The 143811-nt window shown below is 43.1% G+C and overlaps 3 protein-coding genes, 1 long non-coding RNA gene and 1 pseudogene across 13 annotated transcripts; 2 read left to right on the forward strand and 3 right to left on the reverse strand.

Annotated features, from left to right (window-relative positions):
• Positions 1-3054: 3054 nt before the first annotated feature.
• On the reverse strand, positions 3055-15398 carry PLAC9 (placenta associated 9). Of its 2 annotated transcripts, XM_016918742.4 has the most exons (4): positions 15241-15390; positions 5924-6021; positions 3746-3869; positions 3055-3188 (listed from the first exon to the last, which is right to left on the reverse strand). In XM_016918742.4, the coding sequence occupies exons 1-4, from the start codon at positions 15302-15304 to the stop codon at positions 3178-3180; spliced, it is 297 nt and encodes a 98-aa protein (XP_016774231.1). In that variant the 5' UTR covers positions 15305-15390; the 3' UTR covers positions 3055-3177. The 2 variants fall into 2 exon arrangements, with proteins under 2 accessions (XP_016774231.1, XP_024202236.1); XM_024346468.3 differs by lacking the exon at positions 3746-3869 and having other exon boundaries at positions 15241-15398.
• A 6304-nt stretch (positions 15399-21702) lies between these two features.
• On the reverse strand, positions 21703-22319 carry LOC100612692 (large ribosomal subunit protein eL22-like; annotated as a pseudogene).
• A 33387-nt stretch (positions 22320-55706) lies between these two features.
• TMEM254 (transmembrane protein 254) lies at positions 55707-70657 on the reverse strand. 7 transcript variants are annotated; one of them, XM_063781921.1, is made up of 5 exons: positions 69475-70657; positions 66302-66405; positions 66042-66101; positions 57830-57881; positions 55707-57461 (listed from the first exon to the last, which is right to left on the reverse strand). In XM_063781921.1, the coding sequence occupies exons 1-4, from the start codon at positions 69769-69771 to the stop codon at positions 57878-57880; spliced, it is 465 nt and encodes a 154-aa protein (XP_063637991.1). In that variant the 5' UTR covers positions 69772-70657; the 3' UTR covers positions 55707-57461; positions 57830-57877. The 7 variants fall into 7 exon arrangements, with proteins under 7 accessions (XP_063637991.1, XP_063637993.1, XP_063637994.1 ...); XM_063781923.1 differs by lacking the exon at positions 69475-70657 and adding an exon at positions 69077-69326; XM_063781924.1 differs by lacking the exons at positions 57830-57881; positions 69475-70657 and adding exons at positions 66512-66606; positions 68569-68981.
• LOC129136126 (uncharacterized) lies at positions 69641-101982 on the forward strand. 3 transcript variants are annotated; one of them, XR_010146942.1, is made up of 6 exons: positions 69641-69750; positions 87271-87414; positions 91804-91890; positions 92083-92293; positions 94635-94825; positions 99046-101982. It is a non-coding gene; the product is annotated as an uncharacterized LOC129136126 (long non-coding RNA). The 3 variants fall into 3 exon arrangements; XR_008537424.2 differs by lacking the exon at positions 91804-91890; XR_008537425.2 differs by lacking the exons at positions 91804-91890; positions 92083-92293 and having other exon boundaries at positions 87271-87388.
• Positions 101983-106910: 4928 nt separating this feature from the next.
• Positions 106911-107576, forward strand: LOC450550 (nuclear nucleic acid-binding protein C1D-like). The gene has a single exon (XM_054660600.2). It carries the CDS (start codon positions 107116-107118, stop codon positions 107539-107541), a length of 426 nt encoding a protein of 141 aa, XP_054516575.1. The 5' UTR covers positions 106911-107115; the 3' UTR covers positions 107542-107576.
• Positions 107577-143811: the final 36235 nt, after the last annotated feature.

Below are 143811 nucleotides of genomic sequence, written 5' to 3' on the forward strand. Positions count from 1 at the left end.
TACTTTTCCCTCCACTTTTCTCTAGCAGGAACCTTGCCTTGTAACCACCACAGCTGGGAATGTGCTGGCTGAATCTGAACCTGAAACCGACAAGACTGAGTCTCACCCAAGGCCCTCAGCATAGTACCCAGGTATCTCTGCTGGTTATTCAGGGACCAAGGGCTCTTCAGTTAACAGGCAATGAATGCAGCCAAGACTGGGTCCTTTCCTTCAAGGCAGTGGGTTCCCTTCCAGCCCAGGGTGTGTCTAGAAATGTGGCCCAGGAACGAAAATCCTGAACAACATGCTGGCAGACTAAATCCAGCAGCATATTAAAAGCATTATACACCATGACCAAGTGAAATTTATCCCAGGACTGCAAAGGTCATTTAATATATGAAAATCAGGCCGAGCACAGTGGCTCACTCATGCCTGTAATCCCAGCACTTTGGGAGGCCAAGGCGGGTGGATCACCTGAGGTCAGAAGTTCAAGACCAGCCTGGCCAACATGGCGAAACCCTGTCTCTACTAAAAATACAAAAATTAGCCGGGTATGGTGGTGGGTGCCTGTAATCCCAGCTACTCGGGAGGCTAAGGCAGGAGAATTGCTTAAACCTGGGAGGCAGAGGTTGCAGTGAGCTGAGATCGTGCCACTGCACTCCAGCCTGAGCAACAGAGTGAGACTCTGTCTTAAAAAAAAAAAAATCGATGTAATGCATGTAATTAATAAAATGAAAGGGGAAAATCACATGATCATCTCAATTGATGCAGAAAAAGCATTTGAAAAAACCCAACATCCTTTCATGATTAAAAAAACACTCAACTAAGACTAGAAGGAAAATGTCTCAACCTGCTAGAGGGCATCTATGAATAAGCCACAGCTAATATTGCAGGTGGGAATGTAAAATAGTACAGCTGCAATACAAAAGAGTTTGGTGGTTCTTCAAAAAGTTAAACGTAAGAGTTACCATGTGACTCAGCAATTTCATTCTTACATATAGACCCAAAACAAATTAAAAAACAAATATTCACACAAAAACTCATACGGATGTTCATAGCAACATTATTCATGATAGCCAAAAATGCAAACAACCCAAATGTCCCTCAATTGTCGAATAAATGAATAAAATGTGGGCCGGGTGTGGTGGCTCACACCTGTAATCCCAGCACTTTGGGAGGCTGAGGCGGGTGGATCAAGAAGTCAGAAGTTCAAGACCAGCCTGACCAACATGGTGAAACCCTGTCTCTACTAAAAATACAAAAATTAGCCAGGCGTGGTGGTGTGCACCTGTAATTCCAGCTACCCAGGAAGCTGAGGCAGGAGAATTGCCTGAACCCAGGAGGCAGAGGTTGCAGTGAGCTGAGATCATGCCACTGCACTACAGCATGGGTGACAGAGCGAGACTCTGTCTAAAAAAATAAAAGAATAAAATGTGGTATATTCATACAATGAAACATTATTCATCCGTAAGAAGGAATTAAGTACCGATACATGCTACAATACAGATGGCCCTTGAAAACATTATGCTCAGAGAAAGAAGCCAGATACAGCTAGACTACGTATTGTGTGATTCTACTTACAGTACTACGCCCTTACCTTCAGGGAATAAATGTCAATACCCCTAGCAGATGCCTGAAACCACAATAGTATCTAATCCTATTATACTATGTTTTTTCCTATGCATGCATACCTATGAAGTTTAATTTATAAATTAGGCGCCATAAGAGATTAGCAACGATAGCTAAGAATAAAATAGAACAATTAGAACAATATGCCAGCTTCTGTGAAGGGAGAGTTGTGTGAAAAACAACAACCATATGCCAGCAGCACTGCTCTTGCACTTTGGGTCTTGATTAAGAGAAAGAAGTGTTGCTGGAACACAAGCACTGTGATACTGTGGCCATTGATCTGGTAACTGAGAAGGCTGCTAAGTGACTAACAGGCAGGAAGTGTAGACAGTGTGGACCATGCTGGACAAAGGGAGCATTCACATCCGGGGCGGGATGAAGTGGGATGGCAAGAGATTTCATCACGCCACTTAGAATGATGTGCAATTGAAAACTCATATATTGTTTATTTCTGGAGTTTAATATTTTAGGACTGTGGTTGACTGCAGGTAACTGAAACCATGGAAGGTGAAACCACCGATAAAGCCGGACTACTGTATTTTAAATGTCCAGAATAGGCAAGTTCGTGAAGACAGAGATCAGTGGTTTCCAGTGGGGTGTGGGGAGCGGGAATGGGATGTGACTGCTTAATAGATACACAGTTTCTTTCTAGAGGGAGAACAATGTTCTGAAGCTGGTGGTGATGACTGCACAACTTATGAATGTACTGGAAGCCACTGCATTTGTACAATTTTTTTTCTTTTTCTTTTTCTTTTTCTTTTTTTTTTTTTTTGAGACAAGGTCTCACTCTGTCTCCCAGGCTGGAGTGCAGTGGCATGATCATGGCTCACCACAGCCTTGACCTCCAGGGCTCAGATGATCCTCCCACCCCAGCCTCCTGAGTAGCTGGGACTACAGGCACGTGCCACTATGCCCGGCTAATTTTTGTATTTTTTTGTAGGGATGGGGTTTCACCATGTTGCCCAGGCTGGTCTCAAACTTCTGGGCTCAAGTGATCCTCCTACCTTGGCCTCCCAAAGGGCTAGGATTATAGGTGTAAGCCACCGCCCCCAGCCTTGTACAATTTGAAATGGTTAAAATGATGAATTTTACATTGAATTTCACTTCATAGGAAAAATTTTTAAAAACAACAACAAACCACTTTAATGGACACATAAAATCCCTGGGGGTCTCATTGCAATGCAGATTTGGATTAAACAGTCTGGGTGGGTCCTGAGACCCTGATCCCCTTGCTTTTCACCTATGGCCACATTTTGAGAAGCAAGGCCACTCAAAGGGCCCCCATCTGTGTGAATCAACCCCTGCTCCATCTGCCCCTATAAATGACAGGAGTGGGGGTGTCCCCAGGTCTGAGCCTGGAGGGGGTTGCAGGCTTCCTCCAGGCATGGAAATGGAGTGAGAGGAGGCTGTAGTTAAACGGGTTACTCTGTCAGCAGACACAGAGGAGACCAGAAGAATAGCTTTTATTTCACATGAAGCTAAGGAAGGAAGTCGAGAGGACAGGGCTGGTTCTGTGGGCGCTGCCTGGCAGGTGCACCACCTCCAACTGCTGGGCTCCAGCTCCAGGGCTCAGAAGCCATCTGAAAGAAAGCAGAGGCCCCCATTGAGCAAGCTGGGGTGCCGCAGAGTACCTGCCCCCGTGGTGCCCAGCAGTTCCTTCCCTTCCCTCCCCGGCCCCCAGGAACTACTGCGCGCGGGACACAAGGATCAAGGAGAGAGCAGAGTGCAACCCCAACCCTGCCTGATCAGTGGGGACGCCCGTCTTCCCTGCGAGGGTTTTGGGGGTGGAACAGGAGTGGCTGCTCAGGGGGAAATTAAAGGAGCTGAGAAGCTCCAGTCGTGAGAAGGCTAATGAAGGAGGCAGTTTCTCCGCGCAGGGGTTGTGCTGAGATGGCATCTAGGGCCGGCTCTTCCAGAACCTCATTTGACACTGGGCGGCAGCGACCGGGTGTGGCAGGTGGGGCGGGGCGGGCGGGGAGCAGGGATGATGCCGTCCCGCTTCCGTCCCCAGGGAGCGCTGGGGCCCTCCCTGCCAGCCAGGCTACACCTGTGCGGTGGAGCAGCCGTCCCTGTCTCGCCTGCCCAGCGCCAGATGACAGCCGCCCAGAGGCTGTCCTCTGCCACCTGCACTGCTCACCTTCTCCGAGAAGGTCGGGAGCGGGGCTGAAGGGTCCCGGGGGCAGGTTCCAGGCCAGCTCCTCCAGCAGGCCCAGCAGGCCTTTCACCTCTGTCCCCAGGTGATCCACGGTCTTCTCTACCATCTAGAGTGGGAAGTGGGGTAAAGTCGAGGACAGAAGTGGTTCCACGTTCCGCTTCATCAGCTAGGTCCTAAGAGAGCAGCTGGCGGTCCAGTGCGGTGCAGTGGGAAAGGACTGGGCGCTAAGTGACCTGGGTTTTCCTCACTCAGGCTCTGCCCCTACCTGCCTCGGTTTCCCCAGATGACAATATCCTAGGGGGCTCGCTCTCTAAGGCTCCTTCTTTTTTGGCCCTTAGTCACAGATTTGGATGAAGCGCCTGTAGAATACCTTCTCCCTTTTGGACTTTGCAGCCTGGAGCTCACATTCCTTTTGTTGTTCCGCCCCCTGGTGGTATCTCTGCCAAATGACAGGTTTGGGATTCTGAAATTTACTGAGTTCTTAATGGTTTTTCCCTGTGTATGCCATGGACCCCATTGGCAGTGTGGTGAAGCCTACAGACCTCTTCTCAGAATAATGCCTTAAATGCAAAAAATAAAACATATAGAATTACTAAGGGCACCAATTGCATTAAAATATTATTCAAGTATTAGGCCGGGCGTGGTGGCTCACGCCTGTAATCCCAGCACTTTGGGAGGCCAAGGGGGGGCAGATCATCGGAGGTCAGGAGTTCAAGATCAGCCTAGCCAACGTGGCGAAACCCTGTCTCTACTAAAAATACAAAAAGAAGCCGGGCATGGTGGTGCGCGTCTGTAGTCTCAGCTACTCGGGAGGCTGAGGCAAGAGAATCACTTGAACCGGGAGGTGGAGGTTGCAGTGAGCCGAGATCACACCATTGCACTCCAGCCTGGGTGACAGAGTGAGACTCTGCCTCAAAAAAAAAAAAAAAAAAAAAAAAAAAAAAAAAAAAATCAAGTATTTAAAATTAAACTTTTTGGCCCAGCATGGTGGCTCACGCCTGTAATCCCAGCACTTTGGGAGGTTGAGGCGAGATCACTTGAGGTCAGGAGTTTGAGACCAGCCTGGCCAACATGGTGAAACCCCATCTCTACCAAAGGTACAAAAAATTAGCCGGGCATGGTAAGTACAAAAAATTAGCTGGGCATGGTGGTGCATGCCTGTAGTCCCAGCTACTCGGGAGGTTGAGGCATGAGAATCACTGGAACCTGGGAGGCAGAGGTTGCAGTGAGCCAAGATTGTACCATGGGCTCCAGTCTGGGTGACAGAGCAAGACTCTGTCAAAAAAAAATTTAAATTTTTGATGTAATGTATGTATTGGCCGGGCACAGTGGCTCATGCCTGTAATCCCAGCACCTTGGGAGGCCGAGGTGGGCAGATGGCTTGAGCTCAGGAGTTCGAGACCAGCCTGGGCAACATAGCAAAACCTTGCCTCTACAAAAAAAATACAGAAATTAGCTAGGCATGGTGGCACATGTGTCTGTAGTCTCAGCTACTTGGGAGACTGAGGTGGGAGGATTGCTTGAGCCTGGGAGGTGGAAGTTGCAGTGAGCCGAGACTGCACCACGGCACTCCAGCCTGGTAGACAGACAGAGACCCTGCCTCAAAAAAAATAAAATGTATTTATTAACTCACTAAATCACATGATTTAACATCAGGCCTAATAACAACTGAAATTTTGACATAAGGAAGGATAAAAATTATATGTTGAGATATTCATAACTAGAAGATGAAATTATCTGGATTTCTATTGATGACAAAGTTATAGTACTGTTAATACCACGGCTTGCTGTTTGTATTTATGATGAATGAGAATGCTCAATTTCAATTAAAGGCTTGTGACAATAAAGATGTAAACTTTTCCCCACACAAGTTAGGAATCGTGGCTATATAACAAAACAGTGACTGAATTTCCACCTTCCCATCCAGTAATGATGTTGAAATATCCCGGTGGGGGTAAGCAAGGCCTTAGGGGAGGCAGGGTCCACTGGGGGCTGGGCAGCCTGGCAGCCTAGATGGGAGGGTGATGTTGGACGAGGTGGCCACAGGGCAGGATCGGCCCGGATGTCCTCACATTCCAAAGCAAGCTTGCATCTACCCATAAAAACACCATCCTAGAAGGTGGTCCTGAACTCGCATGTCCTTCCAAACCACCCTGTTACCTCCTCCATGACATCTAGATGGCGTTGCACAGCCATGTGTCTGTCACACGCTGTGCTCTGAGCTGAGTCTCCTCGCGGATGGCTGAAGGGTTCGGCAGCTGTGGGAAAACAAGTCTTGTCACTGTGGGACCCTTAGTTTTCCATAATGCCAGAGACTCCTGTAAACACTGGGCTCAAATGAGGTCAGTCCTCAAAGCAAACTCAGGAGCAAGCAGAGGACGGCCCAGGTGGGGGTCAGTGTGCGAGTGTCAGCCATCTCAATCCCACCAGTCTCTACAGCCACAGTCACCTACAGACCCAGATGAACTTCCTCAAGGAGGTGAAGCCCAGGGAGGAAGGGAAGATGGGCTTCAGCCAGGCAGAATGGCACCTGTAACAATGGAGAGGTCTGAAAGAGCAGGGCTCACTGTGCAAAACCTGCAGGGAGCCCGCAGTGGCTGGAGATACAGGGTGGGCGGGAGAGAGAGACTGGAGAGGGAAGTCCTGGAAATGAAGCCAAGGGGGCAGAGCTTTAACCCAGGGGCTTTAATAAACCAGTTCTGATGCTTGTTTGTTTTTTTGTGTGTTCGTTTGTTTGTTTTGAGATGGAGTCTCGCTCTGTCGCCCAGGCTGGAGTGCAATGGTGCAATCTCAGCTCACTCCAACCTCCGCCTCCTGGGTTCAAGCGATTCTCCTGCCTCAGCCTCCTGAGTAGCTGGGATTACAAGCACCTGCCACCACGCCCTGCTAATTTTTGTATTTTTAGTAGAGACAGGGTTTCACCATGTTGGTCAGCCTGGTCTCAAACTCCTGACCTCAGGTGATCCACCCGCCTCAGCCTTCCAAAGTGCTGGGATTACAGGTGTAAGCCACCAAGCCAGGCCAAGGGGGGTTATTTTAACAGAAAAGTCACAGAGTCAAACATGAATTTTTTAAATATAGGGAATAGATTGGAGGGAGATGCCTTTGAAGGCAGGAGGTTACTGCAGCAATCAGGGTAAGAGGGGTGAAGGAGAAGTGATGAGCAGAGGCAGGAGCTGTAGGAATAGTGAGGAAGAAAATGAGAGGAGATATTTCAGTAGCAGCGTTGACACTGGGAACCCGTTAGTAACAGCTGGCATGTGATGAGTGCTTACCATGCACCATGTAAGGTGCTAACTTAACCTCTCCAACAACCTGTTGTTATGCCAAATCTACACGTAGGAAAACTGATGCACAGAAGGGTGAAAGGATGTGTCCAAAGTCACTACTCATAAGCAGAGGACTCATGAGGCCAAGAAGAGGGCCAATAAATTGGGAGAAATGGGGGCTGAAGAGACTGGAGGTCTTAGGAATCACAGGAGGAACAAGAGGTAAAGAATATTGCAATTTTAGCCAGGCATCGTGGCTCACACCTGTAATCCCAGCACTTTGGGAGGGCGAGGTAGGCGCACGAGGTCAGGAGATTAAGACCATCCTGGCTAACATGGTGAAACCCCTCTCAACTCTTGATTCACCATTGTTCTCCTTGAGCTAGCTCTTCCAGGCACCATCAACCCTCAGAGCAGAAGTCTGAGAGCCCTGATGCCAAGCTTGGGTTTCAGAGTTGGTAACCCTGAGATGCCTGTGGGGCATCAGGGTTGGCTGGAACCTTGGAGAACGCTGACACTCAGGAAGGAGGGTGCTGCCCCAGAAGTCAAGAGAAGCCAAGAGCTTTACAGATTCTACAGAGGATGAAAAGGGTCAGCAGGGCCGAAAGCAGCGGAGAGGTCTAGCAAGATAGGGACTGGAAAGAGAGCACAGAAAGGCCCTGCTAAATTTCACCCCAGCACTTTTAGGAGTGGTGGAAAAGCAGAGTTTGGATTACCATGAGATGAGAAGGGAAGGTGAGGTTGGGGGTGGAAACTTGGATTCTGGAAAATTTCACGAAGCTTGGCTGTGAAGGAAGGGAGATTGGATCGCAAGGTCTAGAGAAGTATTTATGGTTGTCATTTTTTTTTTTTTAAAGCATTGGAAAACACAATCATGCTTACAGCCTGAGGGACAGGAGGAAGACAGGAGAACCCAAGGATGAACTTCCTGAACTGATGGGAGGCCCTGGATCCAGAGGGGTTGGGACCACATCTCGAAGGAAGACAGAGGGAATGCAGCAAAAATGGGCAAAGGCAAACCATCTAACTAGAGGGCCAAAAAGTGGAGTGAGCTCCCACCTGATGGCCTCTATTTACTCTGTGCAGTAAGATGGAGATCACATAGGGAGGAGAGCTAGATATTAAAATTACAAGAATTCTATGAGTAGGTTGCTAAACACAGACATTGAAATAGTGACCATGGTGTCTGGAAATGGTAGCTCGTGCCTGTAATCCTAGCACTTTGGGAGACCGAGTGGGAGGGTCGCTTGAGGCCCGGAGTTCAAGACCAGCCCGATCAACATAGTGAGACCCCATTTCTAAAAAGAAAAAAATTTTTAAGTTAAAAAAAAATGGTGGCCATGATGAGAACATTTACACCATGGAAATCAACGACCCCCCTCCCCACTTTTTTTTGAGAGCCAGTCCATCAGTGCACCACTAGGTAAGGGACTTGAATAAAGAGAGGGCTTCAAAAGGGGATGTGCAGAATGAGGGATGCAGTGTAGGACTATGCAGAATGAGCCGGCATCAACAAGGAATCCTGGAAGCACGAGTCCTCCCCCAGCAGTGCTCCACAGTCTGGGTGCAGGGCAGCAAAGACAGATGGCCGGATGGAGCTGAAACCTAGGAGTCTGCAGGATGGATGTGGTGGAGGCAAGGGGCCAAGGAACTGAGATTTGGCCAGAGGTTTAGGAGAGGAGGCCTGGAATCCAGCTGGGATAAGGAAGGAAATGAGGCCAAGAAGAGGGCCAATAAACTGGGAGAAATGGGGGCTGAAGAGACTGGAGGTCTTAGGAATCACAGGAGGAACAAGAGGTAAAGAATGTTGCAATTTTAGCCAGGCACGGTGGCTCACGCCTGTAATCCCAGCACTTTGGGAGGCCGAGGCGGGCAGATCATGAGGTCAGGAGATCGAGACCATCCTGGCTAACACGGTGAAACCCCGTCTCTACTAAAAATACAAAAAAATTAGTCGGGTGTGGCGGTAGGCACCTGTAGTCTCAGCTACTAGGGAGGCTGAGGCGGAAGAATGGCGTGAACCCGGGAGGCGGAGCTTGCAGTGAGTGGAGATCGCGCCACTGCACTCCAGCCTGGGTGACGGAGCTAGACTCCGTCTCAAAAAAGAAAAAAAAAAAGGAATATTGCAATTTAACTTTTAGAGGTAGAGCAGCTTCAGACAGTGACAATATTAAGGCTGTGGCCATGGATGCGGGCATCCAAAGCTCAACAGGGGGAGTTATGGAACTTGATCTCTCTACGTGCAATGCTTGTAGCTGTAAGGCCTTGGTATTGGATGGGTTGGCCAAGGGGCCATCTGCAGTTGTCTAGAAGTGGGGCAGGTCTTGAGGTAGGACAGAGCTGATGATGGATGTGTAACTCTGAGAGGCTGAGTGATTTCCCCAAGGTCACACCACCTGCAAATGCCTGGACCTCAGGCACCCTGACCTCCTGTTCTCATCTCAGCAAGGTGGGGACCCCCTGCCCTGTGATTTTCTGATTCCAACTCTATCTAGCTCTCAGCTCTTCCACTCAGAGATGAGAACAGGACCAGAGACAAAATGTCCTTCCACTCTGAGCATCTTTTGTGGAGAACAATCTGTTTTCCAAATTATCCTTTTCATTATTTCCCTCCACTGAACTTAGAAAAGACTCTTCAAAAGATAATGGTGTTATTGCTGAATCTGGGGAGGGAGGAGGACATTATAATGGCCCTTTGGTTATTTTTTTAAGGCAAGTATTTTAAAGACCTATACTGAAATATTTACAGATGAAAGGCTGTGCTGTCTTGGATTTACTTCCAAAGTAAATAATCCAGGCCTCAGTGGGGATGGTGGAGAGGCATGCGTGGATGTTTAGAGCAAACAGGATGGGCTGAGAGTTGCTGATTGTTGAAGCTGGGTGATGAGCAAATGGGGGTGCATTCAGCGATTCTGTCTACTGTTGTGTGCACGGTTTGAAATGTTCCATAACAAAAGCTGGCTGTCTGAAGAGGTTGTCAGCAGAAAGCAGCAGCCATTGTGGGCTGCAGGCATTCATGTAAAATATTCAGAGAGAGAGAGGCCCCTGGGGACTATGCTCCATCCTGGCCCCACATCCTGAGAAGGCCCTTGAGAGGCAGGAGCAGGTCTAGAGGCTATGGGAAGGGACTCCTCTTTTTTTTTTTTTTTTTTTTTAGACAGGGTTTCACTCTGTCACCCAGGCTAAAGTGCAGTGGCACAATCATGGCTCACTGCAACCTCTTCTTCCCGGGTTCAAGCAATTCTCCCACCTCAGCCTCCAGAGTAGCTGGGACTACAGGCACACACTACCATGCCTGGCTACGTTTTGTATTTTTTGTAGAGATGGGATTTCACTATGTTGCCCAGGCTAAGCTCAAACCCCTGGGCTTAAGTGATCCACCTGTCTCGGCCTCCCAAAGTGCTGGGATTATAGGCATGAACAACCACACCCAGTCTGGGACTCCAAATTTTAACTCAGTTGTCTCAGCTGAAACTGGGCTGCTCAGCTTGGAGAGGAAAAGCTCTGAGGGGGCCTCTGTTGTCACCCACAGAGTGGCCGTCCTAGGGGAGGGCCTGTTGTCATGAGTCTGTGGATACACACACCCCCCTGCTGGCTCTGTCCAGAGGCCTTTGGCCAAGCCTTTTCTCTGAGGCTCACCTGCCCTCTCCCAGACCCTAGCCACTCTCCCGTGTAAGGCTCAGGCCAGGGGGATGCAGTGTGACCCTGCCAGCCAAATGGGAGTCTGGCTGCTTTGGAAGTCAGAACAACCAGAGCCTGCTCCCCTCCACTGGCCTAAACCACCCTGTTCTCTACGTGTCTGTGATGAGGTCTAACTTGGCTCCAAAACCCCTCCAGGGAAAAGGCTGGGCTGAGGTCGCTCCCAACATGGCTCAGCACTAATCCTTCACATCTGGACAAAACTGTGCTCTGTGCACCCTGGAGCAACTGTCCGTGAGCTCATCGGGGCCTCCACAGAGTGCATCTGAGAGAGCAAGCTTGGAGCAGGGCCTGACATTGTACTGCCAGCATCCTCACCACAGCGCTGACTTGAACGCATCATGGTAGAAAACATGCTGGAGACCCCTTTTCTCAGCCTGGTTCAGCCACTAATGATTGTGGGATTGTGAGAAAGTTTCTTCTGCTCCCTGAGCCTCTGCTGCCTCTTACATAAAATGGGGTAGGGTAGGCCTGAGGCCCTGACTCCCCCGTGTAGCGCATCCTTAATTCTTCTGTCTTTTGGAGGCTGCAGAGAGGCCTCAAGAATTAGCTAGACGAGCTGGGCTTGGTGGTTCACACCTGTAATCCCAGAGCTTTAGGAGGCTGAGGCAGGAGGATCGCTTGAAGCCAGAAGTTTGAGGTCACTCTGGGCAACATAGTGAGACTCTGTCTCTACAAAAATAAATAAATAAATAAATGAAATAAAAATTAAAAAAAAATTAGCCAGGATTGGTGGCATATACTTGTAGTCTCAGGTATTTGGAAAGCTGAGGCGGGAGAATCGCTTGAGCCCAGGAGTTTGAGACTACAGTCAGCTACGATTGCACCACTGCACTGCAGCCAGGGTGACAGTGAAAGACTGTGTCTTGTAAAAAAATAAATAAATGAATAAAAAATAGTAGACACGCACATGCACCACAAGGCTGTCAGTGGCTCAGACAAGGGGAGTGGAAAAGACTGAAGGATTATGATGATTAACCCTGAGCAGCCAAGGCTGTGGCTCCGCAGGGCTCCCTTTCTTCCTTTCCTCCCACTCTCCCAGGCCCTGCCAGTTGGGAAATGGACCTCCTTGGATGCTGCGTTGTTTTCTCTGGCCCGGCTCCTGCTAGGGGCCTGATGTGCACCCTGGATGGTGGCCATGGGCGGGGCATCCTGTGCTGGTGAGAACACGCTGCTGTGGAGCCCGGAGGCCCCAGAGGAGGGCTCGGCTGGGCTGGCTGCCCCAGTTAAAGAGACGTGGCCCCTGGGTCCCATCCTCTGAGGCGGAAGTACGGCTGCTTCTACTTACAGGCCTTATGGGGAGACCTTTTGTATCTGGACCCAAACAGTAAGAAAGGGCCACAACACAGATGATTTCTGCATGCTGGGGGTTGAGAAATGTTTTCTCAGTGGCATCTGAAAGGTGCCGCTGTATCTTCTGAATTGTCAAAGTCACACTCTGCTTTGAAAAGCAACCCTGGCCACTTGGGGGTTAATTATATTTGACCACATTCAACATAATAGAATAATAAATTTACCACATCCAATATTTGTATTAAAATGTATGATTCACTCAAAACCATCCACGGGTTTTGATCATTTTTGAAAGCAGCAGAAAACTATTCTTCAAGTGATTTTATAAAAAACTCCAAAATATGGGCCGGGCGTGGTGGCTCATGGTCTAAAAAGCCATCAGGGATAAAGGTTTCTCTGAGTGCTGCTAAAAGAAACCAAGACTTGGGCCCAGCGCGGTGGCTCATGCCTGTAATCCCAGCACTTTGGGAGGCCGGGGCAGGCTGATCACTTGATGTCAGGAGTTTGAGACCAGCCTAGCCAACATGGTGAAACCCCCCCGCAGCCCCCGTCTCTACTAAAAAACGCAAAAATTAGCTGGGTGTGGTGGTGCACACCTGTAATCCCAGCTACTTGGGAGACTGAGGCACAAGAATTGCTTGAACCCAGGAGGCAGAGGTTGTGATGAGCTGAGATCGCACCACTGCACTCCAGCCTGGATGACAAAACAAGACTCTGTCTCAAGAAAAAAAAAAAAAAAAAAAAAAGGCCGGGTGCAGTGGCTCACACCTGTAATCCCAGCACTTTGGGAGGCCGAGGCGGGCAGATCACAAGGTCAGGAGATCGAGACCATCCTGGCTAACACGGTGAAACCCCATCTCTACTAAAAATACAAAAAAAATTTAGCCGGGCATGGTTGCAGGCGTCCGTAGTCCCAGCTGCTTGGGAGGCTGAGGCAGGAGAATGGCGTGAACCCGGGAGGCGGAGCTTGCAGTGAGCAGAGATTGCACCACTGCACTCCAGCCTGGGAGACAGAGCGAGACTCCATCTCAAATAAATAAATAAATAAATAAACAAACAAACCAAGGTTGGAAGTTGGACTTGCTAGAGATAGCTCTCAATTTATAGAAAATATAAGGGGTGGAGGTATTTAAATGACATAAAAGGGATGCAATTAGCAAAATCTAAATGTGGAAAACTTTACAGGACAAACTTAGTTTCTTCAACAACAACAAAAAATTAAGTAAAAATAGGGGAGAGAAGACTTACATATTTAAAGAGATCTAACAGACATATTGACCAAATGCAGTGTATGTAACCTTATTTGGATCAAACAAATGAATTGCAAAAAGATATGACACAATCAAGGACATTTGAACAGTGATTGAATATTTAATGATATTCAATCACACACAGTTTTTGGAGTATGATCATAGCATTGCAGTTATGTTTATTAAGAGTGCTTATCTCTTAGAGGTACACAAAGAAATATTTATAGATGAAAATACATGATGCCAGGCCAGGCATTGTGGCTCACACCTGTAATCCCAGCACTTTGGGAGGCCAAGGCAGGTGGATCACTTGAGCCCAGGAGTTCCAGACCAGCCTGGCCAACATGGTGAAACCCTATCTCTACTAAAAATACCAAAATTAGTCAGGTGTGGTGGTGCGTGCCTGTAGTCCCAGCTACTCAGGAGGCTGAGGCAGGAGAATCAGTTGAACCCGGGAGACGGAGGGTGCAGTGAGCTGAGATTGTGCCACTGCATTCTAGCATGGGTGACAGAATGAAATCCTGTCTCAAAAAAAAAAAAAAGAAAGAAAGAAAGAAAGAAAATATACAATGCCTGGATTTCCTTTAAAATAATCCAGGGAGGGGAGAGAGGGTGGAGGCTATAGATGAGATAAAACTGCCCATGAACTGATACTTGTTGAAGCAGCGTTGATAAGTATATTACATGATTCTTTCACATACTATTACGTTGTATTTTTTGTATCCAAAAGTTTTCATAATCAAAAGTTAAGATATATCATCTAAAATCTGAAAGATTATGCACAAAAATGTATGAAATCAGTGTGAAATTACACTAATACATGAATACTTTCCTCCTTTCCTTTTTTTTTTTTTTTTGAAACTGAGTCTTGCTCTGTCACCCAGGCTGGATTGCGGTGGCTTGATCTCGGCTCACTGCAACCTCCGCCTCCCAGGTTCAAGTGATTCTCCTGCCTCAGCCTCCCGAGTAGCTGGGACTACAGGCATGTGCCACCACGCCCGATTAATTTTTTGTATTTTTAATAGAGACAGCATTTCACCATGTTAGCCAGGCTGGTCTTGATCTCCTGAGCTTGTGATCCGCCCGCCTGAGGGGTAGGTGAGGGGAAGAAAGCGGACAGTGAAAGGCAAGGAACCCAGCTAATGGAGTGCCCAGACAGCCTCTCTCTTCCGCACAGCTCTCCACCTCCACCCAGTCCCCCATCTCCACCCAACATAGCTCAGTTTCCCAGAGAAGCTCCCTGGAAACCGGGAGGCTGACTTCTTCACTGACTGCAGATCCACCTGAGGCCACCTGGCAGGTGAATCGGTGGCCTTTCTCCTGGGCCCGACTGCCTGGTTCCTTAAGGCTGTGCTGGGCCAGACTGGGTCACTCACCCTTTGGAGTGTGGCTTCTTATGCAATGTCCTATAAAGCCAGGCCTGAGCCTCCACAGGCCCTCTGAGATGGAGCTGGCCTCCGGGGCTGCCCCACCCAGCAGCTGTGACCTCCCACTCCAGATCCTGGCTCCTTCTCTCTTGCCAGCTCTACTCCGGGCATCAAGCTTCCCTCTCTCTCCTTTTTGGTCTCTCTCAAATCTTTCTCTTTTCTTCAATATCCTCTCTCCCTCCACCCCTTGCCATTTTAATCACTTTTTCTCTTTCCTTCTTCTCTTTTGTCTCTCAAACTCCTTTCTCTTTCTATGTTAGTTCGTATCTGTTCAGGGGAAGCCTCCTTCCGTCTCGGCCTCTCCTTTTTCCTTGTCACTGTGTATTCTTCCCTATCTCCTTTATCTCTCCGTTGCTCTACTTCTCTGCCTTTTTCTGAGTCTGTTTCCTCTCAATCTTTCTCTCCATCCCTCCCTCCCTGCATCTGCCTCTCTCTCCATCTCGCTGCTGTGTCCAGCTCTCTCTCTTGCTCATTCCTTCCTCGCCATCTGCGGGTCTCCCCGGCTCCGGGTCCCCTGCCGCGCCCTGCGCCCCACTCACCGGCCAAAGAGCCCGCGGCGCGGAGCAGGGCCAGTCCGGTCAGCGCGCAGAGCAGGGGCCGCATGGTGCCGGCCTGGCCGAGCGCAGCGCCGCGTCTGCCCGCAGCCGCCCTTCCCGGATCGCACCCGGCCGGCCCGAGAGGAAATGCACTCAGTTCGAGCCAAAATTCCTGGGCGGCTCCGGACTTTCTGGCTCGAGAGAACCCGCCCCCTCCAGAGGCCCCTCGGCACCCCGTGGGCAGCGCGGAGCCCAGAGACCCCGGGAGCTGAGGCACCGACGTGCCACCTGGGCGCCTCCCGAGGAAGGGGCCGCCCCCGGAGTCCCCGCACCTCCTGGGAGCCCGGGAGGGAAGGCGGGGCGGGGGGGATTGGGTGAGGTCTTGGGCTCAAGGCGACCGAGCCTGGGGTCAGGGGTTTGTTACGAGCCAGTTTCACAGGCGGGCAGACTAAGACTCGGAGGGAAGTGTCTTCCTCGGCATCACTCTCAGCCATAGCGCAGGATCTGAACCCCTGTCTCCTGGGAGTTTGGCAGCTTTTCTCTGTCTACCTACGAACAAGAAATTAATTCTAATTACATGGAACAGTGTCTGCCCCTAAGAGGGAGACCCAGAAACTCACTGCTCTGGTAAGGGAGTGATAGAAATATGAAAAGGTACTTTTCAAAAAAAAAAAAGGTAAAATCCTAACTCTCGCAAAGATATGAAATTAGCATATACTAAAGATTTTATTCAATTCATTATTAATGAGGGGATAAGTAAGATGGTACAAGCAGCCCAAAGTTTAGAGCACAGTAATGGAAACTTCCCCTATGGGACATGCCCATCCAACAAGTGCAACAACAAATTAAATTTTAGTGAAAACACAAAGCAAAAAAGCTGTAGCTCTAACTTCTCTGCTGCAGAGCCCTGAGTGAGTGTCTCGTCTGGCTGTAAGTGGAACACATTCATCACCAAGCCTGGGAAAATGCCTTTGTCCATCAAGGGTCCCCGTTGGGATTACCTGGAGCTCTTGCAGATCAAGGCTGCCTCTCTGCCTTCTGTGTTCCTGGCTGTGGCTATGCAATTGTCCAAAACAGTTACCACGCTAACCAGTGATCCAGTTCTCACTCCCTCCTCCAGAGCAAGATAGTAGCCTCAGATGGAGAAATTCTGGTTCTGAGCCCAAGAATCTGAGACAGACTCAGATCTAAATCTTTTTAAAGCCTTCAAGGAGATTATGATGCCCACATGAGCTGGCTCAGAAGAAGAATTTATTTCAGGAATGCCAAAAATTTCTCACGCTTGGTGGTAGGACATTCCTTGATAGTTTAGCCAGGTGGGAAAAAAAGTTGTCAAAGAACTGCCCAACTCATAAGGATTCTTGTAGCTTAGAGCCAGTGGGCTACCTTATATTTTGAATTTAAGACTAAGAAAAAACACACACAAAAACATATACAATACATTATTGTTGCAGTAGAGCGTAAAGTAATTAAGTATACAGAGTAAAACATGAAAGTCTTTTCTGTTACGAATTACCTCTGTCCAACGATTCAGGTCCAGTCCCCTCAACTTGATAGGCTCTGCCTGTTCCACGTCTATGCATTCCCCATCTACCTAATGTATATTCAGACACAAATGTATATACATGAGATCAAGTCATAGATATTTTGAAGATTTGCTTTCATTCATGTTTATCTCAGTCATAACATTAAATCTTGGCTGGGCGCAGTGGCTCATGCCTGTAATCCCAGCACTTTGGTAGGCCGAGGTGGGTGGATCACCTGAGGTCAGGAGTTTGAGACCAACCTGGCCAACGTGGTAAAACTCCGTCTCTGCTAAAAATACAAAAAATTAGCAGGGCGTGGTGTTGGGCGCCTGTAGTCCCAGCTCCTCAGGAGGCTGAGGCAGGAGAATCAGAACCCAGGAGGTGGAAGTGGCAGTGAGCCGAGATTGCACCACTGCACTCCAGCCTGGGCAAGAGAGCAAGACTCCATCTTAAAATAAAATAAAATAATCTTGGAGATCAGTCTATGTGAGTACAGATAAATCCACTTCATTCCTTTTAAGAGTTAAAATATCCCATGAATGGATACAAGGAGCATTATTTATCCAAACAGTCCCCTATTGACAGACATGTAGATTACTTCCTTTTTCTCTCCAATATAAAATAAGCTTTAATAAACATTCCTTTGCATATATCTTTATGTACATAGTACATATTCCTGTATGTACATATTTCTGAAAGGCTGGAAGAAGAATCATTGCGTCAAAGGGCCTTTTACATTTTGCCAGATAGGCCAAAAACTGTTCCCCAAATTGTTACTAAGCCCACAGGAGGGGCAGGGGTCTTCCAGCGCTGTTCCAGGGTGCACCTGAGCATATGTTAGTCTAGGTAGGAATTGGGCTGCAGGGGGCGCCATTTACATAAAATACTTCTGCGCTGGGCGCGGCGGCTCACGCCTGTAATCCCAGCACTTTGGGAGGCCGAGGCGGGTGGATCACGAGGTCAGGAGATTGAGACCATCCTGGCTAACATGGTGAAACCTCGTCTCTACTAAAAACACAAAAAATTAGCCGGGCGTGGTGGCGGGCGCCTGTAGTCCCAGCTACTCGGGAGGCTGAGGCAGGAGAATGGCATGAACCCGGGAGGCGGAGCTTGCCGTGAGCCGAGATTGCGCCACTGCACTCCTGCAGTGCCACCCACTGCACTGGCTGACAGAGTGAGACTCCGTCTCAAAAACAAAACAAAACAAAAAAACAAAAAGAAACCTTCTGGATTGGAGATACCTGAAGTGTAAACCTAACAGTCCTACATTCTCCAACACTGGATATTTATTATTTAACATTTTGACAGCTTGATGATGGAAAACGTTACCTTGTTGTTATTGTTATTTACATGCTACTTATTATGAGTGAGCTTAAGCTTTATTTGCTTCTTCGATTACATTTTTCTATTTTCCTCCCTTTCCTTTATATACTCTGATTATTAATGCAATGCCTGTTATATATGTTGGCAATGTCTTCTTCCAGCCTTCCATTATATTTAAGTTTCTTGGTGGTGTCTTTCATCATTCAGAAGTTTTGAATATTAGGTAGCCAAATCTCTCAATATTTTCTTTTCTTATTTTTTTTTTTGAGACGGAGTCTCGCTCTTTCGCCCAGGCCGGACTGCAGTGGCGTTATCTCGGCTCACTGCAACTTCCACCCTCCTGGGTTCACGCCATTCTCCTGCCTCAGCCTCCCGAGTAGCTGGGACTACAGGCGCCTGCCACCGCGCCCGGCTAATTTTTTGTATTTTTTGTAGAGACGGGGTTTCACCGTGTTAGCCAGGATGGTCTTAGTCTCCTGACCTCGTGATCCGCCCGCCTCGGTCTCCCAATATTTTCTTTTATGGCTTATAGAGTTTACAACTTGCTTATGATTCCTCGAATCAAGGCTGTAAAGATATTTTTCTGTGTTTCATTCAAATAGTTTTAAGGTTTTCTCAAGGTCTAATGTCTAATCCATCTAGAATTTTTATGTGGTTGCAAGGAAGGAATCAAACTTAAATTTTTCCCTAAATGGATATCTAAATGTCCTAATGCTCTTTATTGCCTAGTCCATCCTTTTACCACTACTTTGAACATAAAGTAGTTGGCTAGCTACTCATTTCCGAGGGGAGTTCTGGGAAAATCTCTCTACATCATGTCTGTCACAAGGTCAAGGAAACAAAAATGCAAAACAGACATATAATTTCAATAAATACTGAAACCATATTTGATGAAATTAAACAGGCCTCCCTAACTTAAAAACAGTAATAACAACAAACTTAGGATAAAAATAAAGGAAATAATGGGACATTTCCTTAACAAGATAACTACCTTTTAATTTTTATATTTATAGTTTTTCAAATTAAAAAAATAATAAAAATAGAGATGAGGGGTCTTGCTGTGTTGCCCAGGCTGGTCTTGAGCACCTGGGCTCAACTAATCCTCCCGCCTCAGCTTCCCAAAGTGCTGGGATTACAGGAACGAGCCACCATGCCCGGCCAACTACTTTTATCTTAAATAGTTCATCTGTACATAACAGAGAAAGGAGAAATGTATTCTTTATTAAATCAGGAATGAGGTAAAGATGCCATTATTGGCCAGGCATGGTGGCTCATGCCTATAATCCCAGCACTTTGGGAGGCCAAGGTGGGAGGATCACTTGAGCCCAGGAGTTTGAAACCAACCTTGGGAACACAGCATGATCCCATCTCTACTAAAAATCTAAAAAAACACACACACATTAGCGGGGCGTTGTGGCACACACCTATTACTGGGGAGGCTGAAGCAGGAAGATCGCTTAAGCCTAGTAGTTTGAGGCTGCAGTGAACTATAATCACACCACTGCACCCCAGCCTGGGTGACAGAGTGAGACAGTGTTCTAAAAAATAAATAAATAATTTAAAAATTAAAAATTAAATTAAAAATTAAAAATTAAATTAAAAATTAAATTAAAAATTTTAAAAATAAAAAAAGATGCCACTATCAACAAGTGTTTGGCTGGGTGCAGTGGCTCATGCCTGTTAATCCCAGCACTTTGGGAGGCAGAGGCGGGTGGATCACTTGAGGTCAGGAGTTCAAGACCAGCCTGGCCAACATGGAGAAACCCTGTCTCCACTAAAAATACAAAAATTAGCCAGGCGTGGTAGCACACGTCTATAATCCCAGCTACTAGGGAGGCTCAGGCAGGAGAATTGCTTGAACCCAGGGGGCGGAGGTTTCAGTGAGCCGAGATCGTGCCACTGCACTCTAGCCTGGGCGACAGAGTGAGAATTTGTCTCAAAAAAAAAAAAATTAAGATAAGTGTTTGGAAATCAATTTATTTCTGTATACCAACAGAAACTGGCCCAAACATGTAAAGGGAAACTCCTGGGCAAAATGATAGTATGGAGCCAGTGGACCCACTTAACAAACCTCCTCCTTCCAATATTCTTGAAAGTGACCAGTGAAATTAAAGATAGGGGAGACCGGCTTCAGTGGCAGGAACTAGAGAAATATGCCAACCATATACCAGGCCTCAAAGCAAGGTGGGTAGCCAGCTGGATCTAATCATACCTCTTATTATTTATTATTATTCTATTATTTGCTAAACTTCTCTGAACCTGGTATTGTGCTACGGCTGTATATGCATTATCCTATTTAATCCTTGCATCAGTAAGCCTATCAAGTAGATATCCTTATCCCCATTTAAAAAAATAAGATCTATTAAATATATCTGATTCAAGGGTAGAGGGTGGCAGATCCCAGTTTGGAAGCTAGGTAGATCTGATTCCAAAATTCATGGTCCTCTGCATGATCAGGCCTCTTGACTCTCAAGTCCCAGGAAAGGCACTAAATAGAGAATCTGAAGAGTGGAGGTGAGAAAGGGATGAATGGGATATGGGGGGCGCAGAGTGGCAAGCCCTGTGCAGTTAGGGGAGAACGCTCATAACCACCTGCATGAATGAAGTGCCCTAATGTGCAGACGTTTCTCTTTCACTTAATGCTCCCATGACCCTGGCAGGTACCGTCACAATCTGCGTGGACTGTGAGGCTACCTGCCAGGGTCATGGGCGCATGCAGAATGTAAGGCTTGGAGAAGTTAGGAGGTGGCCCAGGGCACACAGAGACTAGTTAGGGATTTGCCTCCCAGGCACCTGTACTGCCTCCACAGGCAATGCTACAGGATGTCCTTAGGTCCTCCCAGCCTGGCTGGGCCGGGGCACAAGTGGTGGGAAATCTGGCAGGGGCTTGCTCTCCCAATCCATACCCAAAGGCAAAGGGCCAAAGGAAACAGGAAATAGGGGCTGGTCATCTCTTTAGGGAGAGAGATGGGGTGAGAGGACAGCCCAATTAAAAGATTGTCAGTGGCTGGGAGGGCCTGAGCTGTACAAAGCCTCCTTGTCTTCTTCCTTTGGCACAAGAGAAGATTTCCAGAGGTACCAGAAAGACCCACGCCGGGAGAGCTCTCAGTGAGCGCTGGGCAAACCTAACCCATTCTGCACAGATGAAGAGGGGCTACTAACCCAAGGCACAGAAGTTATAGCCAGAGAAAGTGAGCCAGTGAAGTGTGAATGTGGATGTCTCTCGGGGGAAGGAAAAGGAGGGGGCGACTTGATGGGTTGAGATTTGTTTTTTTGAAGTTGGAAGTAGTGGCTCACTCCTGTAATCCTGGCACTTTAGGAGACTGAGGCAGGAGGATGGCTTGAGTTCAGGAGTTCAAGACCAGCCTGGACAACATAGCCATATCCTGTCTCTACAAAAAAATTTAAAAATTAGCCGGGTGTGGTGGCACACACTTGTAGTCCCAGCTACTCAGGGGGCTGATGTGGAAGAATGGCAGGAGCTTGGGAAGTCGAGGCTGCAGTAAACTATGATTACATTACTGCATATGCCAGCCTGGGTGACAGAGTGAGACCCATCTCAAAAAAAGAAAAAAATAAGAAGTTTTTTGTTTCTTTTTTTGTTGTTGTTGTTCCCAAGTTTTATTCAAGAACTCATACAAAATATTCCAGATAAATGAAATTTAATCCTCGTCTTCCTCGTCCTGATTAATTTAGAAATAATGTAATCCATAACTCTCTTTGCTGTTAGCAGCTACGCAAACCAATCACATAGATTATTCTTCTTTGAATATTTTTTGGTGTAATATTTCAAATACCTTTTGGAAAAAGTCACCTCAGATGTCATGGCGATCTTTCTCTTGCTCCTTTCGATGGTCACCACCCCTCCGCCAAGTTTCCCAGCTTTTCAGTTCACTTTGATCCTCTCTTGCAGAAACTGCTCAAAATTGGCAGCGTCTATGATTCCATATTCTACGGGGTGGGTGCAATCAAGACTGAACTTCAGAACCTGCTTCTTTTTTTTGCCCCTCTTCACCACAGGCTTTTTCCCGGGAGCCATGGTGGCAGTGGAGGCAGAAAGAGAACTGTTTCTTTTTAAATTGTTATTAATTTTATAAAATTTCAGTAGCTTTGGGGGTACAAGTTATATTTGGTTGCATGAATGAATTGTATAATGGTGAATTCTGAGATTTTAGTGTGTGCACCACCTAAGTAGTGTTCATCGTACCCAATATGTCGTATTTTATTCCACACTCCCCACCCATTCCCCGTTCTGAGTTTCCAGAGTCCATTATATCACTCTGTATGTCTCTGTGTCCTCATAGCTTATCTCTCACTTATAAGTGAGAACATATGGTATTTGGTTTTCCATTCCTGAGTTACTTCACTTAAAATAATGGTCTCCAACTCCATCCAAGTTGCTTCAAAAGACATTTCTGCTGGGTGCAGTGGCTCACGCCTGTAATCCCAGCACTTTGGGAGGCCGAAGCAGGCGGATCATGAGGTCAGGAGATCGAGACCGTCCTGGCTAACACGGTGAAACCCCGTCTCTACTAAAAATACAAAAAAAAAAAAAAAAATTAGCCAGGCATGGTTGCCAGCATCTGTAGTCCCAGCTACTCGGGAGGCTGAGGCAGGAGAATGGCGTGAACCCGGGAGGCAGAGTTTGCAGTGAGCCGAGATCGCACCACTGCACTCCAGCCTGGGTGACAGAGCGAGACTTCATCTCAAAAAAAAAAAAAAAAAAAGACATTATTTCGTTCCTTTTTATGGCTGAGTAGTAGTCCATAGTGTATATATACCACATTTTCTTTATCCATTCATTGATCAGTGGGCACTTAAGGTGGTTCTGTACCTTGGGAATTATGAATTGTGCTGCAATAAGCGTAACCCCTTTATTTTGCCCCCTTTCTTACATGTGGCCCTGAATCCTCCCAGGTAGGAGAAGATGTAGGAAGATAGGAAAATCTGCTTGGTACAGGGAGAAGCAAAGTGTAGAATGAGGGTAGAGGTTTAATATTAACAGTTATGGCTGGGTGTGGTGGCTCACACCTATAATCCCAGCACTTCAGGAGGTGAGGTGGGCGGATCACCTGAAATCAGGAGTTTGAGACCAGCCTGGCCAACATGGTGAAACCTGTCTCTACTAAAAAAAAAAAAAGAAAGAAAGAAAGAAAGAAAAAAAAATACAAAAATTAGCCAGGTGTGGTGGCACATGCCTGTAATCCCAGCTACTTGGGAGGCTGAGGCACGAGAATTGCTTAAACCCGGGAAGCAGAGGTTGCAGTGAGCTGAGATTGCATCACTGCATTCCAGCCTGTATGACAGAGCAAGACTGTCTCAAAATAATAATAATAATAATAATAATAATAATGATGATGATGATATTGGCCAGGCACGGTGGCTTATCTTGTAATCTTCACACTTTGGGAGGCCGAGGTGGGTGGATCACTCTAGGTCAGGAGTTCGAGACCAGCCTGGTCAACATGGTGAAACCCCATCTCTACCAAAAATATTCTTAAAAAATTAGCTGGATGTGGTGATGTGCACCTGTAATCCCAGCTACAGGAAGACTGAGGCAGGAGAATTGCTTGAACATGGGAGGCAGAGGTTGCAGTGAGCCGAGATCGTGCCACTGCACTCCAGTCTGGGTACAGAGCCAGACGCTGTCTCAATAATAATAATAATCATAATATTAACAGTTATAATAAATAGTTATATTCCTAACAGCCAACATTCATGATTTTGAATTCATGTCTAAGCCGGTGTGAAGTACTACATAGTCTGGTTTTTTTAATTTGTAAAAATTTTGTTATAGGTTTATTTTCTTCTGATTAAAATTTTTTTAACTTTTATGAGTACATAGTAGATATATATTTGTGGGGCACATGAGATGTTTTGATGCAGGCATACAATGTGTAATAATTACATCAAGGTAAATGGGGTATCTATCACCTCAAGCATTTATCATTTTCTGTGTTACAGACATTCCAATTGTATGTACTCTTTCAATTACTTTTAAATGAACATAGAAAAGGTACAGTAGGCTGAGCATGGTGGCTCACACCTGTAATCCCAGCACCTTGGGAGGCTGAGGCAGGTGGATCACGAGGTCAGGAGATCGAGACCATCCTGGCTAACACGGTGAAACCCCGTCTCTACTAAAAAATATACAAAAAATTAGCCGGGCGTGGTGGCATGCATCTGTAGTCCCAGCTACTCGGGAGGCTGAGGCAGGACAATGGCGTGAACCTGGGAGGCAGAGCTTGCAGTGAGCAGAGACTGTGCGCCACTGCACTCCAGCCTGGGCAACAGAGCGAGACTCTGTCTCAAAAAAAAAAAAAAAAAAGAAAAAAGAAAGGGTACAGTAAAAATAAAAAAGAAAAAACATAAAAAATGTACAATAAATTATTGTTGACTATAATCACTCTGTTTTGCCATCAAATAGTAGATCTTATTCATTTTAACTATATATATTTCAACGGTTTTTGGAACAGGTGGTTTTTGGTTACATTGATTTCTTTTTCTTTTTTTTTTTTTTTTTTGTATTTTTAGTAGAGAGAGAGTTTCACCATGCTGGCCAGGCTGGTCTCAAACTCCTGACCTCAAATGATCCACCCGCCTTGGCCTCCCAAAGTGCTGGGATTACAGGTGTGAGCCACTGTGCCTGGCCAACATGGATAAGTTATTTAGTGGCAATTTCTGAGATTTTGGTGCACCTGTCACCTGAGCAGTGTACACTGTATTCAATGTGTAGTCTTCTATCCCTCACCACCTCCCACACTCTCTTCCCCCAGTCCCCAAGTCCATTATATCATTCTTATGCATTGCGTCCTCATAGCTTAGTTCCCACTTACAAATGAGAACATATGATTTTTGGTTTTTCATTCCTGGGTTACTTCACTTAGAATAATGGTCTCCACCTCCATGCACGCTGCTGCAAATGCCATTATTTTATTCCTTTTTATGGCTGAGTAGTATTCCATGGCTACATAGTCTATTTTTCAGTTAATCTTGGCTGCTACCCTATGTGATGGGCTCTGTGATTATCCCAGAGCTTAGCAATACCAGTTTTCTAACCAGTGTCTTTTGAAGTGATAAATCCATGTTTAGAAGAGGAGAAAACTGGCCTAAATGGAGGGTCCAGCAAAAGAACTCAGCCACCCATAGTGCCTGGTATCCACTTACTCGGTTTTGAGATGTTTTTGCAGCAGATTCACATTGCTAAGTGTCAATTCAGTTCATTGTGAAATCGATGACTATTTCCTGAGAATCTGTCAAGCTATGATTCCTGAATTCCCTGTGGGCTCAGCGGGTAGGAGTGGGTTGGCATTTCCCTCAAGCTCTTTGAGAATTTTCTCTGCAATGCTCTCTAGGGAGATGATCTTATTTGGCTCCTTGAGGTGAGAGTTGAAGTAAAATATAAACTGTCTGAAGACATTGCTTGGCTGACTGTTCAGAGCATTTCTGAGTTAGTATCTCTTAGTAAAGGAGGCAGAGGAATTGAGTTCAAATCGTGACTTTGTCCTTATTGGTGGTGTAGCCTCAGGCAGTTCACCTCTTCTCCCTGAGCCTCATCAACAAAGATGGAGTAATAATAACATCTATGGTCACAGCACAATGTAAATTCTCTTGCTCACCTGCCTCTAACCTGCTTTCCTGGGCCTGTCACTATGTTTTCTTTGCTGTATGTACTTGTAGGTTATAAATCTCCTGAGGGCAGAAAGGGTTGTGAGTAATGCCAGCTAGGCCTGCAGTGGTCCTGGAGGAGGATCAAGGTTTCCAGGAGAGATGACTGGTGACCAAGGAGGAGCTGGCAGCTAACTCTGCTTCCTGAAGGAGGTGTAAAGTAAAGGCCTCACAAAGGGGTCTTTGAACATGAGTAGGAGTTTTCTAAGCAGTGCATCCTGCATGCCATGGAGTTTAACAAAGGTGGGTGGGTGACAGGTGAGTGGGCAGTAAATCTGGGGGAAGTTTTGGTCAGATTAGGGAGGGCCTCAAATGCCACTCTCAAAAGAGTAAACTTTCTTGCTGTAGGCAGAGGTGCCAGCAGGGTTTTTGGCTGAAGAATGACACAATCCCATCCAATTCCCTCTTTCTTTTTGTCTTTTTCCTTGGAAATAATTTTGAGCTTACAAAAAGAGTACAGCAAATTCTTGTACAACCTTCATCACCCTCCCCAAATATTAACATCTTACATAGCTACAGAATTATCAAAGTCAGGAAACAAACATTAATGCAATACTGTGTGAGAATCCACAAGCCTTATTCAGTGTTGCCAGTAGCGCCACTGACGTCCTTTTTCTGCTCCAGAATGCAATCCAGGACTGCAAGTGGCATTCCGCTGCCGTGTCTCAGTAGGATCCTTCCATTCAGGACAGCTCCTCAGTCTTTCTCCTCCTCTCATAATTTTGACAGTTTTGAAGCATCCAGGCTAGTTATTTTTGTTTTTCGTAAACTTGACACTCTTGAAGAGTACTGGCCAATTATTTTGTAGAATGTCCTCCAACTTGAGTTTGTATAATACTTTCTCAAAATGAGAATGACGTTATGTGTTTTTGGTGAGAACACCACAGGAGTGAGGTTATACCCTTCCCCATGCATTATATCAGGAGGCACATGTAATATTGCAGCATCCCATTACTGGAGATGATAACTTTGAGAGACGATGTGGCAAGGATTTCTCCATTGCAAAATCCTATTTTTCCTTTTGAACTTAATGAGTATCTTATGAGGAGATATCTTGGACTCTATGCAAATATCTTGTTTATTATCATACTTTCACCCAGCAATTTTGGCATTCATTGGCGATTCTTGTCTGCAATAATCATTACCGCTGTGTTTTCCAACAGGTGATTTTTCTACTTTCACAATTCCTTCTCTATTTATTAATTGTAATTCATTGGTAAGGAACAGCTGTCTCTTGCCTCCCAATTACTTTTGCAATTATTTCAGTATAGACTCGTGGATATTTAGTTTATTCTGCCAGTGATAATTCATGACCAACATCATTTGTTTCATTGCTCCAGTTGTCCCAGGTACAGCCACTGTGAGAGTCTTCAAGTCACCCCCTGTGTTTGTTTGAAATGCCCTTATTGTATTTTGAGCACTTTCTTTCTGACATAAGATGTTCCAGGATTATTTTATAATTTCACTGACCCCGCCCTATACTTAATCATTTCTCCAAAAAACTCTGCTTCCTTTTTTGAGGGAATGGTATTTAGAAACTAAGATCTGGGTACTGGATGTCCTCATTGTTACTGGGGTGTCACTGCATCTAGGCCCTCTCAGCAGACAGAGCTAGGGAATATAGGTTACCAACTCTGAAACTATTTTATCGGTATTCTGGGATTGAGCAATTAAGTAAATATATTGTATTTAGTGGGAGGTAGGCTTCTCACTGTCAAAGAAAGAACTACAAATGAAAAGGGAAGGGCAGAGTGAACCCTGTTGTGTTAAATTAGAATAAGAGGCATTGGCATGAGCTCCTGGTATTTAATATATACACAGATTGACAGATATAGAAATAAATATGACCTGGCAATTCCATTCCTAGGCATAAACCTAGCAGAAATGCATGGTCATAAAAAATATGGATAAAAATGATCAAGATGGGTGTGGTGGCTCACGCCTGTAATCCCAACACTTTGGGAGGCTGAGGCAGGCAGATTGCTTGAGTCCAGCCTGGGCAACATGGCGAAACCCCATCTCCACTAAAAATACAAAATTAGCTGGGTGTGGTGGTGCATGCCTGTAGTCCCAGTTACTCGGGAGGCTGAGGTAGGAGGATGGCTTGAGCCTGGGAGTCAGAGACTGCAGTGAGCCGAGATTGTATCACTGCACTCCAACCTGGGGAACAGAGTGAGACCCTAGAAAGAAAGAAAGAAAGAAAGAAAGAAAGAAAGAAAGAAAGAAAGAAAGAAAGAAAGAGAGAGAAAGACAGAAAGAGAGGAAGGAAGGAAGGAAGGAAGAGAAAAGAAAAACAAGAATGATCATAGCTGCACTATTATAATAGTCCTAAGCTGGAAACTACTCAAATTCCCATTGACATCAGACTAAAGAATGAATGACCTACCACTACATGCAACATTATGGATGAAAATACAATTGATGAAAGAAATTTTCTCAAAAAATACTGTATAATACAATTGATATAAAGTACAAACCAAGCAAAATTAATCCATGCCACAAGAACTCAGTATCAATTTCCTGCAAGAGAAACGAGGGGGCTTCTGAGCTGCTGGTAATGTTCTGTCATTTGGTCTGGGTGCTGATTTCATGGGTGTGTTTAATTCTTAAAATGTATATACATGATCCATCAATAAAAAGTTTCTTAAAATATTCATCTCCTTGCTCTAAGCCTCATTTATATCTTTATGTCAACTCAGCTGCTGCACCGACCCCATAAAATGAATACAATAGGACTAACCTCTAAACCTGCTCCGCTTCTCTTCCCTTCCAGACTAGGATTGATATTTTCCTTCCAGGACTGGGACTCTTGTTTAATTTTCTTTTTTTCCCTCTTCTTCTTTTTTTTTTTTTTTTGAGACGGAGTCTCACTCTGTTGCCCAGGCTGGAGTGCAATGGCGCAATCTCAGCTCACTGCAGCTCTATCTCCTGGGTTCAAGCAATTTTCCTGCCTCAGCCTCCCGAGTAGTTGGGATCACAGGTGTGCGCCACCACACCTGTCTAATTTCTGTATTTTTAGTAGAGACAGGGTTTCACCATGTTGGCCAGGCTGGTCTTGAACTCCTAACCTCAAATGATCCACCCCACTTGGCCTCCGAAAGTGCTGGGATTACAGGCGTGAGCCACCGCGCCCAGCTTCCCCCTTCTTTTCACAAGTTTGATTTCTCTCTCTCTCTCTCCCTCTCTTTTCTGCCTAGGACTCTTGATCCAGTCCCACCTGCTGGTGTAGGGAGGGAAGATAGTATAGCCCCAACCAGCTAGGAGGCTGCATAAGTGTAGGGGAGGAAAGTAACTGCCAGGGGCAAGGTAGGAGATGGTGCCATATTCCAGAGTTGTTGAAGGTTAATACCAGCTAATGGTCTTTCCGTTACTGCCTTCCAGGTATTTGCAACAAGGATTAAGGAGGAGAATAAAACTCTAATGCAATAAGCTTCCATCATTTGTAATGAACTAACTTATATTGTCCTTATTGTTAAAAGATTCATTTATTAAAAAGATAAAATCATCAGCCTGGAGTGGCAGCTCATGCCTATAATAGCAGCATTTTGGGAGACTGAGGTGAGAAGATCGCTTAAGGCTGGGAGTTCAAGGCCAGCTTGGGCAATATAGTGCAACCCCCTGCTACATCATCATCATCATCATCATCATCATCATCATCATCGTCATTAGCCAGGCATGGTGGCTCATGTATGTAGTTCTAGCTACTCAGGGGGCTGAGTTTGGAGAATCACTTGAGCCCAGGAGGTCAAGGCTTCAGTGAGCCAAGCTTGCATCCCTTCACTCAAGCCTGGGCGACAGAGCAAGACGCTATCTCAAAAAATAAAAAAAGATAAAATCATGACTCTCCAATGGCAGATTATAACTAATTCAAAGGAGAAGTCAGAAAAGCTCAATTATATGGAGCAAAGGAATGTTGAAACACATTCACCAACAGAGCTCAAGCCAGCTTCTTCCAGGGTGGGAAAGGGAAGTCAATTGAACCTCTACTGGCAGGATTAAATGTACAGATCTAGAGCCAAGAATTAGTTTTCATTTCTATCAGTTATCTACATTTTACAAGCTGTAAAATGGCTCCCATGGAATCAAAAGCAGATAAAGTGAAAGGGTGTGCTATAGACAATACTTAATTTTCCATTGAAAGAAAATTTTCCTACACTTTCCCTCTCTTTTGATAAAAAATAATCTCATCTATTCCTGTGTAATTCACCAATAGTAACATATCAAATACACCTATTTATTTCTGGCACCTCTCTTTTCATAAGGGGAAGTAACAAATCTTTTGTGATTTTCAATGGTATGTCTGGGAAAGCTCAGCTATCATTCCTTTTATTTTATTTTATTTTATTTCACATTTAGGACTAATTTTGGGAATGCAAAATACAAAATTGTCAGGAGATTTGAATACTTAGTGTAGGATCATAGGTGTCTGAGAAGTAATACTTGCCTACCCATTTGTAAGAGACAATACAACATTTAAAAATAGGCCAGGTGCAGTGGCTCACTCCTGTAATCCCAGCACTTTGGGAGGCCGAGGCAGATGGATCAGCTGAGGTCAGGAGTTTGAGACCAACATGGTGAAAGTCCACCTCTACTGAAAATACAAAAAATTAGCTGGGCGTGGTGGCAGGCACCTGTAATCCCAGCTACTTGGGAGGCTGAGGCAGGAGAATCACTTGAATCCAGGAGGCTGAGATTGCAGTGAGCAGAGATCACATGACTGCACTCCAGCCTGAGCAACAGGAGTGAAACTCTGTCTCTAAAAAAAAAAGAAAATAAATAAATAAAAATAAATAAAAATAAAGATAGAAAATAACATGATCGTAAAGAACTTTAGCTCCCTCCTAAATAACAAATCTTGTTTCTTTAAATAACCAAGGGCATAATAAAATCAACATGAAAATCAAAAAATAGTTCTGGTAAAACACTGAATCTTTGCTATCTAGGTAGATTTACATAGGAAAAAAGAATAACCCTTCATAGTATAGGTGAAGACAACAAACAGTAAACTAGGGAAACAAGTCCATGAATATTAAACAAAATTTTTTAAGATTGTTAGTAAATTTCATGTGTTAAAATGCATATGATGTGTTTTATATGCATTATATATTATAAAATATTATACATTATATGATAAACTGTATGGTCTTATAAAAGCAAACTTTTATAAGATTTTTTTTTTTTTTTTTGAGACAGAGTCTCCCTCTGTCGCCCAGGTTGGAGTGCAGTGGCGCGATCTCGGCTTCACTGCAAGCTCTGCCTCCTGGGTTCACGCCATTCTCCTGCCTCAGCCTCCCGAGTAGCTGGGACTACAGGCGTCTGCCACCACGCCCGTCTATTTTTTTGTACTTTTTAGTAGAGACGGGGTTTCACCGTGTTAGCCAGGATGGTCTCAATCTCCTGACCTCGTGATCTGCCCGCCTCCGCCTCCTAAAGTGTTGGGATTACAGGCGTGAGTCACCGCGCCCGGCCCTATAAGATCTTAATAACATTTCATAGTGTCTAACATATTTCAGAATCAAGTATTTTACATATATATATACGTGTGTGTATATATATACACACACACATTATATATATATATATATAGATTTAATCGAGACAGGGTCTCACTCTGTCGCACAAGCTGGAGTGCACTGGTGCGATCTCTGTTCACTGCAACCTCCGCCTCTTGGGATCAGGTGATCCTCCCACCTAAGCCTCCAGAATAGTTTGGAACTTACAGACACGCACCACCACACCTGGCTACTTTTTGTATTTTTTAGTAGGTTTTCCCATGCTGGCTAGGCTGGACTGGGAACTCCTGGGCTCAAATGATTCGCTGGCCTTGGCCTCCCAAAGTGCTGGGATTACAGGTGTGAGCCACTGCGTCCAGCCCCCAAACTCAGGTATTATAAATCAAAGCAAATAAAATTCACTTCAGGCCAGGCGCATGGCTCATGCCTGTAATCCCAGCACTTAGGGAGGTCAAGGTGGGTGGGTCACCTGAGATCAGGAGTTCAAGACCAGCCTGGCCAACATGACGAAACCCCTGTCTCTACTAAAAATACAAAAATTAGCCAGGCATGGTGGTGCATGCCTGTATTTCCAGCTACTCAGGGGGCTGAGGAAGGAGAATTGTTTGAACACGAGAGGCAGAGGTTGCAGTAAGCCAAGATAGTGCCACTGTACTCCAGCCGAGGCAAGAGAGCTAGACACCATCTAAAAAAAAAAAAAAAAAAAATCATGTCAGCATGCTCTTTTGCATTCTATAGTAAACTCGCCCTTTATTTTAGGACCAATCCCAAGGGGCCCATGAGGTCAGAACTAATTTCATAATACTGCTGAGGTATATTTATTGTACTTCATTCATTGTTACTATTTTTAAATGAATCATTAAATAAGCTTTCTTAAAAGTTATGTTTTATAGCAGCTGGGCATGGTGGCTCACGCCTGTAATCCCAGCACTTTGGGAGGCCAAAGTGAGTGGATTACCTGAGGTCAGGGGTTCAAGATCAGCCTGGCCAACATGGTGAAACTCCGTCTCTACTAAAAATATAAAAATTAGGTGGGTGTGGTGGCAGGTGCCTGTAGTTCCAGCTACTCAGGAGGCTGAGGCACGAGAATCACTTGAACCTGGGATGTCTCGGGTTCACTGAGCCAAGATCACGCCACCGCACTCCAGCCTGGGTGTCAGAGCGAGATTCCATCTCAAAAAAAAGTATGTTTTATAGGTATGTGCTGAGAGGAATGAAAAAATGTTTTTTAGAAAGTTATGTTTAAATGTTTAACAGTAAATACTAATAGCTATAATCCACAAAGAAAGCTCTTTGGTGTCCTCAATATGTTGGAGGTGTGTAAAGAGGTTTCACCAAACAAACCAACCACAAAAAACTCCCAAACCCCCTGCCCCAAACCAAATCTGGGTACTTTAAGACAAAACTGCTGCTTTAAGACAAAACTACAGTTCTTTGTTTTCCTTAAAAAACAGAAGGCCGGGTGCAGTGGCTCACGCCTGTAATCCAACACTTTGGGAGGCTGAGGCGAGCGGATCACCTGAGGTCAGGAGTTCAAGACCAGCCTGGTCAAAATGGCGAAACCCCATCTCTACGAAAAATACAAAAATTAGCCAGGCGTGGTGGCGGGCACTTGTAATCCCAGCTACTTGGGAGGCTGGGGGCAGGAGGATCACTTGAACCTGGGAGGTGGAGGTTGCAGTGAGCCGAGATCATGCCATTGTACTCCAGCCTGGGCAACCAAGAGTGAAACTCTGCCTCAAAAAATATATATAAATAAATAAGGCCGGGTGTGGTGGCTCAGGCCTGTAATCCCAACTCTTAGGGAGGCAGAGGCAGGAGGATAGCTTGAACCCAGGAGTTTGAGACCTGGCTGGGCAATATAGTGAAACCCTGATCTCCACAAAAAGGAAAAAAAAAAGACAAAAAACCCCCCAAAAAACCCACAAGTGTAAAAAAAAAAAGTATATACACTTAAATTATGCTTCATAATGCATGTTTTAGTCTTTCATTTTTCCTAGAAATTATTTATGTACCCAGCAGATATCCATCAATTAAATGAGTACAAGGTTTTGAGTTACCTAAAGATCTTTGAAATTATTCTAAAGTAGACATACCATGAAAGATAACTTTTTTCTTTTGAGATGGAGTTTCGCTGTGTCACCCAGGCTGGAGTGCAGAGGTGCAATCTCCGCTCACTGCAACCCCCGCCTCCCGGGTTCAAGCGATTCTCCTGTTTCAGCCTCCTGAGTAGCTGGGACTACAGGCCCACACCACCACGCCCAGCTAATTTTAGTATTTTTAGTAAAGACAGGGTCTCATCATATCAGTCATGCTGGTCTCAAACTCCTGACCTCAGGTGATCCACCTGCCTCAGCCTCCCACAGTGCTGGGATTACATGTGTGAGTCACCTCGCCCAGCCAAAAGATAATTTTTGAAATAAAATTCAATTTTGTTAAACACAGATTGAAATCTACATAAACATTATGTAAAAGCATGCTAGCTTATTTTATCAGTAAATATGTATAAGTTTAGGAAAATCATATACAAGCAGAATAAAAATGTATGCTTGCATTATACAATAATATGGTATACATTTCCAGAGTTATTTTATTCATACACTACATAAGAAGATACATATGTGTATGTTAGCATACTTATACACATTTGTCTCCGCTTACATCTTAGAGATCTTTCCTATCAGTATATGAGAGAACTTTCTCATTCTTTTTTTACAGGTGCAGAAAATCCTATTATATGATATGACAATTTTGCAATGAAAAATCTTGTCCATACATTTTTTGCATGAATCAGAATATATCTGTATTCCTGAGTCAAAGGGTCTGTGCATTTGTGATTTTGACTGATAATGCCAAATTGCCTTACAGAACTGACTTTAATGTACACTGTCATCCTCAGTGTATAAAATGCCTTTTTCCTCCCACGGCTCCAACAAGCATGTCATAAAACTCTTTTTTTTTTTTGAGACGGAGTTTCCCTCTCGTCACCCAGGCTGGAATGAAATGGCGAGATCTCGGCTCACTGCCACCTCTGCCTCCCAGGTTCAAGCGATTCTCCTGCCTCAGCCTCCTGAGTAGCTGGGATTACAGGGGCCCACCACCATGCCCAGCTAATTTTTGTATTTTTAGTAGAGATGAGGTTTCACCATGTTAGCCAGGCTAGCCTAAACTTCTGACCTCAGGTGATCCACCAGGCTCAGCCTCCCAAAGTGATGGGATTACAGGAGTGAACCACCACGACCGGCCCATAAAACTCTTTTTTTTTTTTTTTTGAGTCGGAGTTTCGCTCTTGTTGCCCAGGCTGGAGTACAATGGCGCGATCTCAGCTCACCGCAACCTCCGCCTTCTGGGTTCAAGTAACTCTCCTGCCTAAGCCTTACAAGTAGCTGAGGTTACAGGCATGCGCCACCCCACCTGGGTAATTTGGTAGTTTTAGTAGAGTTGGGGTGTCGCCATGTTGGTCAGGCTGGTCTCGAACTCCCAACCTCAGATGATCCGCCTGCCTCAGCCTCCCAAAGTACTGGGATTACAGGCGTGAGCCACCACGCCTGGCCATAAAACTCTTAAACATGTTCCTCAACATGATGGAAAATTGTTCTCTTAGTTCAGTCGTTTTTGCTTTTTGTTAGGTTTTGTTGTTGTTGTTGTTGTTTTGAGATGGAGACTCACTGTCACCAAGCTGGAGTGCAGTGGCTGTGATCTCGGCTCACTGCAACCTCCACCACCTGGGCTCAAGCGATTCTCCTGCCTCAGCCTCCCAAGTAGCTGGGACTGCAGGTGCACACCACCACGCCCAGCTAATTTTTGTATTTTTAGTAGAGTGGGGGTTTCACCATGTTGGCCAGGATGGTCTCGATCTCTTGACCTCATGATCTGCCTCCCAAAGTGCTGGGATTACAGATGTGAGCCATTGTGCCTGGCAATTTTTTTTTTTAATTAAAAAATAAGGCCAGGCTCAGTGGCTGGCCAGGCACAGTGGCTCATGCCTGTAATCCCGGCACTTTGGGAGGCCGAGGTGGGCGGATCACCTGAGTTCAGGAGTTCGAGACCAGCCTGACCAACATGGGGAAATCTTGTATCTACTAAAAATACAAAATTAGCCCAGTGTAGTGGAGCATGCCTGTAATCCCAGCTACTCAGGAGGCTGAGGCAGGAGAATCGGTTGAACCTGTGAGGTGGAGGTTGCGGTGAGCCGAGATCACACCATTGCACTCCAGCTTGGGCAACAAGAGTGAAACTCCATCTCAAATGAAAAGAAATAAAATTAAAAAAAAATAAAATGTCCAGAACTGTTTGTATTTCCTTTTCTGTGACCTAGATGTTTATATCCTTTATTTCTTTTTATTCTTTTTGTGTTAGTAGGCTTCATTGTATTGAATAGTCGAAGCTCTTTATGTATTATGGAAGTTCACCTCTGCCTGTGCTATGAGTTGCACATATTTCTCCCAGTTTCATGATTGTTTTCTCAGTTTGCTTACAATAGTTTTAACACAGAACTTTTCATATTTCTATGTAGTAAGATTTTCCAGTATCTCCATTAGTGTCCCTTTATGACTTTTGTGGAGAACAGAGCTTTGGGCCCCAGCTGAGTGGCAAAGGGCACAGTTCCTCAGTGTGGAGTACCCACTGGAGGTGACCTTGATGCCAACGAGGGGTGGGCGGGAGGGATGAAGTTGATGACAATCTCCAACTACACTTGAGGATGAAGTAAGACATGAGAGTGACGGGATGAGAATGGAGTGGCCCAGAAAACCACTCATTTCTCCTTTCAGCAAACATTGTTTGTGAGGTTGCCACAGTCTTTGCCTGTGTTTTACAAATGCGATTGAGAACAGATGAAAGATCTGCCCAAGGTCACACTGGATTCTAAAGCCTGTTCCTAACTGTGTCATCCTCCAGAATGTGAATGTGCATCTTACTCTGTCTGAGGTTGATCCCCAAACCAACGTGTGATCTGAGAGTACACATTGCCCATAAAAACCAAAAAAGAGGCCAGGTGCAGTGGCTCACGCATGTAATCCTGACACTTTGACAGGTTGAGGTGAGTGGATCACTTGAGGTCAGGAGTTCGAGAGCAGCCTGGCCAACATGGTGAAACTCTGTCTCTACTAAAAATACAATAATTGGCTGGGCGCGGTGGCTCACGCCTGTAATCCCAGCACTTTGGGAGGCCGAGGTGGGCGGATCACGAGGCAGGAGATCGAGACCATCCTGGCTAACATGGTGAAACCTCGTCTCTACTAAAAATACAGAAAATTAGCCGGGCGTGGTGGCGGGCGCCTGTTGTTCCAGCTACTCGGGAGGCTGAGGCAGGAGAATGGCGTGAACCTGGGAGGCGGAGCTTGCAGTGAGCTGAGATCGCGCCACTGCACTCCAGCCTGGGCGACAGAGCGAGCCTCTGTCTCAAAAAAAAAAAAAAAAAAAAAAGGCAATTATTAGCCTGGCTTGGTGGCACGCACCTGTAGTCCCAGCTACTCTGGAGCCTGAGGTGGGAGAATTGCTTGAACCCGGGAGGCGGAGGTTGCAGTGAGTCAAGATGGCACCACTGCACTCCAACCTTGGCAACAGCATGAGACCATCTCCAAAAAAAAAAAAAAAAAAAAAGAGAAGCTTAGTGGGGAGTGGAGTGGGGTATGGGGTTGCTTATTTCTGACTGAGGTATAAATTCATTTGTAATGCAGTGTTGAAATGATTGCTTCTCCTAAAAGCAGATCTTGAGAAAAAAAAAAAAAGAAGAAGAAAGAAATAATTGTTGAATTCTCAGTGCTGTTTGATCCTGAGTTCCCAGCAGGCCAGATAAGCAGAGGACTGCAGGGAGAATTCTGGCTGGGTGACAGCTGGGGCAAAGGTTAATATGTAATTAGGGGGCTCAATGTTAGTGAGGAAACTTGCCTCAAAGGAGCACAAGTGTGGATTCAGGACCAACAAGAGATAAATATCTTGTGCAGCAGTGAGGTTGGATTAGAATTTTTAGAATATAATAGGCAGAGAGTTTCATTTTGAATAATTGCCGCTGTTGTGAATCTCCAATTTGCTGTAGTTGATACATAGGCCTTGATTAGAAAATATGTATATTCATGCCAGGCATGGTGGCTCATGCCTGTAATCCCAGCACTTTGGGAGGCTGAGGTGGGCGGATCACCTGAAGTCAGGAGTTCGAGACCAGCCTGACCAACATGGAGAAACCCTATCTCTACTAAAAATACAAAATTAGCCAGGCATTGTGGCAGGCACCTGTAATCCCAGCTACTCGGGAGGCTGAGGCAGGAGAATCGCTTGAACTCAGGAGGTGGAGGTTTCAGTGAGCTGAGATCATGCCATTGCACTCCAGCCTGGGCAACAAGAGTGAAACTCTGTCTCAAAGGAAAAAAACAAAACAAAACGAAACAAAGAAAATATGTATATTCAGAACAGAAAACCGAGGGACTGCCATATGCAAGCGATTGCAGTAATGTGATTTAGATTAAAAAAAAAAAAAAAAAACAGAACATCGAGCACTGGCCAGGAAGTGAGGACTCCAGGCAACTGTGCCACTTGTTTGTTCTGTGACCTTGGGTAGGTAGCTTGCCGTTTCTGGGTGTTAGTTTCGCCTTCTGTAAAATAAGGCTGCTGGTGAAGGGCTCAGAGCATTTGTAGCCCCAAGCAGCAGAAGGCAGCTTTCTGCTGCAGGCTGTGGGAAAGCGGCTTTGTTGGCAAGCCTGCTGTCTGCATTCCACACTCAATTCCCTGCCTCAGAGGGAGACGGATAGGAGGCAGGCAGGTCACCTTGCACCCAGATCCCAGGCCAGTGGGAAGACACGCCCACCCCAGAGCCCGGAGTCTGCTGACAGAATTGGGTGGTGATTAGGACTTGGTGGGGGCCACAGCAATCTGATTTCCAATCTCCATCTCTCCCTAGCTGTGAGATCTCTGGTTAGTGCTGCCTCTGATCAGACTATCCTCTGTACAATGGGGATAGTATCTACCCCCCACCCCCCTTGCAATTACTGAAAGGATCAAATAAATGAGACATGTGTAAATGCTTAGAACAGTGCTGGGCACATATTACATACTCAATGCTATTTTTTATTATTGACTTAATTATTCAAATCAAATTTTAACCTCCTACCTAATGTACGAATTTTGTCTACAGCATATCAGACAACTGACTATTCTCACTCTGCTAGAATGCTTCCAGAGACAGGGGACTCACTACTTCTCCCAGGGGACTCACTAATTCTCCCAGATAGTGCTTCTGGAATTTTATGGAATTTTAAAACTGAGAGGAATCTTATAAATCACGTGTAACTGCCTCACAAGAAAACCCAAGTTTAAGAGGTGAAATGAGGCCAGGCATGGTGGATCATGCCTGTAGTACCAGCACATTGGGAGGCCAAAGCGGGTGGGTCACCTGAGGTCAGGAGTTCAAGACTTGCCTGGGCAACATGGTGAAACCCCATGTCTACTAGAAATACAAAAGTTAGCCGGGCATGGTGGTGCATGCCTGTAATCCTACCTACTTGGAGGCTGAGGCATGAGAATCACTTGGACTTGGGAGGCAGAGGTTGCAGTGAGCTGAGATAGTGCCATGGCACTCCAGCCTCGGTGATAGAGAGGAGAGACTTTGTCTCAAAATAAAAAGGAGGTGAAATAATTTGTTCAAGGTTGCATGGCTAGTGAAGTGCCACATCTTCTGCCTTCTAATCTTGCTCTCTAAGTCCTTACTCCTTTCCATTTGAGAGTCTTGGCACTGCATCCACAAATCCCCACCCATGAAGAACAATTCCTGGCAAGGCTGTTTGTTTGCTGGGTCTGTTTGGATCCCAGACAATATTAAAGGTTTACTGATGGTTGGGCATGGTGGCTCACACATGTAATCCCAGCACTTTGGGAGGAGTTCAAGACCAGCCTGGCCAACATGGTGAAATCCTGTCTGTATTAAAAATACAAAAATTAGCCGGGCATGGTGGTGGATGTTGGGGTGATCAGACCCAACACCAGACCGTGGGGGCTATGAAGTCTGGTGGAGTCAAAGGAATGAGAAAAGACAAGTTGAGAGAGAAAGTGGGACCAGGGGGCCAATGCTAGTATGGAGGCTGTGAAGGCCCCGAGCTCTGAGAGCCCATGCTATTCATTGGTGATCAAACAAAGAAACAGGTGGTGAGGATGTGGGGGTTATAAGGAAGTGGTGTATCAAGCGAATGAACTACAGCTGTAATGGTTTAGCATTTTCTTTGAAACATGTGGCTACTTGAGATAATGGGAGTGCTAGAAGCAAGGAGCCAGCAAGTCTGGGCACATTCCAAAGGCCACCAGTGGTTTTACCCTGGATCCTGGACATGTTCCAAGCCCTGCCTCAGCTTCTCTCCCAACACTCAGCTTTTCTCCCAACATGGCCCTCTTTTCTTTTTTGTAAAACCAGCATAGCTATCATTGCTTGTTCTTGACGGCAGCTTTCTCTCCAGTGGCAGCTCCCGCATCTGCAGACTAAAAGGAGACAGCACAAGCACATAATTATTAGAATAAAATCTGCAAATGTAGAGCTTCCAATGACCTTAGTCCATTTAAGAGGATCAATTGCCAACAACCCATTGGCTGTCTTGTTCAAAATATCAGTTCCAGGGAGCAGGTTCAAGTGAGCCTGAGAGGCTTCAAAAACCTGCTGTTTTAGCTTTACTGTATCGAGGGTGAGATTTTCATCTCTGCCCTCCAGATGGCTTTTAACAGTAACATAACACAGCTTTGAATCCAAAAGGTCCTCTTTGTTTTTAAATTAATTGAGCAAGGCAATTGCAGGCTGTGCAGCCCTTAATTGCCAGTTGGTGATCCAGCTTCATTTTTCTTAGTCCTTATTCAAAATGGAGTTGCTCTGGTTTGAATGCTTCTTACATATTTCCCCTTTCCCTTTCACAAGAGGACCCTTAATTCTAAGGGTTGCAGAAGGATGAAGGCCCGTCTTCTGTAACTTTTTCATGCTGAATAGAGGCAATGATATTCCTGCCTACCTATTAGGGTCTCTTTTATTCAGGGTAGAGAGGAGTTCAGTCAGAAAGCATTGGTCCGTTAAGCATCTACTGTACCTCTGAATCCCAGCAAAAGGTAAAACCCTGGCGCTCCAGCAGTTTCTCAGCTTCCTGTGTGGTTTTCTTGATCTGTCCCCATGTTATGGGGGTTGATGTCAGCGTGACTCTGGTCAGTCCTCATTCCATCTTTGCATTCAGATTCAACTGGCTCATGGCTCGTATTGGGGGAACCTGGTCCATGGTTGGGATCCATGGGTCCCTCCAGTCTCCCGTTCCATGGTCATACACATCTTGAGGGCACCCACGTAGTTTGTTCATCTCCTGCAAAAACACAAGCATATCCTCATCCCCATGTTAGTAAATCTGCTGAAACAGAAGCAAAGGCCTTTTCTGTTTTTTTTATTGCTGAAGCATTTGTAACCCAGCTTCTGCCTCTTTGGTTAATTACCATGGGGTAAAACTTACCACTGATAATGAGAAGCAGGCTTTTTCTGATTAACAGAAGGCATAGAGAAAGCCAATTGAGGCTTATCCTTCTTGTGCAACAGTATAGCAAAAAAGCAATCCTTAAAACTTCAATTTGCACTGTACAAGTGGATCCACTAGATGCTGTGGTTAATGATAGATCTTCAGATTTTTCGTGAGCAGCCACACAGGCACCTGATTGTCACCTGGAGAGACATAAGCAAATCCTCTTCCCCATATAATTATCTTTCTTTTTTCCCAGCTCTTTATATGTGCATCCCTCCACCATATATCTTGTCTAGCCTTTTTATTTTCCTTTTGTCCTGTCAGGTGTTGTTCAGCTGAATTTTTGGAAATCATTTAAGGTTTTAAAATTATCTCTTTGAATTTGAACCTTTAGGGGCTTTTCCATTACTAGAGAGCATTTCCTTTCCTACATTCCTTTTTTGTGTGTCCAAATTGCCCACAATTAAAGCAAGAGCCTGAGAAATGGGGCATACTCTTTCCTACTTTCAATCCAGACATAGCCTGAGCTAAAAGAGTAGCCTTATGTAAGTTACCTCCAATGCCATTGCCAGCCTTAATATATTCAGCTAAATGAACTTTCCCTCTCAGGGGTCTAATAGCAGTTTGACACTCTGCATTAGCATTATCGTATGCAAGAAGCTGTACTGCAACATCCTCAGCTGTTTAATCAGTTATGGCTTTATACACAGCCTCTTGGAGCCAAGCAATAAAATCAATATATGGTTCTTTAGGTCCTTGTTGGACAGAACTGGGAGAAGGATATTTTTCCCCTGTAACATTTATCCTTTCCCATGCCAGTAAGCACACAGAGCGCAGCTGAACAATGGCAACCTCCTCCATTACTGCTTGATTCTCTAATCGACCCCAATTAGGGCAAACTCCCATTCTGTTCAAAGGAAACAGGCACAGGTGGCTGCGCTTGTGTGTTTTCCCTTGCCTGAGTTTGAGCTTCATCAGCCCACCAGGTTTTAAACTGTAAATACTGAGACAGAGTGAGAACAGATTTTGTATCCCAATCATATGGTAATAACCTATTATCAAGAGCCACATTTTTCCACAAAGTTTGCACAAAAGGAGAGTTTAGTCCGTATTGACTAATGGCTTGCTTAAATTCCTTTAGTAACTTAAAAGGAAAAGTGGCCCAATTAGCTATATTCTGTCCTCCTTGCTGGGTTATAGTAACTGGAAATTGCCATGCTTCAAGGTCTCCCTCAGCTCTAGCTTTTTGAATAGAATTTTATACAACACCACCAGTTGCTCCAGGTTTTAATGTTGCAACTACAGGAGCAGTAAGTTTTTCAGCTAATTCATTTTCTCTCCCATTAAGGGGAGAGAGAGGAGGTGGCCATTCACTTAATTCAGCAGATGGAGCTGACGGGCTAGTAAAACATGCTTTTCTAAGTTTTCCTTTCTTTTCTTTAATCTCCTCCAGTAGCTGTTCCTCACACTCAGAATCTGAAGTTAGTTTTTTACACTCGTCCTCCTCTTCCTCATCTGAATCTGCCTCATCTTCTGTTTGAAATGGCTCAAGAGCTGCCTTTATTAATGCCCACATTGACCAAATGGAAACTGGAATTTCTGCTCCATCTTTATACGCCTTTTTAAAATCTCTTCCAGTTCTCTCCCACTCATCCAACTCCATAGTCCCTTGTTCCGGAAACCATGGGCAAAACTGCTTTTCTGTGCTAAAGAGTGACAACAAATTCTCAGTACTAAGTTTTCATTCCCCCTTTTCATAATAAACACCTTAAGAAATTCAAAGAAGCAGAATGTTTGCTTTCACTTTGTCTCATTGTTACCCTGGTTCTTCCAAGTGCTCAGCTTTCCCACCGAGCTTCTTTCAGTCATCCTCAGGTGTCCTCTGACGAAGGGTCCTTCGCTTTTACACACTCTATCATTCCTTCACCAGGGTCTTCGTCGCCCCACTGTGAATATATTAATACTGGGGAGTGATTTTATGCTACAGTCACCTCTGCAATTTACAATAGTTAGGCTGTGAACACATGATACAAATGCAGGCCTTGAAATCTAGGTTTGATTCCTGGTTCCTACCACTCACTAGGTTTTGTTTTTGTTTTTGTTTTTACACTCACTAGCTCTGACTGTAAACAAGGTACTTAATTCATTTGGCCCCAGTTTTCTTTTCTTTTCTTTTTTTTGAGACGGAGTCTTACTCTGTCACCCAGGCTGGAGTGCAGTGGAGCAATCTTGGCTCACTACAACCTCCACCTCCCAGGTTCAAGCGATTTTCCTGCCTCAGCCTCTCGAGTAGCTGGGGCTGCAGGTGTGCGCCATGATGCCCGGCTAATTTTTGTGTTTTTAGTAGAGATGGTCTTGAACTCCTGACCTCAGGTGATCCGCCTGCCTCGGCCTCCCTAAGTGTTGGGATTACAGGTGTGAGCCGCCGCACCTGGCCGGCCCCCGTTTTCTAACTAGGAGAAATGGGTTAGCAGCACCTACTTCCTAGGGTTTAAAGTGATAATTAAATGAAAGAATGCAAGCAAGGCTGTAGCATAATACCCAGCACACAGTGAGTTTTTAGTTCGTGTTGGATCTTCCTGTTATTAACACAGAAGGAATTCTGTGGGACTTCTGCAGATTGAAAGGATATAATGAGATTTCATAAGGCATCCCTTCCTGGTCAAAGTGTGTTTTGCAGCAGGCATGACAGGACGCCAGAACAACACTAGTGACACACTGAAAATTGAAATTTCATAATGTATTTATTTTCAGTTTCCTAGGAAATACTCTGATATGCAGAACATAAGCCAGCAAGCTCTCTGGCTGTGCAGATGTTAAAGCTTCATAAATGCTGTAACTACTGCCATTCTGTGTACATGTGCAACATATTAGTGCTGCACCTTCAGCCAATGGCAAGAAAACCCCTGGGTCAGCAGAGTGTTTACAATATTTGCACATTGCTATGGATACAGTATCAAAGGCAGACGCCAGTAACATGAACAGGATGTGGGGCTTTAAGGCAGTTAACAATCGCAGAAACTACTCTCACTCTTAATACATCATTCTTGGATAATATTTGTAAAATATTTGGGAGGTGAGGCATGCTGTTGAGAACATTACTTTGGATGTTTCACCCAACACCACTGACAGGCAGCTTGGTGAAATATCAAGGTGTCAAGGACCTAGGTCTGTCACCAAATTAGCTAGCTGGATGTCATTGGTGGTTGCCTTCCTTCATATGACCTAGTTCCCTCCATGGCGGGAGTTGGGGGAGGAGATTTCTGCCATCCCTTCCGGCATTCTGATTGCAAGTGGATCTCAAACATGATTTCATCTCTTATCCTGTGTTGTTTAACACAATTCTGGCTAAGTTGAGCAACATTTAGAGATTTTTGGAGGCATCCAAGATGAGCTATGCTAAGTGGCCAGCCTGGACTTTGTGTAACCCGTCTTGTTCACACACCATGCAGATCCAGTTGGCTCTCACGCTTTCTTGAAGACAGATTTCTCCCCACTCCAAGACAGCAACATGGAATGTGGGCAACTTAGCTCTTGTTGGAAAATTGTCAAGAAGTAAAGGAAAAATAATTTTTTCCAAATAGAAACAATTATACATAGATTCTATTTTTATTCTTATGGTAGTTGCATTGAATTCCTCATTTCATATTTATTTATTCCAGTTGCTTTCTTACATTTATTAGCATCTATATTGCCCTTAATAATGCAGCCAGTACAGGCCAGGGCGTGGTCGCTCACGCCTATAATCCCAGCAGTTTGGGAGGCCGAGGCGGGCAGATTGCTTGAGGTCAGGAGTTCGAGACAAGCCTGGCCAACGTGGTGAAACCCCATCTCTACTAAAAATACAAAAATTAGCCGGGAGTAGTAATATGTGCCTGTAATCCCAGCTACCCAGGAGGCTGAGGCAGGAGAATTGCTTGAACTCGGGATGCGGAGGCTGCGGTGAGCTGAGATTGTGCCACTGCACTCCAGCCTGGGTGATAGAGCAAGACTCTGTCTCAAAAAAAAAAAAAAAAAAAATGCAACTAGTTCAGCATTGCTCTCCTGCCCAGTTAATTTATACCCCCCCCCCCCGACTGCTGATCCCACCACACACACACATACACACATACATGTGCCACTATGGAGGTTATATGGAACAAATATAGTTTTAAACCAGGGTTGTTTTGAAAACATTATTATCCCTCTTTTTATTTTTCTTTGATGACTCTCTCCTCTCTTCTTCCCCTTTGCCTCCTGCAGCATTACCTGGGGTTTTTTTCCTTTCATTTTTTGAGATCTTCTTCCAAAAGTGTTTTTAATGTGGGTCTGTGTGTGGCAAGTGCTCTGAGCCCTTGAATGCAGGTGATTCTTCCCATCACTCTCTCCCATTTGTATGATAATTTGGCTGAATATAAAATTCTACCTTCAAGACCAGGCGTGGTGACTCACACCTGTAATCCCAGCACTTTGGGAGGCCAAGGCAGGTGGATCACCTGAGGTTGGGAGTTCCAGACCAGCCTGGCCAATATGGTAAAACCCCGTCTCTACTAAAAATACAAAAATTAGCTGGGAATGGTGGCAGGCGCCTATAATCCCACCTATTCAGGAGGCCAAGGAAGGAGAATCACTTGAACCTGGGAGGTGGAGTTTGCAGTAAGCCAGGATTTCGCCACCGCACTCCAGCCTGGGTGACAGAGCGTGACTCTGTCTCAAAAAAATAAAAAATAAAATAAAATAAAATTCTACCCTCAAAATTACTGTCTCCTAATACTTTATAGCTACTATGTAGTTACAGTTAACCATTATACTACACTGTCTCCCAGGATCTCATGTAGCTATTTGATGTCTATCTCATTGTCATTCCTTTGGAGGTGATCTGCTCTCTCTTTGGACGCTTTTAGAACTTTCTCCTTGTCTTTATTACTATTATTATTATTTTTAGAGAGGGTCTCACTCTGTGGCCCAGGCTGGAGTGCAGTGGTGTGTGATCACAGCTCACTGCAGCCTTGACCTCCTGGGCTAAAGTGATCCTCTTGCCTCAGCCTCCCAAGTAGGTAGGACTACAGGCAAGTGCCACCATGACTAGCTAATTTTTTTTTTTTTTAGATGGAGTCTCACTCTGTCACCCGGGCTGGAGTGCAGTGGCACGATCTTGGCTTACTGCAACCTCCCCCTCCCAGGATCAAGTGATTCTCCTGCCTCAGCCTCCCGAGTAGCTGGGACCACCGGCGCGTGCCACCATGCCTGGCTAATTTTTTGTGTTTTTAGTAGAGATGAAGTTTCACCATTTGGCCAGGATGGTCTCGATCTCCTGACCTCATGATCCACCTGCCTCGGCCTCCCAAAGTGCTGGGATTACAGGCATGAGCCACCGCTCCCAGCCTTATTTTTTTTTGTAGAGATAGATAGTGTCTCAAAATGTTGTTCAGGCTTGTCTTGAATTCCTGGCCTCAAGTGATCCTCCTGCCTTGGCCTTCCAGAGTGTTGGTATTAGAGGCATAAACCACTGTGCCCAGTCTCCTCATTATTTTTACTTATTATTATTTTTTTTACTTATTATTTTTAAATTTTATAGTTGTACCTAGGAATTGATTTTTCCTGATCTCTTATTGTCTCTTTATAAGTCCTTTCAAATAAGGTCATTTTTTGGAAATGTATCTCCATTATTTATTCAAGTAGTTCCTCCACTTTATTTTTATTTCTTACTCCAGCTGGAACTATTGCTCAGGTGTTTGCACTTTAATGTTTATCATCCACATTTCCAAGCTTTTCTTTTCTATTTCATGTTTTAGTCTTATTGTGAGACTGCCACAATCGTGTGTTCACATATTATTTCTTCAACTATATCCCATTCTATTTCATTTGTGCTATTTCCATTTATCGAATTCTTCATTTTAACTATATTATTTTTCCTACCTAACATTTTCACTTAGTTTTTTTTTTAGGATGCCTTGTTTTTGCTGCATATTACTAACATTTTCTCTTACCTCGTATTTAAGGAGCATTTTTAGATTTTGGGTCCTTCTGCTTCAACATGTGTGATCAGATGATATGTGTTGCTTGTGGAGACTTGTCCTCCCCAGCTGTCCAGTTATTTGGCTGTGGGCTCGTTTTCCCTTGGGAAAAAGTCTGATCATACGTACTGGGAGGGGCCAAGGACAGCTTCACCTATGTTGGTCCCAGCGATGTAAGGATTGAGAATCCAGGGACCACCAATCCACTAGTCGCTCCTTTGGCTGGAATTTTCACTTTTAAACCCTTAGGAGAAAGTAAGATAATCCACAATCCTGGCGATTTGGTTGGAAGCACCGGTAGAGGAACTACCTGAGGGCTGTCTGCGTATATTTTTGTGAACTCTCTCCCATGCCCCTGCGGAGTTTGTGTTGCTGATATGGGTGGACACTGCTCCGGGCACTATGTTAACTGTCATGCTGAAGGAGTCAGGCTGATGACTGTCTCTCTCAAGGCAGCTTGAGGGAACAAGAGCAGAATGTAAAGGCTGCCTAACCAGTTCTTCATGATACCCAGGCTACAGCCATTAGCCCTCCCCACCCCCACACCAATGTCAGTAGTCTTCAGTCCCGGAGGCGGGTAGTGAGGTATTCCCTAATTTCCCCACTTAGTGTTAGGAATTCATGTGTCTCTCTCTTGTCCTTCCACTATTTGTTTAGGGTTGATTTTGAGGATCTTGGCAGGGATTCTCTGCCGTATAGTATTTTTTTTTTTGAGACCGAGTCTTGCTCTGTCACCCAGGCTGGGGTGCAATGGCGCGATCTCCCCTCACTGCAAGCTCCGCCTCCTGGGTTCAAGCCATTCTCCTGCCTCAGCCTCCCGAGTAGCTGGGACTATAGGCGCCCGCCACTATGCCCGGCTAATTATTTTTGTATTTTTAGTAGAGACAGGGTTTCACCGTGTTAGCCAGGATGGTCTCGATCTCCTGACCTTGTGATCCACCTGCCTCGGCCTCCCAAAGTGCTGGGATTACAGGCGTGAGCCACAGCGCCCTGCCGCCATATAGTATCTTATTTATGTATTTATTTAGAATGAATGAATGAGGTGGGGTGTTACTGTCTTTTTCTTTTCCTCTTTTTTGAGACAGGATCTCACTCTGTGGCCCAGGCTGGAGAGCAGTGGCATGATCACGGCTCACTTAAGCCTCGACCTCACTGGGCTTAGGTGATCCCCCCACTGCAGCCTCCCAAGCAGCGGGCACCACAGGCATGCGCCGCCACATCTGGCTAATTTTTTGTGGAGACTGGGTCTGGCCATGTTGCCTCAGGCTTTTCTTGAACTCCTGGGCTCAAGCGATCCTCCTGCCTCACCTTCCTGAAGTGCTGAGATTATAGGTGTGAGTCACGGCACCCGGCCAGTATCTTCATCTACAGTATTTTGTAGTATCTTCAACTATGAAGTGGGGATAATGGTTACCTCAAAGCAGTTGTGGATTTTGGATATTTTATATCCGTGTCTAGAACAAAATAAATATTTGAAACGTATTAAGTTCTTTTTACTTTCAAAAGACCCAATCCCTAATTTTTCTTCTCCAGGAGGGAGGAATATGCAGATAGGTGAGTTGGCTAATTCCATCAGCATTTTCAGCCCTGGAACAACGCTCTTTGCCAGATTGTGTTATGACTCCAAATACTGTTTGCATTAACTACTAAGCTCCCAGGAACAGTGCATAGCAGTTTTCCTTATTGACAGTGTTGGTACATACAGAAATCAACCCTAAGACTCAGAAATCAAGGCTGAACCATGTGATTTGTAGTTTTAAATTTTCTCTATTTTGCTACTCAAAGTGGTCTACAGGTCAGCAGCATTAACATCACCAGGGATCCTGCTAGCACGCAGAATCTCCTACTGGCTCCACACTTAATCAGAACTCCCCTTTTCACAAGATCCCGTGTGATCCACCCGTGTGGTCAAGTTTGAGGAGCACAGGCTGCATCATGGGCAATCCCACACTTTCCAGGAAAACTACTCGTGCTTTACATGTTACAGTTTACAAAGTTTCCCTTCCTCCCTCCCTCCTTTCTTTTCTTCTCTTTCTTCCTTCTTTTTTCTTTCTTTCTTTCTCTTTCTTTTTCTTTCTTCTATCTTTCCTTTCTTCTCTCCTTTTCTTTCTTTCTCTTCCTCCACCTCTTGGGTTCAAGCGATTCTCCTGCCTTAGCCTCCCGAGTAGCTGGGATTACAAGCGGGCGCTAGCATACCTGGCTACTTTTTGTATTTTTAGTGGAGACGGGGTTTCACCATGTTGGTCAGGTTGGTCTCGAACTCCTGACCTCAAGTGATCCACCTGCCTCAGCCTCCCAAAGTGCCATACAAATTTTAGGACTTTTTAAAAAATTTTCTGAGAAAAAGTATTGTTCGAATTATGATGGTGATGGCATTGAATCTGTAGATTGCTTTGGGTGGTATGGATATTTAAACAATATTAAATCTTTCAATACATGAACATGGCATGTCTTTCCATTTATTTGCGTCTTCAGTTCCTTTCGCCAATGTTTTGTAGTTTTCAGTGTAGAGACCTTTCACTTCCTTGGTTGAATGTACTCCTAGGTATTTAACTTCTTTTTAACTACTGTAAATGGGATTGCTTTCTTTCCTTCTGTTTGTGGATAACTTGTTGTTGGTGTATGAAAATGCTACTGATTTTTGTATTTTGACTTTGTATCTTGCAACTTTATTGAATTTGTCTATAAGTTCTAACAGGTTTTGAGTGGCATTTCAATTCTTTTATTATTATTATACTTTAAGTTCTGGGATACATGTGCAGAATGTGCAGTTTTGTTACATAGGTATACATGTGCCATGGTGGTTTGCTGCACCCATCAACCCGTCACCTACATTAGGTATTTCTCCTAATGTTATCCCTCCCCTAGCCCCCCACCCCCCGACAGGCCCTGGTGTGTGATGTTCCCTTCCCTATATCCATGTGTTCTCATTGTTCAGCTCCCACTTATAAGTAAGAACACGTGGTGTTTGGTTTTCTGTTCTTGTGATAGTTTGCTGAGAATGATGGTTTCCAGCTTCATCCATGTCCTTGCAAAGGATATGAACTCGTCCTTTTTTATGGCTGCATAGTATTCCATGGTGTATATGTGCCATATTTTCTTTATCCAGTCTATTATTGATGGACATTTGGTTTGGTTCCAAGTCTTTGCTATTGTGAATAGTGCCGCAGTAAACATACATGTGTATGTGTCTTTATAGTAGAATGATTTATAATCCTTTGGGTATATGCCCAGTAATGGGATTGCTGGGTCAAATGGTACTTCTAGTTCTAGATCCTTCAGGAATCACCACACTGTCTTCCACAATGGTTGAACTAATTTACACTCCCACCAACAGTGTAAAAGTGTTCCTGTTTCTCCACATCCTCTCCAGCATCTGTTGTTTCCTCACTTTTTAATGATCACCATTCTAACCAGCGTGAGATGGTATCTCATTGTGGTTTTGATTTGCATTTCTCTAATGACCAGTGATGATGAGCATTTTTTCATATGTCTGTTGGCTGCATAAATGTCTTCTTTTGAGATGTGTCTGTTCATATCCTTTGCCCACTTTTTGATGGAGTTCTTTTTTTCTTGCAAATTTGTTTAATTTCTTTGTAGATTCTGGATATTAGCCCTTTGTCCAATGGATAGATTGCAAAAATTTTCTCCCATTCTGTAGGTTGCCTGTTCACTCTGATGATAGTTTCTTTTGCTGCGCAGAAGCTCTTTAGTTTAATTAGATCCCATTTGTCAATTTTGGCTTTTGTTGATAGACCGCTAGCCAGACTAATAAAGAAGAAAACAGAGAAAAATCAAAAAGATGCAATAAAAAATGATATAGGGGATATCACCTCTGATCCCACAGAAATACAAACTACCATCAGAGAGTACTATAAACACCTCTACACAAATAAACTAGAAAATCTAGAAGAAATGGATAAATTCCAGGACACACACACCCTTCCAAGTCTAAACCAGGAAATCAAATCCCTGAATAAACCAATAGCAAGTTCTGAAATTGAGGCAGTAATTATTAGCCTACCAACCAAAAAAAGTCCAGGACCAGATGGATTTACAGCTGAATTCTACCAGAGGTACAAAGAGGAGCTGGTACCATTCCTTCTGAAACTATTCCAAACAATAGAAAAAGAGGGAATCCTCCCTAACTCATTTTATGAGGACAGCATCATCCTGATACCAAAATCTGGCAGAGACACAACAAAAAAAGAAAATTTCAGGCCAATTTCCTGGTGAATATCAGTGTGAAAATCCTCAGTAAAATACTGGCAAACTGAATCCAGCAGCACATCAAAAAGCTTATCCACTATGATCAAGTAGGCTTCATACCTGGGATGCAAGGCTGGTTCAACATACACAATCAATAAACGTAATCCATCACATAAACAGAAGCAATGACAAAAACCACGATTATCTCAATAGATGCAGAAAAGGCCTTTGACAAAATTCAACACCGCTTCATGCTAAAAACTCTCAATAAACTAGGTGTCAATGGAACATATCTCAAAATAATAAGAGTTATTTATGACAAACCCACAGCCAATATCATACTGAATGGGAAAAAACTGGAAGCATTCCCTTTGAAAACCAGCACAAGACAAGGATGCCCTCTCTCACCACTCCTATTCAACACAATATTGGAAGTTCTGGCCAGGGCAATCAGGCAAGAGAAAGAAATAAAGGTATTCAAATAGGAAGACAGGAAGTCAAATTGTCTGTTTGCAGATGACATGATTGTATAATTTAGAAAAATCCGTCGTCTCAGCCCAAAATCTCCTTAAGCTGATAAGCAACTTCAACAAAGTCTCAGGATACAAAATCAATGTGCAAAAATCACAAGCATTCCTATACACCAATAACAGACAAACAGAGAGCCAAATCATGAGTGAACTCCCATTCACGACTGCTACAAAGAGAATAAAATACCTAGGAATACACCTTACAAGGGATGTGAAGGACTTCTTCACGGAGAATTACAAACCACTGCTCAAGGAAATAAGAGAGGACACAAACAAATGGAAAAAAAATTCCATGCTCATGGATAGGAAGAATCAATATCACGAAAATGGCCATATTTCCCAAAGTAATTTATACATTCAATGCTGTCCCCATCAAGCTACCACGGACTTTCTTCACAGAATTGGAAAAAACTACTTTAAACTTCATATGGAACCAAAAAAGACCCACATAGCCAAGTGAATCCTGGGCAAGAATAGCAAAGCTGGAGGCATCATGCTACCTGACTTCAAACTCTACTACAAGGCTACAGTAACCAAAACAGCATGGTACTGGTACCAAAACAGACATATAGACCAATGGAACAGAACAGAGGCCCAAGAAATAACACCACACATCTACAACCATCTGATCTTTGACAAACCTGACACAAACAAGCAATGGGGAAAAGAGTCCCTATTTAATAAATGTTGTTGGGAAAACTGGCTAGCCATATGCAGAAAACTGAAACTGGACCCCTTCCTTACACCTTATACAAAAATCAACTCAAGATGGATCAAAGACTTAAACGTAAGACCTAGGACCATAAAAATCCTAGAAGAAAACCTGGGCAATACCATTCAGGACATAGGCATGGGCAAAGGCTTCATGTCTAAAACATCAATTCTTTTAATGATGAAACTGAGGTCCAGAAACAAACTTGTCTAAAATCCTGTGGCTAGAGCCAGGTTAAATCCCATGCTTCAGCCTCAACTAGTAGGGTAATACTTTCTGATTTTTAAGTGTGTCAAATGTATCCCTAGTATGCATGGTATTTTAGGTAATAATTATCCTTTCTTCTCGTACGTATTAGAAAAAATATAATGAACAAACCAAGCCTGGGACTTCATAGTTATTCTTGTTTAGGAATTTTTTTTTAAGTGAATTTCTGGCCAGGTGCAGTGGCTCATGCCTGTAACCCCAACACTTTGGGAGGCTGAGGCCGGCAGATCATTTGAGGTCAGGAGTTTGAGACCAGCCTGGCCAACATGGTGAAAACCCATCTCTACTAAAAATACAAAAATTAGCCGGGTGTGGTGATGGGTACCTGTAATCCCAGTTACTTGGGAGGCTGAGGCAGGAGAATCGCTTGAACCTGGGAGGTGGAGATTGCAGTGAGCCGAGATCACGCCACTCAACTCCAGCCTGGACAATACAGCGAGACTCAGTCTAAAGAAAAAAAAGTGAATTGCTTTAAATAATAAATAATAAATTCAGATGGAGTGTAGACATGATTAAAGTTGTGGAGGTGGCCTCTATGTGCTTGAGATTTAGGGAACTGTTCCCTACCTTATATTATAGATGCTATTCCTCTTATTTATAACAATGTTAAGATTTCATCAATTTTAGTAGCGATTCATCCTGTGCAATGTATTAATACAAGGAAAAGGTAAGTAAAAGTTATTTCATGAATATTTTCCTCAACAGCATTTGTCTTTCTTACTTTTAAAAATTACTTTTCCATTTCCCACACCAATGTAACTGAACAGTATTCATTGTATACCAAAAGTATTTCCCTTAATCCAACATTATGACTTACTACAAATAGAAATGAGGCAATTTTATAATCCTTTATAAAAACTTGGAAGCCATCTTAAAATGTTTCACAGAAATTGCAAATACAGTATTTTGAATAGGGTTTTCAAATGTTTACTGGGGATTCGGAGCACAAATCTCCTTTTGAAGAAGAGAAATGTGAACATTAAAGACTCTTATTGTCCAGTGTGGATGAAAACAGAAACATAATTCACAATTTGTTGCAGACAAGGAGCCTGGCAGAGAGAACGTTTCCATGGTCTTACAAGTGTATTACCCAGCTACCCTACTAGCATTTTTTTTCACTGTGCTGACAAGAAAGGAAAAATACTCACAACCAGGTTGCTAAACTAAGAGCTTTAATTAATGAGACTCCAGAAAGGGCCCTAGCAAGATAAAAATTTGATTGCACTGTGTTCTCTGACCTCAACTGCAGGTTCTCTGACTTCTCTTTTGTGTTCGTTTGTAGACCTTCAGTGTAAAGATATAAGGGCTCTCTGAGATGGCAAGTTGTTTTGCAAAGAAGCCTCTTCACACATCTGGAATATAACCTCTTAAACCTAACCCAGGTTTATGTTAACACCATGGCTCATAAACCATGCTTAGACTGCGTGGAACCATAAACATGTTGAATGTAGGAAACATGGTTAGTTTATAAATTGGGCCTGCTATTAAGTTCTGAGGTCATTAGTATTTTTTTTTTTTTTTTGGTCCTTTCTTTTTTATTTTTCCAAACTATACGTGCTTTGGAAATCTAAGGAGTGGGTAAGAAAACAGTTTAGTCTGTTTTTTTTTCCATGGTTGCTTCCACCAAGATGCCTCTGGCCTTTTCTCATCCAAATGCAACATAAAGCTCTTTCTCCCATATCACCACCATGACTACCACACAAAGCCAAGATGTCTCCATTTTTAAATTTTTTGCTTCACAGACTTACTACTAAACTCAGGGGTGCTGGGGGAGGTGGCAACATGAGGCCCAGAATCACGTGTCTCTGTGTGATATTGGGTAAGTTACTTCACCTCGCTGAGATGTTTATGGGTCTATGAAAGGAATGATCTGCATCATTTGCTCACTAGATCCCCCTTTACATCTAAACCATGATAATACTCCAAATAAGATGATAGGATTTTATACAGGCGTGCCTGTGTATTGACCTTTTTTTTTTTGAGTTGGAGTCTTGCACTGTTGCCCAGGCTGGAGTGCAGTGGCATGATCTTGGCTCACTGCAAGCTCTGCTTCCCGGGTTCATGCCATTCTCCTGCCTCAGCCTCCCGAGTAGCTGGGACTACAGGCGCCTGCCACCATGCCCGGCTAATTTTTTGTATTTTTAGTAGAGACGGGGTTTCACCATGTTAGCCAGGATGGTCTCGATCTCCTGACCTCGTGATCCGCCCGCCTCGGCCTCCCAAAGTGCTGGGATTACAGGTGTGAGCCACCACACCCGGCTGCATATTGACATTTTGATCAATCACAGACAGCACATATGACACTGGTTCCATAGGATTGGAACACATTTTCACAGTATCTTTTCTATGTTTAGCTATTTTTTTTTGTTTTGCTTGAGACGGAGTCACTCTGTTGCCCAGGCTGGAGTGAAATGCTGCAATCGCAGCTCACTACAACCTCTGCCTCCTGGGTTCAAGCAATTCTCCTGCCTCCTGCCTCAGCCTCCTGAGTAGCTAGGATTACAGACACCTGCCACCATGCCTGGCTAATTTTTGTATTTTTAGTAGAGACGGGGTTTCACCATGTTGGCCAGGCTGGTCTTGAACTCCTTACCTCAGGTGATCAGCCTGCCTCAGCCTCCCAAAATATATATATATATAAATATATATATATTTTTAATCCCATCCTAAAGAAAAGCTAGTATACAAATGCTTACCACTGTGTTACAGTTACCTTCAGTATTCAGTACTACTCTACATGCTGTACAGGTTTGTAGCCTAGGGGCAACAGACTGTATCATATAAACTAGGTGTGTAGTCGGCTCTACCATTTGGTTTGTGAGTACACCCTATGATATCTGCACAACAATGCACTCACCTAATAGTGCATTTCTCAGAAGGCATCCCCATTGTTAAGTGATGCATACCGGACTTCATGCATTTAAAAAAATGCCAGAACACTCCTTACTTAGTGCATAGACTTTATCAAATGTTGAATAAAAACAGAAACAAAAAGGAGACAATCCTACAATGAAAAGGAGACACTCATGTCCACCCTAGTGATTCCTTGTATGTGGAGGAGGTAAGTGGGACATGGACAGTTCTAAAATATAATACGTATATACCCGACAACCACAGTGTTTTGCATTTCTTTATCAGTGAAAAACTGATATCTGAAGTGTATAAACAGTTCCCTAGTAGAGTCTATTTGAGAAAAAGTATCAAATGTGCATCAATATGTTAAAACTGACAAATACAAGAAAAGCATTCAGCTAGAGATAATTCACAGCATTTTATTCAAGTTAATCAATTTCATTCAATAATCTGCCATATTGTTCCCAGCACCACTATTACTGTTATTATTTCTCTTTGAGGAAGACCAGGTATTAAGAAATCTGGTTTGAATTTCCATGATGCCTAACTCTATGGTTAAAAATCCTTTTCCTTACCAAAAAGGAACTTCTTAATCACCAGAGAAACAGAGGGAAGACTGAGATATATTTGCAGAAATTTATCTCTACTAGAGACAATTCATAGTTCATAATCTTTCAGGGTTGTGCTTTACTTGGGGGCTCCGTTTTGGGGAGGGGGTTGTTTCCCATAAATGTTTGCTTAATACAAATAATTTGCCCCACTGTACCACAGAAGGGAAATGAGGGCTAGTGTCCCCAGAAAGCAAGCAGGCAGTCCTCCAGGGAAGAAGCCCTAATGGCTCCTAGTGGTGACAGAGTCATTCTGCCTCCCCAACCTGTGAGCAATAATAAAGTATAACTAAGTGAACAGGAGAGGTAATAACTAGCCAGATAACCCATGGGCTAGAATCTCTAAACAGAAATGCTTGTGTTTTGAATAAATCAGCGCTGGAAAGAGACACTTTTGGAGAAGTGATTGAGAATAGAAAGGTATGAAAAAGATAAAGGTTTCTCACCAAGGAAACCACAAAAAAGGTGGTACCAGTCAAAGGTAGACTTGGGCTTTTCTTTTGGGGTGAGGGTACCCCAAACGGGTTATGCCATTTTCACATAAAAATTGGAATGATAATGAACAAGTGAAAGTGAAATCAGTTTCCCTCCTTTGTTCAATAAACATGGTTAGAGCACCTGTGTGCAAGATAGTGGGACAGGTACTGAGGGGAAAGGTAAAGCTGTTTAAGCTGTGGCCCTGAGCTGAAGGAGCAATCTAGCAGTGCCATCAGGCCCTGCACACTGCAGAGCACAGTGTCCCAGGGGCCAGGTGGAGGGAAGGATCACTTCCGGCTGCAGCATCAGGGAAGGCACTCTGCAGTCTCCCCTCCGGGTTCTCAGCGTGCCTCTATGCCTGTGTGACTGCTCAGCCTGCCCCATTCCAGGCACTTGCTCATCTTCCTTATCTTTCTCTGTAGCATGAGAAATGGAAGTTTGAGAGGATAGGATCCTACCTCACAGGTACCTAATAAATGTGTGTGGAATTGACATATAGTGGAAGTGTCACTTTATCTTAGTGCAGCAAGGTGGAAAGAGCTTTGGAAAGGAGAGGAAAGATGGTGGTTGTGAGGGTAAGGTGTTTTCATCAGAAGGCGGGAGCAAGGGTATACAAACCAAAAAGTCAATTTAGTATGTGGCTTAGCTCAGAGCACACGAGGGTACCAACACAGCCAAAGACTGTAAGAAGGTAGCTGAAGTCCTCTGCCAAATAGGACTGAAAAGCTAAAATCTTTCTCTGTTTCTTTCTTAAGTAACAACTGGTCTATTCAAGCTCAACCAGAGCATATAAGAGAAAAAACTGACTAACGAGGGGGTCTTAAAGAGCTTTGAAGGACAGTTTCTAGAAAGTAGAAAGATCACTGAGTAAATTACTGCACCTCCTCTACCCCACAAAAAAAAAGGTGAGGATGAATGTAAAAGTGTAGAGCAAGCTTTCAGACAACTTCAAGTTTGTTTTTGGCGCTTCCGTTTGTAAGCAATCAAGATGGTGAGAGACGCTATCCCGAAGAAGAAAGTCTGTAGGAACCAGAGTAGCTGAGCCCGACCACTTGTGATGCCTTTATGCCTAAAACAGAAAAAACAAAATTTAAACACGAGATGTTAATCTTACAGTTTCATGGGAGTTATTGTCTTCTATATATATATATTTTAAATTATACCTTCCACTACTTTCATTGGGTTTATTTTGCTGCTTTTCTCTGGCTTCTTATCTTGGATGGTTCGTTTATTTTTCATCTTTCTTGTTTTCTAACAAATGTATTTTGGATGGTAAACTATTCCCTGAGAACTAGTCTGGCTACTGTCTAGGGCACAGTATTATAAGACTGTTTGTCATGTGATTCTGATGAGTGGATGGAGTAAAAAGCACTGGTATGGTTTCAGAGCAAATGTTTTGCAAATAGACCAGATATAAATCCTAGCGTGGCTACCTACCAGCTGTGACCTGGGCAAATCACTCAGTATCTCTCAGAATCAGTTTTCTCATCTGAAAAACAGGAACAGCAGTAGCTATCTCACTGAGTCAGTTGAGATGATTTATGGGATAATACACACAACATGCTCAGGAAGGAGCCTGGCACACAGTCATGATAAACACCTGCTTATATTGTCATTCAAATTCAACTGCCTAAAATGAAGTGCAAAAAAAAGATGACCCAATGGAAGGGAATGGCTTGCTACAGTCTCATCTGTACATAAATAAGTCTCACTTGGATGACTTTTATTTAAAACAAACTTTAAAAACAATATATGTAAAAACAATATAATTTTCTACAGTAACAGATTAAAAGAGAAAGATCATATGAATATCTTAATAAATGCAGAAGTGGCATTTGACAAATTTCTTTTTTTTTTTTTTTTTGAGACGGAGTCTCGCTCTGTCACCCAGGCTGGAGTGCAGTGGCGCGATCTCGGCTCACTGCAAGCTCCGCCTCCCGGGTTGATGCCATTCTCCTGCCTCAGCCTCCCGAGTAGCTGGGATTACAGGTGCCCGCCACCATGCCTGGCTAATTTTTTGTATTTTTTTAGTAGAGATGGGGTTTCACTGTGTTAGCCAGGATGGTCTCGATCTCTTGACCTTGTGATCCACCCACCTCGGCCTCCCAAAGTGCTGGTATTACAGGCGTGAGCCACCACGCCTGGCTGCATTTGACAAATTTCAACATCCATTCTTTTTCCACCCCCGCCAGAGATGGGGTCTCACTCTGTCACCTACAGTGGAGTGTACTGGTACAATTATAGCTCACTGCAGCCTCAAACTCCTGGGCTAAAGCTATCCTCCCACCTTAGCTTCCCAAGTAGCTGGGATCATCACAGGCACGCACCACCATGCCTGGCTAGGTTTTTTGTTTGTGTTTTGTAGAGACAGTGTCTTGCTTTGTTGCCCAGGCTGGTCTTGAACTCCTGGCTTCAACTGATTCTCCCACCTCAGCCTCCCAAAGTGCTGGGATTACAGGTGTGAGCCACCTGCATCCACACCCAACATCCATTTTTAATAAAACTTCTCAGCAAAGTTAGAAATACAATGGAACTTCCTAATTTTGACACAGGAGACCTACAAAACTCTATAATAAACATGATGCAAAATGTTGAAAGTTCTCCTTTGAGGTCAAGAACAAGGCACACTTCTAGTCACCACTGCTGGAAGTTCTAGCTAGTAGAATAAGGGAAAAAACATAAATAAAAGGTATACAGAATTGAAAGAAAGAAATAAAACTGTATTTCTGGACAGTTTTATACCTAAAAACTGAAAATAATCTATAAACTGTTACAATTAATAAATTTAGCAAGATTGCTGGGTATAAGGTCAATATAAAAAATTGACTATATTCATACAAACTACCATCAGACAATTAGAAAATGAAACAAGGGGAGCCAAGATCATGCCACTGAACTCCAGCCTGGGCGACAGAGCTAGACTCCATCTCAAAAAACAAAAACAAAAACAACAACAAAAGTTGGCCAGGTGTGGTGGCTCAGGCCTGTAATTCCAGCACTTTGGGAGACCGACGCAGGTGGATCGCTTGAGCCCAGGAGTTTGACATCAGCCTTGGCAACATAATGAGACCCTATCTTTTTTTTTTTTTTTTTGAGACGGAGTCTCGCTCTGTCACCCAGGCTGGAGTGCAGTGGCGTGATCTCAGCTCACTGCAAGCTCCAGGGCCTCCCGGGTTCATGCCATTCTCCTGCCTCAGCCTCCTGGAGACCCCCCATCTTTTTTTAAAAAAAAGTCATTTATAATAACATCTCAAAGTAGAAGTTGCTGGAAATTAATGTAACAACGTGTAAAACCTCTTAAAAATTATATATATATTAAAGGAGATCTAAATAAATGGAAACAGATCATTTCATCATTTAGAAGACTCAATAATAGAAATATTTGATGCTTTCCTGACCTTAAGGAAAAAAAAAAAGAAAAAAAACATAATGGAAATATGCCAATATTCTCCAAATTATTTCACATGGTCAATCCAATGAAAATCTCAACATCTTTATTTTTTGTTTTTGTAGCACAAGACAATGCATAGAATATGCAAAGGTGTAGGCAAAGGCAATCCTATTGAACAAGATGAGAGGAGATGCTTTGTCAGATAACAATGATTATAAAGCTGCTGCTATTAAGACAGTGTTGTGTTAGCCCAAGGATAAACAGGCCAATGGAACAGAATAGAGTGTTCAGAAATAGATCCACACATATAAGTATGTATGATATAAGATAGGGCACATCAGTGAAGACTGAATGTCTCAATAAGTAGCTCTGGGATAACAGCATCCAGATGGAAAAGGTAAAGATCTTAAAAAAAAATAAGATCTAAGTAGATTGAAAACTTAAATGTGAAAGAAAAAAATTCTAAAACTGTTAGAAGATACTGTAAAAGAATATAACTTTAATATCAATAAATTAATAAAACTGACTACATTGATAAACTTCTGTTTATCAAAAGGCCCAACAGAATAAAAAGACCGTGAGAAAGGATATTTGCAAGACACCTAAAGGACAAAGTACTCAAGATCATAAAAAACAAGGAGTGCCTATAAACAGGTAAGAATAGGACAGACAGCCCATTTGAAGAGTATTGGTGAGATTGTGGGGAAATGGGCACTATCATATATTTACGTTAGAAGCATAAATTAGTTCCATACTTTTGAAGGCAATATGGCAATACATATCATTTAATTTAAAGTATTCATTCGTTTTATTTTTAGGCAGAGTCTTGCTCTGTTGCCCAGGCTAGAGTGCAGTGGTGTGATCTCAGCTCACTGCAACCTCCGCCTCCCAGATTCAAGCTATTCTTTTACCTCAGCCTCCTGAGTAGCTGGGATTACAGGTGCCCGCTACCACGCCCTGCTAATTTTTTTTTTTTTTTTTGTATTTTTAGTGGAGACAGGGTTTCACCATGTTGGCCAGGCTGGTATCGCACTCCTAACTTCAGGTGATCCACCAGCCTCAGCCTCTCAAAGTGCTGGAATTACAGGTGTGAGCCACCACGCCCAGCCAAAAGTATTCATTCTTTAATCTTCAAATTCCAGATCTTGGAATTTTTTTCTAAGGGAACAAATACCAAAGTGGGACAAATGCATGAAATTAATGTTCACTGACATATTGCTTGTAATAGTAAAAAAGTAGAGACTTAAAAGTCCATCAGAAGAAAGATTTTTTAAATACGTTAAGGCACATCTATGTAACAGAATACTATGCACTGTTATTAAAGGATGGGTAAGTTTATATATATAGACATAGACAAATAGGGATATGTTAGCCCAGTACAGTGGCACACCTGTAGTCCCAGTTACTTGGGAGGCTGAGGCAGGAGGATCACTTGAGCACAGGTGCTCAAGGCCAGCCTGGGCAATAGAGTGAGACCCATCTCTTAAAAAATAAAATAAAATTTAAAACAGGCATATATAACAATGGAAACCAATTATGAAAGAGATTATATCTATATGTATATATATATAATTGGATTATAGGCATCAGCCACCATGCCCAGCAACTTTCAATTTTTTTTTTTTTTTGAAATGGAGTCTTGCTGTGTTACCCAGGCTGGAGTGCAGTCGTGCGATCTCGGCTCACTGCAACCTCCACCTCCTGGGTTCAAGTGATTCTCCTGCCTCAGCCTCCTGAGTAGCTGGGACTACGGGTGCCCGCCACCATGCCCGGCTAATTTTTTGTATTTTAGTAGAGATGGGGTTTCACCATATTGGCCAGGCTGGTCTCAAACTCCTTACCTGGTGATCCGCCCGCCTTGGCCTCCCAAAGTGCTGAGATTACAGGCGTGAGCCACCGCGCCCAGCCAACTTTCAATTTTATTAGCTGAGCTTTTAGCACAACATTATTAACTTTTAAAAACAAACATGTTTGTTTTGAAACAGGCAAAACAACAAAAATATTTTGTTTTGGAAAGTAAATTTATATGATCCTGTAAATGTGTATGATATTTAGTAAAGAAAAATAAAGATGGGTTGCCATCTTGGAAGAGCAGGCTCACTGAACAGCAGTGCTTGTTTCCTCCTCCTTCAGAAGGGTCACAGTTGGTGGCCAGGTAACCCGGAGAAGGGTTTTCCTGGGGTCATCATAACTTGTTCTCATTCACATACCTTTATCTGTATTCTTAGCTCATTTTGCCTATTTAAAAGACAAAAGTCTTTTAAGAAAGTTTCTTAATTTAATTCACATTTCCCTTAGTGATTCCACCAAGACCCAAGCAGATGCAAAAATCTCTCTGTGAGTACACTTTTTCCTGCCTTAGGAAAAAATGTTACCTCTGATACTTGAAAAATTTCACAATTTACCTGTTTTGGTCATTCGAGGCTGCCCTGTCACAGAGTACTTCTACTTGTCAAGAACTTCTTTTCTGTTTCTACACTGTAATAAAATCTACTCTACATACAAATTTTTGCAAAACCTTAAAAACCTTTCTAAGGGCTGCAGAGCCAACTGGGGTATGCAAGCAGCAAGAATCTAATTTCTGAACTAAGAGAATAAGCCATATATTCTGAATGGAACTCCAGACTATAAAAAGGTAACAATGAATATGAATATTGGCCTCAAAGAGATACTATTTTATTTATCCCTAAGGAAAAAACATTCTATTTTTCTTGTTATTGTTATGTAACAAGAATTACAGCACCTTTCAAAGAAGAGTTGAACCTTACTTTGTAATCAAATAAATACAGGTTAAAATGGCTAGATACCCTTTTTAATCTACCAAAATAGCAAAAGGTTTTTTACCCCCTCACCTCACCAAAAATGGCACTTTCTTTCTCTTGTCTTTTTTTTTTTTTTGAGACAGAGTCTCACTTTGTCGCCCAGGCTAAAGTGTAGTTGTACGATCTCAGCTCACCGCAACCTCCGCCTCCCAGGTCTGAGCGATTCTCCTGCCTCAGCCTCCTGAGTAGCTGGGGTAACAGGCATGTGCCACCACATCCAGCTAATTTTTTTTTTTCATATTTTTAGTAGAGACAGAGTTTCAACCATGTTGGGCACGCTGGTCTCGAACTCCTGACCTCAGGTGATCCACCTGCCTCAGCCTCCCCAAGTGCTGAGATTATAGGCATGAGCCACCGTACCCAACTCATCTCATAATTCAAAAGGAATATTTATTCTGATTTATAGTGACTAATGATACATTCTAACATGTTAGACCATAAAGAAATGATTTCAAGAACATAAGAGTAACCTAACCTCTATGCCTGTTCTCCCTCTGCCCTTCAAAAAAATTGTATATTAAATTTGAGGGCCGGGTGCGGTGGCTCACGTCTGTAATCCCAGCACTTTGGGAAACCGAGGTGGGCGGATTACGAGGTCAAGAGATCAAGACCATCCTGGCCAACATGGTGAAACTCTGTCTCTACTAAAAATACAAAAAGTAGGCTTGGTGGCGGGCGCCTGTAATCTCAGCTACTTGGGAGGCTGAGGCCAGACAATCGCTTGAACCAGGGAGGCAGAGGTTGCAGTGAGCTGAGATTGCACCACTGCACTCCAGCCTGGCGACAGAGCGAAACTCCGTCTCAAAAAAGAAAAAAATAAAAATAAAAATTTTTGTATTTTGGTTTTCATCAGATACTCCAAATGCCAACAACAAAATAGGTGTCACGCACTCCTACATTCCAAGTTGAGGGGCTGGACCGGACACTTCCAATCTGAGATTCTACTGCGATGCTGCAGAGGCCATTGGAAAGAGGTCCTAGTGGGCTGTGGCATTTCCCACAAGTCAAGCCCAGAGAATGGCCTCAACAGAACCATTTGTAGAGCTTGACATGAGTCTCTGGAATTTGGGGAAGGGTTTAATATCTGATTCCAAAGAGTAAACACTGTTTGGCCTGCTTGCTGGGAGAGAAGGAAGCACCGCCACACTGAGAACTGCATGCACTTGTAGATTATCCCACTGGAGGGATACGGAAGTTGTTTACTGTGAGCCATACAGATCCTGGAACAGGCACTGAACATGAGTAGGTTTAAAAGGGACCCTGTACCACAGACCCACCTGAAGGACGGAAGTGATCTCAATAAAAGGGTAATTCTCCCTAGAACACAGACTCTGAGGGTGAAACTGCAAGTGGCATGCTGGAGGGGGTGTCTGAATGAACCATCAAGGAAACTGCAGAAGGGAGATCCCTGGTGATGAGTAGTGTCTCAAAAATCTACCACATCCCCTCTAGAGAGAAAGAGCCAATACTGGATATGCAATATACACAGTACCTAGCTGCCTGATGACAAGGCAGCAGCTGTTTATTGTTTTTTTTTAATTTTTATTTTTTTTGAGACAGGGTCTTGCTCTGTCACCCAGGCTGGAGTGCAGTGGTGCGATCTCGGCTCACTGCAGCCTCTGCCTCCCGGATTCAAGCGATTCTCGTGCCTCAGCCTCCTGAGCAGCTGGGACTGCAGGCACGCACCACCATGCCTGGCTTTTTTAGTATTTTTTGTATTTTTAGTAGAGATGGGGTTTTGTCATGTTGGCCAGGATGGTTTCAAACTCCTGGTCTCAAATGATCTGCCCACCTTGGCCTCCTAAAGTGCTAGGATTATAGGTGTAAGCCACTGCACCTGGCCAGCAGCAGCTATTTAAGGCTGAGCCTTGTTCTCCCTAACTATTCCCACTATCCCAAGGGACCACAAGCAGCAATTATTAGTGAATAGAGGAGAAGGTGAAGTGCAAGAGAAGATATCAACTGCACCCTTCTCCCCACTGCAGGCTCCTGAGCCCCAGCTGGATGAAAACAGACATTTTGAATTAGAAGAAAGTTTATAGTTGTAACAATAGACTGGGCTAGAATAGATAATATCAGATGGTGACTGGAAATCCTACGATCTGTTTGAAATTCCATCCAGAGATATGGTGGAAGGTGGGGAACGATCTACAAAACAAATTTACTTGGAGAGGGGTGAGAAAGAAAGAATAAAGTTACTTTCTGCTCCTCTTCATAGAAAGTCTAGCTTGTGGCCAGGCACAGTGGCTCATGCCTATAATCCCAGCACTTTGGGAGGCGAAGGCAGGCGGATCACCTGAGAGGTCAGGAGTTCGGGACTAGCATGGCCAACATGGTGAAACCCCGTCTCTAATAAAAATACAAAAATTAGCCGGGCATGGTGGTGGGCTTCTGTAATCCTAGCTACTGGGGAAGCTGAGGCAGAATCGTTTTAACCCAGGACGTAGAGATTGCAGGGAGCCAAGATTGTGCCACTGCACTCCAGCCTGGGTGACAAAGCAAGATTCCCTCTCAAAAAAAAAAAAAAAAAAAAAGTCTAGCTTATTTGTTTAATAAAGAAAACAGAGTAAGATCATTCTATTTAACATACTTAGCAGTCTCTGACATAGCAGTACCCAATCAATACTGATTATTTTTATTATTGAAACATAGTAATAGCAATACAGTATCTTATTTTCCACTTTTAGAATAGAAAAATAATAGAGGTGATAGTATATCTTGACCAGAAATTAATTCAATTAATTATTATCTTGACCAGAAATTAATTGGAAAGAAGCAATTTGGCATTTCCATAACCATGTTTTTCATTGTACCATACTTTCTGTATATGTTTATATAAAGTACAAACATAATTTTTTCTTGTATTCTCACACAGTATTAACCTATACTAGCATCTCCTGAGTGGGGTCTGGTTTGGGGGCTTTTAACTAGCATTGCATCCTAGAATTATCTGTGGAGCTTTTAAAAAGAGCACATTCCTATCTCTGAGGCAAGACTTACCCAATCAGAATCTCTGGGTCTAGAAACCAGATGTGTGTATTTTGAAAAAGCTCCTCAGGTGGCTCAATTGTAAAACGAGGATTGTGAGTCATTGGCCTAGGTCAGTCACTTAGCTCTTTTGTAAACTAGAAGCCAGGCTCCTATTCCTAGTCTTTTGGTCTAGTTGGGGCTACCCAGAAAATTTGTTAAAAAATAACAAAAGTCATCTGAATTAGATAACTAAGTAATTGGTTAACCAACATAAACAAAATGAATGCATTCATCAAACATTTACTGGGTACTGCCTCTGCTCCAGGCTCAGTATCAGGCATGGGGATTCCGCTCTACCCTGAGAATATTCTCAGCCTACAAGTGTGTGAACTATTTAAATGTGGCTACTCTCAATTTATATTAGCTACTAAGAGAAAGGCAACAAGCACCTACTTCAAAGACTTACTTGCACAATACTATGGCATACAAGGACTCTCCCACATGAATCAGCCAGGCAAGCCAATACCTGAAACCAAAAAAAAGGTTAATCTTTTTTAAGGTGATAGTTATCTGCTGATGAAATCTAACACAGCAATCTCAAAAAGAAAAGTGCCTTAATGTGAACCGACACTACTCTTAGATACCAAAAGGCAGCTGCAGGCCTTCCAGGTTTCCCATGAGACCAGAGCTCCAGTGTCCACAGTCCACTTGTGCAGCTCTCCTTACCCATTGCACAGGAGGGTGTGATGGTGGTCCACCAAGTACTGAGTGAAGGGGCCCAGGGGCCCAAGGTTCTGATAAGGGATACTCTGAGGCCAGAAGACAACCCACTGAAAGAGAACCAGAGACACAGAATATCTATTAGGTCACTTAAAACCTGTTTGTTGTTTTTGTTTTTGAGAAAGGCTGTGAAACAGTAAAAAAATTACTACAGACCGAAGAAACTCTGAACAGTCATTTGGGTCTCCATTCTTGGCTTCTATTTTCTTTCTTTCTTTTTTTTTTGACAAGGTCTCACTCCGCTGCTGGGGCTGGAGTGCAGTGGCATGATCATGACTCACTGCAGCCTCCACCATCTGGGCTCAATCCATCCTCCCACCTCAGCCTCCCAAGTAGATGGGACTACACGTGTGTGCCACCATGCCCAGCTACTTTTAAAAATTGTATATAGAGATGGGGTCTCACTATGTTGCCCAGGATGGTTTCCAACTCCAGGGCTCAAGCAATTCTCCAATCTTGGCCTCCCAAAGTGCTGGGATTACAGGCATGACCTACTGTGCCAGGATGACTTCTATTTTCTAAAAGCAACTCTACTGGGAGACTTATGCTGAGGAAAGTATGTGGTTATCAGACTCAGTGCCCACAGTGGATGACTCCTAGTCTTTTTTTCTTCCTTTTCTTCTTTTGTTTTCTTTGTAGAGAAGGGATCTCGCTTTGTCACCCAGGCTTGAGTGCAGTGGCATGATCACGGCTCACTGCACCCTTGACTTCCCGGGCTCAAGCGATCCTCCCAACTCAGCTTCCCCAAGTAGCTGGGAATACAGGCATGGCTACCACGACTGACTAATTCATTTATTTATTTATTTATTTATTTATTTATTTTAGATGGAGTTTCACTCTGTCGCTTAGGCTGGAGTGCAGTGGCACGATCTCGGCTCTCTGTAACCTCCGCCTTGTGGATTCAAACGACTCTCCTGTCTCAGCCTCCAGAGTAGCTGGGACTACAGGTGCATGCCACCACGCCCAGCTAATTTTTGTATTTTTAATACAGACAGAGTTTCACCATGTTGGCCAGGCTGGTCTCCAACTCCTGACATCAGGTGATCCGCCCTTCTCGGCTTCTCAAAGTGCTGGGATTACAGGTGTGAGCCACTGCCCATGGCTAATTTTGTGTGTGTGTGTGTGTGTGTGTAGAGATGAGGTTTTGCCATGTTGCCCAGGATGGTCTCGAACTCCTGGGCTCAAGCGATTTGCCCGCCTCGGCCTCCCAAAGTGCTGGGATTACAGGGGTGAACCACCATGCCTGGCTGACTCCTATTAATACATTCCACCAAAACCATTATTTTATAAAAGATATTAGCAAATTTTGAGTTTATGTGCTTTGGCTAGTTTCTTTACTGCAGAAACTGGCTCCAGCCAAACCTCTGTTTAATTTAGAATTCCTTTCTCGGCTTTCCCTTTTTGTACGGCTAAAACTGAGAATGATCCACTGCATAGAGATGGAAAATAAGTGAGATAAGGTTGTGACATTTTAATAGCAACTGCTTAATCACATAAATTTTTCGTAATCTTAACTTTCAGCCTCTGTATTGTAACTTCTGTCAGCTAAGACTTTTCTGAGAATAACTCAACAGTTTCAAAATGTATTGTCCCATTCAAATCTTTGTCAAGAGCAGTACTACCTCTCTCACGATGTTGTTTCACATCTGAAAGTTAAATAATGCACAAATATCACTGCATCCTCCCAAACCAAAGGGAAAGGGGAGCATCTGCCAGCTCCACAAGATCCCAATTTGAAGTCCCCAAAGCTTTCCTCCAACTATATTCTAACTAGTCACAGACACTAAATCGTAGAACAGAAATGCACCTTTGAAAATTTTCAGTTCAACACCTCCATTGTACATATGGGGAAATCAGGACATAGGTTGTCAGATTTGACACCAACAAACAACACTGTGGACAAGACAAATCTCCAATCTCCAGGATCTATTGGTATACCCAAATAGCTTCGCCTTCCTTCAAAATTTTACCACCTTATCACTTGACGTCAGGAGTTCGAGGCCAGCCTCACCAATACCCATGTCTACTAAAAACACAAAAAAATAGCCGGGCATAGTGTAATCCCAGCTACAGGTAAAGACATGAGAATCGCTTGAACCTGGGAAGCAGAGGTTGCAGTGAGCCGAGATCGCCCCACTGCACTCCAGCCTGGGTGACAGAGCGAGACTCCGTCTCAAAAAAACACAAAATTACCACCTTAGCCCCCAACCTACTTTTCCACGCATCTTTCTCGTTATCCTTTAAACAGATTATTTCTCAGCCAAACAAACGTCGCTCTTTTTCTAGGTACAGCTTTCTTCTTGCTTCCACACCTATGTCAGAACAGTTATAGCCTCTTTATCCTCCCTTACCACTTAAATCCTACCCATCCTTTAGATTTATCCCCGTTTTCCAAACAATTCCTATTGGCTCAAACATTCTGCTTCGGAAGCCCTATTCTGACTTGGCAGGCCTATGGCAGTCTGTTAACTTGACTTTCCGCTTCGTGAGAGGCTTAGGCTCGGATAACCCGTTAGTAACCATGCAGAGGTGAGGACCCAAAGACAGGAACACCAGAAAGCAGAAACTATCCTAAGAGCCCACCGAATTTCCGCTTACATGAGTAACCTAGACAATCGTCAGATGCGCGTGCGCATAGGCCCCGTTCCCACAGCTCCCCTCGCCCTACGAGGGCCCGGCGGGCCAAAACAGAGGCCCGCCCCGCCCCACCCCACGCCTCACCGCGAAGTAGCCCAGCCCCAGGACTGTGACCAGAGAGGGCAAGGGTCTTGCTGGACGGAAATAGGTGGTAGCCGCATTGCTGGCCTCCGACTTCACCATCCTCTTGAAAAACCCAGACACAGAGTTGGCTGGGAGCTCCCCAGCCGTCCCCGCCCCCATATAAGAAAAGCCTGGCTAGCCGGTTTCTCAGGGCCCTGGGCGCCCGCCCAAGACCCTGGCGGACCAGTATGCTTGCTCTCATTGCGGAGTCTGGTCCCCTCCCCTCCGCTCCCAGCGCGCGGGAGTCGGGATTGTGCTTGCACGACTTCCCCCGGCCCGCGGCCTGTGGGCCCAGGTCCTGGGGTGAACCGAGCGCTCGCTCGTTCGTCAGACCGTAGCGCTCCAGCGGCTGCCCTTACTGTGTAGTAGCCAAAGCTGAGGGTGATGACTGTGAACCAGAACAGACTGCCTCGCTGAAAGTAGGTCGCGCCGGCTGCCGTCGCCATGGCTGCAACACCTCCCCGGGAGCGCGCTTCAGGACAGCGTCGAGCGCGAGCGCGGAGGCAGGGCCGGGGCCGGCCCGCGCTCCCTCGCCATCCCCGCAGGGAGAAGATGGTGCTGGTTGGGAAGTCCCTGAGAGCGAGTCTCCCTGTCTGGCCCCAGTACAGGGGCCTTGGAATCACACCTGGGCTCAGGTCTGGAGGGCTGGTTATCATCTTGTAGGGGAGACACTCCTCTGTCACTTTTCTGGGTTTAAGATAAAGATGTTCGGGCTGGCGCGGTGGCGTGTCCCTGTAATCTCAGCACGTTGGGAGGCTGAGGTAGAAAGATCCCTTGAGCCCAGGACTTTGAGACCAGCCCGGGTAACATAGCTAGACTCTGTCTCGAATGAATGAATGAATGAATGAGGTGTTGGAATAAATTCCAGCAATTTGGGAGGCCGAGTCGGGCAGATCACTTGAGGTCAGGAGTTTGAGACCAGCGTGGTCAACATGGTGAAACCCCGTCTGTACTAAAAATACAAAAAATTTGCTGGGCGCGGTGGCGCCTGCCTGTAGTCCCAGCAACTCCAGAGGCTGAGACAAGACTCTCTTGAACCTGAGAGGTGCAGGTTGCAGTGGGCCCAGATCACGCCACTGCACTCCAGCCTGGGCAACACAGCAAGACCCTGTCTCAAAAAAAAAAAAAAAAAGATGGTGTTTTACTAAGAGTCTAATTTTTGAAGTTCTCTGTGCTGTGCACCTTGAGAAATAATGCTGTCCTCATTAGTTAAGATGTTTGGAACTATACAGCACCATGGTTATGAGCAGGGACTGTGAAACAGGCTGCCTGGATTTAAGTCCTGGCTCTGTCTCGGCTATTTGTGTAAGCTTAGATTAATTACTTAGCCCGGCTGTGTCTTAGTTTCTGTATCTGTAACATGAGGATATGCCAGTTTTGGGAACCTCAGGGTTTTTAGGGCGGGTTAAATGAGTTGATATCTGTAAAGAAAGCACAGCAGTGTCTGGCCCATAGTGCTTTGTAAGTGTGGGTGATTATCAATACTGCTGAGCCTTTAGCATGTGTGCCAGGCCCTGTGCGAACTGTTGTATCATCAATGAGCTGTGGGAGGTATATGCAGCTGAAGTGTCTGATTAAACACTATGTAATCATAGAAATAGAAAATCATAGAAATAGAAAAACTATTTCACCTGGGCCTTAAAAATGGGTTACTGGCCAAGCGCAGTGGCTCAAGCCTATAATCCTGGCACTTTTGGAGGCCGAGGTGGGTGGATCGCTCAGGAGTTCGAGACCACCCTGGGGAACATGGTGAAACCCTGTCTCTACTAAAATACAAAAAATTAGCTGGGGGTGGTGGCGCGTGTCTGTAGTCCCAGCTACTTGGGAGGCTGAGGCACGAGAATTGCTTGAGCACCGGAGGCGGAGGTTGCAGTGAGCCGAGATCCAATCACTGCACTTCAGCTTGGGCTATAAAGTGAGACTCCATCAAAAAAAAAAAAAAAAAAAGTTACTATACTGTAGCTGGTATTTATTGAACACCTACTATGTTCAAGGCATTGTTCTAAGTACTATACAATAATTAACTCATTTAATTCTTAAAACAATCCTAGGCGGTAAACTATTGTCCTTATTTCAAAGAAGAAGAAACAGCACAGGGTCCTGTCATGCCCAAGTGGGTGAGGAATACTGGAAACCAATTGGCAGCTGAGTGTTCCAGTTCCAGAGAGGGCACTCTGGAACCAACCAAGGTTCTCTTTCCTCATTTTTTACATGAGTATCTTGGGATATAAAGTCTTAAAGAATGAATTTCAGAATATGTGAGGAAATCCATTTCCCAGGTAGACCACAGTGCCCTTGAATATCAAGATTAACAGTAACAATTGTAACAATTGGTGTTTTCTTAGTCCTTATCATCCTTGATCACACCACCCTCTTTATTCTTCTCCTTCTGAATAACTCCTTGTTTTCTCAGCTTTCCTTTTATTTCTTCTCTCCTAGAATAAGTTTTGCTTATTATCTTCTTTGTGTTTTCAGTACCTATCAGATTCAATTTTCACCTTCAGCTGACTAAAATAATCTCTTCAGCCCTCACCTCTTCCCAGTTGGTCACCTTTACCAAAGATTACTCACACCTCAAAGACAAGAAGTCCATTATCATTATCCACAGAGTCCATCCTCACCAAGGCTACCCTGTCTATGGTTTTTTTTTTTGAGATGGAGTTTCGCTCTTGTTGCCCAGGCTGGAGTGCAGTGTTGCGATCTCGGCTCACTGCAACCTCTGCCTCCCCATTTCAAGTGATTCCCCTGTCTCAGCCTCCTGAGTAGCTTGGATTACAGGTGTGCACCACCACGCTTGGCTAATTGTAGAGACGGGGTTTCACCATGTTGGCCAGGCTGGTCTCGAACTCCTGACCTCAGGTGATCTGCCTGCCTCGGCCTCCCAAAGTGTTGGGATTACAGGCATGAGCCACCTCGCCTGGCCTACTCTGTCTATGTGAACAGCACTTTCTTTCTACCTTGTACCCAGATTCCTTGCTTTGACTTCCCCCATATCATATAAAGATTGCAGACTAATCAGCTGTCAAGAGTTCTACTGATTGGGTAATACAGTATCTAATCCTTCTAGATTAAATCATGGCTTCATCTCCACTGTCTCATGAGTCAGTCACTCCTTCCTACTTCCTGCCACTTCACCCCACACGCAGTCCCTTTATTGAATCTGTCTGACAAATAACAGGATCATCTTTTTCAAGTACAGTTCTGATCAAGCCTTTACCATACCAAAACGTTTTTTTTTTTTTTGAGACGGAGTCTCTCTATTGCTCAGATTGTAATGCAATGGCGCAATCTCAGCTCACTGCAACCTTGGCCTTCTGGGTTCAAGTGATTCTCCTGCCACACTCTCTCTAGTAGCTGGGACTACAGTCACATGCCACCACACCTAGCTAATTTTTTGTATTTTTAGTAGAGATGGGGTTTTGCCATGTTGACCAGGCTGGTCTCAAACTCCTGACCTCAGGTGATCCACCTGCCTTGGCTTCCCCAAGTGCTGAGATTACAGGTGTGAGCCACCATACCCAGCCTACCTTACCAAAAGTTTCAAGAACTTCCCCAATTTTAGGCTGCCGTTTTTCAGTATTTCTATTTAGGTATTAAATCTGCAACGAGGGAGATATTGGAGAAATTATTCATGCTACAATAAATGTTGGAGAGGCAAAATGGCTTCAGTCAACAGACTACAGGGAGCTAGGTTTTAGTTTCATGTCTTCTACAACCCTGCTTGGAGCCCAGCCTGTTACTTAGTGTCCTATGTCTTCCAACTCCACACTATTTTTTTTTTTTAATAGAGACGGGGTTTCACTATGTTGCCCAGGCAGATCTCAAACTCCCAGCCTTAAGTAATCCTTCCACCTCAGCCTCCCAAAGTGCTGGGATTATAGTTAGAGGCTGTACCTGGCCACCAACAGCTCAACATTAAACATCTTACTGTTAGCCCCTCACGCACAGATAAGGAATCCAGAAGACAGTACCAGAAGATCTTTGTGCAGATGTGAGTAGTTTATGTAAATTCATGAAGAACTTACAGTCAACTGGATGTTCAGAAGGCATTCCTTTCTTCATTACAGTCACCCTTCACACACGGCAGGGGTGACTGAATTCTCTAAGGTCCAGGCACCCTACACTGCTGTCCCATCTGAATTGGCAGAGAAATATCTCATCCCTGGACATTTTTATCCCCCTGTCTAGATGGATTAGTGACCTAAATATGAAAAATAATGAAGAAAGTCTGGGAGAATAGTTTTACAACTTTTGAGGGAGGGGAAGGAAACCTTTTAGCAAGTTATTAAAATTAAAAGCCATAGAAGGAAAGATTGAAAATTTAACTGCATCCAGATGAAAAGCTTCATTCATATGAATGACACTGTAAATAAAGTTGGAATACCTGGAAGAAGGAATTCTCCAATATATGTAATTGACAAATGATTAAAGGATATGAATTGGGCATCCTCAAAAGAGAAAACTTGAGACCAAGCAAAATGAAAGGATGGTTCAATCTTAATGGCCCTATGGGATACGCAAAATAAAGCAAAAATAACATTGTTTTTCCTCATAAGATTGGCCTACTAGATATCAAGACACACTGTAAAGAGCTATAATAATGTAAAACATTTGGCACTTGACATGCAGAAATCAACAAATGGATCAATGAAAAAATAATGCAGACTCCAGACATGGATCTGGTATATACATATCCAAGCGTTTATTTTATAATAAAGGTAACATTTCAAATTAAGGAAGGAATAATGGATTATTCAGTAAATTATTTTGGGGCAATTAGTTATCTATTCCAGAAAAAATATTTTAAATAATACTGTCCACTCCCAAACACAAATACACAAATGATGCAGTATCGAGAGATACAGAGGTATTAATAAGTAGTCCTCCTTGGGAAGTTATGATGAGGTGGCTATAGGATGGACAAGTGCTGAGATACAGCAAAAAACTCCCACACCTTCCCAGGATTATAGGATGGGGGAAGGGCGACCTAAACAAATTTACAGAAATTTGAATAGAATATTGTGTGTCCAGGGAATTAGGAGAAATTTTTTGTTGCTAGAAAAAAACAATGTGAAGAAATTGAGTGAAGGAAGTTGAGGCTGCAAAGACAGGTGGAGTCCTGATCATGAATGGCATTTGGTATCAAACCGAGGGGTTTTGATTTGATCCCTTAGCCAAGGTGAGTCAGTGAAATTCTGTTTGTTTTATTTAATTAATGTATTTATTATTTGTAGAGACGGGTCTCCCTATGTTGCCCAGCTGGTCTTGAACTCCTGGGCTCAAGTGATCCTCCTGCCTCAGCCTCCCAAACTGCTGGGACTACAGGTCAGGCTTGGGCCACCATGCTGAGCTAATTATTATTATTATTATTATTATTATTATTTTTAATAGAGATAGGGTCTCGCTATGTAGCCCAGGCTGGTTTTGAACTCCTGAGCACAAGCTATCTTCCCACCTTGGCCTCCCAAAATGCTGGGATTACAGGCATGAGCAACCATACCTGGTCTGTTTGTTTTAATTAGTGGAGTGAACATATCTTGTGTACATTGGATGGAGGTAAAATTGGAAGGAAGGAAGGAGGAGAAGAAGAAAAATTATTGAAACAGTATAATGAGAATGGAGAAGGAAAATGCTACATTTTTTAGGTAGGGAAACCAAGGAATCATTCACTCAAATAGTCAAGAAATATTTCTGAAGACCGGCTGGGCGCGGTGGCTCACGCCTGTAATCCCAGGACTTTGGGAGGCTGAGGCGGGCGGATCATGAGGTCAAGAGATGGAGACCATCCTGGCCAACGTGGTGAAACCCCGCCTCTACTAAAAATACAAAAATTAGCTGGGTGTGGTGGCGCGTGCCTGTAGTCCCAGCTACTCAGGAGGCTGAGGCGGGAGAATCACTTGAACCCGGGAGGCACAGGTTGCAGTGAGCCAAGATTGCGCCACTGCACTCCAGCCTGGTGACAAAGCAAGACTCCATCTCAAAAATAATAAAATAAAATAAAATAAAATAGTAATAAAATTTAATTTCTGAAGACCAGTGTAGTGTCAGTTATGGTGCTAGGCTCTGGAAATATGAATATAAACCAAAAATAATATTCTAAGGCCCCCCCCAACTATCTGAATGGACTTTCTTCTCAGCCAGGGCTCTTTTAAAATGTAACCTGAGAGACTGGTTCAGGCCATGACTGAAAGTGGGAGCCAGACATGCCTCATTATACCTTTCTGGCATTGACATCAACATAGACTGTAAGTCTGATAAGAAACATTTTACAACCTGTTCTCTCTGAAGCCTACTACCTGAAAGCTTCCTCTGCAAATAAGAACTTGAGTCTCCACAATCCTTAACCCAGATATTCCTTTCTCTTGATCCCAGGTATTTAGATAAACTCAACCAATTGTCAACCAGGGCTGCGTGTGGTGGTTTATGTCTGTAATCCTAGCAGTTTGAGTGGCCGAGGTGGGCAGATCACTTGAAACCAGGAGTTTGAGGCCAGCCTGGTCAACATGGTGAAACCCCATCTCTACTAAAAATGCAAAAATTAGCCAGGTGTGCTGGTGCATACCTGTAGTGCCAGCTACTTGGAAGGCTGAGGTGGGAGGATCACTTGAATCTGGGAGGGAGAGGTTGCAGTGAGCTGAGATCATGCCACTGCACTCCAGCCTGGGTGACAGAGTGAGTTCCTGTCTCTAAATAAATAAATCAATAAAAATAAAAAATACAATAACAACTGTCAACCAGGAAATTAAACATCTACCTAGATTTTTAAAAAAAGAATAATCTTCGGCTGGGCACGCTGGCTCACGCCTGTAATGCCAGCACTTTGGGAGGCCGAGGCGGGCAGATCACGAGGTCAGGAGATCGAGACCATCCTGGCTAACGCGGTGAAACTCCGTCTCTACTAAAAATACCAAAATTAGCCGGGCATGGTGGTGGGCGCCTGTAGTCCCAGCTACTTGGGAGGCTGAGGCAGGAGAATGGTGTGAACCCAGGAGGTGGAGCTTGCAGTGAGCCGAGATTGCACCACTGCACTCCAGCCTGGGGGACACAGCAAGACTCTGTCTCAAAAAAAAAACAAAAAAAAACAAAAAAGAAAACAAATAATCTTCTCTTGTACAATTTTTGATAAATAAGATATGGAATGAGAAACTGAACTGTTGCTTTCGTAGGTAAATGAGAGTCTGAGTTTCCTTAGCTCCAAAGAGAAAGGGCATTTTGCTCCTCCCAGCTGACAGGCACCCCGGGGTGACCAGGGGCCTTGTGGGAGTGTCTGTGAGGTTCACCCACCCATCATGACATGTAGCGCAGCAGCCCTACAGGGAACCCCCAACAAAATTAGTTTTAAAAAGGCTCATCCAGGAAGCACGTATGGGAGCTCCAGGTTTTGAGCCCTCTGAGGTGCTAGAGCTTCAGAGAGAGAAATTGAGACACATAAGAGGGCAACGATGACTCAGGGGTGACACCGTGGAGTCCTGCCTGCAACCAGCACACTTCCACCTATTCCACAAAAGCCCTAGGCCACAGCTCAGTTCCTCCTTTAAAAAATATTGGGAAACAAATAATCTAAGTATGAGGAGAAAACAAGGAGAATGACCCCCTTTGGGCACTCCATCAGTATTATGGTGGCTCTACTTACTAGAGTTTATGTGAAATTGAAGTATTATGGTGTTTGTGCACATTTACATTAAGGAAAAAGAGACCTAAGGTTGACCTGCAAACTATAGAGTTCCTAAGTTCTCCTTTTCTTTGTTTTCTTTTCTGTCTGACTTACATCTGCTGTTGCTTTTCTATTGAGATTACAAATCACTGGTTTTTTTTTTTTTTGAGATGGAGTCTCACTCCATCATGCAGGCTAGAGTGCAGTGGCACGATCTCAGCTCACTGCAACCTCCGCCTCCTGGGTTTAAGTGATTCTCCTGCCTCAGCCTCCCGAGTAGCTGGGATTACAGGCATCCACCACCACGCCTGGCTATTTTTTCTATTTTTAGCAGAGACAGGGTTTTGCCATGTTGGCCAGGCTTGTCTCAAACTCCTGACCTCAGGTGGTCCACCGCCTTGGCCTCCCAAAGTGCTGGGATTACAGGCATGAGTCACAGTGCCTGGCCTAAAACCACTTTTTGATCTAAACTTTTTTTTTTTTTTTCAACCCAGTGCATTTGTATTTATCTCATGACTAAAGTTCAGAAGTAAAAGCTATGGGATTTTTTGTGTGTATGTGTGTATATGTGTGTGTATATATATTTAAAAGGCTTTTATAGTAGATTTATATAATTTTAATTGGTAATTAAATTCATTTTAACTTCACTCTAGCACACCTGACTTTTCCTCTTGAGATGTAAATTTTGCTAATTGATTTTTCACTTGAGTTGTTTCCTTTAATATGCAAATTTAGTACTTTAGCTAAAACTGCCTAGGGTAATAAAATGGGTTATCAAGAATTTAAAAGTCTAAGGAAAAAAAATAGGTCTTATGAATCTGTAAGCTGTACTTCTATTGGTATGCCTAATATGTCTATGTATTTATGTGTTGTGTATATAATATTTTACTACTAAAAAGATATAAAAGAGCTTGCATTAAGTGGTTTAAAGAAAAATGAAAGTGCTTAAATCAAATACTTTATCAAAAAAAAAAAAGACTAGTCAAATGTTTTTCAAGTTCATGTGAGATGGGATAATTCCCTTGACCCCTTTCATGGGTGGGAACTGGAGTGGCTGGTTTCATTCAGCCTGCCGCTGTCCACTCCTTGCAAGAGGGATCATGCATGCTAGTGAGTGCAGGAACTGGAGCGAACAAATGCTGGAACTGGCTAGTTGCTCCTCTCTGGCAGGAGCAGGCTCTGTGTGGGCCCCGCAGCAGCATCCAAGTATATTACAATCAATGCTCTTTCAGCTCTGCTGTCCAGAGATGGCCAAGTGCCAGCTAGCTCAGTGGAGGGTCAGGGTGGCAGCAGCTGTCCTCTAGGCACTTGGGTTCTTGTCTGACATCCAGGTCACACAAATGGATTGAAGGGTAGTGTATAAGGAGGATTTTACTGGGTAATGGAAGTGGCTCTCATCGGGATGCGGAGGTGAAAAGGGGATGATGTGGGAAGAAGGTGATCTTTCCCTGAAGCCTGGCTGTCTCTGGCTGGGCCGCTCTCTGAAGCCGCACTATCTGAAGTTTGTCGTGTCTATCCATAGTCTCGAATGTTCAGTTGCTTCTCTGCTTGCCACTCAGCCACTTGTATTCCCACCACTCAGCTGCTTGTGTTGCTCTGCCAGTTGAAATCTTTTTTTCTTTTCTTTTCTTTTTTTCTTTCCTGTTTATTTTTATTTTTATTTTTTCTTTAGCAACTGAAGTCTTTTTATGGGCACAGGATAGGGGTGTGGCAGGCCAAAAAGGCATTATTTAGGTGGAAAAACAGGGTCAGCTGTTTTCCCTTAGGGCCGTGGTCCAGGCTGAATGGTGGGGTTTAGCCCTGAGCCCAGCCCTTCTGTATCACATGTGACTTAAGTAAAATCTTTAATAAATAAGCTTGCTTTAAAATTGTTGGTAAAATAATACTAGAAATGTCTTAAGAATTGTTAGTATTTTTGTTTGCATTTATTGATCAAGTGGTTTCATACTTTATTCCTGCAGAATGCTATAAGATTTACCATAAGGGTTATAAAACTATAAAACCCAGCCCAAAACTGAATGATCTTTGCTTGTATAATTTTTGATAAATAAGACACAAAACATTGTTGGTTTAATGAAAACAGCTAAATCCTGAGTTATTGGTAAAAACACCCTTATATTAAACCTTAAGCTTCTTACTTAAGTAAACACCTGAAATTCACAGCTATAAAAATAATTAACAGAGAATTAACTTGAAGTGATGACTATCACTGTTTTCATAAATAACCTGGGTAAACTATTAGATAATCAAGTAAATATATAGACTAAATGCTTATAAACAAACTTGAATATCTGGGTAATTGATTAAACATTAATTAATTAATTAATTCAATTAATTAAACATTAATTGAATATCTGGGTAATTTACAATTTAAAAATTATAGGAAAACTTTTTTAAAATATTCTTATTAAAAGGTAAATATGGCAGATGTGGTGGCTCACACCTGTAATCCCAGCACTTTGAGAGGCTGAGGCGGGTGGATCATGAGTTCAGGAGTTCAAGGCCAGCCTGGCCAAGATGGTGAAACCCTGTCTCTACTAAAAGTACAAAAATTAGCCAGGTGTAGTGGCGGGTGCCTATAATCCCAGCTACTCAAAAGGCTGAGGCAGATAATTGCTTGAACCCAGGAGGTGCAGGTTGCAGTGAGCCGAGATCATGCCACTGCACTACAGCCTGGGTGACAGAGTGAGACTCTGTCTCAAAAAAAAAAAAAAAAGAATTTAAAAAAAATTTTTAAAAAATGTAAATACCTTTGTTTAATTCAAAGGTTATTTAAGGTTATGCATAAAACAGTGTAAACAGAACTAGGAAATATGAGATGTAAGGAAAGCTACAGATATAAAGAGTTATTTTTGGTAAAGAAAGTAAATAGAAAAAAAATTTTTATATGAGAATCTTGTATGGTAAATTTTTCCTAAAATAAGATTACTGGTTTTTCAAGAAAGAGGGATCTTTAGGACAAAACAAACAGTCTAAGCACGTTGTAAATGGTCTATGTAAGTCATAATAAGGTTAGTAAAAAGGAATTTAATTTTTTAAAGGGGTTATATAATTCAGTTGGCTGTGATTAAGAAGAAATTATGATAGTCTTTCTAGAGATGGGTCTTCGATATTAATATCAATGAAAAGAGTTGAACTCTATACAATATTTGAAGAGTCTGATTCTGAGCCAAATATGAGTGACCATGGCCTGTGACATAGCCCTCAGGAGGTCCTGAGAACATGTATGTGCCCAAGGTGGTTGGAGCACAGCTTGGTTTTATACATCTTAGAAAGTCATGAGACATCAATCAAATACATTTAAGAAATACATTGGTTTGGTCCAGAAAGATGGAACAACTCAAAGCAGGGGCTTCCAGGTTATAGGTGAATTTAAAACATTCTCTGGTTGACAGTTGGTTGAGTTTGTCTAAAGACCTGGTATAGATAGAAAGGGAATGTTCAGGTTAAGATAAAGATACTGGAGACCAAAGTTCTTTTGAAGTCTTATTGTAGCTGCCTTAGAGACAATAGGTGAAAAATGTTTCCTATTCAGATCTTAATCTCTTTAGGATTGGGAGGGTCTGGAAGAAAAAGATCTAGCTATGTTAATAGAGATTCTTTACAGATGCAAATTTTCCCCCACAAAGAACAGCTTTGCAGGACCATTTCAAAATATGGCAAAGAAACACGTGTTAGGGTAAAATAGTTTGATTTTCTTCTTTGTCTCTTAATGTTATGCCAGAGTCAAGTTGGAAAATAAATCATGATATATAGGGTTAAATAAAACCTATCTGAGGGCATGACTCCACAGACCCTTTAGATAGGAATTTGGGCATAAAATAATAAAAATAAATTTTTTAGTTTATTATTTATCAAAAATTATTGTCTTATTTATCAAAAATTATACAAGCAAAGATCATTCTTTCTTGGGCTGGGTTTTATATAAATTAAATGTTTAAATAAATAAAAAATGTTTAAATAAAAAAGTCAGAGCTTAGTACTCATTAACAAAACCACTAATACAAAACTAAATAATTGGTTAAAACAAGATTTTATTTAAAATATTGACTTAATGCAAGAAGCTTTTAATTCTTAAATTCTATAATCTATCTTTTTGACACTCTTCAGATTGATATCTCAGAAGTTCAGCTCTTTCTCTTTTGAAAAGGCCTTGGATGATTAATCTCTCCTTTGCCTTTTATTTGGCTCCTGTAACTTTTTATTAATTATCTAAAGTAAGGGAGATAATCTTTTTTTTTTTTTGAAAATAGGCAAATAAATATCTTTGGACCTGCCTTTTTTTATTCTGCATGTGGGAACTAGTAAGATTGCCTGAGCCCACAAAGCATAGAGTAGAAGCTAGAGTGCTAGTCATGACAAATTCTCTACTTCATAGCCCTTTGTGGAGCATTTATTGGGATTGATGGCAAAAGACGGTGAGTACTTCCCAATGACAATGACTGAACTAGAGAATATCCACCTGGGAGGCATTTATTGCCTTACTAGGGAATGTTAATTGAAGCCACCCCTATGCTAATGGGTTTTGTTTGTTTGTTTGTTTTTGAAAGAGTCTCCCTCTGTCGCCTAGGCTGGAGTGCAGTGGCACCATCTTGGCTCACTGCAACCTCCACCTCCCAGGTTCACGTGATTCTTGTGCCTTAGCCTCCCGAGTAGCTGGGATTATAGGCATGTGCCACCATGCCTAGCTAATATTTGTATTTTTTTTTTTTTTTTTGAGACTGAGTTTCGCTCTTGTCACCCAAGCTGGAGTGCAATGGCATGATCTCCAGTCACTGCAACCTCTGCCTCCTGGGTTTGGGATTACAAGTGCCTGCCATCACGCCCGGCTAATTTTTGATTTTTAGTAGAGATGGGGTTTTACCATGTTGGCCAGGCTGATCTCAAACTCCTGACCTCAGGTGATCCACCCACTTCTGCCTCCCAGAGTGCTGGGATAACAGATGTTAGCCACCACGCCCGGCTAATTTTTGTATTTTTAGTAGATACGGAGTTTTGAATTCCTGGCCTCATGTGATCCACACCCTATGCTAATAGAAATAATTGTCCCCAAAAGAGTTCCATGCTAAAATAAAAATGGTTTATATAGAATCTTGCTACCTTGGGATATAAGGAGGAGATACTGATAAGCAGGAAGCCCCTTTCTTAGGACTAATTCTAACTCTGTGAGGAGCTGCTAGATTCTATAGTGCCTGATAGACAGCTCTCATGAGCTGCTTGATTTGTGAATGGCATTTCCAAGGTAAACAAACATCCTGTTTGAAAGCTGCTTCTCTGCCTAAAGAAGGGTCAAGAAAATCCTTTTCTTTTTGACTTATTTGAGTGAATATGTTTTTTGTTTGTTTGTTTTTGAGACAGAGTCCTGCTCTGTCACCCAGGCTGTAGTGCAGTGACGCCATCTCGGCTCATTGCAGCCTCCATCCCAGGGGGTCAAGCAATCCTCACACCTCAGCCTCCCGGTAGCTAGGACTATAGGTGCGTGCCACCATGCCCAGCTAACTGTTTGTTTTTTTTGAGACGGAGTTTCACTTTTGTTACCCAGGCTGGAGTGCAATGGCATGATCTTGGCTCACTGTAACCTCTGCCTCCAGGGTTCAAGCGATTCTCCTGCCTCAGCCTCCTGAGTAGCTGGGATTATAGGCATGCACCACTTCACCCAGCTAAATTTGTATTTTTAATAGAGACAGGGTTTCACCATGTTGGTCAGGCTGGTCTCGACTTCCTGACCTCAGATGATCCACGGGCCTGGGACTCCCACAAGTTCTGGGATTTCAGGCATGAGCCACTGCACCGGCATAATTTTTATATTTTTTGTGGAGATGGGGTTTTGCCTCGTTGCCCAGCCTGGACTCAAGCGATCCTCCTGCCTTGGCCTCCCAAACTGCTGGGATTACAGGCGTAAACCACTGCGCCCAGCCGGGAGAAGTATGTTTTTGTAAGCAAATTTACCTTTCCATCTAGGTTCTTCAAAATTTGGATTGTAGTTTTATTACAATACAGTTATTTGGATAAGTTCAGTAAGTCTTTTGAAACAGAACAATTGAAGACACTCGTTATCTTACCAAGACTAACTAAAGTAGCTTTTTTTTTTTTTTTTTTTTTTTTTTTTGAGATGGAGTCTTGCTCTGTCGCCGGGCTGGAGTGCAGTGGCACAATCTCAGCTCAGCAGCCACAACCTCTGCCTCCCGGGTTCAAGTGATTCTCCTGCCTCAGCCTCCTGAGTAGCTGAGATTACAGGAGCGTGCCACCACGCCCGGATAATTTTTGTATTTTTAGTAGAGATGGGGTTTTACCATATTGGCCAGTCTGGTCTTGAACTACTGACCTTGTGATCCACCTGCCTTGGCCTCCCAAAGTGCTGGGATTACAGGCATGAACCACCACGCCCAACCAAAGTAGCATATTTTTAGGTAAAGTTCCAGCAAAGCCAACTTAAAAGGAGCCTATATGGCCAATCAATTGTTGCTGCATGTTATGCAAATAATCAGGCTAGTATAATAAGCCTAAAACTTACTTTGCACACAAATTTTGTTTGTGTTTAAGGAGTATAAATTCTCCTTAATAGAAAAAAAGAGGCTAGAGAAATTGTTTCAAAGGAAAAGTGTAACAGTTAATGCTAGATTTCAGACCTAGCTTTTGCTTTTTTGAGTTCAGATTGAATTATTATTTCTTGGCTACAATAATCCTCTAGAGATACCAGATGATAATTTTTCTTCATATTTTTAGCTGGTGCCCTAATGGAATAAGTTTCTTTTTCTGTTCTGACACACAACTACTCTTTTGATTGTGAAACTATAAACGTTATTTCTTTCTCCTTGTTTTATTGCCAAGGAAACCAAAATCATGGTATTCTGAAGACCAGAGATGTGAATCTCCCTCATTTGGCATCCCACTGGGCCCCAGTGTGTTTTTCACTGCAAATGCCCTGCTGCTAAAACTATACAAGCACCCTCCCTCTAGACCCAGGGTTGTGGAAGAGTTGGGTACATGAGATTGTAAGAGCCAGTTTTGAGGGCTCAAGTTAGGTCAAGGTCAAACCCTCCAAATCAAGGAGGGGTACAAAGATGCCTAAACAGCTGGTAAAACAAGGAACTTTGCCTTCTAAACGATTATGTGTCACTGTTGCATCCACCCCAAACATAAATACTTTTTGTTTTTGAGACGGAGTCTGGCACTGTCGTCCAGGCTAGAGTGCAGTGGCGTGATCTCGGCTCAGCCTCCTGAGTAGCTGGAATTACAGGCATTCACCACCTCAGCCAGCTGATTTTGTATGTTTAATAGAGATGGGGTTTCACCATGTTGGTCAGGCTGGTCTCAAACTCCTGACCTCAGATGATCCACCCGCCTTGGCCTCCCAAAGTGCTGGGATTACAGGCATGAGCCACCATACCCGGCCAATAAATTTTTGCTTCCTGTAAAATTAAAGGAAAATATTTACTAACAGGATAAAGATACCTTACAACAAAGCCTCCTGGGTATAGTTATCCCAGTTATGAGTTGAGAACATAAATCTCTCTGTCTCTCATATATATACATATACATATTTAAAATATTTTCTCAGAACATCACCAATGTTTTATATAGCTAATTGCTGTAAGTCTATAAAACCAAGCTTACAGTAGCTCAACACATAGAAGTTGAAATAAGTCAGTGTTGCAGCTTTGCCTTTAGGTTTTTGTTTGTTGGCGTTTTACTTAAAATAATAATTTAAGAGGTAATGAATGCCTGTCCACATCCATTCCTATCTGGCCTAGAACAATTAATTGGCTACAAATCTTTTGACTTTTTTTTTTTTTTTTTGAAATGGCGTTTTGCTCTTGTTGCCCAGGCTGGAGTGCAATAGCACTCTGCAACCTCCGCCTCCCGGGTTCAAGTGATTCTCCTGCCTCAGCCTCCTGAATAGTTGGGATTATAGGCATGCACCACCACGCACGGCTAGTTTTGTATTTTTAGTAGAGATGGGGTTTCCCCATGTTGGTCAGGCTGGTCTCGAACTCTCGACCTCAGGTGATCCACCTGCCTCATCCTCCGAAAGTGCTGGGATTACAGGTGTGAGCCACCAAGCCTGGCCAGTCTTTTGACTCTTAAGGCCCTCAGCCATAGGAAGTCCCACCAAGGGACAGGATGGATGGGGGGCAGGCAGCCACGCCACCCTGGCAATGCTATGGGACAAAATAAAGATTTGATGGCCTTTGATGTTGCCTCTGGTAAATATTGGCCAGAAGGGGGAGAATGTAAACCAAAAATAAAATTCTAAAGCCCTCCAACCATCTGAATGTACTTTCTCCTCAGTCACGGCTCTTTTAAAATTTAACCTGAGAGACTGTTTCAGACCATGATGGGAAGTGGCAGTGAGACATGCCTCATTATACGTCTCTGACATTAACATCAGCACAGACTTTGAGTCTGATAAAAAACATTTTACAACCTATTCTCTCTGAAACCTACTACCTAAGGCTTCCTCTGTAAATAAGAATGTGGGTCTCCACAATCCTTTGTCTTAACCTAGACATTCCTTTCTGTTGATCCCAGGGGTTTAGATAAACTCAACCAATTGTCAACCAGGAAAATTTTAAATCTACCTATAAGCTGGAAGCACCCCCCAACACACACCCACAGCTTTGAGTTGTCTCACCTTCCTGGACCAAACCAATGTATTTCTTTCTTTTCCTGTTTTTTATTTGTTTGTTTGTTTTTGTTTTTGTTTTTTTGAGCAGAATCTTGCTCTGTCGCCCAGGCTGGAGTGCAGTGGCACAATCTCGGCTCATTGCAACCTCTGCCTCCCGGGTTCAATCGATTCCTGTGCCTCAGCCTACCTGGTAGCTGGGATCACAGGCGCATGCCACCATGCCCGGTGAATTTTTATATTTTTAGTAAAGACAGGGTTTTGCCATGTTGGCCAGGCTGGTCTTAAACTCCTGGCCTCAAGCAACCTGCCCACCTCAGCCTCCCAAAGTGCTGAGATTGCAGGCGTGAGGCACTGCACCTGGCCATATTTCTTAAATATACTTGATGGAATTATCATGTCTCCCTAAAATGTATAAAACTAAGCTGCACCCCGACCAGCTTGGGCACATGTTCTCAGGACATCCTGAGGGCTGTGTCACAGGCCATGTTCACTCATATTTGGCTCAGAATAAATCTCTTCAAAGGTTTTACAGAGTTTGACTCTTTTCATAGAGTCAACTGCGAACAAGACAAATTATCTCAGGTTGAGCATACTGTAGTTCATATGACAGACAACGGAATAATCAAAAGGGATTTACTAGAGGCAGCATAATAATGTTTTAATACAGGTTTCTATTTAGCACTTATGAGATTCTGTATTCAAAGATTGCAAACAGAAATGTTCTCAGAGCATTGAATTAATGAATGAGGGGGCAGGGATAATCCACGAGGGTGTTGTGGTAGAAGGGAGGAAACCAGGGTGTGTTTGCCCTTCCTAAAAATCTTCAAATAATGATAATGATGATAATTAAATTTTGTGCAGAAATTTGACCTATATGACTTAAAATATATATATATAAAATATGTATATATATCACTTTTCAAACATATATATCTATGTTTGGAAAGTGAATAGCTTATTTTTTTTTAAGAGGGAGTCTCCCTCTGTCACTCAGGCTGGAGTACATTGGCATGATTTTAGCTCACTGCAACCTCCATGCCCCGGCTCAAAGGATTGTCGTGCCTCAGCCTCTGAATAGCTGGGATTATAGGCGTGTGCCACTACACCCGGCTAATTTTTGTATTTTTAGTAGAGATGGGGGTTTCGCCATGTTGGCCAGGCTGGTCTTGAACTTCACGCCTCAAGTAATCTGCCTGCCTCGACCTCCCAAAATGCTGGGATTACAGGCATGAGCCACCAGGCCCAGCCAGCAGTTAGCTTAAAAGTGGCACAAATTAAAAACATAATAAATGTTAGTTATTCTATATTGTTACAATTTAGTGAAATAAGTTTTGTGATGTGAAAGAAGCAGACACGTAGCTGAAATTCAGTTTGAGAAAATATAAATTTATTGAATAGTCAATTGACATAAAATCATCAACAAAATGTGTTGAAAGCCAATTTGCTGAATCACTGATTTGCCAAATTCACTGGTTTTGTCATGCTTTAATAGTAATGATAAATAGCTTTACAAACATGTTTACTTTTGGTCATGAAGAAGGCAAATGCTACATTTTGAAGTAGGGAAACCAAAGGACTAAACTTGCTTTTGGAAATTAAGTTAATGGAACTTTTAACATTCATTGTATCCAATGAATTCATTGTATCCAAAAAGTGGAGAAAAATGTCCCCAAAAGCTGGGAATTTCCTGCCCCCAACCCTGAAAAAAAAAAAAAAAAAGAACACTTAAGGAAAACAAGATCATTTTACAGAACACTAGAATCTTACACACCTGTTGCTAATGATGTCTTTTTCATTTTAACCAGATAACCATTAAAATCAAATTGCCATGTTGATAACTTTGTTTTGGTCAAAGTGTTTTTTTTTTTCCAGAGTCACTTGGAACTCTTCTGTGGCATCTGAAGCAGATGGACGAAGCCAAGAGGGCCGAGAGTATCTCAGCACCTAGAAATGGACAAGGCTGGTTATTAGAAAAAAGATTTTGCAGGTGGTGAGTCTCAAAGGCGAAGCTGAATGGTAGTATAATTTTTTTTTAATTTTAATTATTAAAAAATATTTTTTGGAGGGGATAGAGTCTTGCTGTCACCCAGGCTGGAGTGCAGTGGCACTATCTCAACTCACTGCAACCTCCGACTCCCAGGTTCAAGCGATTATCATGCCTCAGCCTCCTGAGTAGCTGGGATTACAGGCATGTGCCACCATACCTGGCTAATTTTTGTATTTTTAGTAGAGACGGGGTTTTGCCATGTTGGTCAGGCCGGTCTCGAACTCCTGACCTGAAGTGATCCATCTGTCTTGGCCTCCCAAAATTCTGGGATTACAGATGTGAGCCACCACTCCCGGTCTGAATGGGAGTTTAATAGTAGTTAGGTCATGAAACTCCCTGCCAGGCATTCTAATACATTCTGACTTTTCTTTGCAGGTGATAATTGGGAGCTATGTATATATTTTTGTTTTGTTTTGTTTTGTTTTTTGATACAGAGTCTCGCTCTGTCGCCCAGGCTGGAGTGCAGTGGCAGGATCTCAGCTCACTGCAAGCTCCGCCTCCCGGGTTCACGCCATTCTCCTGCCTCAGCCTCCCAAGTAGCTAGGACTACAGGCGCCCGCCACCACGCCCGGCTAATTTTTTGTATTTTTAGTAGAGACGGGGTTTCACCGTGTTAGCCAGGATGGTCTCGATCTCCTGACCTCGTGATCCACCTGCCTCGGCCTCCCAAAGTGCTGGGATTACAGGCGTGAGCCACCTCGCCCGGCCAGGAGTTATGTATTTTTAAAAGTTCACCAGAACGTTGATTTTCAGAGACTGCATTTGTGCTATTCACAGCTGCATTGCAGGTCTCAATACATAGCACTCAGTATAAGCTGGGCCCTTACTGTTTCGAGATATTTTGAAAAAGGATTAAGGACTCAGTGGACATCCACCAAAGCCGAGCTTGATAAAGAATCTGGGCCAGGGCCGGGTGTGGTGGCTCACGCCTGTAATCCCACCACTTTGGGAGGCCGAGGTGGTTGGATCACGTGGTCAGGAGTTCGAGACTATCCTGGCTAATAGTGAAACCCCCGTCTCTATTAAAAATGCAAAAAAAAAATTAGCCGGGCGTGGTGACGGGCACCTGTAGTCCCAGCTACTCAGGAGGCTGAGGCAGGAGAATTGCTTGAACCCGGGAGGTGGAGGTTGCAGTGAGCCGAGATCATGCTACTGCACTCCAGCCTGGGCAACAGAACAAGACTCCGTCTCAAAAAAAAAAAAAAAAAAAAAAGGTAAAGAATCTCACACCTGTAAGTAACCCTGCACTTTGGGAGGCTGAGGTGGGCGGATCACCTGAGGTCAAGAGTTGGAGACCAGCCTGGCCAACGTTGTGAAGCCCTGTTTCTACTAAAAATACAATTAGCCGGGCGCTGTGGCTTGCGCCTGTAATCCAAGCTACTCAGGAGGCTGAGATGGGATAATCGATTGAACCAGGGAGGCGGAGGTTGCAGTGAGCCGAGATCGCGCCACTGCACTCCAGCCTGGGCAACAGCAAGAAGAAAAAAAATCTGAAGTAGGGGAGCTTTCAAGGAAGACGAAGATTGGCTAACAATGTTCGATGACTTAGGAAAGAAGATTAACCATATGATCGGGCAATTTAGGACCTGATTTGTTAACTTTTACCAATGATGTCTAAACAATGCAGTGAGAACAGAGAGACTGGAGTTGAGAAAATAATGAAAAGAAAGAAAGTGAAGGTGCCTGGTAAAAATGTTTTTGGAAGCAGCTTGATGGGGGCGGACGGGGAAGGTCGCCACCTAGTGTGATTTCAAGGTTACTGAGAATAAAGCACGAGTGGGCGTGGTGGCTCAAGCCTGTAATCCCAGCGTTTGGGAGGCCAATGTGGGGTGGATCACTTGAGCTCAGGAGTTCGAGACCAGCCTCGGCGAAGTTGCGTAAACCTAGTCTCTACAAAAAATACAAAAATTAGCTGGGTGTAGTGGCGCGTGCCTGTAATCCGAGCTACTCGCGAGACTGAGGCAGGAGAATTGCTTGAACCTGGGAGACGGAGCTTGCAGTGTGCCGAGATCCTGCCACTGTACTCCAGCCTGGGTGACAGAGCAAGACTCGGTCTCAAAAAATAATAAATCAACAACCACAAAGAGGGCCCGAATTACTGGGAAGACAAAAAAGCCAAAGAACTCAGCATAGGCCCAATCTAATTTTGGTTTGCTCTACTCTCTCAGTCGTTGATATTCTCCAAGACTTCCAGCTCCCAAAATATTTCTTCAACTACCCCAAAGCATCTGGCACTGCTTGAAAGGACCTGCTGGAGTCCCAGGATGAAAGGAGGTTATGTTAACCATCCTTGCGCGGAAATGAAGAAAACCACGAGTTGTTCCTCCTGCTTTTTCCTGTTTTTTTTTTTTTTTTTTTTTTTTTTTTGTTGTTGTTGTTGTTGTTGCAGAGGCGCGGTCCACCCTGGAATGAAGTGAGAAACCGAAATCATTTGGGGCTGTTTCCTTCCTGCAAGTCAGCCATTACCTTGCCCAATTCAAACTTTATTTTCACCTGCTTTAATTCCTGCTAGTTATTTTCCTCTTCTTAGAGTTTGACCTCAGGTAAATTAGCTAATCTCTCTGTGCTTCAGTAGTCATCTGTATAATAATATATATCTCCGTAAGGCACTGTAAGATTTAGGTAAGATAATGTCTGAAAACTCTGTTCTTTGGGCCGGCCATATAATGAGTCCTCATAAATTGTAGCAATTAGTTTAAGTAGAACGAAGAATATATGTATCACTCTGAATTAAGATGGATTAATATAAAACACTTGTCGAGGATGAGCTGCATTTTCCAAACCTGGAGGACAAAAAACCCTCCAAGTGTTATTACCTTATTCCACACATTTGGGAAAGTACAATGTCCTAGAGTTGTGAAAAAAGCAGAAAAGTCCACAGTTTCCTTGTCTGTAATATGGAGGTTTTGGTATCTCATAGGGTAGTTTTTAGAATAAGATGAATTAGCAAATGGTTTAATGTTTATAAAACATTAGTTTTATATCTTAGAATGTCCTTATTCAGTGTTAATCTCTGGTCACTCCTGCCTCCAATCTAAGTATTCTGTAAGCAATGATATATCAGGTGATGTGGATCTTCTGTGAGCCTGACAAGACTTCCGTCCTCACAGAGCGTGCAGTCTATAAATGTGAAAGTGATGGCCACAGGCAGGAGGTTCAAGGTCAGACTGCCTGGGTCAGAGGCTCACTCTGTGCTCTAAACCTTTCTGCCCCCCTGTCTTCAAGTCTAAGTAGGATTAAAATAGGATGCACATTATAAGGGTGTTGTAGGGATTAAATAAGCAAATTGTTTTCACTGGGTGCTCATTGAGTGAATGGGATTTGAAAAGTAAGGTAAAGCCATCAAGAGGTGTGTCTAGGGCAAGGCTGTGCCTAGGGTGGGGCTGTGTCTGGGGTGGGGCTGTGTCTAGGGTGTGTGAGGGAGGGCGTCTCAGGGTTATGTTTGATGATTGCTGCTTCAGAGTTAATCACTTTATCATTCAGAACCTGGACTAGAGATTCATCTGAACTTCCAACGGTGAGTTTCTGTGGTGGACACCAAAGCGTGTTTCTTTTGCAGGAGGCTCCTTACCTAATGCATTAGTGTTTTGTATTAATAGGTGTTTGGGCTTTCACTTTTTTTTTTTTTCTTTTGAGACAGGGTCTTACTCAGTTGCCCCGGCTGGAGTTGGGGAATCTTGGCTCACTGCAACCTCTGCCTCCTGGACTCAAAGCTATATTCTCCAGCCTCAGCCTCCCAAGTAGCTGGGACCACAGGCATGCACCACCACACCTGGCTAATTTTGGGTTTTTTGTAGAGACAGGGTTTTGCTATGTTGCCCAGGCTGGTCTCAAACTCCTGAACTCAAAGCAATCTGCTCACCTCAGCCTCACAAAGTGCTGGGATTACAGGCATGAGCCACCCTGCTAGGCCTGACTTTCACCTTTTAAAAGTTCAAGCTTATAGGCTGGGAACAGCTGATTTCATCAGAGTAATTGTGTGTGGTTGCTGTATGGTAGAATTGGGTATAGGATTTTACTAGAGGCTCAGGTATTTAAATCTTAACCCAACATAGCATTAAGAGAGACTTTATATTTTAGAGATACATATGGATGTATTTTCGGGTGAATGACATGTCTGAGATTCACTTCAAAATAATGAGGGTGGGGTGTCAAGGAGATAAAATTGGCCAGGTATTGCTATATATTAAATTTCAGTGATAGGATCATCAGGCTAATTATACGCTTCCGTCTACTTTCCTGTATGGTTAAATGTAAACGGGGTGAATTCTGAAAACAAAAACGTCCTCAAAGCAAAAGAGCTATATTGGAAGAACTGTAGAAATGGCCCTAGGCACTTTTTTCCCTTTTGTTCACAGATTTGATATTTCATGAAATTCAGAAATAATTTGGAGCTTTTCAAACCTGGGATATGGAAGAAACTGACGCTCCTGTTCTCTGGGAAGGTGGGCTTGCAAAGTATGGGGATTCTGGATTTCTTTTTCTAGATGAGCCCTGGTTGAGAGAAGTCTCCGGTTAGTTCCAGCGGTGCCTTGTATCTTAATACGTTGTGTTTAATGAGTAATAACCTAAGTCAAAGGTGCCCCGATAATATACAGTGGGCCCAGAAGTCCACTGGGCTCATCACTATGTTTCAGAGGCAAGAATCTGCATCAAAGAGCCCTGGAAGCAATCATGGCTCAGCTGTGATGCCTTTAGAACATGAAGTCCTCCAAGAAGATGCCATAGGAATGGCCTCCATCCCAGGGCCTGGAGAGCAGCCAGAGACAAGGAGAGTAGCCCAGGAGGGCACTGGCAGTCAGTGCTACACTGTGGCCTGTCAGTCTCAGAGCCAGGATTTAAACACTGGTAGGCAGGCTCCAGAGGTCCTGCTCCTCACTGTGGGTCTATGGCCATACAAAGCAAGTTGGTTTGGTTGCTGTTTTTACTATAGGAACTGAGTGTTTATTGTAAAATCTTACATTTTTTACAAGTGTTACGTGTGCACATTTGCTTTTTAGAAATGTTGGGAAGTTTTTATATTGGGTCATGGCATTGGGAACAATATGCTGCTATGAACATAAGTGTACAAATTGCTGTTCAAGTCCATGCTTTCAATGATTGTGGGTATTTACCCAAAAGTGGAATTGCTGAATCATATAATAATATTTAATTTTTTGGGAAACCACCATAATGTTTTTTCTTTTCCTTTTTTTTTTTAGACAGAGTCTCACTCTGTCACCCAAGCTGGAGTGCAGTGGTGTGATCTTGGCTCAGTGCAACCTCTGCCTCCCAGGTTCAAGTGATTCTCCTGCCTTGGCCTCCTGAGTAGCTGGGATTACTGGTGCACACCACCATGCCCGGCTAATTTTGTATTTTTAGTAGAGATGGGGTTTTGCCATGTTGGCCAGGCTGGTCTCGAACTCCTGACCTTAGGTGATCCATCCACCTCAGCCTCCCAAAGTGCTGGGATTACAAGCATGAGCCACCACGCCTGGCCCACCATACTGTTTTTCATGTGGCCACACCATTTTACATTTCCAGTGTTCAGGGGCTCCAATTTCTTCACATCCTTGACAACTCTTACTGGGTTTTTGTTTTTGACAGTAGCCATCCTATCCTAATGGGGTGAGATGGGGGGTGAGATGATGTGTCACTGTGGATTTGATTTTTTTTTTCATTTCCCTAATGATTATTGATGGTGAACATTTTTAATGTGCTTAATGGCCATTCATATACCTTTTTGGGAGGGATATCTGTTCAAGTCCTTTGCCCATTTTAAAATCAGGTTTTTTTTCTTTGTTGTTGGGTTGTAGTTTCTTTTTTTTTTTTTTTTTAAGACGGAGTCTCACTCTGTTGACCAGGCTGGAGTTCAGTGGTGAGATCTCGTCTCACTGTAACCTCCCCCTCCTGGGTTGACGCCATTCTCCTGCCTCAACCTCCTGAGTAGCTGGGACTACAGGTGCCTGCCACCACGTCTGGCTAATTTTTTGTATTTTTTAGTAGAGACGGGGTTTCACCGTGTTAGCCAGGATCTCGATCTCCTGACCTCGTGATCCGCCCCCTTGGCCTCCCAAAGTGCTGGGATTACAGGCATCAGCCACCGCACCCGGCCCCAACTTGATTATTTTGCACGTGGATACCCAGTTTCCCCCAGCCCTGTTTGTTGAAAAGAATGTCCTTTCCCCAGTGAATTGTCTTGACCCCCTTGTGAATCATTTGACCATGTTTGTGAGGATTTATTTCTGAGCTCTCTAGTCTATCCCACCAGTCTATATGCCTGCCTTTGTGCTAGTACCAAACTATAATTGCAATGGTAACCTCAAGAAAATATCTACAGAATATATTTACACTTGTACATCCACTAGTACCACATTGTTTCATCATAGGTTTGTAGTAAGTTTTGGAATCAGGAGGTGTGAGACCTTCAACTCTGTTCTCCTTTTTAAAGATTGTTTTGTCTATTGTGGATACCTTGAGATTCCACATACATTTTAGGATGAAATTTCCTATTCTGTAAAGCATGTCTGGGATTTTAAAAATAGGAATTGCATTAAAGATGTAGATCACTTTGGGTAGTAGAGCCATCTTAACAATATTAGTTCTTCTAATCCAGGAACACAGGATAGCTTTGTATCTTAATTAAAAAAAATTTTTTATTTGAGACAGGGTCTCACTCTGTCAGCCAGGCTGGAGTGCAGTGGTGTGATCATGGCTCAATGTAGCCTTGACCTCCTGGGCTTGCTCAAATGATCCTCCCACCTCAGCCTCCCAAGCAGCTAGGTTAACAGGCATGTGCCACCAAGCCCAGCTAATTTTAAAAAATTTTCATTTTACCTCTTTTTTTTTTTGCCAGGGCCTTGCTCAGATGCCCAGGCTAGAGTGCAGTGGCACAATCATGACTTACTGCAGCCTTGAACTTCTATTTTTTTAGAGATGGGGTCTTGCTATGTTGCCTAAGCTGATCCTTGAACTCCTGGCCTCAAGCCGTCCTCCCATCTTAGCCTCCTGAGTCAATGGGATTACAGGCCTGAGTCACTACACTTGGCTAATCTCATTAGTAACTTTATTATTATGTACAGGTATGAGATTGGGCTCCACTTTAAAAAAATTTTATGAGATAGCCAATGATTGACCTTTTTTTTTCCCCCACTCTGGATATTACTAGTATTCTCCAATGCTTTTCTCTTTCTGTTTGTACATTTTTCAGGATCTCCCATTAACCAGTCATAATGAAGTAAGAACAAGAAGATGGGGAAGAGGAAGTGTAAAACTGTGGCATAAATTTACCAAGGATAAGCTGAGTGTACTTCAGCAGTCATTTGCACAGAATCCTTATCCTAATTTTACAACCAGGGAAAAACTGGCTGGACAGTCTCTTGTCCTGTGTTTGTAATTGATGTAAGTAAAATATTAAAAGCTTTGCATGGGTATGTCTTTTTATAGATAATGTGGAAAATGTAAAGAAGCATGAAAAAGTTTAATAGCATTTTATCACATAGCGCAAAGTGATTTTTTTAGGCTGGGCTCAGTGGCTCATGCCTGTAATCCCAGCACTTTGGGAAGCTGAGGCGGGCAGATCACTTGAGGCCAGGAGTTCGAGACCAGCCTGGCCAACATGGCAACACCCCGTCTCTACCAAAAATACAAAAATTAGCCAGGCAGGTTGGCACGTGCCTGTAGTCCCAGCTACTTGGGAGGCTGAGGCAGGAGCATCGCTTGAACCTCAGAGGCAGAGGTTGCACAGGGCCAAGATGGCACCACTACACTCCAGCCTGGGCAACAGTGAGATTCTCAAAAAAAAAAAAAAAAAAAAATTGATTTTTTTTTTTTGGTTGTTGTTCATCTCAATGTGGGTGTGAATATATTATATATGCATTTTATGGAAAATAGACTATTGTGAGGCAAATTTGGGAGCAGTGTTAAGAAGCTACTGTAGGCTGGCTGCGGTGGCTCATGCCTATAATCCCAGCACCTTGGGAGGCTGCGGTGAGCAGATCACCTGAGGTCAGGAGTTCAAGACCAGCCTGGCCAACATGGTGAAACCCTGTCTCTACCAAAAATATAAAAATTAGCCGGGCATGGTGGCATGCGCCTGTAATTACAGTTACTCAGGAGGCTGAGGTAGGAGAATTTCTTAAACTCAGGAGGTGGAGGTTGCAGTGAGCCAACATCGCGCCACTGCACTCCAGCCTGGACGACAGAGCGATACTCTGTTTCAAAAAAAAGAAAAAGCTATTATTGTAATTTTCCAGGATAGAGACAGTGATGGTTTTGACAAGGGTGCTGGCTGTGGAATTAGAGAACTGGGAAGACCTTTAATTTTTAAAGGTGGAGCGGCTTATAGTTTGCTGAGTTATTAGGGATGCCAGAGGTAAGGATAGCTCCAAAGTTTTGGCTTGACATGGAAGATTGGAGATGCCTTTAACTAACAGGGGAGCTTGGGAGAAGAGCACTTTTGTGTCAGACATTTGGAGTTTTACTTTGCACACGTTAAGTTTGGTGTGCCAATTAAACCTCTAAGAGTTTACTTACTCCAAGGAGTAAGTAAAAAGTTAGGCATGCAAGTCTGAAGTGCAGGAGGAAGAACTTGGCTTGATAGTGTCACGGGACTTGGCACAGAACCCCACAGCATCAGTAGTTGCTTCATAACCATTTATTGCACGAACCAATATTTTGTTTGGTGATTTTCTGATATGATCATTATAAATTGTTAAAGCACAACATCTTATTGTATTTGAATTTATATTATTTACACATACAATCTATTCTCTAATCCCCTGACAGGTTATATATACACATTTAAGGAGACTTTCATATTTCTCTTCTGTGATTATCCTTTGACTATTGAATATATTGGTTGCTTGACAGAAGGACAAAATTGTGTTAGTGAAAACAAAGAATATAAGCAACTTTGGAGAATAAAGGAAAAGTATAGGCAAATATTGTGTAATGAAATTTTTATAAAAGTTTCGTGAAGTAGGCCAGGCATGGTGGCTCATGCCTGTAATCCCAGCACTTTGGGAGGCCGAGGTGAGTGGATCACCTGAGGTTAGGAGTTCAAGACCAGCCTGGCCAACATGGCAAAAACCCATCTCTACAAAAATACAAAAATTAGCTGGGAGTGGTGGCAGACACCTGTAATCCAAGCTATTCAGGAGGCTGAGGCAGGAGAATCGCTTGAACCTTGGAGACAGGTTGCAGTGAGCTGAGATGATGCCACCGCACTCCAGCCTGGGTGACAGAGGGAGACTCCATCACAAAAAAAAAAAAAAAAAAAAGCTTCATGAAGTGAGAACGTTTCAAGGGAAATACAAACAAATGCTTTCCTGCAAATAAGTAGAAAATCCAAATAAAGTAAATAACCAGGATAGAAATGGAAGGACTGATCGATTTCTTTTTTTTTTTTTTTAAGTGACAGGGTCTCACTCCGTTGCCCAGGCTGGATTGCAGTGGCGCAATCATGGTTGACTGCAGCATCGACTCCCTGGGCTTAAGTGATCCCACCTCAGCCTCCTGAGTGGTTGGGACCACAGGACATGATGCCTGGTTAATTTTTTTTTTTTAATGTAGAGATGGGGTTTTGCCATATGGCCTAGCCTGGGCTCAAACTCCTGTGTTCAAGCAATCCTCCTGCCTCAGCCTCCCAAAGTGCTGGGATTACAGCATGAGCCATTGCGCCTGGGCTTGGTCAAACATTTAAATGAACGTTCTTATACTGTTCATTTATTTACATTTCTAACTTTGTGACAGTTGGGTTGCTCATGGTCAAAAGTGCTTTTTAATTATGTTTTATCCTTTCTACTTGTCAGAGGGATAGATTCCTAAAAGGAAGTTCATAGATAACGGCTAATCAAATTACACTGAATTGAACTGGCCTGCATGTGCTTAAAGAAAGTGCCCATGATGTGATCAGAAAGCAAGCATGTTTGAGGGGAGGGCCACAGGAGGCTCTGTCATGAGAGAGTGAGGTCTTGTCTTTTGGTTGGGTCCTCATGAGATCTACCTCCTAATGGCTCTATAATATCTGACTTATAGAGGTGCAAGTTGACTTATAAGGTGCAAGTTGACTCTTGCACCTTATCTTTTTGTAAAATATGTATAATTATGTTGTGATGGTGTTGTGAGAAGAAAATGAGTATATCTGGAGGTGCCAGGTTCATTGTGCATGGTCACAATTTTATTTATTTGTTTATTATTTATTTATTTTGAGATGGAGTCTCACTCTGTTGCCCAGGCTGGAGTGCAGTGGCACAATCTCAGCTTACTGCAGCTTCTGCCTCCTGCGTTCAAGGGATTCTCCTCCCTCAGCCTCCTGAGTAGCTGAGATTACAGGCATGTGCCATGATGCCCAGCTAATTTTTGTATTTTTAGTAGAGATGAGGTTTCCCCATGCTGGCTAGGCTGGTCTCGAACTCCTGATGTCAGGTGATCCACCCACCTCAGCCTCCCAAAGTGCTGGGATCACAGGCGTGAGCCACCGCGCCTGGCCCACAACTTTGTTTTAAACAGTCATTGTAGGTGTGGATCAGACATCTTTCTAGCTTTAAGCGCTATTAACCTAAAGCAATTCTGAACTTGCAGACAGAGGGGTTCCTGGAGGGATCAAATATTAAAAGGCCCCCAGACATCCTTACCTGCATGGTAGGGCTCTAGGTGCGGTACCACAACAGAGCTTATTAGGATGGAGAGTCTAAAACAGTGTTGATCATTTCTCCCTCCCCTAAACCCCTAGGGATTATGGTTGGCATGTGTAATTATCCTCTCTTTGTGGAGGAGGGGAAAAAATGAAGACTAGAGGTGTCAAATGGAATGCTTAGAGTCATGTGTAAGATGCCTTGCCAGGTTATTACAAACTCTTGCTTGTTTTTTTTTGTTTGGTTTTTTTTTTTTTTTTTTAGATAGAGTCTTGCTCTGTCACCCATGCCAGAGTGCAGTGGCACAATCTCATCTCACTGCAACCTCCCCCTCCTGGGTTCAAGCAATTCTCCTCCCTCAGCCACCCAAGTAGCTAGGATTGCAGGCACACACCACTATGCCCAGCTAATTTTTGTATTTTTTTTAGTAAAGACAGGGTTTCACCAGTTGGCCAGGCTGGTCTTGAACTCCCAACCTTGTGATGCACCTGCCTTGGCCTCCCAAAGAGCTGGGATTACAGGCATGAGCCACTGTGCCCAGCCAACTCTTGCTTGTTTTATGCATAGCCTTTGAATACAGTGAATTTAAGAGTATAATTTAGAGTATATTGAATCATAAGTTTATCCTGGTAGGTCAGCGTGAGTAAAATAAATAAGTTAGGGAAAGGCTGGAAGTCTGTTCTTTCCAAATGCGGAGGGTTGCAAACAGGTTGGTAGATTTTGAAAGGTCCAGGTTTGCATGTACAAAAGGGCCACTGCAACTATGAGGCAGTTGAAATTTTGGGATTGTGCACAATTTATAACCTCCATAAGGTGCAGCCCCACAAAGGATTGCCTTCATTCTTTGTGTCTTATTCAAGTCAGGAAACAAGTCAGTGATCATCCTGAGACTAAACTTAACTGTAAAATTCTACATTGTGGAAATGCATTGTACAATATGTCTTAACCAACAGATTGAATTAACAAACTGTTCTTTCTCTTTAGAACTGGTTTCAAAATAAAAGCCAGACCACCACTTAGAGAGAGACACAGAATGTTCACTGCCAGGGAACTGCATGATTCCTCTGCCAAAGGCCACCCATTTACAAGAATCCAGGAAAACCAGGTGGAATCTCCCAATGATGACCCTGAGCAGAACTTCTTGTACCCAGGAAGTTCTACTGGGTGGAACTGGCCACTCTTCCGCGGAGACACAGGGGACTCCCAATTAACATGATGGCTCAAATAACTGTAGCCTTATGGATTAAAAGGAAACTAAGCTGTGATTTGGAGTATCCAGGTGATACAGAAAATGGCCCTTGTCGATGTAGATCAGCATTATTTCCTTATCCTTCTGCATCTCCTCCTCAGTATTCTGAAAGGGACAAGCCTGAGATGGGGGAAAGCCAGCATGCAAGGCCCTCCCCTTTGTGCTGTGTTCATGGTGTGCAGGGAGAGAGGCAGCAGCAGGAGGAACAGAAAGGTTATTTTCTTTACTGACTCTTTCAAGGACATCAGCAGAATGGTTGGGAATGTCATCATGAGCAGCCTCAGCCTCAGAATTACCAGGAGAAGCTGGTCTTCCAGGATCAGGTTCTAATGTATATGAGTCACAGGATTTAGGGAAGCAGGCACTTTCCCTTCAGTCCCAGCAGCATGGTTGATGTTCCCAAGTAATGGAGAGTCCCTATGCTCTCAGTTGTGGCACACACCTTTGCAAATAGTGATCAGATCTCCACAAACGCCTCTTGGGTAAGATATGCAGCAACATAGCTGGCTGCAGAGCAACCCAGGTCCCAAATCCAGCAGCTCTGGGATGAGAAGTCTGCAAGTGTTTACTGCTGGGACCAGGACTGTGTTTCTAGGAAATGGTGCTAGGCTTCAGAGAGCATCATCCACAGGTCATCCCACAACCATCCACACAGAAGCCTGAGGAAAAGGGCTCTGCAGAGCTTGCACATAAAGATGCTGAACTCAGGAAGGCTCTGTGAGCTGCTGGTCTCTTCTGGTAGGGCAGCAGTGTCCTGAGAAGGTGGAGCTAGAGTATGGAGAACAAAACTAACAAGCACCAAGGCAGCAAGCAAGGCAACCCCCAAATGACAGCAGTTGCCAAATCCAAAGCAATCTGTGCTTCAGAAGACAGAGGCTCTGCACAGTCCCTGTCTCAGACATTGTCTCCTCCTTAGAAGATACCTAACAGCAGCACTGTGGGAGGCTGAGGTGGGTGGATCACCAGGTCAGGAGATCAAGACCATCCTTGATCTTTAGTAGAGACGGTGAAACAATGTCTCTACTAAAAAATACAAAAAAAAATTAGCTAGCCGTGGCGGCGGGCACCTGTAGTCCCAACTATTTGGGAGGCTGAGGCAGAAGAATGGCCTGAACCCGGGAGGCAGAGCTTGCAGTGAGCTGAGATTGCGCCACTGCACTCCAGCCTGGGCAACAGAGTGAGACTCCATTTCAAAAAAAAAAAAAAAAAAGATACCTAACAAGCGGTACAAGAATATGAAGGACCCCACTGCCCAGACTTTGTATGGAGGGGTGTCTAAGGTGGCTACAGCAAAGCTGTCATCTCTATCGACCGGGACAGCATCTCCAGCCATGATGTGTGGCCTGCTGGGACGGCAGCCATGTGTCCTTTCACAGACAGCCCACCAAAGCTCTGACTGTGAAGGACATCCCAACATCAGCGTAGCCTGCATACACTTAAGGCATAGAATCACCTGAGGCTTCTCTGTTGAAGATAGGGACTCCCGATGGAGTTGCAGCCCCAGCTTTGCACTGTAAAGAGCCCCAGGGGGCTTCTGTGCTGGAGCAGGTGTGCAGACCCCTCCTCACCCCCTTCACTGAGAGCTGCTGCCTAGAACCAGTGTTTTGACTGAGTCACCTCTGGACGTGGGCCCACAAGATCTGAGAGTGCCCAGACGAGCAGTTGAATGCCTTGTGTTGACCTGAGTGTTTGGAAAAAAGCCCCAAACTTTGAAACAATTTTCATAATTTTGAGCTTCAGGATGTGGAATCACTTCTCAAGTATTCTGGAGTTCTGTCCATCAGAGCGGGTCCTGCCAATGCTGCCCTGTGCAGCGCTTCAGGCTGCATCCCTCCCACTAGGGGGCGCCTTTCACATAGTGGTGCCTGCCTTCTAGAGGAGCAACATTTCCTGAACTGCAGGGTTCCCTCGGGGCTTTGTGTAAAACACATCCACTGCATAGAATTTGTGTTATTTCCATTTTGTTTTCTTGACAATATTTAATTAATTACAAAATGATGTGTGTTATGATAGTTTAAGCAATACAGAGAGTAACCAAACAAAAGCTTGGTCTTTTATTCTTGCACTCTGAATTTACAGTCCTGAAAACTCTAAACTCATATCGTATAATCTATATTGTAAAGACTTTGATAATCCCTTCCCTTGCCTTTCCTTTCCCCATTCCCCCTTCCCCTTCCTTCTTCTACATTGTATGATGTTTTTCATGTTTACATTCTAACCAATTGTGTCATGTGATACTAATTTGCAGAATAAAGCAGTTTTGCACATATTTCCAAGTCATATGACATGCAGACATACTTCATTTTGTAAATATCTTCCTTCTCTTACTATAAGATTGAGAATAGGTAAAGAGCAACTCTCCAATGCAGGTGATGAGTGTGATTTGCACTATCACTTTGGACAGCCAATTGGAATATTTATTGAAGTCATAGATGCCCAGCAATTCTGTTACTGGATGTGTCTCATAGACAAACTCTTGGACATTCTTATAGAACACTGAGCCCAAAGAAGACACATCATATAATGTGAGAAGCTAGGACAGCTTAAAAAAAAAAGGCCTAGATCTGTGTAATTGTGTGAGTGTTCTCGGACATACTGTTTGTAAAAAATCGAGTTATTGAGTAGTTTGATAATATGATAATCATGAAAATAAAGGATAAAGCAGCAAGTAATTATTATTCTTCGATATATACCTGCATTCACACATGGAAAAGATATAAAAAAATGAATGGGGTTTACATTCACTAAATTACTAAAGTTACATTTGGATAAGGAAGAAAAATGTTTTTTTCTTTAACGTTATGAAACATACCTTGTAAAATCAAAGGCACAGCACTTTAATTCAATGAATAAAAGAGACATCACAGATTTGTCCCTCACCAGTGAGGGGTGAGATATTCCAACCCTGCAAGCCGATGTACATGTTGAAACTATCTTCAAGAAAACAGAACCAGGGCTGGGCGCGGTGGCTCATGCCTGTAATCCTAGCACTTTGGGAGGCCGAGGTGGGTGGATCATGAAGCCAGGAGTTCAAGACAAGCCTAGCCAATATGCTGAAACCCCGTCTCTACTAAAAATACAAAAATTAGCCGGGTGTGGTGGCACGCGCCTATAGTCCCAGCTACTCAGGAGGCCTAGGCAGGAGAATTGCTTGAACCCAGGAGGCAGAGGTTGCAGTGAGCCGAGTGCACTGTACTCCAGCCTGGGCGACAGAGCGAAACTCCATCTCAAAAAATAATAATAATAATAATAACAATAAAATAAAAATAAAATAGATAAACTACATTTCTCTCAAAGTCAGCAGCTTGATCTATGTCCAGGAATGACTGAGCATAGCTTGGAGGTTAGAAACAAGATGGAGTCAATTCTGTCAGACTCAAATTACTGTCATAATTTTGCAAAGATGGTTTCAGAAGGTGGCCCTGTCTTTGGAGCCAAGAATGGGGAGTTAGTGCCTAGAGGCAGAATTGAGATTGGCTTGTCATTACTCGAGACTGTATTTTAGGCTCTAGAGAGAAAGGTCTGAGCCTGGTTCTGGTGGGAATGTTGGGCCTCATTCCCCGGCAGGGGCAATTGGAACTCTGAGCAAGCTGGGAGTGTGAAATGAAGCTCTAAAGATGTCCAGAGGAGATGGACGTCTTCTGGCTGAAAGAGACACTCAGATGAAGATGATGGGAGCCAAGGGGCCATGGTGGGGTGAGAGAAGAGCAGTCATGCATTCCTCTTCCGAGGAGAGGGCAGCTCTAGACAAACATGCTGTTTGCACCTCTGAGCTAAGATGGCTTCTGAAACCAGAGCCGAGACACGTGGCTGGAAATCTCCTGCCAGCTGCCTGAAAGGGGCACCCTACAGAGACCACTGGCTTTGGGCTTAGAAACTACCCAACTGAGACACAGTTATTTTCAACCAGTGAGGTCTGAACCAGTTTCAATCCTCATTTGCATGTACAGACCATATTGACGTCTAGGGCAGGACCTTTCCCTATTTAAGCCAGGACCTCTTTTTGTTCTTTGGAGCTCAATTTTTGTCTTACACTGGAGCCTGTGTCTCCCCGATCCGTAGATTTTGCATTTATTTATTGTTATAGACAATAAAGCCTTTAGGCCGGGTGCAGTAGGTCATGCCTGTAATCCCAGCACTTTGGAAGGTTGAGGTGGGCAGATCACTTGAGCTCGGGAATTTGAGACCAGTCTGGACAACATAGTGAAATCCCATCTGTACAAAAAATACAAAAATTAGCATGGTGCGGTGGTCTGAGCCTATAATCTCAGCTGCTCAGGAGGCCAAGGCTGGAGAATTGCTTGTGCCCAGGAAGCAGAGGTTGCAGTGAACCAAGAACGTGCCACTGCACTCCAGCCTGGGTAACAGTGTGAGACCTGGTCTCAAAAAAAAAAAAAAAAAAAAAGATTTTTTTCTTTTTCTTTCACACACCTCATGGTCTCTTGCTAACAGGAGTTGATAATTTGTGTTTGGTTGCAGACAAAGGACTTTGTACCCCACACAGAGTCTCCAGGGCTCACAGTGTAGTCCCTCCACTCTCCAACCAGCTCCAGCTGGAAGCCAAGGTTGGAGAGAAGTAGAAGGGTGGCAGGTGGCAGTCCAGGTGCAGTGGGGAGCCTGCTGTGGGGATTTGGATAGTTTGGATAGTCCCTGGTCATCTCATGGTGTCTCCTTAAAGGAACTAACCTGTCCTTCTGCAGCCTCCCCTGTCCAGGTGAAGTACAGGTATGGAGAGCTTTCAGGTAAATAAAGTATTCACTCTCTTGAAAAGTGGGTTATAGTTCTTAGCTCAGATATGATGTGGCCAAAAGAAATTCCTATAGGAAATTTCACTGGTGTTTCTATCAACTTACAGTGCTCCATCTGGATCTTAGATCTTCTGTCACTTCATGCCCTTGGTAGCCCATCATAATAGTTGAAATGTCAGCTGTAGATGTGTTGATATCCTCAAGAATAGGAGAAGCCACTTTGGGAGGCTGAGGTGGGCAGATCATTTGAGGTCAGGAGTATGAGACCAGCCTGACCAACATGGTGAAACCCCGTCTCTAATAAAAATATCAAAAAATTAGCCAGGCATGGTGGCCTGTGTTCCTGTAATCCCAGGAACTTGGGAGGCTGAGGCAGGAGAATCTCTTGAACCTTGGAAGTGGAGGTTGCGGTGAGCCGAGGTCATGCCACTGCACTTCAGCCTGGGCAACAGAGCAAGTCTCTGTCTCAAAAAAAAAAAAAAAAGAATAGGAGAAGCTGATTCTGATGGAGGAGTATCTGCCTATTTGCATGCCCATTCTATAATTTTTTAAAAAGTCAAGTTGAGTTTTATAAATACCTAGACTGATAGGTGGAAGAAAAATAAACAATTATGGTTTCCACAAAAGTTTATTTCTTTGTGCTTTCTATCCCATAATCAAAATCTAATTGCAAAATCAAATACTTTATTCACTGAAAAGATTAAGTAAAATTGAGAAATTCTTATGGAAGTGTAATTGAAAAAAATGGTCCTATGATTTGTTTGTCCTCTCTGAAATTCCTGCTGAAACGTAATCTGCGAAGTAACAGGATTAAAACTTGGGTCCTTTAAGAGATAGTTGGAACATGAAGTCTCTGCTTTCTTGAATGGATTAATGCAATCCTGAATGAGTGGGTTAATGGGTGAGTAGGAATAATGGGGAGTGAATTATCATGAGAGAGGGTCTGTTATAAAAGCCTGTTTGCCTCTCTCCTGCGGCTTCTCTCCATGTGATGCTGTCCACCATGTTATGATGCAGGATGAGGCCCTTACCAGAAGCCAACCAGCTGCGGCCCAGGGACTGTGGACTTCCCAGACTCCAGCACTGTAAGAAATAAATTTCATTACATGGATGTATTACATGATGAAAAAAAAAAAAATACCAGGCCCAGTAGCTCATGCCTGTAATCACTGCAGCCCTGACTCTCAGCCTCAAGTGATCTTCTCACTCCAGCCTCCTGAGTAGCTGGGACTATAGGTGCGCACCACCACACCAGCTAGTTGTTTTATTTTTTGTAGAGACAGGGTCTTGCTGTATTGCCAGGGCTGGTCTCAAACTCCTGGGCTCAAGTGATCCTCCTGCTTCGACCTCCCAAAGTGCTGGGATTATAGGTATGAGGCACCATGCCCCACCAGATAAACTTTAAGTAGTGATTTGGCATATAATAGGGACATTCCCTTGATTCTAAAAGGACATCTGAACCCATTGGGAAACATCTTTCTTTCATCTGGATCATCGTGTTTCTTCTCTGAAGAACAGCTGGTGCTTTGGTCTCTACCCTTGGGTGTAGGCCTAGTGATGTAAAGTAACCTTGAGATATCCCTTTTTCTTGGTTTTATGTTGTGTTCTTGTTGTTGTTTTATTTATTTTTATTTTTTCTTTTCTTTATTTCTTTTAATAATAGAAATGTGTTCAGATAGAAATTCACAGTTACTGCTTTAAGAATACCAGCCCTGTCAGTGCCAGTGGGAAATCTGGTTCTGTTTTCTCTTCTCTTTTTTTTCTGAGATGGAGTCTCGCTCTGTCTCCAAGGCTGGAGTGCAGTGGCAGGATTTCAGCTCACTGCAACCTCCAGCTCCCGGGTTCAAGCAATTCTCCTGCCTCAGCCTCTGGAGTAGCTGGGATTATAGGCACCCACCACCACGCCCAGCTAATTTTTGTATTTTTATTAGAGATGGGGTTTCACCATGCTGGCCAGGCTGGTATGGAACTCCTGACCTCAGATGATTTACCTGCCTCAGCCTCCCAAAGTGCTGGCATTACAGGCATGGGCCACCACGCCCAGTCCTGGTTCTGTGGTTCTGTTTTCTTGAAGATAGTTTCAACATCTCCATCTGCTTGCAGGGTTGGAATATCTCACGCCTCACTGGCGAGGGACAAATCTGTGATGTCCCTCTTACTCATTGAAACAAAGTGCTGTTCCTTACAATGACCCTGAGACGATTGATTGATCTTCACTTTTGATTGAAAAGTACTTTAGGACATGGAAAAGTAAATCCAAAGAGGCTTTTCTTTTACCTTTTGTGCTTTTCTCTAAAAGTACAAATAATCTACCACTACTCAAGGATGAAGAAATATTTGGGTCACTCTACCTTTTCTTCCACATGTAGAAAACATTGGGACTTTATTTCTTTATATATATACATATATATATATATATAATTATTATTATTATTTCCTGAGATGGGGTCTCGCTCTGTCTCCCAGGCTGGAGTGCAGTGGCAAGATTTTGGCTGACTGCAAACTCCACCTCCGGCATTCAAGCGATTCTCTTGCCTCAGCCTCCCGAGTAGATGGGATTACATATATAAAATATTTATATTATATATTTTATATATATATGTAGAACCCCTAGGTTAAAACAATCTGCTGCCTTGGCCTCCTAAAATCTTGCAATCACAGGCTGAGCTACTGCGCCCAGCCTGCGTCTTTATTTAGTTCAATTGTGTTTCCCTCTGTTTCTGTACATCACGTGACCACCTGAGCAAACATCTTCCCATGATCTTCGATGTGATAATGAATCTTGTCTTATTGGTGTACCTCTTTAGGCTTTGAGCCTGAGAGAATGACAAGCGTCCTTGAATATTTCATTTAGAAAATAAATTTTGTGCTCTTCCAATGTTCCAGAAATTTTACTTCTGTTGAAAAAAAGGCCATAAGATGCAATTATAACAAATGTATTTCTGGGAATGTAGAGAAATACTTTTAAAAGACTCAGTTCTAGATCCGGCACGTCATTGAAGTCTTCGTTGCCTGACCGCTTTTTAGGAGACTGGAGTCGAAGGCCGTGAGTCAGCCATGATGGCAGCTGAAGAAATTAATGACTCTCCAGTAGAAATTCACGATTATTTGTCAGCATTTGCGAATTCCATTGATGCTGCGGATGAGATGCTGAAGAACATGATGTCTGTTTCTAGAAATGAGTTGTTGCAGAAGTTGGACCCACTTGAACAAGCAAAAGTGGATTTGGTTTCTGCATACACATTAAATTCAATGTTTTGGGTTTATTTGGCAACCCAAGGAGTGAATCCTAAGGAACATCCAGTAAAGCAGGAATTGGAAAGAATCAGAGTATATATGAACAGAGTCAAGGAATTAACAGACAAGAAAAAGGCTGGCAAGCTGGACAGAGGTGCAGCTTCAAGATTTGTAAGAAATGCCCTCTGGGAACCAAAACCGAAAAATGCATCCAAAGTTGCCCATAAAGGAAAAAGTAAAAGTTAACTTTTTGATTTTGATGTACACATATTCAAAAAGTACATCTTTTTTTCCCACAAAATAATTCTGTGGCAGTGCAAGGTTTAAAAGTATTCCTTGTTGAATTAATATGTAAATTTACAGTAAATTTGTAAAGCTCAATACTTTCCTCTCCAAAGGTCGTTATCTTTATTGATTTGCACTATGAGGATTTTAACATTGTGATATATTTTATATTTACAATTTACCATCTCTACTGAAGAGACTCTTATTTCTTTATATAGGTCAGTCTTGCAAGTACCATTTTCTTAGCAACTGTGAAATTTAAGTGAAATATTCTTTGTAAATATTTGTACTATTTTCAATGAAATAACACACTTATACCATCCACAGACACATATAAAATACTCAGTAAAGGCCATTTAATGTAGCTGATTGGATGTAGCTCCAGATACAATTAGTCACTTCCCCAATTCACTGTCTATTTCTTCTTTCTCTTAATTATTTTGAGCTTACCAATTGTAGCAAAAGCACACATTATTTTTCCTCTGTAGTAGTGTAGACAACTGAAATGATCTCTTGGTAGAAGTTTTAATCCAGTGATTGCTTTATTTTATTTTATTTTTTATTTTAGATTTGAAGTTTCATGTGCAGGTTAGTTACATGGATATATTTGCACATACTGCAAATCAATTGTCCTGAGGTTTGGGCTTTTATTGATCCTGTCACTCAAAAAGTGAACCTAGTATTCTATAGATAGTTTTTCAACCCTTCCCCCCTCCCTTCCTCCTCCTCTTTTGGAGTACCCAGTGTCTTTTGTTCTCATCTTTATGTCTGTGTGTACCCAGGGTTTAACTCCGAGTTACAAGGGAAAACATGCAATACTAGGTTTTCTGTTTCTGCATTAATTTTCTTAGAATAATGGTTTCTAGCTGCATCCATGTTGCTGCAAAGTCTGTGATTTCATTCTTTTTATGGCTGTGTAGTATTCCATGGTGTGTATGTACCACATTTTCTTTATCCAGTACACCACTGATGGGCACCTAGGTTGGTTTCATGTCTTTACTCTTGTGAATAGTGCTGTGATAAGCATACGAATGCAGGTGTCTTTTTGGTGGAATGATTTATTTTCCTTTAGGCATCTATCTAGTAGTGGGATTGCTGGGTTGAATGGTGATTCTATTTTTAGTTTTCTTGTTTGTTTGTTTGCTTACAACCGAGTTTCACTCTTGTCGTCCATGCTGGAGTGCAATGGCGTGATCTTGGCTCACTGCAACCTCCGCCTCCTGGGTTCAAGCAGTTCTCCTGCCTCAGCCTTTGGAGTAGCTGGGATTACAGGCATGCACCACCATGCCCAGCTAATTTTGTATTTTTAGTAGAGTTGGGATTTCTCCATGTTGGTCAGGCTGATCTCAAACTCCTGACCTGAGGTGATCTGCCTGCCTCTCCCTACCAAAGTGCTGGGATTGCAGGGATGAGCCACCACGCCTGGCCAGAGCAGCCTCTTTCATCACATGTATAATGGGTCCCAAGTGGAAGTGCCCCTGCCTCATCTGCAACAGTGCACTGGGGAGGGGAGATGAGAGGCAAGAGATGACACTCTCTCCATGTCCATTCACAGGCTCTTATGGTGACCCCTTCAGTGACTAGTGCTGTGGCCATGTTTCTTTTGTTCCAAAGGGGGCTTTGGTGGGCTGCACTCCCCCAACCTTGAGTGGACTGCACAGAGGGTTATGACACCAAGAGATCCGCAACTCCTCTGTGACCTCTCTCTGGTCCCCTGTGGTTGCTGGAGTCAAGTGGGTTGTGGGGTATGTCTGTGGGCAGTTAGGCAATGCAGTGGCACCAGTGGTGTACAACTGTTATGGTACCTGTGACCTGGGGTTTTCAGCCCTGCAAGTGACTATGAGGGCTGCCCAGCTCATGCTCTTCTGACCTGGTGAGTCTCCCTCTGGCATCCACACTGACAGCAGGCCCAACTGGCTAGGCTTGTTCTCAGCTGTCTGCATCCAGGTTGGTGAGCTGTTCCAGGCATTCTCAGCCATGACACCCCATGGGGGAGAAGCCTTGGCTATCAGGCCATGCCCTTCCCAGTCCAGTCTTGCAAAGGGAGGGGCACCCAGCTCCCATGCTGGCACATGGACCCGCACAGCACTCTTCTCTGTGCAGTGCAGCGGAGGTGTGCTGTGGGTATCCTTCTGTGAGACTGGCCAGGTGGGCAGTCTTGGGAGGGGCTGGGAGGTAGTGGGAGTGAGGTGGTAGGGGGAGTGTGGTCCAGGTGCACCTCGGTCCCACGCTCAGTGCAAGACGAAGTGTCTTCGGAAATCAGCGTTTATGGTTGTATTTTGCTACCACGGCACAGCTCAGTGAAGCCTTCTGTGCTTTGCTCAGGTTCAAGCTGTGCCTCTGCTTGTTCTCCAGGCGGCTCTCCCTGGAAGTCAAAATGTCTATGGGGATCGTGGGAACTCCTGTAGCTAGGATCACATGGGTCCATGGAGGGAATGTGATGTCTGAAGTTCCTTCATCACCACCTCCTTAGATCTGGTCCAGGTCCGGGGACTGGTCCTGGCACCTGGCAACTCCAAGTAGGCTGTGAGCTTCCTCCCTCTAAAACCATGGTGTATGTGTGGCCTCTCCATTGACCCTCAGGGTTTTCTGAAGAGCTGTTTGAATTGTGAAGGCTTACTCAATACTTTGGTTCCTCGTCATGGAAGTACCCTCCAGTGGCTTGTAGATGTCCACATTGCACCTTTTTGCTTTAAAGCAATGGTGTGATGGCCATAACCCAGGTTTGAGTATATATATAGTTGTTGTTAGGATGTGGGCCTCTATGCTTTTATTTCCTTATTTAAAATGAGAAAAGATATCTGTATATCTGTAGGTTTTACCTTACAGTGACGTATTCTTTCTTTCTTTCTTTTTTTTTTTTTTTTTGAGATGGAGTCTTGCTCTGTTGCCCAGGCTGGAGTGCAGTGGCGTGATCTTGGCTTACTGTAAGCTCTCCCTCCCGGGTTCATTCCATTCTCCTACCTCAGCCTCCCTAGTAGCTGCTACTACAGGCGCCCACCACCAGACCCGGCTAATTTTTTTGTATTTTTAGTTGAGACTGGATTTCACCGCATTTGCCAGGATGGTCTCTATCTCCTGACCTCGTGTTCCGCCCGCCTCGGCCTCCAAAAGTGCTGAGATTACAGGCGTGAGCCACCGCGCCAGGCCAGTGATGTATTCTTTCTGTTCCATTTCCTTCGCCCTCTTAAGCAAAATATTTCTTTCTGAACTCATTTCTTTCTTCATATACCCTATGTATAATGTATATCCTATGTATAATATGTACCGTATGTACAATATATACCTTATGTACAGTACCAGCTAAGAGCAGATGAGTCATTATCGTGATATTCTGCTTTCATTATTTTCCTCACTTCTGCCTTCCAGGTATTCACAACTGACATAGACTTACCAAAAATTTACAGTGGCATAAGATGGGCTGCCAGCTTTCTTTTTTCTTTCTTTCTTTCTTTCTTTTTTTTTTTGAGACGGAGTCTCTGTTGTCCAGCCTGGAGTGCAGTAGTGCTACCTTGGCTCACTGCAACCTCCACCTCCCAGGTTCAAGCAGTTCTCCGCCTCAGCCTCCTGAGTAGTTGGAACTGCAGGCATGTGCCACCATGCTAGGCTACTTTTTGTATTTTTAGTAGAAATGGGATTTCATCATGTTGGCTAGGCTGGTCTCAAACTCCTGACCTCGTGATCTGCCCACCTCGGCCTCCCAAACTGTTGGAATTACAGGCATAAGCCACCGTGCCCAGCCCATCTGCCATCTTTCTAGGATTCGAAAAAGTTTTGTATCACCCATGGCCTATCTCCAGAGACAAATCTACCCATATAAGTTTTCCTATTATGTCATTTTACCAAAATAAACAATGGGATGATTGTATCCATCAGAGTATCAACCAAGAAAGGGAACTAGTATATATTTAGAGATTTGTTGCAAGGAACTGGCTTATGTGATTGTGGAGGATCACTTGAGAAAGTCCAAAGTCCATAGGAAAGGTTGGGCAAGAGCTGATCCTGTTGTTCATAGGCAGAATTTTTTTTATGGAAGACTCAGTTCTGCTTTGAAGGCCTTTTTTCCAACTGATTAATTCAATAATCAAGACCACTTATTTAAAGTCAACTGGGCCAGGCGTGGTGGCTCATACCTGTAATCCCAGCACTTTGGGAGGCTGAGGCGGGCAGATCTCCTGAGGTCAGGAGTTTGAGAGCAGCCTGGCCAACATGGCAAAACCCCGTCTCTACTAAATACAAAAATTAGCCAGGCATGTTGGCACGTGCCTGTAATTCCAGCTACAAAGGAGGTGGAGGTTGCAGGGAGCCGAGATCATGCCACTGTGCTCCAGCGTGGGCAACAGAGTGAGACTGTCCAAAAAAAAAAAAAGTCATCTGCTTTAGGTAGGATGCTGAGGAACATGACAAAACCAGTGAATCCATGAGCATGGGCCCATTGCTATATCTCACTTGCTAGGAAGTGAGCTGCTTGGTTGGAAGCAATGTTGTATGGAGTACCATGACAGCAGATAAGGCATTCTGTCAGTTTGCAGATAATTCTTTTGGCTGAAGGATTGGGTGCAGGGAAGGCAAAAGCATATGCAGCATGTCTATTCCAGTAAGAACAAACTTCATTCCTTCTACAATGGTAGTGGTCTAATGTAATTATTTTTCCTCTAGGTATAGCTTATCACCCTGGGTGATGGTGCCATATTGGGGACTCAGTGTTAGCCTCTGATGCTTTCTGTAGGTTTGATTAGGAGTGTCCAATGGTGATAAATTGCCACATTTAGTGATGAACCCAGTGCCCTCTCTATTACTGGAACTGGTCATTAGTGCTTTTAAAGTTTTTTTTTTTTTTTGAGATGGAGTCTTGCTGTCACCCATGCTGGAGTGCAGTGGAGTGATCTTGGCTCACTGCAACCTCTGCCTCCCGGCTCAAGCGATTCTTCTGCCTCAGCCTCCTGAGTAGCTGGGATTACAGGTGCCCACACCACGCCTGGCTAATTTTTGTGTTTTTAGTAGAGACGGGGGTTTCACCATGTTGGTCAGGCTGCTCTTGAACTCCTGAACTCGTGATTCACTCACCTTGGCCTCCCAAAGTGTTGGGATTACAGTCCTGAGCCATCGTGCCTGGCCAGTGCCCTTAAAGTTTATTTGATTAGAGAACCAATTTCAGAAACCCAGAATCAATTCAGAAAACTCATCTATAACATTCTTTGTTATACAGCCACTGACTGTACCAATATCTGTGTCAGTCAAAATTCAACCAGAGTAACAGAATCAGTTTTCAAGGAAACTGACTTACATAATTGTGGGGACTGACTAGGCAGGAAGGAAATTTGTAGGGAAAGGTAAGCTGACACTCTCAGGCAGGAGCTAAAGTTGCTCTCCAGTCCCACCCACATTACAGTGAATAATCTGTTTTGGGTAAAGCCAATTGATTTTATATATTAATCACACATGCAAAATGCATTTATAGCAACACCTGCATTCATGTTTGATGGAAAAACTGCAAACCTTAGACTAGCTAACTTGGCATATGGCCAGACCACCATATTGATGATGGAATAAAATAAGTTGCAGGAAAAGCTGAGGAGAATGTGAAAAGTACAAAGTAAGGCGAGACTCTCCATTCGTTAAATAGCATGGACAAGTCAAAATAATTAAGAAATAAAAGAACGTGAACACAGAGAAGAAAATGCTTAAATATGTGGAAACTAGAGAGCAGAGAACCAAAGTCATATTTGGAAAAGTATCATGATAGATGCAAAATTACGTAGTAGAATCTGGACTTCTACTTAAAATTCATCTTACCCTTAATCTAATTACTTCAAAATCCTTTTAAGTGGTGTTAAATATTTAATGAAGGGATTCAGTAGAAAGGTATTTAATAAATGGGTGTGGCCAGGCTCAGTGGCTCATGCCTGTAATCCCAGCACTTTCGGTGGCCAGGCGGGTGGATCACCTGAGGTCAGGATTTGGAGAGATGGGTGGGCCACCCTGCGTTTTGTTGTATCTTGTGTCTCTGGCAGTTGTTCTGTGAAGCCACTAGATTCTGGAATCCAGGCCACTCTTCCCAGTATGGATTTGGCCAAAAGTTCAAATGGTAAGTTCCTATCAGCCTGCTGGCTGTTCTCTGTGTTGATGCCAAAGGGCTTGTTTGTTTTCTAGAGTTTATGAAAGTTTAAATCACGGCTGGGAGCAGTGGCTCATGCCTGTAATCCCATCACTTTTGGAGGCCGAGGTGGGAGGATCACCTGAGGTCAGGAGTTCGAGACCAGCTTGGCCAACATGGTGAAACCTCATCTCTACTAAAAATACAAAAATCAGCTGGGCGTGGTGATGGGCACCTGTAATCCCAGTTACTTTGGAGGCTGAGGCAGGATAATTGCTTGAACCCAGGAGGTGGAGGTTGCAGTGAGCCGAGATCGCACCATTTCAGTCCAGCCTGGGTGACAGAGAAAGACTCTGTCTCAAAAAAAAAAAAAAAGTTGAAATCATGAAACCATGATTAGAAGGATGTGTTTTAACCTTTTAGTTTTTTACATGATATTTACCTGTTTTATTAATTTTACGCATTTTTCTAATTCTGTTGCTTCCTATTTTCTTGCATGTACTATTGTGGAATTTCTGTAAGCTTTTGCTCTGTATACTTACATCATTGCCTATCATATTTCCTAAAAGATGAATTTACACTTATATGTATCCTTACTAGCATGACTTAAGATATGTTGCTAAAGTAAAAACATAGAGTCATCAATGGATATATTGGCTTTCCGTCTGAAATAATGCCAGCAATTTTAATCTATAAGCACATTCTTCATACTCTTTTATTCCTTTGTGTCTTTGCTAGGCTCACTAGAAAGAGAGGCCCAGCGAAAGAGGATTGTTTTGAACCAGAGTCAAAAAGATACCCTCCAGGCATGGTTTGAAAAGAATCCCTATCCTGGTATAGCTGCCAGGGATCAACTGGCCAAAGAAATTGGCATTCCAGAGCCTAGAATTCAGGTAGGCATTTGGTTTCTATTTATTTTCTTTCAAAGTTAAGTAAAGAGAAAAGCTAGGCTAAGCACTTTCAAGCAATTCTCTTAGGTCTCTATTTTGCCATGAAGTTTATTCCTGTTATGTAGTGAAAAAAATAAAACAAGAGCAATAACTCTGTGCATATCTCTTTTTTTTTTTCTTTCTGAGACAGGATGTCACTCTGTCACTCAGACTGGAGTGTAATGGCTCAATCACAGCTCACTGCAGCCTCGACTTCCTGGGCTCAATCAGTCCTCCCATTTCAGCCTTCTGCGTAGCTGGGACTACAGGCACAAGCCACCATGACTGACTAATTTTTTTTTTTTTTTTTTTGAGACTGAGTCTTGCTCTGTTGTCCAGGCTGGAATGCAGTGGCGCAATCTCAGCTCACTGCAGCCTCCACCTCCGGGGTTCAAACGATTCTGCTGCCTCAGCCTCCTGAGTAGTTGGGACTACAGGCATGCACCACCACGCCTGGCTAATTTTCATATTTTTAGTAGATAGGGCTTCGCCATGTTGGCCAGGCTGGTCTGGAACTCCTGACCTCAGGTGATTCACCTGCCTCGGCCTCCCAAAGTGTTGGGATTACAGGCGTGAGCCACTGCACGGGTCCCAGCTAATTTTAAAAAGTTTTTGTATAGATATGGTCTTGCCATCTTGCCCAGGCTGGTCTGAAACTCCTGGGCTCAAGCAATCTTCCCACCTCAGTTTCCCAAAGTGCTGAGGTTATAGTGTGAGCCACCACATCTGGCCCTAATTTTTTTTAAGCTAATGTCCCTAATTTGATTCATACACAAGAAATTCTATATTGAATTATTTTGAATAAAATTATTGATGCAATAATTAAACTAAGATAATTTTTTAACTTATTAAAGAGATAAGGCATATAATTGTCCCAAGTGAGATGGTATTTAAACCAATGAAGATAAGTGGATATGTCTTTTTAGGGGTAAAAATTGAGTTCAGGTGTTAGCATCTAATATACAGTCTCTGATTAATTGGTTATAATGACCTCAATTTTTGAAAATGCTCAAGAGGATAAAATTTTCTTATGTTTTTAATTGCCTGATGGGTTCGTCCTGCCTACTGTGCAGATGAAACCAATTAACTGAGACCAAGGCATTGCAATAAAGAATTTAATTGACATGAGGTTGGCCTCACCACGTGGAGAAGTAGTTGTTACTTAAATCAACCTCCCTGAAAATTCAGAGGCTAGGATTTTTCAAGGATAGTGTGGCAGGTAGGGAACGGATGTACCTGATTAGGTGGGGATGTAATCATACGGGTGTGGAATACGGTCCTCCTGTGCTGAGTCTGCATCTGGGTGGGCCCACAGGGTGGCTGGCAGTCTGGGTGGAGCTATCAGTTGTCAGAAGTGCAAAAAGCTGTAAGACATCTCAAAAGGCCAATCTTAGGTTCTACAATAGTGATGTTATCTGGAGGAGTAATTGGGGAAATTGTGACCTGTGGAATAATGGCTGGTAATCCTTTAGGCCTCCACATCAGCAGAATTCAGGCTCCTCTTATCCTCCTATCCTGGTGGCCTTTCATTAGCTTTACAAAGGCAGTTTTGGGGAAGGGCTATTATCATTTAAACTATAAACTAAATGTCTCCCAAAGTTAGCTTCGCCCAAGCCCAGGAATGTCTAGGGATAGTTTGGAGGTTAAAGGTAAACTGGGCTGGGTGTAGTGGCATGCACCTGTAGTCTCAGATACTTGGGAGGTTGAGGCAGGAGAGTAGCCTGAGCCCGGGAGGTGGGGGTTGCAGTGAGCCAATATTGCACCACTGCACTCTAGCCTGGGCCGCAAAGCAAGACCCTGTCTCAAAAGTAGATAAATTAATTAACAAAGGCAAGGTGGGGGCTGGTTAGTTCAGATCTCTTCCACTGTCATAATTTTCTCACTGTTATAACTTTTGCAAAGGCAGTTTCATGTTTAGATGATCTGTTCTGGGTATGGGAGATAGGGTTTACTCAAATTCTGGTAATAAAATTGCTGCATGTGAGAAGACCTGGTGATTGGCTGCCTGAGAGGTACTGAGCTCGTTGGAACCAATGGTGAGAAGGAAAGGCCAGGAAACAATGTAAGGTGCTGTTAGCTCTCATATGGTATTCATAAAGGCATTCATTAGTTTAGATTCCAGCTGTGTGTAAGACTTTTCATCTAAAAATATTTTGATTAATTAATTTAGATAACAGATATAGGCTTTGAGCACAATGCTTGGGAATTAAAAGCAGATCAATAGTGCCGATGGAAAGAGTTAAACTCTGTAAAATATTTTGTATTTTTTTGTTTTGTTTTTGAACTTTTTGGGTTTTTTTTTCTTATTTTCCTTTTTCTTCTTTTTTCTTTTTCTCTTTATCTTTTTTGATTTTTCATTTTTTGAGACAGAGTTTTTGCTCTGTTGCTCAGGCTGGAGTGCAGTGGCACGATCTTGGCTCACTGCAACCTCCACCTCCTAGATTCAAGCAATTCTCCTGCCTCAACCTCCCGAGTAGCTGGGATTACAGGTGCCCACCACCAGGCCCATCTCTACTAAAAATACAAAAAATTAGCCAGGTGTTGTGGTGCCCACCTATAATCCCAGCTACTCGGGAGGCTGAGGCACGAGAATTGCTTGAACCCAGGAGGCGGAGGTTGCAGTGAGCCTAGATGGCACCATTGCACTCCAGCCTCGACGAGAGAGCAAGACTTCATCCAAAAAAAAAAAAAAGACAATAAATAAATATATAAATACATAAATAAAAGATAAAAAATAAAATAATGCATTTTAATTAGCATGTAATGAGCAGTGAGGATGATCAGAGATCACTTTCGTGACCATCTTGGTTTTGGTTGGCTTCTTTACTGCAGGCTGTTCTATCAGCAAGGTCTTTGTGACCTGTATCTTGTGCTGACTTCCATCTCTCATCCTGTGACTGAGAATGACTGACTACCTGGGAATGCAGCCCAGTAGGTCTCAGCCTCATTTTAACCAGCCCCTATTCCAGATGGAGCCACTCTGGTTCAAACATCTCAGACAACAGGAGAAACAACATACAGATTTATTTAACGTGTACACAGGAGTCTTCAGAATGAAGACCCAACTTCCCAAAGAGTTACAGAAACTTATATACCATCCTGAGGCCACTAAAAAATATAGACTTGGAGCATGGTCCGAAACAAGTAAATCAGGTTTAGTGGCAAGACAGGTTAAGAGAGAGAAAAGAAGAAGGTGGACTAGCAAAGTTGGCCTTGTTATATGGATGATACCTCCCTCAAAGAGAATAGATGGTAAGCTGTTGTTTTTTGTTTTGTTTTGAGACAAGACTGCCATCTGTCACCCAGGCTGGAGTGCAGTGGTGTGATCCTTGCTTACTGCAGCCTTGACCTCCCAGGTTCAATCAATCTGCCCACCTCAGCTTCCTGAGTAGCTGGGACTACAGGTGCATGCCAGCACACCTGGCTAATTTTTTTTTTTTTTTTCTTTGTAGAGATGAGGTTTTGCCATATTGCCCAGGCTGGTCTCAAACTCCCGAGCTCAAGTGATCAGCTTGCCTTGGCCTCCCAAAGTGCTAGCATTATAGGAATGAGCCATGGCACCCAGCGGTAAATGTTTCTTTTCAGACTTTTAAAGGTGTCAGACTTGGCTGGGCGCGGTGGCTCATGCCTGTAATCCCAGCACTTTGGGAGGCAGAGGTGGGCAGATCTGCTCCCGTTCCTCCTTCCAAGTTTTTCAGCAGCAAACAGTCCTTTGTACTGGCTTTTCTCCCATTCTACATGTCCTTTGTTCCTTGGGATCCCCCTGGGAGCTGCATGAGCCAGGGACCAGGGGTCATGATGCTTCAGCCTACCCAGGGTGTGCAGGGAGAGAGCTCTCACTCTCCTTTGACACTTAGAAGTCCTGTGTCAATAGTACCAATTCTATGAGTGGGGCTGTCACATATGCAGACTCCTTTCTGACCCCCATACCAAGGAAGATGCCAAGGTGACAAGGGGAACAAGCACACTGGCCTGGTAGTGCTGCCCTTTAAGAATCTGGCTCAGCCTCAGCCTGGTGACCCTAAACAGCAATGGCACGGCCTGGGTCAGCAAGACACAGCTCTCTCTATGCAATGCTGGAATGAGTGTCTCCAGTCTCTTATTGCTGATGGGAACCTTGTAAAAGGACCTGCATATCCTGGACAAACTGAGACACAGGTGGCAGCGCAGGCCCCACCCCTTTTAAAGCCATCGCACTACTTGACTGACCATACCAGCACTATGGATAAACTTCAAGCTTTTTAGGTTAACTTCTGTCTGCCACAGATTCTCAGGAAAAGATATCATCTTTCTAAGCAGATGACAGTCCATGACCTGAATAACCGCTTAGTGAAGATTTTCAGATTCTGCTCCACATGCTGGGAAGTTCGCCAAGGCTTTAGATTTAGGAGGAGGATTTTTTTTTTTTTATTATGACCTCGATCCAGGCCTCCTTTCCTTGGATGCAAAATTAGTGTAATATAAAGGAAAATGAACAACAAGCACATTGTGGTACTGGTGAAAGAAGCGCCTACCATTTTGAAGCCCAAAGGGGAGTGCTTATTTTTTAATTTTTAATTGTAAAAATAAAATATTTAATTTACAATCTTGACAATTAGTAAGTGTACAGTTTGGTAATGTTAATTATATTCACATTGTTGTGCAATAGATAGCTGTAAGTTTTTTTATTTTATTTTTTTGTTTGAGACAGTCTTGCTCTGTCACCCTGGCTGGAGTGCAGTGGTGTGATCTCAGCTTGTTGCAATCTCTGCTTCCCGGGTTCAAGCGATTCTCCTGCTTCAGCCTCCCAAGTAGCTGGGACAACAGGCGTGTGCCACCACGCCTGGCTAATTTTTTGTATTTTTAGTAGAGACAGGGTTTTGTCATGTCGGCCAGGCTGGTCTCGAACTCCTGACCTCAGGTGATCTGCCCACCTCGGCCTCCCAAAGTGCTGGGATTACAGGTGTGAGCCACCACACCCAGGCAGTTAAAACCTCATTTAATCATAGTTACTTCTTTAAAGGTCTTATCTGCAAATACAATCCTGTTGAGGTTGGGACTTCAACACGTGAATTTGGGAGGGACACAATTTGGTCTGTAACGCTCTTATTTACAACTCCTGATTTCCCCTTTTCCTATCCCCTGCCAACCACCATTCTACTTTCTGTTCTGATGAGTTTGATTGCTTTACGTACCTCACATAAGTAGAATAATACAGCATTTACTTTATGTAACTGACTTATTTCACTTGGTATAATATCCTCAAGGTTCTATGTGGCCTGTGATGGGATTTCCTTTGTTAAAGGCTGAATAATATTCCATTTAATGTATATGCCACATTTTGTTTATCCATTCATGTATCAATGGACATTTGGGTTGCTTCTCTTGGCTATCATGAATAATGCTGCAATGAACATGGGTGTACAAATATGTCTTTGAGATCCTACTTTTAATTCTATTGGCATATACCCAGAAGTGGGATTGCTGGACATGGTAATTCCATTTTTCGTTGTTTGAGGAAGCTTTCTAATGTTTCTCATAGCAGCTGTACCATTTTACATTCCCACCAGCAGTGTACAAGAATTCTCACTTATCTACATCCTCATCAACGCGTGTCACTTTTTGTTGCTTTGATAGTGGCCATCCTCATGGGTGTCAGGTGATATCTCACTGTGCTTTTGATTTGCAATTCTCTAATGATTAGTGATGTTAAGCATCGTTTCACATGTATGCCTTTTTTGGATAAATGTCTATTTAAGTTATCTGTTCATTGTTCAATCGAGTTTTTTGTTGTTGAGTTATAGGAATTCTTATATATTATGTGACTTATATTATTTTTTGAGACAGGGTCTTACTCCATGCCCAGGCTGGAGTGATGTGGTGCAATCTTGGCTCACTGCAACCTCAACCTCTTTGAGCTCAGGTGACCCCCCCACCTCAGCTTCCCAAGTAGCAGGGACTACAGGTGTGTCTCACCATGCCTGGCTATTTTTTGTATTTTTCACAGAGACAGGGTTTTGTCATGTTGGCCAGGCTGATCTAGAACTCCTAGGCTCAAGTGATCTCCCCACTTCGGCCTCTCAAAGTGCTGAGACTATAGCTGTGAGCCACGGTGCCCAGTTGGAATTCTTTATATATTCTTGATATTAACCCCTTATCAGATATAATTTGCAAACATTTTCTCCCATCCCATAGCTTGCCTTTCACTTTGTGTTCTTTGATCCACATAGGTTTTAACATTGGATATGGTCCTATTTGCCTATTTTTGCTTTTGTTGCCTGAGCTTTTAGTGTCAATCCAAGAAATCATGGACTATTTAACCTCATGAAGCTTTTCCCTTATGATTTCTTTTTATTTTATTTATTTATTTATTTATTTTTATTTATAGAGGTGAGGTCTCCCTATGTTGCCCAGGCTGGTCTTGAACTCCTGGACTCAAGCCATCCTCCTGCCTTGGCCTCCCAAAATGTTGGGATTATTGGTGTGAACCACCATGCCTGGCCTCCCTTATGATTTCTTTTTCCCCCTTTTCAAATGAGGATAAGCCACCCTCCCTTATGATTTCTTATAGGAGTTTTATACTTTTAGGTCTAACTCATGATGAATGGAAGATTTAAATGTAAGGCTTCAAAGTATAATATGAGGCCGGGCGTGGTGGCTCATGCCTGTAATCCCAGCACTTTGGGGGGCTGAAGCGGGAGGGTCACTTGAGATCAGGGGTTCGAGACTAGCCAGTTTGAGACCAAAATTAGCTGGGTGTGGTGTCACATGTCTTTAATCCCAGCTACTTGGGAGGCTGAGGCAGGAGATTCACGTGAACCTGGGAAGTGGAGGTTGTGGTGAGATGAGATTGCACCATTGCACTCTAGCCTGGACAACAAGAGGAACACTCCATCAAAAAAAACTATAATATGAAATTTATAAGATGAAAATTAGCTCAAAATGAATGGAATATTTAAATGTAAATTTTCATATATGGTGTAAGGTAAGGATCCAACTTCATTATTTTGCATGTAAGTATTCAATTTTCCCAACTCTATCTTGAAGACACTGTCCTTTCTGCATTGTATGATCTTGGTCCTCTTGTTGAAGACCATTCGACTACATTTTCCTGAGTTTATTTCTGATCTCTGTATTCTGTTTTATTGGTCTATATGTTTGCCTTTATGCCAGTACCATACTCTGTTGGTTACTATCAATTTATAATTAGTTTTGAAATCAGAAATTGTGAGATCTCCAAATTTGTTCTTCTGTTTCAAGATTGTTTTGGCTATTTTGCTTTTCTCTGAGATTCCATAGGAATTTTGTTTTTGTTTTATTGAGATAGTGTCACTCAACTCACAATTGCCCAGGCTGGAGTGCACTGGCACCATCTTGGTTCACTGCAAACTCAGCCTCCCAGGTTCAAGTGATTCCCCTGCCTTAGCCTCCCAAGTAGCTGGGATTACAGGCATGCACCACCACACCCAGCTAATTTTTGTATTTTTAGTAGAGGTGGGGTTTCACCATGTTGGCCAGGCTGGTCTCGAACTCCTGACCTAAGTGATCCACCTGCCTTGGCCTCCCAAAGTGCTGGGATTACAGGTGTGAGCCACTGCACTGGGCCCAGATTCCATAGGAATTTTAAGGTAGTTTTTCCTATTTCTATAAAATGCTATTGAAATTTTGATAGGGATTGCATTTAATCTATAGGTTTTAAATAGTATGAGAATCTTAGCAATATTAAATCTTGAAATTCATGAACACAAGATTGCTCTCATTTATTTGTGTTTTGTTAAATTTGGCTCAACGTTATGAAATTTTGAGTATACAAGCCTTTTGCCTCCTTGGTTAAGTTTATTCTTAAATATTTTATTTCTTTTAATGCTTTTTTTTTTCGATATATAGGTAAGCCCAGCTGTGTGATGCTTTCATAATGGGATCGTTTTCTTCTTTTTCAGATTTTTTTTTTTTTTTTTTGAGGCAGAGTCTCGCTTTGTCGCCCATGCTGGAGTGCAGTGGCATGATCTCGGCTCACTGCAAGCTCTGCCTCCTGGGTTCACGCCATTCTCCTGCCTCAGCCTCCCGAGCAGCTGGGACTACAGGCACGCACCACCACGCCCAGCTAATTTTTCATATTTTTAGTAGAGACGGGGTTTCACCCTGTTAGCCAGGATGGTCTTGATCTCCTGACCTCGTGATCCACCTGCCTCAGCCTCCCAAAGTGCTGGGATTACAGGCGTGAGCCACCATGCCTGGCTTTTTTTTTTTTTTTTTTTTTTTTTTTTTGAGACAGAGTCTCACTCTGTCTTGCCCAGGCTGAAGTACAATGGCACCATCTTGGCTCACCACAACCTCTGCCTCCCAGGTTTAAGCAATTTTCCTGCCTCAGCCTCCTGATTAGCTGGCATTACAGGCATGCACCACCGTGCGTGGCTAATTTTTGTATTTTTAGTAGAGACGGGGTTTCACCACGTTGGTCAGGCTGGTCTCAAACTCCTGACCTCATGATCCGCCACCTCAGCCTCCCAAAGTGCTGGAATTACAGACATGAGCCACTGCACCTGGCTACTCAGATTGTTAATTGTTAATGTATAGAAACACATTTGATCTTTGTATGCTGATTTTTTTAAAAATCCTGTAACTTTGATGAATTTGTTCATTATTTCTAATAGCTTTGTTTAGGTTTTCCTATTTATGAGACCACATCATCCATAAACAGATAATTTTACTTCTTCCTTTCCAATTTGGATGCCTTTTTTCTTTTACTTGTCTAATTGCTCTGGCTCGGGCTTCCAGTCTATCTTGAATAGAAGTGGCAAGAGTGGACATCCTCGCTTTTCCTTACCTGAGAGGAAAAGCTTTTAGTTTTTCACTGTTGAGTATGATGTTAGCTGTGTATTTTTTTTTTTTTTTTTTTGAGACAGAGTCTTGCTCTGTTGCCCAGGATGGAGTGCAGTGGTGCGATCTGGGCTCACCTAACCTCTGCCTCCCAGGTTCAAGTGATTCTCCTGCCTCAGCCTCCTTAGTAGTTGGGACTACAGGCATGCACCACCATGCCCGTCTAATTTTTTTGTATTTTCAGTAGAGACAGGGTTTCACTATGTTGGCCAGGCTGGTCTCAAACTCCTGACCTCGTGATTCACCCGCCTCAGTCTCCCGAAGTTTCGGGATTAGAGATATGAGCCACTGCGCCTGGCCTAGCTGTGGATTTTTCGTATAGAATCTTATGCTGAGATAGTTATTTCCATACATACCCATAAAATAGCCTATTTTATTACAAATGAATTATATATAACCTTAAAATCTCTTCAATAATCATCCCTTTTCTCAGTCTTCTACCTTCTTTTGATGTAATAACGTGAAAATACATCATAACGTAACAAAGTGTATGTGGCTTTAGTTTTGTACAATAAAAATATATTTGAAAAAATTATTATCCTTTCCTTGTGTTACTTTATCAAATTGCATTATGTCCCCATTATACAAGTTTTCAGTAATTTTCCATCTTCTTCATTTGCACTTGAAGGTTTTGGAATGACATTAGGTGCACAACATAGATCTAGTTCATAGCTTATGTCTACAAACATACCAGTTTTGTACTTCTTACAGGTATGTAGTAGACATTTTTTTTTTTTTTGGAAACGGAGTTTCACTCTTGTCGCTCAGGCTGGAGTTCAGTAGTGCCATCTCAGCTCACTGCAACCTCCACCTCCCGGGTTCAAGCAATTCTCATGCCTCAGCCTCCCAAGTAGCTAGGATTACAGGTGCCCGCCACCACGCCTGGCTAATTTTTGTATTTTTAGTAGAGATGGAGTTTCACCATGTTAGCCAGGCTGGTCTTAAACTCCTGATCTCAGGTGATCCACTCACCTTGGCCTCCCAAAGTGCTGGGATTACAGGTGTGAGCCACCGCACCCGCCATGTAGTAGACATTTTTAATGTTGTATCTGGGTACATATGTGTGAGAGTTTATACACGGAAGCACAAGTGCCAGCATATTCCAAACTCTCTTCATTACCAAAGTACAGTCATCAGAAGCTATTGCTCCTAACATGAGCTGTACATTCATTAACCACCTAGGGGATTAACATACATGTGTGTGTGCACGCATGCCCACATAGATATTTATGACACAGAACTATCTGAAGAGAGTCTGATGTAATTCTTTTTTAGTTTTAAGTTGTTTCCTGAGATTATTGTGTTCCCGCAAGTGATTCTCAAGTTTATCCAGAGATGAGAACTCCAAGTATCACTAGTCACATTCTGATACTTGCAACACAAATGTGGAAAGAGTTCTCCAAGTTATGAAAACAAATCCGATGCTTGTCAGTTGACATATATTCATTTATATTTGTATAGGTTGAGAATCACTTATTTAAAATGGTTGGGGCCAAAAGTGTTTCAGATTTTGAATTTTTTTTTTCAGATTTTGGAGTATTTGCATTGTATTGGTTGAGCATTCCAAATCTGAAAATCCAAAATCTGAAATGCTCCAATGAGCATTTTCTTTGGGCATCATGTCAGTGTCCAAAAAGTTTGAAATTTTGGAGCATTTCAGATTTGGGATGTTCAACATGTGTCTATATGTACCTCTCTCTGTATAAATATATACTCTTTTTATGTATAGTTCTGTGTAAATTATACCTGTATCTATATCTATGTTATATCTACATCTCCCCTGCCTACCTCCTCTCTATCCCTAACCTTCTTTACAAATCTACTTCTATCCTCTGAAGGGAGGTATCCAGGTTTGCATTTTCTGGACAAAAAAAGTGAATTTTAGCTTTTGAAACAAGAGGTAGGGACTAAGTTACTGGCGATTACAGGTGAGGATTAGTGTCCAGCCAGGGGAGAGAACAATTCAGATATATCTGGCATCTCATGTAAATTAGATGTCCCTTTTACAAATTGAGTCAACCAGATGTCCTGTTCTTGAGGTAGTTTTAGGAAATTGTTGCATGTACAGCATTGGGTACCTTTATTTATTTATTTATTTATTTATTTATTTATTTATTTATTTATTTATTTATGACAGAATCTTGCTTTGTCTACCAGGCTGGAGTGCACTGGCGTGATCTCAGCTCACTGCAACCTCTGCCTCCTGAGTTCAAGCAATTTTCCTGCCATCATCCTCCCGAGTAGCTGGGACTACAGGTGCATGCCACTACGCCTGGCTAATTTTTTGTATTTTTAGTAGAGATGGGGTTTCACCGTGTTAGCTAGGATGGTCTTGATCTCCTGATCTCATGATCCACCTACCTCAGCCTACCAAAGTGTTGGGATTACAGGCGTGAGCCACCGCACCCGGCCTTTTTTTTTTTTTTTTTGAGATGGAGTTTTGCTCTTGTTGCCCAGGCTGGAGTGTAGTGGTGCTATCTAGGCTCACTGCAACCTCTGCCTCCCAGGTTCAAGCGATTCTCCTGCCTCAGCCTCCCAAGTAGCTGGGATTACAGGCATGTACCACCACGCCTGGCTAATTTTTGTATTTTTAGTAGAGACGGGGTTTCACTACATTGGCCAGGCTGGTCACGAACACCCAACCTCAGGTGATCTGCCTACCTCAGCCTCTCAAAGTGCTGGGATTACCGGCATGAGCCACCATGCCCGGCCAGCATTGAACACCTTTAAGTCTTGTTATGTGGATGGTAGAATGTGAGTGAGAAGGTGGGTGAGGTCCTGGGTCCTGTTGGGTTTTTGTTGAAGGCTGAAGAGACTTGAAGAGGCTCCGTACCCAGACCTGGAGGTTCAAGGCATTTGTACTCTCCTGGGAGGCCCTGGCAGATCAGTAAGCCATTCTGCGGCTCCAGGATTCATCCTGCACTGAGTGGTTTTGTAGCAGGAGCGGAAAGGTGTCCCACAGTGAGCACACGGTGGAGGTCAAAGTTCCTTCTGAGGCTTGGGATCTCCAGCGTTCTGCATCCCTTCCAGAAAGACCTCTGTACCCTCTCGGAAGACCCCCAGGCCCCCAAGCCTGCCCCATCTTTCTCTGAACTCGGGTCTGAGAAACATGAAAGGAAGAGTCAAGGAGAAGTTTGCCCTTCTTGCAGACCAGTCCTGGTCCAGTTTTTGTCAGTTTTGAAGAAGCACATGGTGACCATGTGGGGACTTTGCCTCTGGAACTGAAATCACTGTTTAGCCTCTGGAGGGGAAATTGTGGATTCAGTAAGTAGTGGCATAGTCATTTTTTTAAAAATTGGGATATAATTTGTATACTATAAAATTTGCCATTTTAAATGCTATATATTTAAATTACTATACAATTCAACATCTTTAAGTATATTCTAAAGGTTGTACAATCATTACCACTATCTAAACTCAGAACATATTCTTTACTCCAAAAATAAATCCTGTACCTATTAGCAGCCACTCCACATCCACATTCCTCTCCTTCCCTGGCAACAGCACTCAAGCCATCCTCCCTGGCTTTCTTTCATGTTCTGTAGAGACAAGGTCTCGCTATGTTGCCCGGACTGGTCTCGAACTCCTGGACTCAAGATATCCCTCTGCCTTGACCTCCCAAAGTGTGGGGATTACAGGCACCTCCCAAAGTGTGGGGATTACTGTACCCGGCCTTGGACATTTCATATAAATGGAATGACACAATATATGGCCTTTTGTTTTTGGCTTCATTCACTTAGCTTGCTATTTTCAATGGTCATCCATATTGTATTGTACTTTATTCCTTTTTAAAAATTTTTAATTATACTTTAAGTTCTGGGACACATGTGCAGGACCTGCAGGTTTGTTACATAGGTATACATGTGCCATGGTTGTTTGCTGCACCCATCAACCCGTCATCTATATTAGGTATTTCTCCTGATGCTATCCCTCCCCATGTCAACCTCCCCCAATGTACTTTATTCCTTTTAATGTTCTTTTTGTTCATCCATTCATCAGTTGATGAATATTTGGGTTATTTTCACCTTTTGGCTATTCTGAATAATGCTACTATGAAGACTAGTGTACAAGCTTTTGTGTCATCATAGGTTTACAGTTTGCTTTTTTTTTTTTTTTTTTTTGAGACAGAGTCTTGCTCTATCTTGCCCAGGCTGGAGTGCAGTGACGTGATCTCGGCTCATTGCAGCCTCTGCCTCCCGGGTTCAAGCGATTCTCCTGCCTCAGCCTCCTGAGTAGCTGGGATTACAGGCGCCTGGCACAACACCTGGCTAATTTTGTATTTTTAATAGAAATGAGATTTCCCCATGTTGGCCAGGCTGGTCTCGAACTCCTGACCTCAGGTGATCTGCCCGCCTCAGCCTCCCAAAGTGCTGGGATTACAGGCATGAGCCACCATGCCCAGCTTGTTTAGTTTTCTTAGGTATGTATCTACTAGGGGAAGTGCTGGGTTATACGGTAACTTTATATTTAACCTTTTTGAGGAACTCAAAATTGTTTTCCACCTTCAGCTTCACCATTCTATATTCTCACCAGAGACGTATAAGCATTTCAGTTTCTTTATATCCTTGCCAACACATTGTTTTAAAAAAAACTTATAGTCACTCTAGTGAGTGGTGCCATGGTATCATTTGTGGGTTTTTTTTTTTTTTTTTTTTGAGATGGGGTCTTGCTATGTTAGCCAGGTTAGTCTTGAACTCCTGACCTCAAGCAATCCTCCTGCCTTGGCTAGGAATACAAGTGTGAGCCAGTGTGCCAGGCCTCATTTTGTGGTTTTGGTGTGCATTTTCTTAGTGTTTAATGATGTTGACTATCTTTTAATGTGCTTATTGGCCTTTGTGTTTCTTATTTCCAGAAAAAATTTTCATTTTGACCATTTTAATTAAATTAATTAATTAATTAATTTAGAGACAGAGTCTTGCTCTGTTGCCCAGGCTGGAGTGCAGTGACACAAACTCGGCTCACTGCAACCTCTACCTCCTGATTCAAATGATTCTCATGTCTTGGCCTCCTAAATAGCTGGGATTACAGGCATGTGCCACCATGCCCAGCTAATTTTTGTATTTTTTTAGTAGAGACAGGGTTTCACCATGTTGGCCAGGCTGGTCTCAAACTCCTGACCTCAAGTGATCCACCCACCTCAGCCTCCCAAAATGCTGGGATTACATGCATGAGCCACTGTGTCTGGCCTGTCATTTTGCCCATTTTTAAATTGGGCTGTTTGTGTTTTCATTGTTGAGTTTTAGCCATTCTTTGTATATTCTGCATATTAAATCCATAACAGATAAATGGTTTATCAATATGTTCTCCCATACCATGTGATGACTTTTAACTTTCTTGACAGTGTTCTTTGATGCACAATAGTTTTTAATTCTGATGAAGCCAATTTATCTAGTTTTTGTTTGGTTACTTGTGCTTTAGGTATCATGTCTAAGAAACTGTTGCCTAATCTAAGGTCAGGTAAGCTTACTTCTGATGGTTTCATAGTTTTGACTTGTATGCTTAGGGCTTCCTTCCCTTTTGAATTAATTTTTGTATGTAACTTGAGATAGATATTCAACTTCATTCTTTTCCTTGTGGATAGCCAGTTGTTCTAATACCTTTTCTTGTAAAGACTATACTTTTCCCATTGAATTTGTCTTGGCATTGGTGTTGAACTCAATGGATCATAGATGTATGGGTTTATTTCTGGACTCTAAATTCTATTCAGCTGATTTATAAGTTTTGTCTTATGTCAGTACCACACTTTCTTTCTTTCTTTCTTTTTTTTTTTTTTTTTTGAGACAGAGTCTCGCTGTGTCACCCAAGCTGGAGTGCAGTGGCACAATCTTGGCTCACTGCAACCTCCACCTCCCGGGTTCACGCCATTCTCCTGCCTCAGCCTCCTGCATACCTGGGACTACAGGCCCCTGCCACCACACCTGGCTAATTTTTTGTATTTTTTTTTTTAGTAGAGACGGGGTTTCACTGTGTTAGCGAGGATGGTCTCGATCTCCTGACCTCGTGATCTGCCCGCCTTGGCCTCCCAAAGTGCTGGGATTACAAGTGTGAGCCATGCGCCCAGCCCACACTTTCTTGATTGTTATATCTTTGTAGTAAGTTTTGAATTTGGGAAGCGTAAGTCCTCCAATATTGTACTTCTTTTTCGAGATTAATTTGGCTATTCTGGGTCCACTGCATTTCTAAATGAATCTTAGGGTCAGCTTGCAAATTTCTGCAAAAAGGCTGTTGAAATTTTGATAGGAAGTGAATTGAATCTGTTGATCTCTTTGGGGAGTATTTTTTGATCTCTTTTTGGGAGTTTAAGTCTTCCAATCCATAAACATGGGATATTTCTCCATTTATTTAGATCTTTTATATTTTCTTTTAATAACATTTTGAAGTTTTCAGTGTGCATATGTTGAATCTTTTTGTTAAATATATTTGTAAGTATTTTATTCTTTTTGATGATATTGTGTATAGGTTTATTTTATTTTCATTTTTGAATTGTTCATTGCCAGTATACAGAAATAAAACTGATTGTTTATTTCTTTTTTTAAAGTAGAGACAGGGTTTCACCATGTTGCCCAGGCTGGTCTCAAAGTCCTGGACTCAAGCAATCTGCCCACCTGGGCCTCCCAAAATGCTGGGATTACAGGAGTGAGCTGCCACGCCTGGCCTAATTTTTAAAATTTTTGATCTTGCATTCTACAACCTCATTTACTTGCTATAATAGTCTTTAGATTCCTTTGGATTTTCTCTATGAGAGGTCATGTCATCTGAAAATTTTCACTTTTTCCTTTCCAATATAACACCTTTACTTTCATATTCTTGCCCAATTGCAGTTAGCAATTTTGCTTCTCTTAAATCAGCTAGGTTCTGGTAAAATCCCTGTTGGGAAGGCTCTGGTGAAATAGGTTCTTTCGAGGGCATCCCTTAAGAAGAAGAGAATGCTCTGAGCATATTTCATAATGTCTACTTTTCCTCTCATCCTACATAAAGCACAAGGAGAATTTTCTCTGATCTTTACTTTGAGAATCTGGTAGGACTCTTGGGACTAAAGCCAACAAAGGCTGGACTATCCTGGCATTTTTAACTCTCAAGCCTGGCCATACTGTGCTTCCAGCAACTCTTGATTGCAGTGCAGGTTTTCCTATTCTACCAATGGTTTCTGCTAGTCAGTTTCTGCTCCTTGTTTTGATTCTCTGCATCTTCCTGTCTGTCTTCAATTTAAAGGGCAGCAGTTTGCCTGTGACCTCACTTCTCTCATAAATCTAGGAAGAGTTATTGATTTTCAGTTTAACTGGTGTTTTTTTTATGTTTTGTGGATGGGAGTGATGACCTCCAAGCATCTTACAAGCCAGATCAGAAACTGGAAATCCAATAAATATATTACGGCAACATTTAAAAAACTAAAAATTTGTGCAAAAATTCACAATGAACAAGATATCGAAGTTTTAAATAATATCAGGATCTAACTCTAACTTGCACAAGTGAAGCCACTTCACTGGTAAATCATATCCTGGCACTGTTTTTCATAAAACTTTATTTATAAACAACAAGTATCCATTGTGTTGGCTATAGTTTGTCAATTTCATTCTTTATAAACTGTTACATTAAAATACTTTTTATCTTCATTACTGGGTCTCTTTCTGCATCCCAGGTGAGTATACACTTGCCTTACCTAGTTCTGGACCTTCCCTCTGATTCCATTTCATACAAAAGTCAGCCCTACAATGGCTTCATGGCCCTTCATTTTTATTTATTTATTTTATTTTTATTATTATTTTTGAGATGAAGTCTTGCTCTGTTGCCCAGGCTGGAGTGCAGTGATGCTATCTCAGCTCGCTGCAACTCTGTTCCTGGGTTCAAGTGATTCTCCTGCCTCAGCCTCCCCAGTAGCTGGGATTACAGGCACGTGCCAGTACGCCAAGCTAATTTTTGTATTTTTAGTAGAGATGGCTTTTTGCCATGTCAGTCAGGCTGGTGTTGAACTCCTGACCTCAGGTGATCCACCACCTCGGCCTCCCAAGGTGCTGGGATTTCAGGCATGAGCCACCATGCCTGGCCCCATGGCCCTTCATGATTTGACCTCCATCTACTCTGTAACCTCGCTTCCTCCTTCCCTGCATGCACTCGCTGTACTCCACTCATAGTCTCTGCCTTGCTATTTCTATTTCTGGGGCATACCTATCTTGCTCAGGGCTTTTACGTCAGTGCTTGACACTTTGGGCCTGATCCATACCTATTCATTCTAATTAATCCAGTCAACAAATATTTATTGTGTGCTTACTTTTGTAAGGCACTGTTTTAGGCTCTGAGACAATATCAGTAAACACGATAGACAAAATCCAACAATCTCTGGAGCTTTCAATTTAGTGTGTTTGGGAAGGGGTGAGAGGGTCAGAAAGTAATCATAAGTGAAATAGAAATTATTACTGAGAAAATATAGCATTGTAAAAAAAGGAAATAAGATAAGGGGGATTAGGAATTTTTGGAGAATTGCAGCTTTAAATAGGTAGATGAAAGTAAGCCTATCTGAAAAGGCCACCTGGCAAAGGCTGAGAGGGGGATGAAGGAGTGATTCAAGGGATATGGGGATCATGAGAGGTCAGGAAGCTTTGCAGGCAGAGGTTGGAATGCCTTGAGGTGGGAGGGAGCCTGAGATGTTTAAGAAAAAGCAAGGAGGCCAATATCACTAGATGGTGCCTATGTGAGGCGGAGGGGTGGACAGTAGAAAATGATGTCAGAGAGGAAAGGCAGGAGGAGTACAGGTTATATAAGACATGTAGGCTATTGAAAATAAACTTTATTGAAATATAGTGCACATACCCAAAAGACCATGTATCATACATAGTCAGTTTAATAAATTGTCACAAAACAACCAAACTCATGGAACAAACATTCAGATAAAGAAAGATAATATTACCTGACTTCAGGAGCCTACTTTTGGTTCCCTTTAAGGCACTGATACCCTTCCCCCAGTAGCTCATATCCTTACTTTTAACCACAGCATAGCTGGGCATGGTGGCTCACGCCTGTAATCCCAGCACTTTGGGAGGCCGAGGCGGGTGGATCACTTGAGGTCAGGAGTTCAAGACCAGCCTGGCCAACATGGTAAAACCCAGTCTCTACTAAAAACACAAAAAAAATTTAGCTGTGCATGGCAGCACATGCCTGTAATCCCAGCTACTGGGGAAGCTGAGGCAGGAGAATCACTTAAACTCGGGAGGCGGAGGTTGCAGTGAGCCGAGATTGTGCCACTGCACTCCAGCCTGGGTGACAGAGTAAGACTCCATCTCAAAATAAAACAAAACAAATTAACCACAGCAAAGATTAGTTTTGTCTGTTTTATATAAAATATTAATGGAATTATACAGTATTCTCATTTATTTACTCCTAATTTTAAAGATAAATTCTGTAATCCAGGGCTTGGCAAACTTTCCCTACAAACAACAAAAAGTAAACATTTTGGGCATTGGGCAAAGTGGAGTTTCAAGTACTCAGCTCTGTCATTTCAGCTTAAAAGCAGCCATAGACATAGGTAAATAAATGGGTGTGGCTAGTGTCCCAAGAAAATTATTTATAAAAACTGAAACTGGCTGGATAGGGCCCATTTGTAATAGTTTGCTAACCCCTGCTTCCATTTGTAACATTATTATTGTGAATGGCTGTGAGGCCCTAATTTTACACTATAAACGGGTAGTCAGTTGTACCAACATTGTTGTGATTAATCATTTTTTCTCTGAATACTACCAGTACTCTTCTTTTCTTTTCTTTTTTTTAAATAGAAATGAAGTCTCACTATATTGCCCAGACTGGTCTCGAAATCCTGGCCTCAGGTGATTTTCCTGCCTCAGCTGGGATTACAGGTACTAGGATTACAAGTGTGAGCCACAGTCTTCAATGCTTATCTATCTCCATCTTTCTGTTAGGTTCCATTGCTGAAGAGGATGGTGATATAAAGTAAGGGGAACAGAAAATAAGAGGAAAAACAAAACACAAAGATAAATTTCCTGAGGAAGAATTGTGCAGACTTAATGAGAAATATGCACAGCACCCTTACCCTAATTTTACGACCAGAGAACTGGTCAAACAACTGCATTGTCATGTGTGTGTAAGTCATGTAAGTTTAGAGGTTTTTTTGTTTTTTTGTTTTTTTTGAGACGGAGTCTCCCTGTGTTGCACAGGCTGGAATGCAGTGGGGCGATCTCGGCTTACTGCAACCTCTGCCTCCCAGATTCAAGCAATTCTCCTGCCTCAGCCTCCCAAGTAGCTGGGACTACAGACACATGCCACCACGCCCGGCTAATTTTTTGTGTTTTAGTAGAGATAGGGTTTCACCGTGTTGCCTAGGCTGGTCTCGAACTCCTCAGCTCAGGCAATCTACCTGCCTCAGCCTCCCAAAGTGCTGGGATTACAGGTGTGAGCCACCACGCCTGGCAAATTTAGAGCTTTGTAAATTTCCTGGAAAATATAGATGAGGCTGGGCGCAGTGGCTCACACATGTAATCCCAGCACTTTGGGAGGCCAAGATGGGTAGATAACCTGAGGTCAGGAGCTCGAAACCATCCTTGCCAGCACGATGAAACCTTGTTTGTACTAAAAATATAAAATTTAACTGGGCATGGTGGCATATGCCTGTAATCCCAGGTACTCAGGAGGCTGAGGCAGGATAATCGCTGGAACCCGGGAGGCAGATGTTGCAGTGAGCCAAGATCACACCACTGAACTCCAGACTGGGTGACAGAGCGAGACTCCATCTCAAAAAAAAAAAAAGAAAAGAAAAGAAAAAAGAAAAAATATAGATGGATGTAGGTACTAGTTTTTTTTTAATAGAGAGGCAAATAATTGAATGATATCAAAGAGAAAAGAGTGGTAGTCAACCAAAATAAAAAGTATGAAATTTCTCACATAATAAAAGTATCATAATATTTGCATTTTTACAGATAATATAAAAAATGAAAAGAATTATGAAGCAGTGTAATAGCATTAATCACCTGGTAAAATGGTATTGATATTTTGCCACATTTCTTGTTTATCTATATGTGATACCAATGTGTGTTGGGAAAACATGAGTAGAGTGAGGCTAATTTGTAGGGTGATGGTATCTTGGGATAGAGAGGGTGCTGGCTGTGCAGATGGAGAGAACTAGTAAGACTGAGTACATTTTGGAGACAGAGTGGATGGTGTTTATGCTGTATTGGTTATGCAGTGAAAGAAAAGGTAAAGTCAAAGATGACTCCAGAGGGGACTCAAAGCTTCAAAGTTTTGAGTAAATGGAAAACGGGAATTGCCTTTTAGTAGAGGAGAAATCTAGGAGTGGAGTAGATTTGTGTCAGAGGGATTGAAGTTGCACTGTAGACACACAGAGTTTTATTTGCTGGGTAAAATCCAAGTGGAGATATTAAGCGGATATTTGAGTATGCAAGTTTGAAAATCAAGGGTGAGGAGTGACAGGTCCAAATGTGGTAGTTGTCAGTTTGTTGGTGGTGTCCCCATTACCTGGCACAGCCCCTGGTGGCATGGTAGTTCCTTTTTAATGATTTGCTGCACAAACCAACATTTTGGGAACTTTTTCTGATACCACAGAATCAGTTAAAAAACAAAAACTCATTGTGTTAGATTTATGCTATTTATAAACAGTATTGCAAATATTTCCCCTGCTCTTTCTGTTCTGTAATTCCTCAAAGATCATTGTAGTTGTTGGTTGGTTGAAAACTGGAAGAATTTAATCATTAATGTAATCTAGAAAGGGGATTTAAGATCAAGTTTGGGAGGAAAAATATGTAGACAAATATAAGTAACTCTGTTACTAAGTTATAAAATGAATAGAACTATTTCTGGGAAAATCCAAATGATCAATGATTTCTTAAAAAGTAGAAGGAAAGGAGGGGTCAAGATGGCAGACCAGAAGCAGCTCATATGTGCCTCTCTCATGGAGAGGAAACAAAAGTGCTAGTGAATACTGACCCTACAAGCTGAACATTGAACAAACCACATTGGGATCCACCAAGGCAGCAAGGGGACGAAGAGGGCAGAGAGGACTGAAGCTGGGCAGCTGCCATCTGGGATCAATGTAGAACCAGGAGAAGCTCCCCAGCACTGGAAAGAGTGAGTGAGAGCACCCCAGGGAATTCACACCCTCCAGAGGGCCCCGTGCAAGCCTGGGAATGGGAGAATCCCTCTGGTACTTCCCCCCTGCATATGCTCCCTAACCTTGATTCTAAACTGTGGCAGACAGCTAGCCACCTGGAGTTTTTGTAAAGGCAACTCTCAAGTTCATGGGAACCTCTATAAACTTTGGACCCCAGAACAAACCAGCACCAATATCACAGCCCCAATAGAGGCTGCAGATGTGGAGCCTGGGAGCAGTAAGATGACTCCACCCTGCCTTGCCAGACAAGCTTGGCACCAGCTTCAGCAGTCTTGCTTCTGACTGAACTGAGCCAGCAGCTGCAGCCTCCCGTTGCCCCAGGAGAAACCCTGACGGCAGGGTGTACAACTCCACCCACCCCTGTTGCTGATAACCAGGCAGGCAATGCCTGTTAGAGTTTCCAGCCCAGTGGTCCCACTTCTGAGCTCAGCTGACAGGTACAGTCTCCTGTTGTCCTGGGAAACACCTGGACAGCAAGGTGGACAACTCTACCCACCCCCACTGCTTGTAGCCAGATGGCCATACCTGCTTCTGCCTGAATTTTGCCAGTGAGTGCAGCCTCCTGTTGTCTCAGGAAATATACTGATGGCAGGACTCCACCCACCCCTGCCCTCTTATCTCCAGGCAGATCACACCTGCTAGAGCTTCCAGCCCAGCAGTTCTGCTTCTGGAATTCTCTCAGTGATCCAAAAGCCTTCACTTTTGGATCACTGAGAGAGGTGAGATGCCTGGGTTCTCAGGCTGATGGAGTGGGCTGTGCCTCCTTCTGCAGGGCTGACTTTGGCAAAGATATGGCCTCCACTTGGATTTTACCCAGCAAATAAAACTCTGTGTGTCTACAATGCGACTTCAATCCCTCTGACACAAATCTACTCCTCTCCTAGATTTCTCCAATTGTGGCTCCTACTTGAGGGAGCCTCATGGACCAGACACCCAACAAAAGAAACACTGGCACGAGGTCAGTATCAGAGGGGCACGTCCAAGGCCCAGTAGCAGACTAGGTGAGGGAGTCATCTCTCTCCCCTATCACCATAGAGCAATACTGTTAAATGTGCCAAAACACAAAAGAGCCGTGCAACAGAGCAACAGCCTATCTGCTGGCTAACACTCTTAAGTTTTACCTACCGGATTGTGGCCCAGAATGCAATACCAAAATATTTTGCCAGTTATAGCATCCGTGAAAAATAAGGCAAAGGCTAGGGCCAGCACCCTGCTACAGCCGATGCATCTGAGCCCAGCTGTGCTGCTGCAGCTGCTGGTGCACACAAGTGAGCATGGACCCTGCTGACACTGCCCCAGTGGAACGCTTTGGCCAGCAACCCCCAATGGAGTGTTGTGGCCAGCAGACTGGAAACACCTTGGCCCATCCAGTGCCAGAGGTTACTAATCTCAATGGGCCAAAGACAAAGTCAGGGACCTGGTACCAGTCCCCCAGAGCTAGAGTGCACAGCCCAGGAGTGCTGAGCTGAGTCTTGGTCCTCTGAAATCTTCTAGAATTGAATCCAGTTGACTGAACCCATCTTATACCACAATCAAACCCCTAAAGTCCTCAAAGAAGATAAAGGAAAGGACAGCAACATTAAAGATTAAAGGGACTTGAGCCCACACAGATTAAAAAGAACCAGCACAGCCGGGCACGGTGGCTCATGCCTGTAATCCCAACACACTGGGAGGCTGAAGCGGGTGGATCACCTGAGGTTGGGAGTTCGAGACCAGCCTGCCCAACATGGAGAAACTCCATCTCTACTAAAAATATAAAATTAGCCAGGCATGGTGGCACATGCCTGTAATCCCAGCTACTCAGGAGGCTGAGGCAGGAGAATCGCTTGAACCCAGGAAGTGGAGGTTGTGGTGAGCTGAGATGGCACCATTGCACTCTGGCAACTCAAAAAGCCAGAGTGTCTTTTAACTTCCAAATGATCACACTAGTGCCCTAACGATGGTCCTTAAACAGTCTGAAATGACTGGAATGTCAAACATAGATTCCAGAATATAGATAGGAATGAAGATACTTGAGATCCAGGAGAAAGTTAAAACCTAATCCAAGGAATCTAAGGAACACAACAAAATGATAGAGGAGCCAAAAGACAAAATAGTCATTTTAAAGAAAGAATCAAACTGATATGATAGAACTGGAAAGCTTACTACAAGAATTTCATAATACAATTGCACGTATTAACAGCAGAAAAGACCAAATGGGGAAAGAATCTCAGAGCTTAAAGATTGGTACTCCAAATTATCTCAATCAGACAAAACAAGAAAAAAAGAATAAAAAAAGATGAACAGCTGGGCGCAGTGGCTCACGCCTGTAATCCAGCACTTTGGGAAGCTGAGACTGGCAAATCACGAGGTTGGGAGTTCGAGACCAGCCTGACCAACATGGAGAAACGCCATCTCTGCCTAAAAATATAAAATTAGCCAGGTGTGGTGGCACATGCCTGTAATCCCAGCTACTCAGGAGGCTGAGGCAGGAGAATTGCTTGAACCTGGGAGACAGAGGTTGCAGTGAGCCGAGATCACACCACTGCACTCCAGCCTAGGCGACAGAACGAGACTCCATCTCACAAAAAAAAAAAAAAAAAAAAAAGAACAAAACCTTAGAGAAATTTAGGATTATTTACTTTTTACTTTATATATATTTTAAAGACAAGGTCTCACTGTCACCGAGACTGGAGTGCAGTGGTGTTATCTCAGCTCACTGCAACCTCCACCTCCCAGGCTCAAGCAATTCTCCTGCCTTAGCCTCCCGAGTAGCTGGGATTACAGGCATGCACCACCACGCCTGGCTAATTTTTGCATTTTTAGTAGAGACTGGGTTTCACCATGTTGGTCAGGCTGGTCTCAAACTCCTGACCTTGTGATTTGCCCGTCTTGGCCTCCCAAAGTGCTGGATTACAGGCGTGAGCCACCGTGCCTAGTTGTTCATTCTTTTTTATTCTTTTTTCTTGTTTTGTCTGATTGAGATAATTTGGAGTCTTTAAGCTCTGAGATTCTTTCCCTACTTGGTCTTTTCTGCTGTTAATACTTGCCTCCCAAAGTGCTGGGATTACAGGCGTGAGCCACTGCACCCAGCTGAAATATAGGATTATTTAAAGAGACCAAATTTATGACTCATTGGCATTTCTGAAATAGAGGGAGAGAAAGCAAGCAACTTGGAAAACATATTTGAGGGTATTGTCCATGAAAATTTCCCCAAGTTTGCTAGAGAGGCCAAACATTCAAATTCAGAAAATGCAGAGAACCTCTGCAAGGTACTATCCAAGACAACCATCCCCAAGACACGTAGTCATCAGATTCTGCAAGGTTGATGTGAAAGAAAAAAATATTAAAGGCAGCTAGAGAGAAGGGGCAGGTCACCTACAAAGGGAACCTCATCAGGACAACAGCAGGCTTTTCAGCAGAAATCCTACAAGCCAAAGAGATTGGAGGTCTATATTCAGCATTCTTAAAGAAAAGAAACTAAAACCAAGAATTTCATATCTGCCCAAACTATGCTTTATAAGCAAAGGAGAAATAAGATCATTTTCAGAAAAGCAAATACTAAGGAAATTTGTGATCAATAGACCTGCCCTACAAGAGGTTCTTAAGGGAGTGCTAAATATGGAAATAAAGACCATTATGGGCTGCCACAAAAACACACCGAAGTACATAGACCATTGACATTGTAAAGCAACTATAGAATCAAGTCGGCATAATAACCAGCTAACAACACAATGACAGGATCAAATCTACATATATCAATATTAACATTGAATATAAATTGGCTAAATGCTCCAATTAAAAGGTACACAGTTGCAAGTTGGATAAGAAAGCAAGACCCAACCGTATTCTGTCTTCAAGAGGCCCATCTCACATGCAGTGACCCCCATAGGCTCACAGTAAAGGAATGGAGAAAAATTGACCAAGCAAATGAAAAACAAAAAAACAACATGGGTTGCTATTCTAATTTCAGACAACAGACTTTAAACCAACGGTACTCAAAAAAGACAAAGAAGGGCATTACATAAAGTGTTCAACTCAACAAGAAGACTTAACTATCCTAACTATATGTGCACCCAACACAGGAGTACCCAGATTCATAATACAAATTCTTAGAGACCTATGAAGAGACTTAGATAACCACATGATAATAGTGAGAGACTTTAACACCCCACAGACAATATTAGACAGATCATTGAGATAGAAAATTAACAAAGATATTTGAGACCTGAACTCAACACTCGACCAAATGGACCTAACAGACATCCACAGAACTCTCCAACCCAAAACAACAGAATGCACATTCTTCTCATCAGCACATAGTCCATACTCCACACAATACAGCATAAATCCATTCTCAGAAAATTAAATTTAAAAAATGGAAATCATTCCAACCATACTCTCAGACCACAGTGAAATAAAAATAGAAAGCAATACTAAGAAGATTGCTCGAAACCATACAATTACATGGAAATTAAACAACTTGCTCCTGAATGACTTCTGGGTAAACAATGAAAGTAGGGCAGAAATCAAGAAATTATTTGAAAGTAATGAGAACAAAGATACAACATACTAGAATCTCTGGGACACAGTTAAAGCAGTATTTTTATTTTTTAAGGCAGGGTCTCCCTCTGTCACTCAGGAGTATAGTGGTGTGATCATAGCTCATTGCAGCCTCAACCTCCTCAGCTCAAGTAATCCTCCTGAGTAGCTGGGACTACAGGCACGTGCCACCATGCCTGGCTAATATATTTTTTTTCTTTTGTAGAGACAAGTTCTCACTGTGTTGTCCAGGCTAGTTTTGAACTCCTGAACTCAAGTGATCCTCCCACTTCAGCCTCCGAAAGTGCTGGGGTTACAAACATCAACCACCATACTCAGCCTTAAAGCAGTAATAAGAGGAAAGTTTATAGTGCTAAATGCCCACAACAAAAAATTAAAAAGATCTCAAATTAACCGCCTAATATTACGCCTAGAGAAACTAGAAAAACAAGAACAAACAAACCCCATAGCTAGCAGAAAACAAGAAATAACCAAAATCAGAGCTGAACTGAACTGTTCTTTCCTCAATGTATGTTCACGGCACTTTTGATGAAAATGAGTTCACTATGGATGCATGGATTTATTTTTGCATTCTCTATTTTGTTCCATTGGTTTATATGTGTATTTTTGTGCCAGTCTCTTTCTGTTTTGGTTACTACAGCTCAGTAGTATAATTTGAAGTCAGGCAATGTGATTCTTCCAGTTTTATTCTTTTTGTTCAGGGTGGCTTTTGCTATTCTGGGTCTTCTGTGGTTACATATAATTTCAGAATAATTTTTTCTATTTCTATGAAGATTGTCATTGGTATCTTGATGGGGATTGCATTGAATCTGTAGACTGCTGTGGGTAGAATAGACATTTTAACAATATTGTTTATCCTAATCTATGAACAGAGAATGTCATTCCATTTTTTGTGTGTTTCCTCTTCAATTTCTTGCATTAATATTTTATAGTTTTCATTTTAGAGATCTTTCACTTCTTTGGTTAAGTTTATTCCTAGGTATTTTATTATATTTGAAACTATTGTAAATGGGATTACTTTCTTGATTTCTTTTTCAGATTGTTCGCTACTGGCAGGTAGAAATGCTACTGATTTTTGTATGTTAGTTTTGTGTCCTGCAACTTTACTGAATTTATCAGTTCTAATTGTTTTTTTGTGGAGTCTTTAGATTTTTCCAAATATGAGATCATATCATCTGCAAATAAGCATAATTTGACTTCTTCTTCTCCAATTTGGATGCCTTTTCTTTCTTTCTCTTATCTTCCAAAATTGGAAGTTCCAACTAGAGACTTCCAGTACTATGTTGATTAACGGTTGTGAAAGTGGGCATCCATGTCACTTTCCAGATCTTAAAGGAAGGGCTTTTAGTTTTTTACTGTACAGTATGATACTAGCTGTGGGTCTGTCTTATACACCTTTTATTATGTTAAGGTATGTTCCTTCTATCATATCCTTTTTATCATAAAGGGATATTACATTTTATCAAATAATTTTCAGCATCACCTGACATCCTATGGTTTTTGTCTTTCATTCTGTTAATATAATATATCACATTAATTGATTTCCACCTGTTGAACCATCCTTGCATTCCTGGGATGAATCCCACTTGGTCATAATGAATTTTTTTTAGTGTGTTGTTGAATTTGGGTTGCTAGGATTGTGTTGAGGATTTTTGCATCAATATTCATCAGAGATATTGTCCTGTAGTTTTCTTTTCTTTTTTTTTTAAAGTATAGAGTCTTTGTCTGGTTTTGGTATCAAGGCAATAATGGCCTTGTAGCATACATTTGAAAAAATTCCCTCTTCCTCTATTTTTTTCAGAATAGTCTGAGTAGGATTGCTATTACTTCTTTAAATGTTTGGTAGAATTCAGCAGTGAAGCCACTGGGTCCTAGGTTTTTCTTTGCTGTGAGACATTTTATCATGGCTTCAATCTTTTTATTTGGTGTTTGTCTATTCAGGTTTTGAATTTCCTCAAGGTTGAATTTGGTAGCTTGTATGTGTCTATGAATTTATCCATTCTTCTAGGTTTTCCAATTTATTGGTGTACAGTTACCCATAGTCTCTAATGAGCCTTTGAATTTCTGTTGTTTCTCTATTTCTGAATATTGGTTGTAATGTCTCCCTTTTCATCTCTGATTTTATTTATTTGGGCCTCCTCTCTTTTTTCTTCATTAGTCTGGCTAAAAGTTTGCTGCTTTTGTTTTGTTTTTTTTCTTTCATTTTTTTATTTCAATTTTATTTATTTCTGCTCTGTTCCTTATTATTTCTTTTTCTACTAATTTTAGGTTTGGTTGCTCTTGCTTTTCTAGTTCTTTAAGATCCATCATCAGGTTGTCTATTTGAAGTTTTTCTACTTTTGTGATGTAGGTGCTTACTGCTATAAACTTTTCTCTTATTACTGTTTTTGCCATATCCCATCCATATGTTTCAGTGTGTTGTGTTTCCATTTTCATGTTTCAGTAATTTTTTTTTTGAGACGGAGTTTTGCTCTTGTTACCCAGGCTGGAGTGCAAGGGTGCAATGTCGGCTCACCACAACCTCCGCCTCCTGGGTTCAAGTGATTCTCCTGCCTCAGCCTCCTGGGTAGCTGGGATTATAGGCATGTGCCACCATGCCTAATTTTGTATTTTTAGTAGAGATGGGGTTTCTCCATGTTGGTCAGGCTGGTCTTGAACTCCCAACCTCAGGTGATCTGCCCATCCTGGCATCCCAAATTGCTGGGATTACAGGCATGAGCCACTGTGTCTGGCCATTTCAAGAAATTTTTTAAGTTCCTTCTTAATTTCTTCAATGACTCATTGGTCATACAGGCCATATTGTTTATTGTTTAACAGTTTTCAAAGTTCCTCTTGTTATTGATTTTTAGTTTTATTTCTTTTTTTGTCAGATAAGATACTTAATATAATTTCCATTTTTTTGAATATTTTATGACTTGTTTTGTGGCCTAATATATGGTGTATCCTTGAGAATAATCCATGTGTTGAGGAAAAGAATGTGTATTCTGTAGCCATTTGATGAGTTATTCTGTAAATATCTGTTAAGTCCATTTGGTCTGTAGTTCAGATTAAGTCTTATGTTTCTTTATTGATTTTCTGTCTGGATGATCTGTCCAATGCTGAAAGTGGAATGTTAAAGTCTCCAACTATTATTGCATTGGAGTCTCTCTCTCTATTTAGCTCAAATAGTATTTGCTTTATATATACTTGGGTACTCCAGGGATGGGTGTAGGTATATTTACAATTGGTACATCCTCTGGCTGAATCAATCCCTTAATCATTATATAATGACCTTCTTTGTCTCTTTTTATAGTTTTTATCTTGAACTTTATTTTTATCTCTGTAAGTGTAGCTACTCCTGCCCTTCTCAATTTGCATGGAATTCCATTTGCATGGAGTATATTTTTCCATCCCTTTATTTTATCTATGTGTATCTTTATAGGTGAAATGTGTTTCTTGTAGGCAACAGGTCATTGGATCTTGTCTTTTTTTTTTTTTTTTTTTTCTGAGATGCAGTCTCACTCTGTCACCCAGGCTGGAGTGCAATGGCGTGATCTCAGCTCACTGCAACCTCTGCCTCCCAGGTTCAAGCAATTCTCCTGCCTCAGCCTTCTGAGTAGCTAGGATTACAGGCACCTGCCACCACACCCAGCTAATTTTTGTATTTTTAGTAGAGATGGGGTTTCACCATG

Source organism: Pan troglodytes, chromosome 8, assembly GCF_028858775.2.
Source record: "Pan troglodytes isolate AG18354 chromosome 8, NHGRI_mPanTro3-v2.0_pri, whole genome shotgun sequence".
In the NCBI taxonomy this organism is placed as follows: domain Eukaryota; kingdom Metazoa; phylum Chordata; class Mammalia; order Primates; family Hominidae; genus Pan; species Pan troglodytes.

Bases quoted from the DNA above. Each gene is read 5' to 3' on its own strand.
- LOC450550 (XM_054660600.2), top strand. From the start codon at position 107,116: ATGATGGCAGCTGAAGAAATTAATGACTCTCCAGTAGAAATTCACGAT.
- PLAC9 (XM_016918742.4), bottom strand. From the start codon at position 15,304: ATGCGGCCCCTGCTCTGCGCGCTGACCGGACTGGCCCTGCTCCGCGCC. The intron at 6,022-15,240 runs GTGAGTGGGGCG...GTTTTCCCACAG, and splicing joins CGCCGCGGGCTCTTTGGCCG to CTGCCGAACCCTTCAGCCAT. The intron at 3,870-5,923 runs GTAACAGGGTGG...TTCCCACTCTAG, and splicing joins ATCTAGATGTCATGGAGGAG to ATGGTAGAGAAGACCGTGGA.
- TMEM254 (XM_003312646.7), bottom strand. From the start codon at position 69,771: ATGATAACCAGCCCTCCAGACCTGAGCCCAGGTGTGATTCCAAGGCCC. The intron at 66,406-69,474 runs GTAAGGGCAGCC...GTTCTCTTTCAG, and splicing joins TCAGCTTTGGCTACTACACA to TGGGTTGTCTTCTGGCCTCA. The intron at 57,462-66,041 runs GTAAGTCTTTGA...TTTCTGTTTTAG, and splicing joins TATGCCATAGTATTGTGCAA to GCATAAAGGCATCACAAGTG.